Consider the following 144,179-nt stretch of genomic DNA (forward strand, 5'->3'; position numbering starts at 1 on the left):
ACATTTGGTTGTTTTAGGATTATTATTATTTCATTTAGTTTATGATAAGTTTAAGTTTTTGAAACTCAGTAACTGTGTCAAGCCAGAGAACCTTCGGGACATGGCTATCTGTTTTGTGTGTCCCTACAGAGAGGAAATCGGCATGAGGAGGGTTCTGCTCCTGCTCGCCCTGGTGGGGGTGAGCATCGGTGACCGAGGAGACATGGAGGACTCCCACATCTATGGGTGCTCAGGAGAGAGAGCACCAATCTTTACCGCTGGGGGTGGCGAACCGGGTGTGGAGGAGCTCACCATCTACTTCCATGAGGGAAGGTGGCCAGGGTGGCTGGAGTCTAACTCCACACAATACTCCAGGCAGACCGGGTTCACATACGGGGAGGCCTCCATCCCGTGCCCCAGGGTACAGGTCATTGCCACAAGGGTCAGTGTCACTGAGGGGAAACGTGTGTGTCTTACATGCAAGGGATGGATTCCCCTGAATAGGTGGCGGTGGCTCAGAAAGCTGAGCAGGGACATAGGGGACCGTACAGTCGACTGGGAACGATTGGGGAACGGCACCCACCGTACGATCACAGGGACCCGAGGGGGAGTGAGTGTGTGTTGGGATAAGTGGTGGGAGTCGGAACAGGGAATCTATGTCTGTATGTGGGGGTCAGAGAGAGTCTGCCCCACAGGCATATCCATCATCTTCTCCAGACAATGGCAAGATGCCGGGGAGGGGATGGGGTGGGATTCTAGCCTGCATGCGTGTGCGGTCCCACACTCCCCGATCCCAGTCAATGCCACCGAACTCATGGCATGCACCCGAAAGCCCCTGCTCATGACCACGACATCACGGACCATAGTAGAAAGGTGTCCTACCACCACCAAGGGACCAGGGAATGGGTTAGTATTAGTGCCGACCGATAAGGTACTATACCAGGGGGTGCACTATGCAGTAGCTTCAGTGATCCTAAACCTTACCGAGGTACTTACCTGCATGGTGCCCTAAGGAGACAGAACAGTTGTACCAGGCCCTGCTAAAGGAAATGTTTAGGAAATTTTATGAATTTGACTTTGCCAACATAGACAAAGCAGAACTGTACAATTTACGTGCTGAGCATACTATGGGTGCGGGGAGACAAAGAAGGGGAAACTGGAACGATATTTTCACCGCTTATAATACAGGATTCTCTGTAATAAATAGCCTGGACGACATAGAGCTGCAAACACAGATAAATGGTTTAAAGACCCAATTAAGAAAGATCCTAACAAAGGAGAACACAGTGGTAGGCTCAGAGCTACATGAGGACCAAGCTATGACGGTCCATTTAAAATAAATAATTGCTGAGCTGGAGAGACATGTAAAAACAATAAATGCACTCATACGGGAGGACAGGAATGCTTCGGATCAGGCTGCACAGAATGAGGTGTGCGTGCTATACGGGGCACGTCCGAAGAGATGTGGAGAACAGGCAGTTTCAGAATATGAATGAAAGGCCGACCAGGAGTTTTAAGATAGGTCAACCAGTTTTGGCCCGGGACTACCGCACTGAGAAATGGCAGCCAGGAACGATTTGTACACGACAAGGACCTCTCATGTATACCGTGGACGTTGGGGAGAGCATTGTAAGACACCATGCTGACCAGATTCTAGAGTCACTGGAAAACGTCAACTCCACACCACGATCTGATACACCTGGTAATGAAATCGACGTTCCAATTGCAGCTACCGCAGAACCAGTAATATTGGAAGCAGATGAACCAAACAACGACATTGATTCCGACTCAACATTGCCAGAAGAACCTGATACTCCAAAGAGGCGTTATCCAGACAGAATCAGGAAGCCTCCTCAAAGACTGAACTTATAATTGCTTAAACTTAACCAATGTATCTAGCAACAGTAATTGTGATTGTAATTCGTTATCATTAGTTGTTAAATGAATGTTATGTACTGTTTATCTAAAAGGGGAGGAATTGTTGTGTATGTACCTTTAAGAGAATAACTGGTCTCAGACTGCAGTACCGGCAGTGACCACCCCTGTATAAAAGGCGCTAGAGAGCCTCTGTTGGTTAGTTTTGTTTATGCCTTTCACCAGTAAAGACTTGTTTGTTTCTCTCCTGCTAGTCCGTGTCTCAATCATTCACGGACTTAACAGAAACTGTACGCAGTTTTCCAGGTGTGGCCTCACCAGTACCCTGCATAACTGCAGCAAGACTTCCCTGCTTTTATACTCCATCCCCCTTGCAATAAAAGCCAAGATTCCATTGGCCTTCCTGATCACCTGCTGTACCTGCATACTAACCTTCTGTGTTTCTTGCACCAGGACCCCCAGATCCCTTTGTACTGTAACACTTTGCAGTTTCTCTCCATTTAGATAATAACTTGCTCTTTGATTTTTTCTGCCAAAGTGCATAACCTCACACTTTCCAACATTACATTCCATCTGCCAAATTTTTGCCCATTCACCCAGCCTGTCTATGTCCTTTTGCAGGTTTTTTATGTTCTCCTCACTCACTGCTTTCCCTCCTACCTTTGTATCGTTGGCAAACTTGGATACGTTGCACTCGGTCCCTTCCTCAAATCATTAATATAGATTGTAAAGAGTTGGGGTCCCAGCACCGACCCCTGCGGAACACCACTAGTTACTGATTGCCAACCCGAGAATGAACCATTTATCCCAATCTCTGTTTTCTGTTAGATAACCAATCTTCCACCCATGCCAGTATATTGCCCCCAATCCCGTGATTTTTTATCTTTTGTGTGGCACCTTGTCAAATGCCTTTTGGAAGTCCAAATATACCACATCGACTGGTTCCCCTTTATCCACCCTGTTTGTTATGTCCTCAAAGAATTCGAGCAAATTTGTCAAACATGACTTCCCCTTCGTAAAACCATGCTGACTCTGTCCGATTAAATTTTGCTTATCCAAATGTCCAGTTACTGCTTCCTTAATAATGGACTCCAATATTTTACCAACCATAGATGTTAGGCTAACTGGTCTATAGTTTCCAGCCTTTTGTCTGCCTCCCTTTTTAAATAAGGGCATTACATTAGCAGTTTTCCCATCTGCTGGGACCTTTCCTGAATCCAGGGTGTTTTGGAAAATTACCACCAATGCCTCCACAATCCCTACCGCTACTTCTTTCAAGACCCTAGGATGCAAGCCATCAGGTCCAGGGGATTTATCCGCCTTTAGTCCCATTATCTTACCGAGTACCACCTCCTTAGTGATTTTAATCGTGTTTAGCTCCTCCCCCCCATAGCCCCGTGTTTGTCCAGTGTTGGGATATTTTTAGTGTAAAGACTGATACAAAATATTTGTTCAGCGTTTCTGCCACATCCATGTTCCCCACGACTAATTTCCCGGTCTCGTCCTCTAAGGGACCAACATTCACTTTAGCCACCCTTTTCTTTTTATATAACTGTAGAAACTCTTGCTATCTGTTTTTATATTTTTTGCTAGTTTACTTTCATTATCTATCTTCCCTTTCTTAATTAATCTTTTAGTTATTCTTTGCTGGCTTTTAAATGCTTCCCATTCTTCTATCCTCCCACTAGATTTGGCTACTTTATGGCCTAGAAATTGGGTATAGCCCCGCTTAAGGTGTTAGAACTGGCGATGCGCAAAGTTTATAGCCAGACGAAACTTATCGCCGCCTGGCGCGATATTGGGTTGCATCGCCCCCAAAGGGGATTGAGGCGCTAAATCAGCCATTGCACGGTGCTCTTAAGGCGCAAAAGGTCAGGCGCTACTCAATTTCGACGTGGATGGGCGCAGCGCAGGTGAACTCAATTACGGGAAAGCACGAGACCTCCAGGCGCCGGCCGGCTATTAAAGGGGTGGGTCAGTCAGCCTGAGCTTCAACACCCAATGCCCTGTAGGCCTCAGATTCGGCGCTCGCCCTTGTCTGGTGGTACAAACTTGTTCATCATGGAGAAGGTTAGGCAGAGAGCAGAGCGCTTCAGCACTGAGGCTCTGGACCACTTGATGGCTGCAGTTGAACACCGTCAAGAGGTCTTGTATCCGGATAATGGCAAGAGGCCGAATCAGAAGGCTTATCGACGATCTTGGAGGGAGGTTGCTGTGAGGGTGAACTCCAGCAGCATGGCGACCAGGACCTCTGTTCAGTGCAGGAAGAAATTCAACGACCTCACACGGATCGTTAGGGTGAGTGATGGTTTACCAAACTTGTGCTTCCCTCCATCTGCAGCTGACTTCGGGCACCCTGCTGCAATGATGCGCCAATGGCCATCTGTCAGTATGCACCCATGGCCCTTTCTGGGCACACACATGGACAGATGTCTCAAGGCCTCATGTAAGGGCTCTTGCACCATGGGGGGCATGCGATGAGGTCTCAAGGCCTCATGTAAGGGCTCTTGCACCATGGGGGGCATGCGATGAGGTCTCAAGGCCTCATGTAAGGGCTCTTGTACCATGCGGGGCATGCGATGAGGTCTCAAGGCATCGTGTAACAGAACCTCCCCTTCTTTCCCCTGCAGTCCAAGCTGGCGATGATTCGAAAGGAGCAGCGTCGAACCGGTGGCGGACCTGCACAAGTGGTCACTCTCACGGATCTGGAGGAGAGAGTGCACCAGATACTTGGAGGACGTCTGTCTGGTCCTGTGACCACTGCATCTGCCGACCCCATTACTGACAGCGAGGGTAAGACTCTCACCTTTTTCACCTGTTGCCTTCCACTTGGTCCCCCCGCCAGCATGCATCCTCAGTGTGCAGCCATGTCAGAGCCTTGCCGCAATCTGGCATGCCTTTCAGCAAAGCTGTCCTTTTGCTAAAGCCACTCTTCCACCTCCCACTTTCAGATGAAGCAGCACCAACTCGGGCTCAACGCACTGAAGCTGCCAGTGCCAGTGCCACCGGAGGCGAGGACCAGGAGGAATCCGGGCCAGCCGCTGCAGAATCCGGGGAGCTGAGACATCTGCAGACTGGGGATAGTAGTCCCCTGGAGGGGAGGGGGGGGGCCTCTGAGGATGAACCAGTTGCCGGACCAAGCAGCATGCAGCAACGCACGGGGGATAGGCAAGTTCTGCCACCGTCACCCCGCAGGGCAAGGCAGGTCGTCATGACTGCTGCACAGAGTGCAGATGAGGTCCGTCGCCTGGATGAGATGAGCAAACAGGCCCGGGTCAGACACACGAAGCTGATGGCTGCAGTGGAGAAGATGCCTGAGTCAATAGATTCATTGGCTCGGAGTATGTTGGACTTCGGGGCAACAATGGAGAGGACTCTGCAGGGCTTTGGGGCAACAATGGAGAGGACTCTCCAGGTGTTCGGGGAAACAATGGAGAGGTCCATCCAGGGCTTGGGGCCACAATGGACAGGGCTATCCAGGGCTTCGGCCCAACAATGGAGAGGACTGTCCATGGCTTTGAGTCGGCAATGGAAAGGACTGTTCAGGGCTTCGGACAATCCCTGGAAAAGTCTGTGCAGGGCTTGTCCGAGGCAGTGGAGCGGTCGGCACCTGCCTTGTCCGAAGCCATGGGAAGAACTGTCCAGGCCTTCTCCAAAGCACTGGCACCTGGCACACAGGTCCTCACTGTTGCCACGCAGTCACTTGCTGGGCTCCTCCACAGCCAGATTGACGCAACGCGATCTCTCACTGCAGCCACCCTCTCTGCATCAGATAGGATCACACCGGGCCCTTCCACTCCCGTACAAGGCCAGGAATCAGTGGAGCATGCGATTGTGGCGGATGAGCCGAGCCACTCCCCTCAGATAGCCAGTGTGTCGTCCGACCATGGTGCAGGTATCCTCTCTCGGCAGGAGAGCATTGCACATGCCAGCGCTGGGACGCCTGCATTGCAGCTGCCACCACCTGCAGGCCACACTGCTTCCAGCCATGGTCACAGCAAGCATCCTGCGTCCGCACCCTCCAAGCCCAGAGGTCGGCCAGGCCGTCCCTCAGGGGCTTCTGTGCTTCCAGACAGGAGGCGTCCCCCAGCCTTGAGCCCGCCACTGGGGTCCAATTACGTAGGAGCAGCAGGGAGGGAAGGGGCCGGGCGCAGAAGAGAAGTAGTTCTCCCTCAAGGGGCCAGTTGTAGAGGGAGGTGCTGAGACATTTGTTTGTCCAAATTCAAGGACACCCTCACCTGCTGTTATATTTGCAGAAGGTTTGTTGAGTTTTGCGGCTTTGCCGAACAGTTCACAGTTATTTTGAAAATTATGGTTTCTGCTCACATTATGTTGTTTAGCTGTAATGAAAGACTTTTGTGTCAATAAACAGAAGTTTCAATGTTGCATGGTGCATGTGACTACTTTCAGTGATGCTGGCATTCAGAGGCCCTCAAACATCCAAAGTGCGCATGAGTTAAGACTCTCATCATTCCGCCACAGGGGTGTCGACATGAGTCCAGAGGAGCCTCTGACGTATGGACCTTCCACTTTCAGCAGCCCTTCCATCTTCCTCCTCCTCCTCCTCCTCCTCCGCCTGCTCTTCCTCCTCCTCCTCCTCCTCATACTCCTCCTCCTCCGCCTGCTTGTGCAGGGTCCAAGGGAAGGTAATGAATTGACACGTTCGCCTATAAAGGGCATCTGTCACTTGCCGGATGCAACAGTGGACTGCAGCCCGAGCGACAGTCGCATTGTCCCCAGTGGCTGACTGAAAGGATCCGTTGGCATAAAAATGGAGGCCATCAGTCAGTTTAGCCATCACGGACAGAGAGGTTCTGCAGCGTTCACGCGGCTGCAGATGCTGACCAAGCAGGTGGCACAGGTCAGTAACAATGTCCCTCCAGATTCGGAGCCTTCGCAAACACTGCTCCTCTGACATGTCAAGGCTTGTCACCTGCTGCCTAAAGACCCTCGCAGCATCCCGTCGGATTGGCCGACCTCCATTGCCCCTCCTCATTCTGGCCAATCCCGGCCCTCTCTCCCGCCATCTCTCTGCCCCTTCACAGTGTTGGGCGATGAGGCCATCGCCCTCCAAACAAGCTCCCATTCTGATGCCAGTTGGTCAAAAGGCTTTTAGGTGTAGTGCTGCAAGTGCTTCGGACAGGGTTGAAGATCCCAAGTACTGTAAAGCTAAATTCCCAGAACTCCGCTCCACATTAGCTCGCCAACTCTCTCTAGCAGCGATCGCAATGAGTAGGCCAAGTGGCAGAAGATTCTGCACTAGAGCTGTCCCCTTTAAATAGCGCCGCCCTACTCTGAGAAGGGCCTGTTAGCCCTCCCTCGAACTGTCACTAATAGCGCTGGGCACTAAGGCTCCGGGCGCCACCCAATATGCGCTCAGGCGCTCCTAAAAGGCGTTGCACACTGAAATGACGTCATGAGCTGCATGCGCTCGCGGGCGCGCGCAAACACTTAGCGCAGGCACTAAATGTATAGTCAATATCTGAGTTGGCGCTATCTTCATAGCGCTCGCCCCAACATAGGGCTTCGCCCCAATTCTAGGTCTCTTTAGGCGCTCAGCGCCGGCGCTACCAACCCAATTTCTAGGCCTATATGCCCTTGTTTTCAGTCGGATACTATTCTTTATTATGCGGAGGATGCAAAGAATCTCCAAAGGGATATAGATAGGCTAAGCAAATGGGCAAAAATGTGGCAGATGGAGTATAATGTGGGAAAATACGAGGTTATCCACTTTGGTAGGAAAAATAAAAAAGTAAATTATTATTTAACTGAGGAGAGATTACAAAATGCTGAGGTACAGAGGGATCTGGGGGTCCTTGTACATGAATCACAAAAAGTTAGCATGCAGGTACAGCAAGTAATTAGGAAGACAAATGGAATGTTGGCCTTTATTGCAAAGGGAATGGAGTATAAAAGTAGGGAAGTCCTGTTACAACTGTACAGGGTGTTGGTGAGACCACACCTGGAGTACTGTGTACAGTTTTGGGCTCCTTATTTAAGGAAGGATATACTTGCTTTGGAGGCAGTTCAGAGAAGGTTCATGAGGTTGATTCCGGAGTTATAGAAGTTGTCTTATGAAGAAAGGTTGAGCAGGTTTGGCCTATACTCATTGGAGTTAAGAAGAATGAGAGGGGATCTTATTGAAACATATAAGAATCTGAAGGGGCTTCACAGGGTAGATGCAGAGAGGATGTTTCCCCTCGTGGGCGAATCTAGAACTAGAGGCATAATTTCAAAACAAGGGGGCACCCATTTAAAATGGAAATGAGGAGGAACTTCTTCTCTCAGAGGGTCACGAATCTTTGGAATTCTCTTCCCCAGAGAGCTGTGGAGGCTGGGTCATTGAATATATTTAAGGCGGAGATAGACAGATTTTTGAATGGTAAGATGGTCAAGGGTTATGGGGAGCGGGCATGGAAGTGGAGTTGAGGCCAAGATCAGATCAGCCATGATTTTATTGATGGAGCAGACCTGATTGGAGTGAGGCAGCGGCGGTAAATTTAAACGGCGGCGATGCTCGAGAGGCCCCACAGCGGACCTGATTGGAGCGAGGCAGCGGCGGTAAGTTTAAACAGCGGCGAGGCTCGAGAGGCATACCAATCTCTGAGCTTAGAGCGAGGTAAGTAAAAAGTAATCAAAATGTGATGTCACCAGGAAGCAGGTAAGTGATTGGTTGGTGAGTATTTCTCTCTTTTTAAACTTTAACTCAGTGGTTTTTAGTTTTTAAGGTCTCTGTGGTGTAGCGGGGACTGTTGGTAAACCAGGGCCCTTAAATATATCATTTAACTGTAGTGTAATTGGTGGGATTGATTTGGTTTAATTTAATTTAAATTAATCAAAGGGTAAGTCATGGCAGGAGAGCTTGGCGTCATGGCATGCTCCTCCTGCGCTATGTGGGAACTCAGGGACACTTCCTGTGCCCCTGACAACCATGTGTGCAGGAAGTGTATCCAGCTGCAGCTACTGGCAGACTGCATTGTGGCGCTGGAGCTGCGATTGGATGCATACTGGACAACTCGCGATGCTGAGGAATTCGTGGATAACACATTTAAGCAGTTGGTCACACCACAGGCAAAGGTTGGACAGGCAGAAAGGGAAGGGGTGACCAACAGACAGAGTACTAGGTGCAGGCAGGTAGTGCAGGGGTCCCCTGTGGCAATCCCCCTCTCAAACAGATACACCACTTTGGATACTGTTGGAGGGGGATGGCTTATCAGAGGAAGGCAGCAGCAGCCAACTTCCTGGCACCAGGGGTGGCTCTGTTGCATAGGACGGGAGGAAAAAGAGTGGGAGAGCTATAGTAATAGGGGATTCTATTGTAAGGGGAATAGATAGGTGCTTCTGTGGCCGCAAATGAGACTCCAGGATGGTGTGTTGCCTCCCTAGTGCAAGGGTCAAGGATGTCTCAGAGCAGCTGCAGAACATTTTGGAAGGGGAGGGTGAACAGCCAGTTGTCGTGGTGCATATAGGTACTAACGATATAGGTAAAAAATGGGATGAGGTCCTAAAAGCTGAATATAGGGAGTTAGGAGGTAAATTTAAAAATAGGACCTCAGGATTGCTACCAGTGCCACGTGCTAGTCAGAGTAGAAATAGAAGGATATTTCAGATGAATACGTGGCTAAAGGAATGGTGCAAGGGGGGGGATTCAAATTCCTGGGACATTGGAACCGGTTCTGGGGGAGGTGGGACCAGTACAAAATGGACGGTTTGCACCTGGGCAGGGCCAGGACTGATGTCCTAGGGGGACTGTTTGCTAGTGCTTTGGGGGAGGGTTTAAACTAAAATGACAGGGGGTTGGGAACCTGAACAGGGAGACAGAGGAAAGGGAAACAAGGATAAAAGCAAAAGATAGGAAGGAGAGAAGCAAAAGTGGCAGTCAGAGAAATCAACGGTTTAAATCAAACATGGCCACAGTAAATAATAATTCTAATAGGTCTAAGAGCATTAAAAAAACAAGCCTGAAGACTTTGTGTCGTAATGCGAGGAGCATTCGTAATAAGGTGGATGAATTAGCTGTGCAAATAGAAGTAAACAAATATGATTGGATTGGGATTACAGAAACATGGCTCCAGGGTGGCCAAGGCTGGGAACTCAACATCCAGGGGTATTCAATATTCGGGAAAGGGAGGTGGGGTAGCATTGCTGGTTAAAGAAGGGATTAACACAATTGTAAGGAAGGATATTAGCTCTGACGATGTGGAATCTGTATGGGTAGAACTGAGAAATACCAAGGGGCAGAAAACGTTAGTGGGAGTGGTATATTGTAAGGATTTCACAATAACTTTGAAATTTCCTACAGTTCCGAAGATTGATTTTTGATTAAAGAATACCTGGGTAATATACCTTTAAAAATCCAGGGATCAAAATGGCCGTCAGACCTCGTGGCAGAAGACAAAAGGACAGTCTCTCTTGAAAGGCAGCGTGTGTGTGTCTGTGAAAAAGGGGTAATCAAATATGGCTGCCCGACCTCGTGGCAGAACACAGGCTGTGGACATATGAAAAGGAAAGGTCAAAAATGGCTGACAAAGGATTTAGAAAAAAAATTGCCCTGGAGCAATGGAGTAGTTAACCTGTCAATCAAAGGCAGTTCAGGGAGTTTCCCTCCCTGCAGAGACAATCGATGTTTGTTTACAGAAACTGCAACAATGTTTACACAAAGGATTAACCACTTGAGGCTGCGGTTTCAGTTTGACCACAGGACAATGACTTTTGTTTACACTAACTTCCAAAGCTGTTTACTTAGCAATTAAGGAAAGACATGCTTTTTTTTCAAACCAAGACAGCTCTATTCAAACCCAGTATGATGAATGGGAATACATTCACAAACCCATCACGATAAATGGGTAATTCATCCAAAACCCATCACAATTTAATGGGGACATCGGATCCCTTTTGTTTAGCCCAGATGCATCTGGATTTGGGCGGGAAGGTTTCGGCCCCAAATGGGGTATAAGATAGCTTCTCAGGAAGTGATCTCTCTCTCTGCCGCCTCACCTCCGTGCTCTGCCTACAGAAGAATAGCTCAGAAGCCTGCCTAAAGGAATGGAATACCAGCAGTTTACTTTTAAATACTGGGGTATTCTCTACTTCAGGGCAGTGAAGATCATAGACCACAGGGGGCACAGAGCAGGCATTTTCATTGGTGAGCATACCTTTTCTGGCCCATTACAAGGCAACTTAGAATAGGTATTAAGGGGTGGGAATTAAGGGGAATTTTGTTAAAGCTGTAATTTTAGTCAATTTTCCCTCGTTGTGTCCATTTTTCTCCTCCCCTATTTAAGTAAGACAGTGTTGCACTAGCAGAAAAGTGCTGTGGTGAACACTAAGAGTTCTGTATTGAAAGTGCTATTAAAAGGGTGTTGCACTAAGCAGTGAAGTGCTGCAGTGAACACTAAGAGTTCTGTATTAAAAGTGTTACTTAAGTAAGACAGTGTTGCACTAGCCGAAAAGTGCTGTAGTGAACACTAAGAGTTCTGTATCAAGAGTGCTATTTAAGTAACAGTCTTGCACTAGCAGAGAGGGAGTGGGCCTTTGGCGTAGCGGTAGCATCCCCGCCGCTGGACCATGAAAGCGTAGGGTTTCAAACCCCGCTCCAGACAGTCCCGGCAAGTGGAGTCGAAGTTCTGGCTCTAAATTCTGGGTTGACATCCAGCGGGATACTTGCGTCCGTGGGTGTGGGTGGCCCCCCCCCTCGTATGGGTTGTGGGAGCCCATAAAACCCTCCCGCCATAGGACTAACCACCCTAATGGCTGGTACGAAGATGGTTACGGTCACAGAAGGAGCTTTAATCGCGGCCAGAAATCCTTCCACCACTTCATACAGTTCCCCAAAGGGAACAGTGTGAAGACACGTATGACGACGACAAGCAGAGAAGTGCTGTAGTGAACACTAAGAGTTCTGTATTGAAAGTGCTATTAAAATGGTGTTGCACTAAGCAGAAAAGGTGCTTCAGTGGACACTAAGTAGCTGTATTTAAAAAGTGCTGTATCTAAGTAAGAGTGTTGTACTAAGAAGTAAAGTGCTGCATTTAAGCAACAGTGCTCTATTAAGTAAACAAGTGCTTTAGTGGACAAGAAGTGTACTGTGTTAAGTGAAGTGCTGTATTTCAGCATAAGTGTGCTGTATCGTTTATTTTTAATTTGTTTCCTTCTTTTTGTTTCAATAAATGCTGGTCTGTTTTGCACCCAACCAGGAGTCACGTTTTCTGTCTACATCACTACCAAATAAGTCCGGCGGTCAGAACCAGGAATAGGGGAGCGCTTTGAAACCGCATGGGGGTCCCTGGAGCAGCTCAGAGGCTTCTGACTGGCCAGAGACAATAACCCCAACCCTGCTGTTAATTCCTACAATATAGACCTCCAAACAGTAACGCGAAGGTTGGGGATGGCATTAAAGGGGAAATTAGAGAAGCGTGCAATAAGGGCACAGCAGTCATCATGGGTGACTTTAATCTACATATAGATTGGGCTAACCAAATTAGTAACAATACTATGGAGGAGGAATTCCTTGAGTGTTTACAGGATGGTTTTCTGGAACAATATGTCGAGGAACCAACCAGAGATCAGGCCATCTTAGACTGGGTATTATGTAATGAGAAAAGATTAATTAGCAATCTTGTTGTACGAGGCCCCTTGGGTCGGAGCGATCATAATATGATAGAATTCTTCATTAAGATGGAGAATAAAGTAGTTGACTCAGAGACTAGGGTCCTGAATTTAAATAAAGGAAACTATGATGGTCTGAGGCGCGAGTTGGGTAGGATTGATTGGGGAATGTCACTCAAAGGGTTGATGGTGGATAGGCAATGGCAAGCATTCAAAGACCGCATGGATGAACTACAGAATTTGTTCATCCCAGTTTGGCACAAAAATAAAACAAAAAAGGTGACTCAACCATGGCTAACAAGGGAAATTAGGGATAGCATAAGATCCAAGGAGAGGAGATGTAAATTGGCCAGAAAAAGCAGTAAACCTGAGGATCGGGGGCAGTTCAGGATTCAACAAAGGAGGAAAAAGGGATTAATTAAGAAGGGGAAAATAGAATATGAGAGTAAGCTTGCGGGAAACATAAAAACTGACCGTAAAAGCTTTTATAGATATGTGAATAGAAAAAGATTGATGAGGTCAAGCGTAGGTCCCTTGCAGTCAGGATCAGTGGAATTATAATGGGGAACAAAGAAATGGCAGACCAATTAAATACATATTTTGGTTCTGTCTTCACAAAGGAGAACACAAATAACCTCCCAGAGATGTCGGGGAACATAGGGTCTGATGAAAGGGAGGAACTGAAAGAAATCAGTATTTGTAAGGAAATGGTGTTAGGAAATTGATGGGGTTGAAGGCCAATAAATCCCCAGGGCCTGATAATCTACATCCTAGGGTACTTAAGGAAGTGGCCCTAGAAATAGTAGATGCATTGCTGATCATCTTCCAACATTCGATGGAATCTGGAACAGTACCCATGGATTGGAGGGTAGCTAATGTTACCCCACTATTCAAAAAAGGTGGTAGGGAGAAAACGGGGAATTACAGACCGGTAAGCCTGACATCGGTAGTGGAGAAAATGCTAGAGTCCATTATAAAAGATGTAATAGCAGAGCACTTGGAAAACAGTGACAGGATCGGACAAAGTCAACATGGATTTACAAAAGGTAAAACATGCTTGACTAATCTACTGGAATTTTTTGAGGATGTAACTGGTAAAATAGATAGGGGAGAACCAGTGGATGTGGTATATTTGGACTTCCAGAAGGCTTTCGATAATGTCCCGCATAAGAGATTACCGTGTAAAGTTAAGGCACATGGGATTGGGGGCAAGGTATTGACTTGGATAGAAAACTGGTTGGCAGACAGAAAGCAAAGAGTTGGAATAAACGGCTCTTTTTCCGAGTGGCAGGCAGTGACTAGTGGGGTACCGCAGGGATCAGTCCTTGGACCTCAGCTATTCACAATATATATTAATGATCTAGACAAGGGAACTAGATGTAATATCTCCAAATTTGCAGACGACACAAAGCTGGGTGGGCGTGTGTGCTGTGAGGAGGATGCTGAGAAACTCCAGGATGATTTGGACAGGTTGGGTGATTGGGCAGAAGCATGGCAGATGCAATATAACATGGATAAATGTGAGGTTATCCACTTTGGTGGCAAAAACAGGAAGGCAGATTATTATCTGAATGGCAATAGATTGGGAGAAGGGAAGTGCAGCGAGACCTGGGTATCCTTGTGCACCAGTCGCTGAAGGTAAGCATGCAGGTGCAGCAGGCGGTTAAGAAGGCAAATGGTATGTTGGCCTTCGTAGCAAGAGGGTTTGAGTACAGGAACAAGGATGTCTTGCTGCAGTTGTACAGGGCCTTGATGAGACCACATCTTGAGTATTGTGTGCAGTTTTGCTCGCCTTATCTGATAAAGGATGTTCTTGCCATGGAAGGAGTTCAGCGAAGATTCACCAGGCTGATACCTGGGATGGCAGGAATGATGTTTGAGGAGAGATTGGGTCGATTGGGCTTGTACTCGCTGGAGTTTAGAAGAATGAGAGGGGATCTCATTGAAACTTATAAAATTCTGACAGGATTGGACAGACTAGATGCAGGAAGGATGTTCCCGATGGTCAGGGAGTCCAGAACCAGGGGTCACAGTCTAAGGATAAGGGGTAGGCATTTTAGGACAGCGATGAGGAGGAATTTCTTCACCCAGAGAGTGGTGAACCTGTGGAATTCGCTACCACAGAAGGCAGTAGAGGCCAATTCATTAAATATATTCAAGAAGGAGTTGGATATATTTCTTAAGGCTAAAGGGATCAAGGGGTATGGGGAGAAAGCAGGGACCAGGTACTGAATTTGGATGATCATCCATGATCGCATTGAATGGCGGAGCAGGCTCGAGGGGCCGAATGGCCTACTCCTGCTCCTATCTTCTATGTTTCTATGTTTCTATGAATGGTGGAGCTGGCTCGAGGGGCCAAATGACTTACACCTGCTCCTACGTCTTATGTTCTTATGTTCTTAAGTGAGTGAAGGAGTTAAATAAGTGAAGGGGGCTAAGCAAGTGATGGAAGTTAAGCAAGTGAAGTGGGTTAAGCAAGTGAAGGGGGTTAAGCAAGTGAAGAGGGTTAAGCAAGTGAAGGGTGTTAAGCAAGTGAAGGGGGTTAAGCAAGTGATGGAAGTTAAGCAAGTGAAGGGGGTTAAGCAAGTGATGGAAGTTAAGCAAATGAAGGGGGTTAAGCAAGTGATGGAAGTTAAGCAAGTGAAGGGGGTTAAGCAAGTGATGGAAGTTAAGCAAATGAAGGGGGTTAAGCAAGTGATGGAAGTTAAGCAAGTGAAGGGGGTTAAGCAAGTGATGGAAGTTAAGCAAGTGAAGGGGGTTAAGCAAGTGATGGAAGTTAAGTAAGTGAAGGAGGTTAAGCAAGTGAAGGGGGTTAAGTAAGTGAAGAGGGTTAAGCAAGTGAAGAGGGTTAAGCAAGTGATGAAAGTTAAGCAAGTGAAGGGGGTTAAGCAAGTGAAGAGGGTTAAGCAAGTGAAGAAGGGTAGACAGCGGTGCAATTTTGTTTTGAGCGCGGGTGAGTTATTCACACAACTTCCCTTTGTTGAGTCCTTGAGAATCCCAGGAAAACACTATTTGGGCATAAAATTCATAGCTCACACTGATTACAAAATGGGATTGGAGAGAACAGGGAGCAGGTTGCCAACCCAGTGCCTTAGCTTGAAACTGAGATGAAGAAACAGAGAAAAAATAGTAACTTAGAAAGAAAAGAACTTGCATTCATATAGCAATGTTTATGACCTCAAAGTGTAGTACAACCAAAGAAGTACTTTTGAAGTGTAGTCACTGTTGTAATGTAGGAAACACAGTAACCAATTTGTGCACAGCAAGCTCCCACACACTGCAATGAAATAAATCCCAGATAATCTGTTTTTAGTGATGTTGGGTGAGGGACAAATGTTGGCCAGGACACTGGGAGAAACTCCCCTTCGCTTCTTCGAATACTGCTATGGGATCTTTTACTTCCACCTGAGAGGGCAGATGGGGCCTCGGTTTATTGTCTCATCTGAGAAACGGCACCTCCGGCAATGCAGCACTCCCTCAGTACTGCACTGGGGTGTCAGCCTAGATTATGTGCTCAAGTCTCAGGAGTGGAACTTGAACCCATGACCATAGAACATGGAACGAGAAGATGCCAATTGGCCCACTCCTCGCATATTGAAAAATATAAATGACCATCCTAGATCACAACAGGTTAATTGTATTGAGCAACTCTTTAATCATATTCAGTTAATACTTTTATTAATGATGAAGGCGTCTAAATCCAATTGGGTTATTTGCTGAATTGTAAACTACTCATTCATTCTGTAACAAAGATGACAACATACATACCTACTGCAAATCGGCAGAAGATTAGTGCTTTCAATGCCAGCTGGCTACAGATGTTGTAGCCAAGTGTTAGCAGCAGCGAGGCATTCAAGCTGTGGTTTTGCCTCTTGTCAGTTTCAGGTCAGTTTCATAATTTTAACAAGGAACCAAGACATGTCCTCCATACATCTGTGCCGACTTAAAGGTTGAAAAATCTGAAAACACATTCTTGCTTTTGCATCTGAAAACTTCCCCCATGAAAAAAAAAATCAGGGTGAAACAGCTGGGGGAATTTAAGCAGGGATAATCTAGCTCTTTTATAAATTTAACATGAGGGGCTAAATTTTATTATAAGTGATCCATTGCTCAAATAGCTGTTTATATATTTTTTAATCCTAAATCATATTACTAGCAGTGCTATTTATTTGCTGCTAAAGAGCAGGTGGAGACCACCCCTGCAAATCAACTGCAGAAAAATGTTGGTAATGACTAGCCATCAATCTTAGAAAAAGTAGATATATTGCCTCCTGAGGCTCAAGAGGCCAAAGTTATGAAAGCACACTGCCAAAGGGGAGCCTTCCTCCCTCCTCCGAGTACACATTCAGTAAACCAGCCCTAATGCAACAGTAATCTTGCATCAGCAGATTTATACAAAGTTAGAAAGACTTACATTAAGCCCCCTTTCTATCTCAGAGGATAAATGTACCATGTGGTCTGATACTGATTCACACGGACCAAGTGGTTACCTGGTCTGTGCTAGAAACATAGAAACATAGAAGAAAGGAGCAGGAGTAGGCCATTCGGCCCCTCAAGCCTGTTCTGCCATTTAATGAGATCATGGTTGATCATCCAAATTCAGTACCCTGTCCCTGCTTTCTCCCCATATCCCTTGATCCCTTTAGCCTTAAGAAATATATCTAACTCCTTCTTGAATATATTTAATGAATTGGCCTCAACTGCCTTGTGTGGTAGAGAATTCCACAGGTTCACCACTCTCTGGGTGAAGAAATTCCTTCTCACCTCAGTCCTAAATGGCTTACCCCTTATCCTTAGACTGTGTCCCATGGTTCTGGACTCCCCCGCCAACGGGAACATCTTTCCTGCATCTAGTCTGTCTAGTCCTGTTAGAATTTTATAGGTTTCAATGAGATCCCCTCTCATTCTTCTAAACTCTAGCGAATATAAGCCTAATCGACCCAATCTCTCCTCATACGTCATTCCTGCCATCCCAGGTATCAGTCTGGTGAATCTTCGCTGCACTCTCTCCATGGCAAGAACATCCTTCCTCAGATAAGACGACCAAAACTGCACACAATACTCAAGGTGTGGTCTCACCAAGACCCTGTACAACTGCAGCAAGACATCCTTGTTCCTGTACTTGAATCCTCTCGCTATGAAGGTCAACATACCATTTGCCTTCTTAATCGCCTGCTGCACCTGAATGCTTACCTTCAGCGACTGGGGCACTTCCCCTTTTCCCAATCTATTGGCGTTCAGATAATAATCTGTCTTCCTGTTTTTACCACCGAAGTGGATAACCTCGCATTTATCCACATTATACTGCATTTGCCATGCATCTGCCCAATCACCCAACCTGTCCAAATCATACTGGAGTTTCTCTGCATCCTCCTCACAGCACACACGCCCACCCAGCTTTGTTTCGTCTGCAAACTTGGAGATATTACATCTAGTTCCCTCGTCTAGATCATTTATATATATTGTGAATAGCTGGGGTCCTAGCACCGATCCCTGCGGTACCGCACTAGTCACTGCCTGCCACTCGGAAAAAGACCCACTTATTCCAACTCTTTGCTTCCTGCCTGCCAACCAGCTCTCTATCCAAGACAGTACCTTACCCCCAATCCCATGTGCTTTAACTTTACATGCTAAACTCATATGCGGGACCTTATCGAAAGCCTTCTGAAAGTCCAAATACACCACATCCACTGGTTCTCCCTTATCTATTCAAAAGTTACATCCTCAAAAAATTCCAGTAGATTAGTCAAGCACGATTTACCTTTTGTAAATCCATGTTGACTTTGTCCGATCCTGTCACTGTTTTCCAAGTGCTCTGCTATTACATCTTTTATAATGGACTCTAGCATTTTCCCCACTGCCGATGTCAGGCTTACCAGTCTAAGTCCCCGTTTTCTCTCTACCACCTGTTTTAAATAGTGGGGTTACATTAGCTACTCTCCAATCCATGGGAACTGTTCCAGAGTCTATAGAATTTTGGAAGATGACCAGCAATGCATCTACTATTTCTAGGGCCACTTCCTTAAGGACCCTAGGATATAGATTGTCAGGCACTGGGGATTTATCGGCTTTCAATCCCGTCAATTTCCCTAACACCATTTCCCTTCCAGAATCATTCAAGAAACAGCCACGATGGGTGACTGTAGAGACTTTCTGATTGGATGAGTTGGGAGGGGCCAAACTGCCTTTCTCATCTGTGTCTAGCTTTTGATCTTGAGAAAGTTAACCTGTGCTCCACAGCGCTAGGTAATAGGGTCCTGGCACCTGTACTCCTTCAAAGTGCACTCAGCATTGAAAGTAGAACTGGTTCACAAATCAAAAAACAATCTGAACGATAGGGTGGATCTTATTGCTGAAAGTGAGCTTGAGTGTGACAGACACATAACTCAAAAGTACCAGTCTTAAGTTATAATGACATCAGACAGGAACTCACTCTGACTGGTTCCAATATTTTGTTCAGGCCATGAGCATTAGACTCTTAATGCAGCTATAAAACATGTCTTCAATAAGCAATAACATACTGCTGTCAACCATTAAAGGTTACTTCAGTCTATGTGAATTCTTCAGTATGATTTTCAAATGTATAAAAATACGCGTCACATCCATAAAATAAAGCAATGGAAATGTGCCTGGGATCCGTGGCTAAGTAAAGAAATTAAGGATAGTATTCGACTAAAAACAAGGGCATATAAGGTAGCCAAATCCAGTGGGAGGATAGAGGATTGGGAAAACTTTAAAAGACAGCAAAAAATAACAAAAAGATTGATTAAGAAAGGGAAGATAGATTATGAAAGTAAATTAGCAAATAATATAAAAACAGATAGTAAGAGTTTTTATAGTTATATAAAAAGAAAAAGGGTGGCTAAAGTAAATGTTGGTCCCTTAGAGGATGAGACCGGGAAATTAATGGTGGGAAATATGGAGATGGCAAAAACACTGAATGAATATTTTATATCAGTCTTTACAGTAGAAGACACTAAGAATATCCCAACACTGGACAAACAGGGGGCTAAAGGGGGGGAGGAGCTAAACATGATCAAAATCACTAAGGAAGTGGTACTTGGTAAAATAATGGGACTCAAGGCAGATAAATCACCTGGACCTGATGGCTTACACCCTAGGGTCTTGAGGGAAGTGGCGGTAGGGATTGTGGATGCATTGGTAATCATTTTCCAAAACTCCCTGGACTCGGCAAAGGTCCCGGCAGACTGGAAAACTGCTAATGTAACACCCTTATTTAAAAAGGGCAGTAGGCAGAAGGCTGGAAACTATAGACCGGTTAGCCTAACATCTGTGGTAGGTAAAATTTTGGAGTCCATTATTAGGGAGGCAGTAACAGGACATTTGGATAATCATAATTTAATAGGACAAAGTCAGCATGGTTTTATGAAGGGGAAGTCATGTTTGACAAATTTTCTGGAGTTCTTTGAGGAAGTAACATGTAGGGTGGATAAAGGGGAACCAGTGGACGTAGTGTATTTAGGCTTCCAAAAGGCATTTGACAAGGTGCCACACAAAAGATTATTGCTTAAGATAAAAAATCACGGGATTGGGGGTAATATTCTGGCATGGATAGAGGATTGGCTATCTAACAGAAGGCAGAGAGTTGGGATAAATGGTTCATTCTCAGACTGGCAATCAGTAACTAGTGGTGTTCCGCAGGGGTCAGTGCTGGGTCCCCAACTCTTTACAATCTATATTAACGATTTGGAGGAGGGGACCGAGTGTAACATATCAAAGTTTGCAGATGATACTAAGATGGGAGGGAAAGTAGCGAGTGAGGAGGACATAAAAAACCTGCAAGGGGACATAGACAGGCTAAGTAAGTGGGCAGAGATTTGGCAGATGGAATACAATACTGGAAAGTGTGAGGTTATGCACTTTGGCAGGAAAAATCGTAGAGCAAGTTATTATCTTAATGGCAAGAAACTGGAAAGTACTGTAGTACAAAGGGATCTGGGGGTCCTGGTGCACGAAACTCAAAAGGTTAGTATGCAGGTGCAGCAAGTGATTAAGAAGGCCAATGGAATGTTGGCTTTCATTGCTAGGGGGATAGAATATAAAAATAGGGAGGTATTGCTTCAGTTGTACAAGGTATTGGTGAGACTGCACCTGGAATACTGCGTACAGTTTTGGTGTCCATACTTAAGAAAGGACATACTTGCTCTCGAGTCAGTACAAAGAAGGTTCACTCGGTTAATCCCGGGGATGAGGGGATGGACATATGAGGAGAGGTTGAGTAGATTGGGACTCTACTCATTGGAGTTCAGAAGAATGAGAGGCGATCTTATTGAAACATATAAGATTGTGAAGGGGTTGGATCGGGTGGATGCTGGGAGGATGTTCCCGATGATGGGTGAAACTAGAACTAGGGGGCATAGTCTTAGAATAAGGGGCTGCTCTTTCAAAACTGAGATGAGGAGGAACTACTTCACTCAGAGGGTGGTAGGTCCATGGAATATGCTGCCCCAAAAAGCTGTAGAAGCTACATCATTACATAAATTTAAAACAGAAATAGACAGTTTCCTAGAAGTAAAGGGAATTAAGGGTTACGGGGAGCGGGCAGGAATTTGGACATGAGTCTAGGTTCGGATCGGTCATGGCCCTGTGGGTAGTGGAGCGGGCCCAGCGGCCGTGTAGCCTGATCCTGCTCCTATTTTGTGTGTCTAATTCTGTTAGATTCAGGAGATGGTTCTGTGATAGTGGATTGGCGGTTATGATCAGATCAGCCATGATCTTATTGACTGGCGGAGCAGGCTCGAGGGGCCGATTGGCCTACTCCTGCTCCTATTTCTTATGTTCTTATGTTCTTATGACAGGATACTGCAAATGGATTATGCCAGTACTGAATTCTGCTGTACTGCAATATTAAATGACCATAATCTTTAAAAATGACAGCATTCAGGCTGTCATACAACCTCTATTATGCAGTCCACCACACAACAGCTTTCAGCCCATAGGATTTAAAAAGGAAGATGATTGTTGGGCTGGAGATTTTGAAATAGTGCTTCACATTTCTTTCAAATTTACTTTTCCCCTTGTTTTTAGGTGCTCTTGGTAATAGCTTCATTCAGTTATATATTGGAAATAAATTATTGGAAGATCCTTGGTAACAATAAGGCCCCACAAGAAATTGAAAGAAATAATACTATATTATCTCTATGCACCACCACCACAGCAACAATTTACCCCATAGAAGAACATTTCTCACAGTACTTAACAAGACAGGGAAAGGGAAAGCTCACACCGAACAAGAAAGAAGAAAAGGTTTAGAGGAGAGGTAGAAGGGATGGTCAGAGAGAAAGGTCTATAGGAGACTTTTGTAGGTAGGGAGGGTCATAGGAAGGTGATGTGGTTTTCAGAGAAAATTTCAGAGGAAATGGATGTATTGACTGGAAGCATGGTCACTGATAATGTAGTGTAGAAAGCAGTAATCTGATGACAGAGGAGTGGAAGACTTATGGCTGGATAAGGGTGGGGTGGGGTGTGGCTATGGCTATGGATAGATTTGAAAATTAAGAAGGTCTTGACATTGAAGTGCTGGGGCCCACAAAGCCGCTGAAGCTTGGCTAGAACCAAGGTCGTTGTCGTACGTGTCTTCACACTGTTCCCTTTGGGGAACTGTATGAAGTTGTGGAAGGATTTCTGGCCGTGTTAACGCTCCTTCCGTGACCGTAACCATCTACATACCAGCCATTAGGGTGGTTAGTCCTATGGCGGGAGGGTTTTACGGGCTCCCACAACCCATACGACGGGGGGGGGCACCCACACCCACGGACGCAAGTATTCTGCTGGATGTCAACCCAGAATTTAGATCCGGAGCTCCGACTCCACTTGCCGGGACTGTCTGGAGCGGGGTTCGAAACCCTACACCTTCTGGCCCAGCAGCGGGGATGCTACCGCTACGCCAAAGGCCCACTCCAGAACCAAGGTAATGGTGTGTGAGAAAGGACATGGGCTGTGGAGATAAGAATAAGGTGGAGTTTGTGAAGGGTGGAAGTAGGAAGGCTGGCAAGCAGAGCATTTGTGAAGTCAGTCCTTGAGGTGACAAAACCCTGGATAAAGTTTTTGGGAGCATAGAGGGAGAATTAGAGGTGTAGATGGGCATTAATCTGGAAGTGAAAGAAAGTGGTCTTAGCAACAGGCTGGACATGGAGTTGGAAGATCAGCTATGGGCTGAACAGGACACTGAGATTATGCATCTCTGGGTTTAGCTAAAGGGGCCAACAGGGGAGGTTGGTGGAATTAAAGCTAGATCCGTATTGGTGCTAGTAGGAGATGGAGAGGACAGCTTCAATTTTGACAACGTTAAGTGTCAGGAAATCTTGACTCAAAAAGGCCTTGATGATAGCCAGACAAGTGACCGGTAGAGCAATAGCCTTGGAGTCGATGGCAGTAGCAGACAGATAGATTTGTTATTTCGGATTTCCAGCATCTGCAGTATTTTGCTATCGTAGATAGATTTGGGTGTTGTCCGACACCAAATAACAGCCAAAAATGATTCTCTCTCCTACAATTCCTGTTCCACAATTGTCCGTGGAAGTAGCAGACTTGATAGGCTGCAAAAGATTTACTTGTTCCATGTTTTCTGTGGTACACTAATGATTACAGTGATAAACTCTATTATCAGCAGTGGCCATTTTGTAAGCAATTAGTATGCGATTTCATTAGCAATGTCTTCTCTGAGCTAGGTCAAACAGGAGACTCCCTTCCACTCTCCAGCAAAACAATTTTCTCTCTATTCCTTGCCCTCCCCACGCACAAGCAAATAAAACAGACCTGCTAGTCCAACTCATTAATCAGCTAGGCACACTGGGAAAGAACACTTTAGCTGTCTCCTTCTGTGGTGTATTTCTCTTCGTTTTTCATTTCAAGGTCGGTGGACTTGCTGTCAGTCACTGCGTGGCAATTTAATTGAGTTTACTGCATTCCTCCATGCACTGCAATTTAGGCTCTGTAGACCTTGTGGGGGGTACCTCCCTGTGCTGTTTCAGCTGGGAATTAAAAACTAAAATCCAGACAGCAACATGGTACACCTCCCTTACCCCACCACACAGAGCTGCTAACAAGAGGTGTGCGCACAATTAAAGGGATGTGGCCTCATAAAGGTAAGTGTGATGACAGAATGTTGGCAGGGTTTGCAAAGGCTTGTAATATTTTTAATGCTGGTTGGATAACAACGGTGGCTGGAAAATGGTCTGAGCTGGCACCATAAAAATGGAAGCAGAACACCAAGTCTTCACAGATCACAGATCACAGAAACCCCACAGTGCAGATAGAGGCCAATTGAGCCTGCTTCGACACATATCCCACCCTATCCCTGTAACCCCACGTATTTAATCCCCCTAACACTAAGGGTCAATTTATCATAGCCAATCAACCTAACCCACACATCTTTGGACTGTGGGAGGAAACTGGAGCACCCGGAGAAAACCCACGCAAACACGGGGAGAATGTGCAATCTCCACACAGACAGTCGCCCGAGGCCGGATTCGAACCCGGGTCTCTGGCGCTGTGAGGCAACAGTGCTAACCACTATGCCACCGTTCTGCCCTCTTCTGACAGACCTCCTCTGGCAAAGCCAGGTAAGCATTGGCTCTGCTTGTAAAGGGTGTAAGGGTATTGCCTGATGAGTGCAGTCTGCCTCTGGTGCAGCCCAACCTGCCTTAGCTGCTCCTCCTTTTCTTCCTCCAAAAAGGTAAGTAAAGGGGGATTCCCATAGGGGAAAACCATCAGTATTGTGGCGTTTCGAAATATACCCTTGGCACAAAGTTTCCTGAGCAACCAAGTGCAAACAGGGAATAAAAGAACTAAATCCACAAAACAATTGGGAAAACAGTCCAAAAAATATAGCAGGTTTTCTTGTGGGCCTCTTTAAATGCACTGCTGCATACAACACAGTCCCTAGCACCATCCTCGCTGTTCCCTCAGCAATCACACAAGCCTCACTAAAGCTTGCTAATTTTTTGATATGTTGTTGCTTCAATCTTCAAAATGGATGATAAAAAAGATCAAAACCAGGGAAGTTAAAAAGCTTGAAGTTTACATTAAAGATGGTAATTTTCCAAGCTCACGCTCCCGACAGGGAGTCTCATCTGTCAGCTGTGCATTTCAGGAAACCCTGGACACACCGCACATAGGGCTGGATTTTGTCAGTGTGGACGGGCTGTGGAGTGTCAGGTGGAAATCGTGTCAGGACCCCAACTCCTAAGTGAAGTGTTGAAAAAGTGCAATTTTCCACTAATTGGCCAATTGATTTCCTGCATGTGGGAACCACTTGCCCAACTAGTCTTTTCATACAGAAAGTCGCCTCCGATTACATCATCAATGCTGTTGGATTTAAGGCCTGCAAGCAGCCTTGATTCTTCTGGAGACTGCAAAGGCTCTGCAATTTATATGAAGGAGTTGAATTGTGGAAAATGTCAACGATCAAGCAAAAGTGTGCTCCTCGGTTTGATGAGCTCTCCCTCCAAGCTCTGGTGTACGGAGCCAGCTGTAATAAGGAGGTGCTGTTCCCTTCCTCAGGGAGAAAAAAGCCACCCCAGCAGACAAAAGCTGTGTGGCTACAAGTGGCCCAGGTTGTCAACTCCATTTCAATGAGCCGCAGAACCTGGCTGCAATGCAGAAAGCGGTTTCATGACCTTCTCCGCACCGGAAAAGTGAGTATGACTTTCCCATCACCCTCAATCTGATCCCCATCGCCTCTCCTCACCAGCACTCTGCTTTGCCAACCTCTTCCTCCACATCCCACTTGACACTTACATCCCTGCACCCTTACCCATTCCCTCTCTCCCTATGGTCACATTCACTTAACTATTCTACCATGCAGCCCTCACACTTCCTATCGCTGTGATGCCATGACAATAATTAATTACTACACACAGGGAGGGTCCTTTGTATCCTTCTGAGCATCTATGCTATGCATTCAGTACACTCATTCCTTCCATGGTCCATGGTGGAGCTTAGTCGCAAGGGTATTGAAAACATGGTCATTGTTCAGAATAGAATGACATCTCTTGAGGAGCGATGGTCAGCTATTGGGCAAATAAAGTAGACCTTCATGCAAGTCCTCTGGAGTAGGACTTCCAGTGCAGAAATGGGACCTCATGGCGCCCCCCTGCAGTGCAACAAGGTGCTTTCAAGCCACTTGCTATCTCTGAGGTGGGGTTGACCCATGAGAGGGATGTTGGTGGCAGACAACAAGGAAGTGGGGGCTCCTCTCCAAGCGCTCACACGACCATGCCACAGCAAAGCCCTCGGTCAGAGCCCCACCAGAGTCCTCACCCAAATGAGATGGGCGTCTCAGCCCCTGCACAGCCATAGGAGCAGCAGCCTGTTGGCGAGCCCGCACAGGTTTGCCACCCCAGAGGATGCCTGTCAAAGGCATCGAGACAGGAGCAGCAAGAGAGCGAGCAAGGGGCCTCCACATCTGCTGATGCCACAGAGGAAGCACCATGTAGGAGCATGCGTAAGAGGAAGATAAAGCTCAAGTAGTCACAAGGGTAGTCACTTGGGTGCTGTGTTGTTTTGTTTTTGGACCAGCCATCATTGTGATTGTATTATAAAGTGTTTTGATGGCAAACTGTTGAAGTTGTGTCCTGTGTCATTTCGCAAATGGGACTTTCACATTGAGGGCTTAGGGCGCCTTGCGATTATCAGAATGGTGGTCAGAGTGATAGGATTCCATAGGTTCTTCTCCATTGTCGATGATCTGGTAAGAAGGAGCGAGACTAAAGTGTTTGATTGTGCAGGCTAAGCAAATCTGGCCAGGATGAGTGCATCCCTTGCATCCCGGGCAGCAATATGGTGGTGCTCTGGCACCTTCTGGCCTGTGCATCTTCAGGTGGGTAACTAGCAGCTTGACGCTCCTGTTGATGTTCCTGCAGTTGGTGCTGCTGTTGCTCATGGTTCTGCTGCTGCCACGGCTGGTCTTCACCCAAATCTGATGTCCAGGAGGAAAGGAATTAAATGGTCACCATGTTTCTGGTATATGCCTCAGTTGAGGAAGCGCTTAGTCAAGGTGGGGAGAGGGGTTTCCAAGGAGGTCACACTGGAGATGGGTGTCAGGCTCCAAACTTCCACAACACTGAGTATGCCTGCTAAAAGTTCCCCCAGACCTGAATCAACAAAGTTGAGCCACCTGCAAATGATGATTGCTGAAAACTCCTTTGTAATGGTGGAGCTGCAGCTGTTCGTAAGCAATCCACTCGTGAGGCCACCAGGATTACCTGGCATGTTCCAGAGGAGGCGTGTAGGATGGGGGAAATGTGTTAAAATCAGAAAGGCCTCTCAAAATGGGATTATAGAGGCAATTAAGTGGTTGTTAAGGGCCTTAAGGGCCTATCCCGCCTCTTGCAGGCGGGATGGAAAGCGGGTCAGAAAACACGCACTTGGGAAAATTGCTCGGAGGCGGGATGGAGGCGGGAATGGGCCCGTCCGCCAGTTTTGGCGATTTTAACAACTCGCACGCCTCCAAACCCGCCTCCTTGGGGCTGGGAAAATTGAGCCCATAATGTTCGGCTGGAATGTGAACTTGGTAAAATTAGCCCTTTAAAATTATACTTTAGAATCACAAGAGGAATATCGAGACTGCAACAGAGATTTCAGGAGAGACAATTCCAACTTCAATTGAGTTGATAAAATACAGAAAATGTCTACCAGCATTGGGAGTTTGAGGCAATTGAATGAATGTTCTGTACTCTTCTGTGAAGCATCTTGTTGGAACGTTTTCCTATGTTAAAGGCGGTATATAAATGCAAGTTGTTGTTGTTGTACACAGATTGTCTGCAACCAAAACAGAATTTCCACTATCTGAATTTTTGGAAGTTATGTTAAACTTGTATAGAACCTTGGTTAGACCATAGTTAAAGTAATGGGGCAGTAATTCCTCCCCAAACGCGTGAGTACGGAAGGGGTACTCACGCGTCTGGCCGGAGGAAATGCCGGTTTTCAGCATGCACAGCGCATGCGCTGAAAACCGGCATTTCCTCTCCTTTAACCCAAGAGTTGAAGAGGCTAGCGCGTGCGCTGTAGGGGGCAGCGCGTGCGTCTTGGATTTCCCCTGTTTTGGGGGATTTGCGCTTGTCTAAAGGCCTCCGGTCTTTATGCTTGTAAAAAGCACACGTATTTATTTTTACAGGTAAGTGGTGTTTTAGTGTAATTTAGAATTTTTTTTCCATAGGTTTATTATTTTAAAGAATCTACAATAAGGTAAGTTTAGTTTTAGACCCTTTTTATTAAAAATTTATTTTTTTCAAAAAAAAAATTATTGTTTAAATTATTTTTTTAAACTTATTTATACTTAATTTAATGATTGGGATGTTTTTTAAATTTTTATTTAAAGTTTAAATAGTGTTTTGGGCCCCCGTAGTTTTCATGAGTTTGACAGTTCTTACTCTCAAACTCATGAATGAACCTTCCCCTCCCCTGATTGGTTGTACAGTGCTCACCTGATCCCAGCCGGCACATCGTACTAACTACGCCACTGGATCAGGTAAGCACTGCACGCTGACATCTGAACCGGGCCTGTGACAGGAAATGCAAGCAGGCCCGGGCTTCAGATATCAGCGCGCAGGGTGAGTGCAGATCGGGGGCTTGCACGCGCGGCAAGCCTCCGACACCAAGTTCTGGGCCATTGTGTACAGTTCTGCAGGGGCTAGAAATTCGTTATAGCCAAGGAATGGGCGGTGTCAGTAGAAAAGTTGGAGAATTAGCGTCGGGCGCTAATGCTTTAGACTGCACACAAAATTAATTCTCACTGCTCAAAGAAATGATTGGGGCGCTAAATCAAGTCTTCAAGACCTAGCTCAGTGGTGTTACACTCAAAGGGTGGACCAATATCGGGTGAAGTCTAATCTCAACTTATCATTGCCAGAGGCTTTTTTTACTACTTAAAGGGGAGGTTCATTGATACTGCAGCACCTCATTCTCAGCATTGCTGGCTGTGCAGCTGCCTCAGCAAGGAGAAGCACAGCAAGGAGAAGGAGCCGGAGGACTGAGGCAGGTGTGCTCATGGCAGATCTACCTCAGTTAGGTAACCGGCGGCACAACGGGGGGTACGAATTTGCTGTGTGCCACCGGATTCGCCTCGCCCCGGCGCTACTGCATCAGTGCCCCATTTGCGCCAGCTGCAGGCGCTAATGGGAGGCGCTAATCAACTGAGTTTTGCCCCCTTAAAACCCAAGCTCATTGGTATTAGATTTAAAGGGAGTACCAATATCAGGTGCAGTCTAATTGCAATGCATCTCTGCCACAGGCTTTTTTCACCACTTAAAGGGGTGGTTCATTGGTGCTGCAGCACCTCATTCTCAGCATGTGCAGCTGCCACAGCAAGCAGAAGCAGAACAAGGAGAAGAAGCCAGAGGACTGAACCAGATTATGGCAGGTACACACCCCAGGGAGAGAGCTTTAAGATTCTCTGATGAATCATTGGAGACATGGATTCCGCTGTGGAGAGACGGAGGGTGGTGCTCTACCCAGCAAGTGGCATGAGGCCCTCGCCACAAGTCTTCCACACCATGTGGAGGGAGGTAGCGCAGCACATCTCGGGCAGCACTGTGGTCCACAGGACCCACACACAGTGCAGGAAGAAATTTAATGACCTCACTTGTAGAAAGGTTCTTTTTTGGTGTGGGGTTTGTGTCTGGCCAGTCAGGCGTATCTGAGCTGCTCCAGGCCCCGTGCGGTTTCGAATCGCTCCCCTTTCTGGTTCTGACCGTCGGACTTATTTCAGTAGCGATGTAGACAAAATGAGACTCGTGGTTGGGTGCAAAGACCAGTATTTTATTGAAATAAAGAATAAATTGCTATCCAGTGAAAATAATAATGAATACAGCACACTTTTACTTAATACAGCACACCTTTACTTAATACAGCACACTTTTACTTAATACAGCACACCTTTACTTAATACAGTACACTTTTACCTGACGGGGAGGAGAGAAGACGGACACATCGAGGGAAAATTGACTAAAATGGCAATTTAACAAAATTCCGCTTTAATTCCCACCCCTTATACCTATCTAGGTTGCCTTGTAATGGGCCAGAAAGTTTATGCTCACCAGTAAACACCTGCTCCATGCCCCTGCGGTCTGCCTTTTTATTCTTCACTGCCCCGAAGTAGAGACACCCCAGTAATTCAAAAGTAACTGCTGGTATTCCACTTCTTTGGGCGGGCTGCTGAGCTTTTCCTCTTGTAGGCAGGGCACTGGAGGTGAGGCAGTAGAGAGAGAGAATGGCTTCCTGAGGGGCTATTTTTATACCCCATTAGGAGCCCTTATCGCCGCGCCCAAATCTGGATGTATCTGGGCTCACACAAAAGGGACCAATCTGTCCCCATTGACTGTAATGGGTTTGAATGCGTTTCCCATTCGTTTAACTGGTTTGAATGGAGCTATCTCAGTTCAAAATGTCCCACTGATTTCTCAAGTGCTGGACAAACAAATCCTTAAGTGTTCAGTAAACAGTCCTTTGTCCTGCGGTTACCTTCCAACCGCAATTGATTGACAGCTTCAAGTGCTTAAGCCCTTGAGTCAACACTGTTGAGAGCTCGTGTAAACAAAGTTTTTTGTTCCATGTTGACTTCCTAAACCGCAGTTGATTGACAGTTTAAGTACCTAAACATATTCACACAGGCTGATATTTCTTCCAATCCTTTGTCAGCCAGTGATGGCAGATATTCAGACAGGCTGTCTTTCTCTTTTGCCATGAGGCTTGCTGCAGCCATCTTTGAATGTTTTTAAGGCACATTCCAACCAGGTTTTCTTTAATCAAATAATCTTCGGGGGCTGCCGAAATTTTCCAAAATTTTGCAAACCTTACTCACTTGGGTGGTCAGGGTGAGTGAATGCTTCAACAAATGCTACACCTGTACCACAAGCTTCACATACTGCCCAAAGCAGCCCATCCCCAGCATTCACCCACCAACAATCTCTACCTATCAACACTCACACCCACATCTCACACCTTGCACACAATGACAGCTATTCAACAATGGCAGGCACAAGGGCCATTGTGATATGTGTGATATGTTCATAGATAAATTTATTAATGGTCTTTAGAATATTTTGTAGTATCTCTCATATCGGAGCGGTAGCATAGTGGTTAGCTTATTGGACTAGTAATCCAGAGGCCTGGACTAATGATCCAGAGATGTGAGTTCAAATCCTGCCACGGCAGCTGGGGAATTTAAAATCAGTTAATTAAATAATCTGGAACAAAAAGCTAATATCAGTAATGGTGAACATGAAACTATTGGATTGCCATAAAAACCCATCTGGTTCACTAATGTCTTTTGGGGAAGGAAATCTGCTGTTCTTACCCGGTCTGACCTATATGTGACTCCAGACCCACAGCAATGTGGTTGACTCTTAACTGCCCTCTGAAATGGCCCAGCAAGCCACTCAGTTGTACACAACCGCTACGAATAAGAATAAAACCGGACAGACTACCCGGCATCGACCTCGGCACCGACTTTGGACATGACAACGGCACACCCAGCTCAGTCGACCCTGCAATGTTCTCCTCATTAACATCTGGGGACTTGTGCCAAAATTGGGAGAGCTGTCCCCAGACTAGTCAAGCAACAGCCTAACATAGTTATACTCACAGAATCATACCTTTGAGCCAATGTTCCAGATTCCTCCATTACCATCACTGGGTATGTCCTATCCAACCGGCAGGACAGCCCCACCAGGGGTGGTGGCACAGTGGTATACAATTGGGAGGGAGTGGCCCTGGGAGTCCTCAACATTGACTCTGGACCCCATGAAGTCTCATGGCTTCAGGTCAAGCACAAGCAAGGAAACCTCCTGCTGATTACCACCTACCGCCGGCCCTCAGCTGATGAATCAGTACTCCTCCATGTTGAACACAACTGAGAGTAGCAAGGCCGCAGAATGTACTCTGGGTGGAGGACTTCAATGTCCATCACCAAGAGTGGCTCGGTAGCACCACAGCTGGCCGAGTCCTGAACGACATAACTGCCAGACTAGGACTGCGGCAGCTGGTGAGGGAACCAACACGAGGGAAAATCCTACTTGACCTCTTCCTCACCAATCTACCTGTCACAGATGTATCTGTCCATGACAGTATTGGTAGCAGTGACCATCGCACAGTCCTTGTGGAGACGAAATCGCGTCTTCACACTGAGGAAACCCTCCATCGTGTTGTGTGGCACTACCACTGTGCTAAATTTCAACTTTGCGCACAGGAGGATGCTGTGATACATCATGAGACAGGGATTGTATGATGGGGATGTGGTGAGCCATGGGGACCTGGGGTTTCATTCATGTGAATCAGAGTCCGATGAGCCAGTCACAGAAGGCCGATTGTACGGGTGCTATGTGGGGGGGCGGGGCAGATTTGGTGTGCGGCGCTGGATTCGCCTCGCCTTGTCCCAGCAATACTGGTCCAGTGCGCCATCGGGAGGCACTAAGGGGAAGAAATTTCCCCCCCTGGTCTCCATATGACAAAAAAGATATAGATGAAGAAGGGTGGGAGGAGGCTTGTGTGGAGAATAAACGCCGGTGTAGACCAGTGGAGCCGAATGGACTGTTTTTGTGCACTATATTTTATATAATTCTATGAATCACTGGGCAAAACTCCATGAGTGATTTAAAAAAGAACAATATATAGATACTGGAAACACACTGCAGGTTAGTCAGCATCTGAAGAGAGAAAAGATAGGTTAACATTTCGATTGGAGACTCTTCATCAAAACTATCTTCTATTCTGACAAAGGGGCTTCACCAGAAATATTCACTTTGGCTTTCTCCTCTCAGTAGCTGATAGAGCTGCTTTGATTTTCCAGGATTTTCTGGTTTCATGCTACTTGTGGTTTGTTCCCCGTCATTAATGCTTTAAACCTTATTGAGAGTCTGAATGCAACAAGAGTGTGCTGACGACCAACCCCACACTCTGATTCCTTCACAAAGAACATGTATAAATAGCAGTGGTGTACAGGATTTTCATTTGTGGAGTCTGATAATGCACTGCTGAACATTGGGCCCAGCAGAGCTTAGTGGTTTGTGTTTCTGTAATCTACCCCTTCCTGTTGAGCATCCTCTAACTTCTTCCCCTGGGATTAGTACTGATAAGGTTCCAGTAGAAACACCTGCAAATAATCCCAGTTATCAGCAGCAATTATTACCGCTTACAAGCGATTGGTCATGGGGTCATCCGAAGGTCATTCATGCACACAGTCACAGAGGTGGAGAATACATTCTGAAGGTCCGTGGGATGTGATTTATATTCTCTGCACTGACCGACCCAGTAACAGAGCTGTGAGTGCATCAACACCAGAAGTGGCATCTAAATCCTATCCCATGGGTATTAAAGCATTCCATTATTACAATTTATTAACACTGATCCAGTTTAAATGAACCTGGTGTTCTTCTGAAATTGAGGTTGAGGCACTTTGATGGGGAAGAGTAGAAGGAGCTTTACACTACAGCTAGTCATAATGGCCCAGAAATTCGGGCCGGGGGCTTCCCGCGGGTGCAAGCCCCCGATCTGCACTTACCTTGCGCGCCAGCCGTTGAGCTGAGGGCCCCGTGGAATTCCGATCCGGGGCCTGGTCCAGCTGCCGGCACGCAGTGCTTGCATATCCCAGGGGCGCAGTTAGTTCGATGCATCCCCTGGGATCACGTGGGCCATGGGCAACCAATCGGAGCAGGGAATGCTCCATTCATGAGTCTGACAGGAAGTGCTGTCAAAACTTATAAATACTACGGTGTGGCAAATCCAACAATGGACTCCTGTATAAATGTATAACTGCCTTTAACAGCACCTATGTTTGTTTACTGTATGTAAATAGCCGTTCTGGATACGCTCCAGAATCAGTGCGATGATGTCATCACGTTGGTCACGTGACGCCCCGAACGGCGGGAAACGTCATGACGTCATGACGTCAGAGAGTGGGAGGTTCCCAACTCAGACCTCATGAAACCAGCACCAGAAAAGACCTGTTGATTATTTCTCCTGCATGCAATTGTTTGTTCTCTAGTTTCTATTAAACTTTGTTTTATTATCGGACTGACTCGACCTCAGTGCTTCAGTTAGGGATCTGACGATTCCTACAACGGCCCCAAAATAGCACTAAATCTTCAAAAAAACACATCACATTTTTTAAATAAACTATAAATTACATTAAATAACTATTTTAAACAATAATTTAAATTTTTGAAAAAAATAATTTTATATTCTAATGGGGCTAAAAATATACTTACCTTGCTTTAAAGTATTTAAAAATAATAAACATGTGGAAAAAATGTTTTAATTTTAATTAATTCACCACTTACCTTGTAAAAAGCAGGCCTTACGCCTGCTTTTTACATTTCTAAATTCTGCAGGCTTACCCTCACGGGAAAACCTGTAAAAAAAAACTAAGCTTGATGCGCACGCGCAGCCTCCCCCGCACACGCGTTCGACCTCTGAACCTCTTAGTTCAGAGGAACGGAAGTGCCGGTTTCCTGCGCATGTGCAGTGCATGCAGGAAACCAGCACTTCCATCGGGCCTACAGGTGAGTACCCCATGCATACTCACCCGTGGAGACCCGAATTTCTGGGCCAATATATCTAACTGGGATGCTGACACTGGGCAATCAAAGCAGAAAGGCCGTGAAATTCGGCACCTTAGCGCCGGCTGTTAAGGCCAGTTTCAGCAAATAAATGGCGACTGCCTCGCTTCGGCCCACTTCTGGCGTGGGCCGCGGCGGCCACCATTTTGGACAGGTCAGTACCGCGGCCGTTGCCTGTGTTCGCCAGAAGAACGCTGATGAGGGATATCGTGACATCGTGACATAAATCAGCGTGCTATTTTGGATGTCGCCGCTCGACTGTATGCCCTTTCCATAGCACGTATAGCTGAATGTGTTTTCAGCTGTATGACAGAACCCCCATCAGCGCTACTTAAAGGGAAACATTCAACTTTAAGGTAAGTTGATTTTTGCTTTTGTATTGGTTCCTGTACAGTTTATTTGAGTAGTGGCTAGGTGTAAGACATTTAAAAAGTTGTTAAAGTGTGCAGGGATTGCTGTTGGATGTTTGCAAGGCTTTGGCTCTTAAAGGAAGGCCCCTGAGAACACCACTTGCTCCCAGACCTGGGGGCTCTAGTTTCAATCCTCCTTGGGCTGCAGCATGAATGGAGATGGAGCAGAGGCAGAAAAGGGGACAAGCTGCTCGCAGAGGAAGGAAGAAGTGGAAGAGGAAGAAGCAGAAGAGCAGGAAGCGTAAGAGGAGGAGGAAGCAGAAGGAAGGAGGCAACCCAGACAACCCCTTTCTGTCTGGGATACCCGGGATCGAATTATCCACCTGAGGTGCCAGTGAACACAACCCCAGTTCCCCATTCAACATTACTCCCACAACTTACCTTCCCCCTCTTACTGACTATCACAGTATCCTCTTAGCCACAATGCTGAAATAAAAGCCACCACAAAGCAAGCTTTCCAATCCAAATTTATCCATATATGCATCCAATATTACATCAAAAAACTAATCACCCTTGTGCATTCCCGTAGTGACTGTCTTGCATGTGTCTTTGCCTATCCTCATGCTCATACGCAGTTGTAGTGTATGTGCTTTAAGTCAGAACTACTTTTTACAGCTCCTGTATACTGTTGTACCGGCAGTAACCACACCGGTATATAAGCTGTGCGCATGCCTCTGTACCCCAGTCTAGAGATGACCCTCCTCCAGTAAAGACCTGTTATTTGTTTATGTACAGCATCCGTGTAATTATTTATCCACTGAACCACGGATCTAACAGTGGCGACGAGTGTTGATGCGAATCTACCTGCAACATAAAAAAAAAAATAGACGAGTCCAGGAAAACGGGCGTCGACCGCGAGCAACCGCCCAGCAGTCAGGCAGAGATCCAACTTCGCTGGGGAGGCTGTGGAGAGCCGGGCTTGGTTCCCCAGCCACAACGAGCAGTAAGAGACCGACGACAGGTCCAGAGCAGACCCTTCCCGAGCAGCGGCGGCTGGAGCCGACCGACGGCAGAGAGAGAGAGCCAGGCAGCGTCGACGGGGTAAGAAAGAGGGTGAAGAGAGCAGGGAGCAGCCGGGGGTTGATCACCGAGCGGCGTCGAGGAAAAATACTGCAAACCGGAGAGAGAGAGGGTAAGAAACAGCCGGGTTCTAGACTGAGCGGCGTCGACAAATATCAAGAGAAGAACGCGCAGAGCACAGCCAGGGATCACAGGCTGATCAGGGTCCGCGGGGCGAAGCAAGGGGAGACGCCATTGAGCCGCGGAGAAGCAGGGAGAGCGCGGGAGGCGCAATTGAGCCGCGGAGAAGCAGGGAGAGCGTGGAAGGCGCCATTGAGCCGCGGAGAAGAAGGAAGAGCGCGGGAGACGCCATTTTGCGAAGCCGCAGCGGAGAAGACGGGCGAGCGCGGAAAGGAAGGAAAGCGCGGGAGACGCCATTTTGTGCCAGCGGAGAAGAAGGGGAAGCGAGGGAGGCGCCATTGGGGATAGTTAACACACAACCAAGGATGCCGAAGAGTGGCAGTATCTCTACATTCGACAATGAAGTCGAAGATTGGGCGACATGTGGAATGTATTGAGGTGTACTGCAGGGCGAATGAAGTGCCAAATGCTAATAAAGCACTGGTTCTGTTAAATTCCATGTGTGCAAAAACTTATGGGTTACTGCGAAATCTAATAACCCCAGAGAAGCCGGTAAACAAGAATTTTGAAAGCATAGTAGAAATCCTACAGGACCACTTAAACCCCACACCACTGCTGATAGCAGAACGATTTAAGTTCCATAAAAGGAACCAACACAAAGACGAAAGCATTGCTGAGTACCTAACGGAACTGCGCAAGCTATCAAAATACTGCCAGTTTGGAGCGGGACTAGCAGACACGTTAAGGGACAAGTTTGTGTGTGGGCTACAAAGTGAAGGATCCCAGAAACGGCTTCTATCAGGAAAGGACCTGACGCTGGACAAAGCTTTCAATATGGCAGTATCACATGAAGCAGCCGCAAGGGGCGCTGCAGAGATACAACGGAGACCGCAAGAATACGGCACCAACGAAATGACCTATGGAACAGGGAAGTGCTATCGCTGCGGCAGAACAATACATGACCAGAAAGATTGTTGGTTCAAGGACCAAGTGTGCAGACAGTGTGGGAAAGCAGGACACATAGCAAGAGTCTGCAGGTCTGGGAAGAAAACCAACAGTAAGAAATCTCCAAAGGAGAAGTACAAAAAGGTACACCAGGTGATGGACAGTGGTTCAGACGAACAGAAAAGTGACACAGACTCCGGAAGCAAGGAGCTGGGTTGTCTGAAACTACATAATGTAACCGAAATGGAGGATCAGCAGAATATCTGGGTTACACTCAAGATAGACGGAGTCCAAGTGGAAATGGAATTGGACACAGGGTCAGCTCTAACAGTCATAAATCAAAGAGACTACAAGCGGCTATTTTCACACATACCCTTGAAAGCTACAGAGATCATCTTGAAGATGTATACGGGGCAAAAAGTCTACCCCAAAGGAAAAATAAGGGTGAAAGTGACATATAAAGGTCAGGAAATACCTAAAATGGATATATATGTTTTGCCAAATGGAGGACCACCACTGCTAGGACATGAATGGATCCAGAAGATACATTTAGATTGGCATTCCATACAGGCACTGAAGGTGGAGGCCAAAAAGGATGGCGACGTCACACCTGGCCGACTGTCAAAAATGCTAACTGACGCAAAAGAAGTGTTCCAGGAGGGACTAAGAACACTAAAAGGAATAACAGCAACAATTAAAATAGAGGATAATGCAAGCCCAAAGTTTCTGAAGGCCATACCTGTGCCTTATGCGATCAGACCAGCGGTTGAAGCAGAGCTGGAAGGGTTGGAACGTTCAGGAGTACTGTCCAAAGTGGACTGGAGTGAGTGGGCTACACCCATCGTTCCTGTAATGAAGAGGTCGTTGAGTAATACGCCTGGGGAACCAAAGAAGGTCCGCATCTGTGGGGATTTTAAGGTGACAGTGAACCCAGTCCTTCACACGGTGCAATATCCGCTTCCACAAATTGAGGATATTTTCACCTCGCTATCTGGTGGTAAACGCTTCACCAAAATTGATCTAGCCCAGGCGTACTTGCAAATGGAGGTAGAAGAAGCTTCAAAACATTACCTTACGATCAACACCCATAAAGGTCTCTATCAATACAACCGGCTGGTGTTTGGAGTAGCCTCGGCTCCGGCTATCTGGCAAAGGGCGATGGATCAGGTCCTGCAAGGGATTCCAGGGACCCAGTGTTATTTGGATGACATCTTGGTCATGGATAAAAATGACGGTGATCACCTCGCTAACTTGGGGAAGGTGCTCGCCAGAGTAAAGGAATATGGGCTACGAGCTAATCGCCACAAGTGCGAGTTTTTCCAGAAACAGATCTCGTATTCTGGCCACATCATCGATGAAGAGGGGTTACATAAGTCCCCTGACAAGATTGAGGCAGTACTCAAGGCTCCAGCACCGGAAAATGTGTCACAACTGAGGTCGTTCCTCGGGCTGGTAAACTATTACCACAAGTTCTTACCAAATTTGTCCACGGTATTACACCCGCTGAATACCCTACTGCAAACAGGGGTACCATGGAAGTGGGATGACGAACATAGATGAGCTTTCCAGAAGTGTAAAGAATTGATCACATCAAAAGAGGTGTTGGCCCATTTCAACCCAGCACTGCCAATTCGTTTGGCATGTGATGCATCACCCTACGGCATAGGAGCGGTGCTGTCGCACAAATTCCCAGATGGGTTGGAGAGGCCAGTGGCCTTTGCGTCTCGGTCACTAACCTCAGCCGAGCGCAACTACACCCAGATTGACAGGGGGGCCCTCAGCCAATGTGGGGAGTAAAAAAATTCAACCATTATCTGCATAGGCAGAAGTTCACCTTGCTGACTGACCACCAACCACTTGTCTCCATCTTTAATCTTAAGAAGGGCGTGCCAGTAATGACTGCACAGCGGTTACAAAGATGGTCCCTGTTTCTAGGAGCGACTCAATATGAAATAGAATATAAAGGCACGAAACAGCATGGCAACGCTGATGGGCTATCGCGCCTGCCACTGCCTACGGTGGAGGAAGCACCAGCAGTGGACCCTATCGAGATATTTTATTCGTCGATAATTGAACAATTGCCAGTAACAAACGCGAATATAGAGAAGGAGACCCGCAATGATCCGACGCTGTCACGGGTATATGAATTGACGGTGAGGGGATGGCCAACACATGGCGACTCACTGTTGCCAGCATTCTCATCCAGAAGAGAACAGCTGTCAGTATGCCAGGGGACAGTGATGTGTGGATCCAGGGTGGCGATTCCACCCAAGTTAAGGGAGAGAGTGCTAAAGGAGGTACATGAAGGTCATCTGGGGGGAGTGAAAATGAAAAGCCTTGCTAGGGCTTATGTGTGGTGGCCGGGAATCGATCAACAAATCAAAGACCTAACTAAGAGTTGCTTAGGATGCCAGAAGGTCCAAAATGCACCACCACATGCCCCTCTACACCCATGGGAGTGGCCCTCCTCTCCATGGCAACGGGTGCACATTGATTTCGCTGGTCCATTCATGGACTCAATGTTCTTAATAGCAGTGGATGCTCCTTCAAAGTGGCCTGAGGTGATAAAGATGTCTTCAACCACTACAGAGAAAACGATTGCAGTCCTACGGACCATATTTGCCAGAAACGGTTTGCCAGAGCAGATCTGCTCTGATAATGGACCACAGTTTGTGTCCGACGAGTTCCAAAAATTCATGAAAAGGAATGGGGTAAGGCATTACACATCCGCCCCGTATCATCCAGCCACCAATGGATTGGCTGAGAGGTTCGTACTACCTTTAAGAAGGTGAAAAAGGCCATGTGCGACGAGGATATTCCACTACAGCATAAGATGGACAATTTCTTATTAGCCTACCGAAACGCGACACATGCAGTTACCAACCAGACCCCAGCCATGATGTTCTTTAACTGAAGGTTGAGATCTCGTCTGGACTTGCTCAGACCAAATGTGCGAAGAAATGTTGAGGACAAGCAATTCCAGCACATCAACGAGAAGCCGACAAGGAGCTTCAATGTAGGGCAACCAGTCTTGGCCCGTGACTATCGAACGGAGAAGTGGCAACCCGGAACGATATGTACAAGGCAGGGGCCATTAATGTACACAGTGGATGTCGGGGAGAACATTGTGAGACGCCACGTCGATCAGATCTTAGCGTCACAGGAATGCGTCAATCCCATGTCTCGAGTACCTGGGGATGAACCCGACATACCGGTAGCATCTACTTCAGACCCAGTAGCAGTGGAACCCGATGAACTACCCGATGAAAAGGGGTCAGAATCGCTTCTGCACCAAGAACAAGAACCTCCGGAAAGGCGCTATCCCGAAAGGGTCAGGAAGCCGCCCCAAAGACTGAATCTATAAATGGACTTTTGTTATTGAATGTACATGTAAAAATGTAATTGTTATTTGAATATTAAGGGGGTATTATTAATCTAAAAAGGGAGGAATTGTAGTGTATGTGCCTTTAAGTCAGAACTACTTTTTACAGCTCCTGTATACTGTAGTACCGGCAGTAACCACACTGGTATATAAGCTGTGCGCATGCCTCTGTACCCCAGTCTAGAGATGACCCTCCTCCAGTAAAGACCTGTTATTTGTTTATGTACAGCATCCATGTAATTATTTATCCACTGAACCACGGATCTAACAGCAGTGCTACCCCAGTTGCTGCAGCATGGCTGGTGGAAGGCTGCTGACTTTCAGTGGGTGACTGCAGATGGCCTTGCAGGGCGACAGCTCTGGGCCGAGAAGGTCAGGCTTCGGACTGCACCACCTCTGCATGGGCGGCGGCAGTCTGGGCTGGCTGGCTGACAGGCAACAGCAAGAGTACTGGTGGAGTGGCAGTAGTGGGAGTACGAATGCTGTCATCCTGAGAGAGGACAGCAGGGTCGGCCTCCACAGATCTATTGCCACCCCTGGGACAGTGCCGCAGCAATCCTAGTAATCTGTTGGAGTAAAGACTGTTGGACTGCTGTGACACCCTGCAAGCCCCTTTCAACAGTGGTAAGCCCAGCCATGATGGCAGCAGTTTGTGCTTGCATGGCAACAAGCTGAGCTTCATGATTTCAGTCTGAGCTTCCATTGCAGCACTCAGAATTTGGGTGTTTTCTGCTTGTGCTGCAATGGAAGCTGAGACTTCGGCCCTCAGACGCGTCATGATGGCATTAATGGATCTGCCCACCCCTTCCACACTGGAAAAGATGGGCTCCAAGCTCCACCCAAAGCCCTGTGGAAGGCTAGAGCTGGACTCCTCCATGCTCCTTGACATTGTATTCAGGCTTTCTGGCAGACCTGCTAATGCCCCAAGCATTTCAATGTGCATAACCATCAGCGTTCTTATGTAGACCGCCCCATTGAGGTCTTCATCTGAGTCCTGTACAACAGAGCTCATGTGTGACCTCACCCTCCATGGAGCTGGTACCTGAACTACCCTTTACCCCTGCACTGGCTGCAGGCCACTTGTGCCCAGTGACTCACCATGCGCAGACCCTACAATTAACTTATCCTCTAAAGTACACAGAGTGTCAGTATCTGAGCTGGTGGCTGGGAGTGTGAAATCGAGTTAAGGTGTTTCTTCTTCTTCACTCTGCTCTCCCTCTTCTTGTTGATCCACTGGCTAGGCATGCTGGATTTCTTGGGTATCTGAAATGAAAAAGGCACAAGGGTAGAGTTGTGTTGAGGGGAGGGAGAAAAAGCAAGAGGTACATGCTTACACCATGTGCAGATTGTAAATCAGAAGAGATTGTGGGATGAGGCGCAAGTGGGATGTGAGAAGGAGGTTAACATATGAGGATACCGGCATCTTGTATTCTTTCAGCCCCGCCGCTGGCCATGGGCTCAGTCATGGGCCAAGAATGGCCAGCACCATCTCCTCCAAGAGGGTGAGGTAATGCAGATGAGCCTGTTCACGCCGGCTAAGGGCTTCTGGCACCGCTAAGCCAAGAGAAAGGGAAGTGTGTCAGTGAGTTTGGTGTATTTGTGTTTGGGTGATGTGGCTATCATTGTTGAATAGCTGACAGTGTGTTCAAGCTGTGAGATGTGGGTGTGAGGTTTGCAGCAGTGGTGAGAGTGAGGTGAAGCTAGGAATGTGCGGTGTGCCTTGTGTTTGGTACAGATTGTCGGTAAGTGAGTGATGGGGGAGTTCTGTATTGAACAGTGTGTGAGGCTAGTGGGGCAGGTGGTAGGAGATCACTTTTGAAGATGCATTCACTGACCTTGACCAGTGGTCTGAGGTCATGAAACCTCTTTGGGCACTGGAGCCATGACCTGGGGGTGACACTGTTGGCAGTGACCGCCTCGGCAATGTGGTCCCACATCCATCTTACAGTGTTTCTGGAGGCCCCCCTGGCCCCCTGTGGGTAAACCACATCTCTTCGAGTGTTCAACCCCTGCACAAAGACCTCGACTGCTGCGTCCGAGACCCTGGGTGCCCTTTCCCTGGCCTGTTAATTGATTTTGGTTCGTGCTGAAGCAGTTTTAAAATTTTTGATCACCAGTGGCGCTGGCTAGCTTTAAGTAAAGTTAGCCTCGCATGAACACCGTGCACTTCGGCCCCCTGCTGGGCGCACAGCCAGTCAGCAGCATGTTCAGCGCAGGGTTGTGCACTGCAATCATGTAAAGTAGTAGGCAGCACAAATTTTACGAGCTGCCTGAACTCTTTTCAATGGGCACAGGCCAATGGCGTATTGTGATTCCCGCACCCGTTTTCATGCCTAATCCAATTTCACCCCCATAGAGCTTCATTCCCCACTCTTCTTCTTTGGCAGTTCTTCAGAACTGAGGATGACTTGCTTCCACATTAAAAATTAGTTCTCAGGTGACTGATGAGTCCAATGCGGGACCTACAGTCTCTGTCACAGGTGGGGCAGACGGTGGTTGAAGGGGCGGGTGGGTGGGGTGCTTGGGTTGACGTGCGCTCCTTGCGCAGCTTGCGCTTGGCTTCCGCTTGCTCCTGGCGAAGAGACTCAAGGTATTCGTCACCTTCTCGGATGCTTCTTCTCCACTTTGTGTGGTCTTGGGCCAGGGATTCCCAGGTATCAGTGGGGATGTTGCACTTTTTCAAGGAGGCTTTGAGGGTGTCCTTGAAGTGTTTCCTCTGCCCGCCTGGGGCTCTCTTGTCGAGCCAGAGCTCCAAGCAGAGCGCTTGTTTTGGGAGTCTCGTATCAGGCATGCAGATGATGTGACGCATCCATCGGAGCTGATCGAGCGTGGTCAAAGCTTCGATGCTGGGGATATTGGCCTGAGCGAGAACACTGAGGTTGGTGCACCTATCCTGCCAATGAATTTGCAGGATCTTGCGGAGGCAGCATTGGTGGCACCTCTCCAGTGCTTTGATCTTCACCGCACAACAATTACAAGAGAAATGCAGGGAACAGCACCAACCGCTCTACATGGCCTTCTTTGATCTCACAAAGGCCTTCGACACTGTCAACCGTGAGGAATTATGGAGTGTCCTCCTCAAATTCGGCTGCCCTCAAAAGTTTGTCACCATCCTCCACCTGCTTCACGACAACATTCAAGCCGTGATCCTGACCAACGGTTCCACCACAGACCCAATTCACGTACGAACCGGGGTCAAACAAGGCTGTGTCACTGCACCAACGCTCTTCTCGATCTTCCTTGCTGCAATGCTCCATCTCACCCTCAGTAAGCTCCCCGCTGGAGTGGAGCTAATTTACAGAACAAACGGGAAACTGTTCAAACTCCGCCTCCTCCAGTCCAGATCCAAGGTTGTCCCATCCTCATTCGTCAATTCCCCACTACTACCTTTGTGAACACACAAAAAACTAGGAAATTTTCTGAGAAAAGTAGCTTGACTAATTGGTACTGCATTGGCTCCCGGTACAGCAATGCCTCGGTTTTAAATTTCTCATCCTTGTGTTCAAATTCCCTCCATGGCCTCGCTTCTTCCTATATCTGTAACCTCCTCCAGCCCTACAACTCTCCAAGAACTCTGCATTCCTCCAACTCTTGCCTCTTGTGGATCCCCCACTTCCTTTGCCCCACCATTGGCGGCTGTGCCTTCAGCCATCTAGGACCTGATCCCTGGAATTCCCTCCCTAAACCTCACCGCCTCCCTCTCCTCCTTTAAGACTTTCTTTAAAACCCACTTCTTTGACCAAGCTTTTAGTCATCTGTCCTAATATCTCCTTCTTTGGTTCAGTATCAATTTACGTTACATTAAAGGCACTAAAGGCAAGGCGTTGCTAATGTTGATGTATGGTTGAAGAAAACCTTTCATAGAAAGGGCATCAATTTTGATATGAAGATAGACCTAAAGGTTGCAATAAAGCTATACACAAACACCCAACAGATTACAGGGCAAGAAAGACCATTTTCTCCTTCTTTAGATCATATAGTGGCAGGTAACATTCGCACCACAGAAGTGCCAGGCAATGATTATCTCCAACAAGCGAGAGTCTAAGCACCGCCCCATGACATTCAATGGCATTACCATCGCTGAATTCCCCACCATCAACATCCTGGGGGTCACCAGTGACCAGAAACTTAACTGGACCAGCCACATCAATACTGTGGCCACAAGAGCAGGTCAGAAACTAGGTATTCTATGGCTAGTGTCTCACCTCCTGACTCTCCAAAGCCTTTCCACCATCTACAAAGCACAAGTAAGGAGTGTGATGGAATATTCTCCACTTGCCTGGGTGAGTGCAGCTCCAACAACACTCAAGAAGCTCGACACCATCCAGGACAAAGCAGCCCACTTGATTGGCACCCCATCTACCACCTTAAACATTCACTCCCTCCACCACCGGCGCGCCGTGGCTGCAGTGTGTACCATCTATAAGATGCACTGCAGCAACTCACCAAGGCTTCTTCAGCAGCACCTCCCAAACCCGCGACCTCTTCCACCTAGAAGGATAAGGGCATCAGGCGCATGGGAACACCACCATCTCCAAGTTCCCCTCCAAGTCACACACAATCCTGACTTAGAAGTATATCGCCGATCCTTCATCGTCGCTGGGTCAAAATCCTGGAACTCCCTCCCTAACAGCACTGTGGGAGTACCTTCACCACACGGACTGCAGCGGTTCAAGAAGGCGGCTCACCACCACCTTCTCAAGGTCAACTAGGAATGGGCAATAACTGCTGGTCGTGCCAGCGACACCCAAACCCCATAAACGAATTTTTAAAAAATATTGGTGCAGACAGCAAGAAACACTTTCTAACGGCAAAAAATAACCACAAGAGCTTCAGATGGGGCACACAAATTTTCTGATGCAACTTTGGAGGCCCTTGAGCAGACGGTTGGCAGGGGGAGGAAGATCTTGTTCCCTTTATAATTTTGTGTTATGTGTTGCACATTGTGTTGAAAAATGGCTAGTTGGTAATGTTCCTGTCTGATGTGCTTTGCACCATGTGCACTGAACTAGAGGTTATTACTCTCCAGCTTGAAGACCAGCTGAGAACATGTGTGAATCTAAGTTCTAAATGAGACCTTATAAATACTAAAGTTTTGGGCTGTACTGAAGCTTAATGAGACAGAATTAAGAAAGTTCAGTGTTCAGGCCATTCACAGTAGGTGATTGGTGCTACAAATTATGGGTACAATGATGTACTGGTTACATTACTAGATTAGTAATCCAGAGGCCTAGACTAATAATTCAGACAATTTGAGTTCAAATCCCACCACGGCAGCATGAGAATTTGAATTCAGTTTTTAAAATCAGGAAACAGACCCTGCTGCAAAAGCCGAACTGGTTCACTAATGTCCCTACCCAGTCTGGCCTGTATGTGACTCCAGTCCCACACCAATGTGGTTGACTCTTAACTGCCCTCTGAAGTGGCCTAGCACGTCACTCAGTTGTACCAGAGATGGGCAATAACTGCAGGCCTTGCTAGCGGCGACTAAATCTCAAGAATGAATAAAGGAAAATCAAGTAAAAATCCAAGTCGCTCAAGTTATAAAAAAAGTTGCTTGGCCTTTCTTTGTATTCTCATTCTTTTCAAGATGTGTCTTGCATTACACAACACTTACTGAAATCGTAAAAGCGTTCCACTGAGCGTGAAAGTGAAGTGTGCAACAGAGGCCAGCTCACTGAACAGCTGTTGCAGCTGTTATCCTACGGATGAGCAAAGGTCAAACAATACCCACAAAATGTATTGCATCAGAGATTTCTCTTACTAAGGATGCAAGAAATGCGATTTGCTGGAAAATTCAGAAACACACTAAACAATTCACAATGCTAATGCCACAGGGTGAGAAGAAGCTATCTGGTGGAGTGATCCATGGCAGGAGTGGGATTTCCTGTGTGCCATGTGTAATGAAAATTGAGAGCTGTTTGAAAAGAATCGCTTTATGAATTTGTTATGGGAAGGAATTCTTTTCCCTTGGAGATAAATGGAGAGAGCTCGAGAAACATAAATGAAGAGCAATAGTCAAGCAAAGCTGGCCAACCATGGTTATTCCCATTAACTCACATACAATGAGAATGTGAGAAATAGGTCCCTTGAAAGAAAGAGTTCGGAATCAGAAACAGAAAAGAATGCAACTGGATACATGTTAATGGTCGACAGTAGTGCAAGTAAAAAATTAAACCTTTAATTTTGGTTCCATCGGTGGAATATAGAACAAACAAAATGGAGTATGAATTATGAGGAAATGATGGAAAGACGAAATTAAGAGAGAAACAATTATCTAGGAGAAGTGAGATAACAGAGGGAGAGTAATACAATCCAGGGATACTCCTTAAATTCAGTTTTTGGAGCTTTCATATGTCCTGTTTACATACACACAAATACTACAAGTGACATAATAAGAGGTTTACCAATCATGATGGAGTGAGTTTAGAAGAATGAGAGGGGATCTCATTGAAACGTATAAAATTCTGACAGGGCTAGACAGACTGGATGCAGGGAGGATGTTTCCCCTGGCTGGGGGTCTATAACGAGGGGTCACAGTCTCAGGATACGGGGGAGGACATTTAGGACTGAGATGAGGAGAAATTTCTTCACTCAGAGGGTGGTGAACCTGTGGAATTCTCTATCACAGAAGGCTGTGGAGGCCAAGTCACTGAATATATTTAAGAAGGAGATAGATAGATTTCTAGACACAAAAGGTGTCAAGGGATATAGGGAGAGAGCGGGAATATGGTATTGAGAGAGGATCAGCTATGATCATGTTGAATAGTGGAGCTGGCTCGAAGGGCCGAATGGCCTACTCCTGCTCCTATTTTTTCTATGTTTCTATGTTTTCTATGTTTCTATGAGTCTTTGGCTCAGTGGTAGCATTCCAGCCTCTGAGTCAGAAGGTGAAGGGTTCAATCCCCACTCCAGACTAGAGTATGGTCTCTAAATACTTGGTTGACATGTAGCAGGAAACTTGTGTCTGGACAGTGGTAGAATTTCAGTCTCTGAGTCAGAAGTTGTTGACGAAAGTGCTACCTCACCACCACGTCTCTCAACCCTTCCACTGTCTTTGATTTGTCAGGCTGCTTGTCCGACATCCAGTCATGAATGTGCAGAAATTTCCTTCAACTAAATATTGGGAAGACCGAAGCCATTGTCTTCAGTCCCTGCCACAAAATCCATTCCCTAGCCACCAACACAATCCCTCCCCTGGTCACTGTCTGAGGCTGAACCAGACCGTTTGCAATGTTGGCGCCCTATTTGACCTCGAGATGAGCTTCCGACCACATATCCGCACCATCACAAAGACCGCCTACTTCCACCTCCATACCATCACCCGTTTCCGCCCCTGACTTAGCTCATCTGCTGCTGAAGCCCTCATCCATATCTTTTTACCTCTAGACTTGACTATTCGAATGCTCTCCCATCTTCCACCCTCCATAAACTTGAATTCATCCAAAACTCTGCTGCCCGTAGCCTAACTCGCACCAAGTCCCGTTCACCTATTCCCCCTGTGGTCGCTGACCTACATTGCCACCTGGTCCAGCAACACCTTGATTTTAAAATTCTCATCCTTGTTTTCAAATCCCTCCATGGTCTCGCCTCTCCCTATCTCTGTAAACCCCTCCTGTCCCATAACCTTCGAGATATCTGCGCTCCTCCAATTTTGGCCGGACACCGGGGAGAACTCCCTGCTCTTTTTCAAAATAGTGTGATAGGATATTTCACGACCAACTGAGAGGTCAAACGGGGCCTCGTTTAAACACCTCATCCAAAAGAAAACACCTCTGACATTGTAGCACTCCCTTAGTATTGCACTGGGAGTGTCAGCCTACATTATATTTTCAAGTCTCTAGAGTGGGATTTAGAACACAAAACTTTCTGACTCAGAGGCAGGAGTGCTACCACTGAGCTACAGCTAACACTCTCTGCACCCATATTGGTGAATTAGCTGAAACTTGCAGTGATGCAGTATAATGTGGATAAATGCGAAGTTATCCACTTTGGTGGCAAAAACAGGAAGGCAGATTATTACCTGAACGGCAACAGGTTGGGAAAAGGGGAAGTGCAATGAGACCTGGGTGTCCTTGTGCACCAGTCACTGAAGATAAGCATGCAGGTGCAGCAGGCGGTTAAGAAGGCAAATTGTATGTTGGCCTTCATAGCGAGAGGATTTGATTACAGAAGCAAGGATGTCTTGCTGCAGTTGTACAGGGCCTTGGTGAGACCACACCTTGAGTATTGTGTGCAGTTTTGGTCATCTTATCTGAGGAAGGATGTTCTTGCCATGGAGGGAGTGCAGCGAAGATTCACCAGACTGATACCTGGGATGGCAGGTATGACGTATGAGGAGGGATTGGGTCGATTGGGCTTCTATTCGCTGGAGTTTAGAAGAATGAGAGGGGATCTCATTGAAACTTATAAAATTCTAACAGGACTAGACAGACTAGGTGCAGGAAGGATGTTCCCAATGGCGGGGGAGTCCAGAACCAGGGGTCACAGTCTAAGGATAAGGGGTAAGCCATTTAGGACAGAGATGAGGAGGAATTTCTTCACCCAGAGAGTGGTGAACCTGTGGAACTCTCTACCACAGAAGGCAGTTGAGACCAATTCATTAAATATATTCAAGAAGGAGTTAGATATATTTCTTAAGGCTAAAGGGATCAAGGGATATGGGGGAGAAAGCAGGGACAGGGTACTGAATTCGGATGATCAGCCATGATCTCATTAAATGGCAGAGCAGGCTCGAGGGGCCGAATGGCCTACTCCTGCTCCTATCTTCTAAGTTTCTATGTTTCTATTCCATTAAGCTTGACTGTTAATCAGTGCTATCCAACATGTGAAAATCTGACACAGTCTTGCAGCAATATTTGTTACTGATCCAGTATCACATCTGGGACAGTTATGTTCCACTGAATTCTCTCAGTCTAGCTTTAAATCTGCACTGTTAATTGTAGTCTGATTCTGGAATATCATGTCACTTGTATGAGTCTGGAACTGATGATGAACAGTATTAATGTGCTAGTAACAAATTCCTCTGATCAATATTTTGATGGGAAACTTGTCCTATTTATTTTAAATAGCCTAACCCTGCCTTTAAAACAATGGAATGTTGAAATTGGTCCAAATATGTTAAGCGTTCAACGATAATATTACATTCTAAGTAAGTTCTATTTTTCAGGCAAATATTTGGACATATGAGCTGCTCTATTGTGTGACAGTAACAAGAATATGTGTGAAATGAAGTGCAGTGGATTTAAATTATAGATAATGCATTTTCAAATCATTATTCACATGAATTCAGATGATTGAAAAAGAAATGTAGTATTTTGGATGTGAAGTAGGGTTACCAACTCTGGTTGGACGTATCTGGCGAGGTTTTTTTTTATTCATTGATGGGATGTGGGCGTCGCTGGCTAGGCCTGCATTTAGTGCCCATCCCTATTTGCCCTTGAGAAGATGGTGGTGAGCCGCTTTCTTGAACCGCAGCAGTCCATATGGTGTAGGTACACCCACAATGTTGTTAGGAAGGGAGTTCCAGGATTTTGGCCCAGCGACAGTGAAGGAACGGCGATACAGGTCCAAGTCAGGATGGTGTATGGCTTGGAGGGGAACTTGTAGGTGGTGATGTTCCCATGCGTCTGCTGCCCTTGTCCTTCTAAGTGGTAGAGGTCGTGGGTTTGGAAGGTGCTGTTGAAGGAGCTTTGGTGAGTTGCTGCAGTGCATCTTGTAGATGGTACACACTGCTGCCACAGTGCACCGGTGGTGGAGGGAGTGAATGTTTAAGGTGGTGGATGAGGTGCCAATCAAGCGGGCTGCTTTATCCTGAATGGTGTCGAGCTTCTTGAGTGTTGTTGGAGCTGCACTCATCCAGGCAAGTGGAGAGTATTCCATCACACTCCTGACTTGTGTCTTGTAGATGGTAGAAAGGCTTTGGGGAGTCAGGAGGTGAGACACTCGCTGCAGAATTCCCAGCCTCTGGCCTGCTCTTGTAGCCACAGTATTTATATGGCTGGTCCAGTTCAGTTTCTGATCAATGGTAACCCCCAGGATGTTGATAGTGGGAGATTCAGTGATGGTAATGCCATTGAATGTCATGGGGAGATGGTTAGAATCTCGCTTGTTGGAGATGGACATTGCCTGGCACTTGTGTGGTGCGAATGTTACTTGCCACTTGTCAGCCCAAGTCTGAATGTTGTCCAGGTCTTGCTGCATATGGACACGGACTGCGTCAGTATCTGACGAGTCTCGAATGGTGCTGAACAGTGTGCAATCATCAGCGAACATCCCCACTTCTGACCTTATGATGGAGGGAAGGTCATTGATGAAACAGCTGAAGATGGTTGGGCCTAGGACACTGCCCTGAGGAACTCCTGCAGTGATGTCATGTGATTGAGATGAATGACCTCCAACAACCACAGCCAACTTCCTTTGTGCTAGGTATGATTCCAACCAATGGAGAGTTTTCCCCTTGATTCCCATTGACTTCAGTTTTGCTAGGGCTCCTTGATGCCACACTCGATCAAATGCTGCCTTGATGTCAAGGGCAGTCACTCTCACCTCACCTCTTGAGTTCAGTTCAGTTTGATCACCTTCCACCTCCAGCTGCCCCACCCACTTTCCCCCCACCCCATTTCCAATACTTTTATAACTAATAAACTAAAGTGTTCAAAGAAAATGAAAAAAAATGCAAAATCTTTTTTAATACCCCTGTGGTTTTTTCTCCCTCGTTACTCTCAGCAAGTCCAGGAGATTAATCTTTAATTCCTGGAGACTCCAGGGGAATTCTGGAGTGTTGGCAACCCTGTTTTGAAGTTAGGGCCTTTCTTATTGGGAGCAATGAAAATCAATTTGTAGCTTTTATGTTCCGGGGATAACAGCCTTTCTTTGCACTTGAGAACACTAAGGTACGATCTGTTTGTTAAAACAAGGCAGCTATTATTTCTCTGCCTGGTCGTAACTCAATAAAATTAGGTATGAAAGGGATTGGATTGGGTGTGCACTGTTACATTTACTGTCTACAGTTTATTGCTTCCAAGGTAAGCTTCTTTGAGAAACATTCATTGTGTTTGTACATTAACGAATTAAGTGAAAAAGCTGAATGGCTAATGATACAATCATGGTGAGAAACCTGCAGACAGTATAAAGGCTGAATAATTCAAGCGCTATAATGTTTAATGTTGAAATCCTTTAGCTGACTGTGTTGTTCAATGCAGGTTTCCATGGAGACTGGGAACTGGCTGATGTGCTTTCTAGAAAGTTGCTGATGTGACATTCTTGTACGGACATACTAGTTAATCAGTTTAATGGAAAATCGTTGGCCGAAATACTAGCGTATTGGCTTCTTCAGTACTTGAGAGACCTGCCTTTCAAGGTTAATGGTTAATGGTTTGGCCTGGGTGCAGGATTAAAAACCACACCCATTTGAGACAGGGAAGTCTCAGGCTTTGGCCTACAATTCAGGCTTAGTAGTACAACCAGGCAAGAAAGAAGGAAACAGACTGAGTTGGAAAAATAAAATAAAAATATCTAATTAAAATGTTGCCAGTGTTACTCCCAGATTCAGGAATTTTTCTATTGAATAAAAGAGACTCACAATAAAGCCCTGACTTTCTAAGAGTTGAAGTGGAGCTAGCTCATGGCAAGGCACCTGCACAGGATGCTCAGACACCTGGCTTGGCCGACTTTTGTGACGCTAGCCCATCCCTTTAATTTGAATAGACTCTCGGCACATGAAAAATGCACCCAGGGAGCTTAGCCTATGGCATAGCTGTCTAGAGGCACATAATCTTGGGAGGCAGCAGCCCTTAATGGACTTCAACTTGTTATTAAAGGTAATGCTGTGGTACTGGCCAGAAAAAATGAGTAATTGTTCAGAATGACCCAATGAAGAAATATGGGAAAAAGCATTCATGTTGATGCTGGAGGTCCTCCTACTGGAGGTGCACCAAGAAATATAGGAATAATAGTTCAGCCCCTCAAGTCTGTTCTGCCATTCAATGGCTGATCTGTATCTTAATTCCATTTACCTGCCTTGGTTCCATATATCTTGATACCTTTACTTAACAAAAATCTATCGATTTCAGTTTTGAAATTTTCAAATGACATCGAGCCTCAACACCTTTCTGGGGGATAGAGCTCTATTTTGGATTGAAGGTGATTTAAAGTCTTGCCTCAGTTATGCTCTCAGCTGGCGTGGTTCTCGTCACTCCCTGTAAACAGTCTGAGGGGGAAAAATTCGGTTGGTTAGTGCCTTCCGTTAGTGCTTGCAGAGGGCAGTAATGGGGCGCTGATGCAATAGTGCCCGGGCAAGGCGAGTTCAGCAACACACGGCAAATTCGACACCTCCCATTGCGCCGCCGGTACGAGTTACCGCCGGAGACTTCAACGCCAGGTAGATCGTGACATCAGTGAGCGTGCTCACTGGGTGCCCGATCTGCAAAATTGATTTTCGCCACCTACCTTAGCGCCTTGCCCCAACAGCGACAGGGAAAGGCGGCGTCAAGCAGGCGGAAGCCGGCCCCATGGACGTCATTTAAAGGGATCCTGAGTAATGAGTCGCAGCTGTCAGGTTAGTGGAGATTCAGTGCTTTCTTGTCAGTTTGACATTGTGAGTTTAATTCAGTAATTTAAAGGTTTTTTTTATCCGTAGTGCTGTGGTAAATAAAAAGTAGTTACATTTACACATGGTTACATTACTGGGGGCTGTACTGGCAGTCGGCCTCACCCTCCAGGGTCTACGGCGGAGGGAGCGGAGGCAGCGAGAAAGATTGGAACATGTGGCCAGAGGGAGGAGGAGGGCCATCAGGGCTCTCAACAGGAGGCCTTACACTCCGAGGGTATTCTGAGAGCACTTCTCCTACCTCCAATTAAGCGAGGAGCAGTGTATTAGAAGGCTGCGCTTCAGCAAGGAGGTGGTCACATGACTCTGTCACCTCCTGCAACCAGACCTCCAGCCTCAGATGAGGGCAACCACGGCTCTCCCAGTGGCAGTCAAGGTTACCGCAGCCTTCAATTTCTTCGCCTGCGGATCCTTCCAGTCTGCAACAGGAGACATAGCTAACATCTCGCAGTCCATCGCTGCATCCGGACGGTCACAGAGGCTCTCTACAGTAGGAGAACGAATGACATTTTCTTCCCCATCACCAGAGAGAAGCAGGACGAGCGCGCATGTGACTTTGCCAGGATAGTGGGATTCCCCATTGTGCAGGGCACCATTGACTGCACCCATGTGGCTTTACGGGCACTGCAGAACAATCCTGACACCTTCCATAACTGCAAAGGCTACCACTCAATTAATGTGCAGTTGGTGTGCGACCACACAAAGCACATCCTCAATGTGAATGCCCGCTATCCTAGCAGCAACCATGGTGCCTTCATCCTGTGCCAGACCGGTGTGCCAGCACTCTTCCAGTCAGCACGTCAAGCTCGCAGCTGGCTGCTCGGAGACAAGGGCTATCTGCTCTCCACCTGGTTCATGACTCCCCTCCGCAACCCCAACACTTCTGCCCAGCACTCACATTATGAGAGCCATGCTACCACCAGGAGCATCATCGAGCAGACCATCGGGGTGCTGAAGCAACGGTTTCGCTGCCTTAACCACTCGGGAGAAGTCCTCCAGTACTCAGCTGAGTGGGTTTCCCATTTCGTGGTGGTCTGCTGCATGCTCCACAACTTGACCATCATGAGGGCCCAGCCCTTGCCAGCAGTTATTGCGGGACCACCTCTGGAGTAGGTAGACGGAGAGGAGGAGGAGAAGGAGGAGGAGGAGGACGAGGAAGACAAGGAGGACAAGGAAGAGGAGGAAGAACAGGAGCGAGGGAGGAAGCAGCCACTAAATAGGCCTTCTGGAAGGTCGGTCCATTACCGTCTCATCAGGCTGCGGTTTGAATAAATTAAACCCTAGATTCCCATTGCTCACCAGATCCCCATCATTCCATCCCTGTTACACACCATATCACAGCGCAAAGCTGAAATAAGAGACTCCACAAAAGAATCCAAACTGAATTAATAAATTTATCAATAATCAGTCAACACATATTAACAACAAAAATATTAACTAATCACCCTTGTGCAATCCCTTAGTGCCCCTCCTTACTGTGTCTTTGCCTACTCTATTGCTCCTATGAAGTGTTGGCCCAGTGGCTGCAGCACAGTGGGTGGAAGGCTGCTGAGTGTCCATGCGGGAGACTTCAGATGGCCTTGCAGGACATCCTCGACCAGCTCTGGACATGGAAGGCCCGGCTGTACACTGCACCACCTCAGCATGGGCGGCAGCAGTCTGGGCTGGCTGGATAACAGGCAACGACAAAGGCAATGGCGAAGTGGCAGTGGTGGGAGCAGGAATGCTGTCTGTGATGAAATAACACTGTGTTCTGGCATTTGTATTGTTGTTGTTTGTTGTACTTGTTAATGTCTGGAATGTTCCACCGGTGTAACCACTAATGCTCCTCCCTAGCCCCGCCCCTCTTCTGGAATGTTCTACCAAGGGCTGGGTCGGTGATGACTGTGTTAACTTGATGCCATGTTCTTACTTAATAAAAGCCTTTAGTTTTAAGCTTTAACCTCATGGATTCAGGCAGTTATTTGGCACATCAATTTTATTAAGTAACAACTTTTGGAAGATGGATGGATTTTTGAAACCAGAGCGTCTGGATATCGATCCCCATTCGGCAGACGTGTCGAAGAAATTTACGCATTGGCTTCGATGTTTTGAACACTTCATCGCATTGGTCGATTTGACGGTCAACAAGTTGGGTCTTCTAACCAACTTGGTAAGTCATCAAACTTACTCGATAATTGAAGATATTACTACATATGAAGAGGCCCTCGCAGCCCTTAAGGCCCAGTACCTTAAGTCGGCTAACGAAGTATACGCCAGGTATCTTTTGTCTACTCGCAGGCAATTACCCGAGGAATCTCTGGACGATTTCCTGCAGGACCTTAAGGCTTTGGCTAAGGATTGCAACTACAAGGCTGTCTCTGCCATAGCGTATCAGGAAGAAGCCATCCGCGATTCTTTCATATCTGGCCTCCGATCTAATTATATTAGACAGAGACTCCTCGAGAATGACTCGTTAGTTTAAAAAACGGTCATCGCTACTGCTCGATCGTTAGATGTAGCCCGGAAGAATTTAGAAGTGTATGCATCAGCCCATGCGTCTCTCTCAGCCTCCTGTGTTCCGAGTATGGAGGCATCCATAACACCAATGGAGCCTCCACTTAATCCTATTGTTGCGGCTGTACCCCATGGGTCTAAGTGTTATTTTTGTGGCCAATCTAAACACCCCAGGCAAAGATGCCCAGCCAGAGAGGCTATCTGTTTTAAATGTAAAAAACGGGGACATTTTAGTAACGTGTGTAAGGGTAATCCTGTACCCGATGTCTTCTCTGCTGCCGCCCATCGTTTTACTCTAGTGTCGGCTACGGTTGACCAGACCATCCCGTGTTCCTTGTCGAAATCTATGATGGACATCAAGATTAATGGTCATCCTACTGGGTGTTTGATAGACTGTGGCAGTACTGAAAGTTTTATACACCCCAACCTTGTTAACTCCTGTTCATTGAAGGTGTATCCTACTCGAAGTGAAATTATGATGGCGTCCAAGTCCCTTACTTCGGAGATAACTGGATATTATAAAGTCACATTGAACGTTAAGGATATGGAATATAAGAACTTTAAACTCCTCATATTACCTCAGTTGTGTGTGAACTTAATTTTAGGCTTGGACTTCCAGTGTCAGCATGAGAGCATTACCCTTAAGTATGGTGGATCTCAGCCTCCACTCACAGTCTGCGGCCTTTCTACTTTAAAAGTAAGTCCGCCTTCTTTGTTCGCGAACCTTGCTCCTAATTGTAGACCTATAGCGACTAAGAGTCGACGGTATAGTTCAGAAGATAAAACATTTATGAAAGAGGAAGTGGAAAGGCTTCAACGGGAGGGAATCATCGAACACAGTAATAGCCCATGGCGTGCCCAGGTGGTGGTGGTTAAAACTAATGAAAAGAAAAGACTTGTGGTGGATTATAGCCAGACTATAAACTTGTATACCCAATTAGACGCCTATCCTTTGCCTCGTATTTCTGAGATGGTGAACCAGATAGCTCAGTACCGCGTGTTCTCCACCATTGATTTAAAGTCTGCCTACCATCAACTCCCCATTAAAATAGAAGACCGACCTTATACGGCCTTCGAAGCTAACGGGCGCCTGTACCAATTCCTTAGGGTGCCCTTTGGAGTGACAAATGGGGTATCCGTCTTCCAACGGGAGATGGATCGTATGGTGGATGAATACGCATTGGAAGCAACATTCCCGTACCTGGACAATGTTATTATCTGTGGGCGCGACCAACGGGAGCATGATCAAAATCTCGCGAAGTTCCTAGAGACTGCAAAGAGGTTAAACCTGACCTACAACGAAAACAAGTGTACCTTCAATACTACACGTTTGTGTATTCTTGGTTGCGTTGTGGAGAATGGGGTAATCGGGCCAGATCTTGAAAGATTACGCCCACTTAAGGAATTACCTTTACCTCACACTGTAAAAGCCTTAAGAAGGTGTCTGGGATTCTTCTCGTACTATGCCCAGTGGATGGCTAACTACTCAGATAAAGTCCGACCTCTTATTAAGTCGACGTCTTTTCCGCTATCGGCAGAAACTCAGGAGGCTTTCCTTAATATCAAACGGGACATTGAGAAGGCAGTGGTATGTGCCGTGGATGAGAAGATCCCTTTTCAAGTGGAAAGTGATGCATCTGATTTTGCGTTGGCAGCAACTCTTAACCAAGCTGGTAGACCAGTAGCTTTCTTCTCTCGTACATTGCAAGGACCAGAAGTTCGACATTCTTCAGTGGAAAAGGAGGCACAGGCGATTATCGAAGCAGTCAGGTATTGGAGCCATTATCTCGCTGGTCAACATTTTACGCTCATTACTGGCCAGCGGTCCGTGGCCTTTATGTTCAACACTAAGCAGAGAGGCAAGATCAAAAATGATAAGGTTTTAAGATGGCGAATAGAACTGCCAACATATGACTATGATATTCAGTACAGGCCTGGAGTATTTAATGAGCCATCGGATGCTTTGTCATGAGGAGTATGTGCTAGTCTAGGTATACATAAGCTTCAAAGTCTCCACGACGCACTCTGCCACCCTGGGGTTACCAGAATGAACCACTTCATTTAAGTCCCACAATCTACCCTACTCTATTGAGGAGGTCAGGACAATGACCAGAACCTGTCGTGTTTGTGCTGAATGCAAACCCCGCTTCTATAAGCCGTCCGAGCCAGCTCATCTTATTAAAGCAACTCGACCATTTGAGCATTTGAGTCTCGATTTTAAAGGTCCCCTTCCATCAAGCGACCGTAATGTCTATTTTCTTAATATTATAGACGAGTACTCCCGGTTCCCTTTTGTTATCCCCTGTCCGGATGTGACTATTGCAGTTGTAATTAAATGCCTCTGCCAACTGTTTTCCTTGTTTGGCATGCCTAACTATATACATAGTGACAGGGGTTCTTCCTTTATGAGTGAAGAATTGCGACAGTTTTTGCTATCGAAAGGGATTGCAACGAGTAGAACTACCAGCTATAACCCTCGTGGTAATGGGCAGGTCGAGAAAGAAAAAGCGACAGTGTGGAAGGCTATCGTACTGTCTCTGAAGTCGCGAGGCCTGCCGACCTCTCGCTGGCAGTGTAAGATTCGAAATTTTCAGTAATTAATCACGCAAGAAAATAGCGTTAATAAGACAGTTTATTGACCAAAAGAAGCTTGTACAGAAAAACCTTTGATAAAAGGGCATACAAAATGGCCGCCGGACCTCGTGATCAGTTTCTGGGACCATTTGATTTCTGTTACTGCAAACCAGACAGGCTTGTGGATTGAGGACAGTAAGCCCGCGAAAGCCAGTATCGGGAAAACGAAACTCATGGAACTGACCATACATACTAATTAGATTCTAAGTACAGGACAGTTTTGGGTAACAGGATGAGGCCCATCAAGAAATGGGCGGACAATTGAATGAACACTTAAACCCATTTACTGTACAAAGGAAAACCGTTTAACAGCCATCGAGGGCAATCTCCAGACCGATCAATATACGAACCGAGTTACGGTGACAAAGTAAAAGACATTATCGGCCCAGGAAGGCCAGTTAAGCTATCACCGGCTCCCGTTACAAAGACAAAGCGCCCCTGCAGAGATTTCTGCCCGCCAAAAATATTACAAAGACTGGACTATGATTTGGCGGGAGATAAGACTGTCCCAAAAAGGTATAACTGTGGATTAAAAGGTCCATCAGGGGCTACGCTTCGCTTCACGCTTCACCTCGGTTTTCATTTCTTCAACGCTTGGGAGTACGCTTCGTAGCTTGGCTTCACTTCGGTTTCGGAACGTGGTCGGTGTTCGGCCAGGCAAGGCTCGGCCACGACGGGAAGACGACGAGGGTGGCCCGGGTACTTTTGTCGGGAGATCATCGACGACCCAGGCCGAAGAAGAAGACACCCTCAGAAGGATAATTATGACGGTATAAAGAAAGCTTTTTGGGACCAGCGTCCCGCCCCGAGGAAGACCATCGGGCGATCGACGACCCAGGCCAAAGAAGAAGACACTCAGGGCCTAGCACTCCAGTGCCTCAATATCCCATTCGGTAACGGACCTTCCATGTGCATCCATTTCTACAACATCACATCGGTACCACAGTCTCCAAGGTGCATCCAGTTCTTCGGCAGCCTTTCAGTAAAGGTAACACAGGTTTAACGGATTCATCCATGACGAGTGCTCATCAAGGCTGTATCTGCTGCTGCATCGCGTAAGAAAAACAAGCTGCGCCAGAAGTTTCCAAATCCACGTGACGACGGAAAGCTGTGCCAAAAAGGCTGCGAACCCCCTTTTCGCGAATCTGAAAGTGGTGAGCATGATCCCGAGTTCCTCAAGTCGAAACTTAGTCTAGGTCTAGGGGAGGGGGTTAAGGGTAATCGGAATGTGTTTCCCCTTTTACGATGTGCCGTGTGTTTCCCATTTCCATCGAGTTAAGTTTATAGATATGTGCGTGCTTGTAGTTACTTTAATCTGTGCTTATGACATGTATTTTATAATGCTGCAAACTGTTTAATAATAAAAGCATCCATTTCGTGCTATTCAACCTGGTCTATTGAGTTTTTCTCTGCACTACAGTTCCCTGCACCTAAGTCCAAGGTCTAGAACCGTAGGGAAGAGTGGGTCGAACCACTCAAGGGTAATTATTGCACGAAGCCTGGTAGGAGACCAGAAAGAGCAAGAGAAACCCCCTACAGCAGGATGTCCTGCCAGACGTGCTGCATTCCATAAGGTCTCTTTTGTGTACAGCGACGAATGCCACCCCTCATGAAAGGATGTTTAGTTTTCCAAGAAAAGCTACTAACGGAGTAATGTTACCCACGTGGTTGATGACCACGGGCCCTGTGTTGTTGCACAGACATGTGAGAGGCCACAAGACTGATCCACTGGTGGAGGAAGTACAACTCCTCCATGCTAATCCCCAGTATGCGTATATTCAATATCCGGATGGACGAGAGGATACAGTCTCTATTAAAGATCTTGCACCTGCTGGAGCTCAAAGAGTTCGACTCCGAGAGAGTTTTCAATCGTGGTATTGGACCTTCAGAGACACAAACCCTCAGTGTGGAAAATACTGATGATTCTGGGAATTCGAATGAACCGGAATTAGTACTCTGGGAGGAGCCTCAGCAAGAGTTACGTCATTCCCAGAGGATTATCAGACCTCCTGACAGACTGAATCTATAGCAGGGGGTGAATGTGATGAAGTAACTCTGTGTTCTGGCATTTGTATTGTTGTTGTTGTTGTACTTGTTAATGTCTGGAATGTTCGACTGGTGTAACCACTAATGCTCCTCCCTAGCCCCGTCCCTCTTCTGGAATGTTCTACAAAGGGCTGGGTCGGTGATGACTGTGTTAACTTGATGCCATGTTCTTACTTAATAAAAGCCTTTAGCTTTAAGCTTTAACCTCATGGATTCAGGCAGTTATTTGGCACATCACTGTCATCCTGAGAGACGACAGCAGGTGGTAGACCCAGTCACAATGGCAGTATTCAGAGCTTGCGTGGCATCAAGCTGAGACGGCATGAGAGCAGTCTGAGATTGGGTGCCACCAATCATAGACCGCATTACAGCACGAAGATATTCCATCGCTTCCGCCTGTGCTACAATGGAAGATGCCAGATCGTCCATCACACGTGGCATCAGGTCTGGGTCACCACAGTTTCTCTGGGAGTCTACCATCCTTTGCAGACTGGAAATGATGGGCTCCATGGTGTGCACAGAGCCTTGTGCAATGTTGGAAGCGGACTCCTCCACGCTCCTTGTCATTGCCGAGAGGCTCTCGGGCACCCTTGCCATTGCATCTATCATCTACATGTACATGCCCATTGTTAAATCTGTGAATCTTGATGTATGGTGTCCTTCAAGAAATAGACAGCGACTGCAGAGGAACAATCAACAGGTGTTTACTGGATGAGGGTTACTCTAAAACTAACAGTACAGATCCCTATTCAGGGTTTATATACAGGTGTGGTCACTGCCGGTACTACAGTATACAGGAGCTGTAAAAAGTAGTTCTCCCCTTAAAGGTACATACACTACAAGTCCTCCCCTTTAGATTAACAGTACCATCATATTCATTTAACAATTAATACTTTTAACATGCAACATTAACTGAAAATAGTCCATTTATAAATTCAGTCTTTGGGGCGGCTTCCTGATCCTTTCTGGATAGCGCCTTCCCTGAGTGTCTTGCTCTTGGTGCGGAGGCGATTCTGGCCCCCTGTCGTCGGTTGGTTCATCAGCTTCCGATGCTACTGTTTCTGGGGTAAATGCTACCTGTATATCGGGTACATTGCCAGGTACGCGAGACATGGGGTTGACTCGTTCCTGTGACTCCAGGATCTGGTCGACATGGCATCTCACAATGTTCTCCCCAACATCCACTGTGTACATGAGTGGCCCCTGCCGTGTGCATATCATTCCTGGTTGCCATTTGTCTGTTCAGTCGTCGCGGGCCAAGACTGGTTGCCCTACATTGAAGCTCCTTGTCGGCTTCTCATTGATGTGCTGGAATTGTTTATTCTCAACATCTCTTCGTACATTTGGTGTGAGCAAATCCAGACGAGATCTCAACCTTCGGTTAAAGAACATCATGGCCGGGGTCTGGTTCGTGAATGCATGTGTCGCATTTCTGTAGGCTAACAGGAAATTGTCCACCTTATGCTGCAGTGGAATGTCGTCATCGCGCATGGCACTTACTGCCTTTTTAAAGGTTTGTACGAACCTCTCAGCCAATCCATTTGTGGCTGGATGATACGGGGCGGATGTGTAATGCCTTACCCCATTCCTTTTCATAAATTTCCGAAACTCTTCGGACACAAACTGTGGTCCGATTTCAGAGCAAATCAGCTCTGGCAAGCTGTTCCTGGCAAATATGGTCCGTAGGACTGCAATCATTTTCTCCGTGGTGGTGGAGGACATTTTGATCACCTCAGGCCATTTCGAGTGCACATCCACGGCTATTAAAAACATTGAGTCCATGAATGGGCCAGCAAAATCAATATGCACCCGTTGCCATGAAGAGGAGGGCCACTCCCATGGTGTAGAGGGGCATGTGGTGGTGCATTTTGGACCTTCTGGCATCCTGAGCAGCTCTTTGTCAGGTCCTCGATTTGCTGATCGATCCCCGGCCACCACACATAAGCCCTAGCAAGGCTTTTCATTTTCACCCCTCCCAGATGGCCTTCGTGAAGCTCATTGAGCACTCTCTCCCTTAACTTGGGTGGAATTACCACTCGGGATCCACACATCAAGGTCCCCTAGCATACTGACAGCTGTTCTCTTCTGGATGAGAATGCTGGCAACAGTGAGTCGCCATGTGTTGGCCATCCCTTCACCATCAAGTCATATACCCGAGACAGTGTCGGGTCATTTCGGGTCTCCTTCTCTATATCCGCGTTAGTTACTGGCAAGCGTTCAATTATAGTCGAATAAAATATTCCGACAGGGTCCACTGCTGGTTCTTCCTCCACCGTAGGCAGTGGCAGGCGTGATAGCCCATCAGCGTTTCCATGCTGTTTCGTGCCCTTATACTCTATTTCATATTGGTTCGCCCCTAGAAAAAGGGACCATCTTTGTAGCCGTTGCGCAGTCATCACCGGAACGCCCTTCTTTGGATTAAAGATGGAGACAAGTGGTTGGTGGTCAGTCAGCAAGGTGAACTTCTGCCGTGCAGATAGTGGTTGAACTTTTTCACTCCCTGCACTAGGCTGAGGGCCTCCCTGTCAATCTGGGCGTAGTTACGCTCGGCTGAGGTTAGTGACCGAGACGCAAAGGCTACTGGCCTCTCCGAGCCGTCCGGGAATTTGTGCGACAGCACCGCTCCAATACCACAGGCTGATGCATCACACGCCAACCGAATTGGTAGTGCTGGGTTGAAATGAGCCAACACCTCTTTTGATGTGATCAATTCTTTGCACTTCTGGAAAGCTCGTTTACATTCGTCATTCCACTTCCATGGTACCCCCGTTTGCAGTAGGGTGTTCAGTGGGTGTAGTAATGTAGACAAATTCGGTAAGAACTTATGGTAGTAGTTCACCAGCCCGAGGAACGAACTCAGTTGTGACACATTTTCCGGTGCTGGACCCTTGACTACTGCCTCAATCTTTTCAGGGGACTTATGTAACCCCTCTTCATCAATAACGTGGCCACAATACGAGATCTGCTTCTGGAAAAACTCGCATTTGTGCCGATTAGCTCGGAGCCCATATTCCTTCAATCTAGTGAGCACCTGCTCCAGGTTGGCGAGGTGATCACTGTCATTTTCGCCCGTGACCAGGATGTCGTCCAAATAACACTGGGTCCCTGGAATCCCTTGCAGGACTTGATCCATTGCCCTTTGCCAAATAGCCGGAGCTGATGCTACCCCGAACACCAGCCGGTTGTATTGGCAGAGAGCTTTGTGAGTGTTGATCGTGAGGTACTGTTTCGAGGCTTCTTCTACCTCCATTTGCAGGTACGCCTGGGCCAGATCAATCTTAGTGAAGCGTTTTCCTCCAGATAGCAAGGCGAAAATATCTTCAATCCGCGGAAGCGGATATTGTACCATGTGAAGGAATGGGTTCACTGTCACCTTAAAGTCCCCACAGATGCGATCCTTCTTTGGTTCCCCAGGCGTATTACTCAATGACCTCTTCATTACAGGAACGATGGGTGTAGCCCACTCACTCCAGTCCACTTTGGACAGTACTCCAGAACGTTCCAAACCTTCCAGCTCTGCTTCGACGGCTGGGCGGATCGCATAAGGCACCGGTCTGGCCTTAAAAAACTTTGGGCTTGCATTTTCCTCTATTTTGATCATCGCTGTTATGCCTTTTAGTATTCTGAGTCCCTCCTGGAACACTTCCTGTGCTTCAGTTAGCATTTTTGACATTCGACCAGGTGTGACGTCGTCATCCTTTTTGGCATCTACAGTCAGTACTTGTATGGAATGCCAATCTAGCTGTATCTTCCGGATCCATTCACGTCCTAGTAGTGGTGGTCCTCCATCTGGCAATACATATAGGTCCATTTTTGGTGTTTCCTTGCAGTTATGTATAACGTTCACCCTTATTTTTCCTTTGGGGTAGACTTTTTGCCCCGTGTACGTCTTCAAGACAATCTTTGTATCTCTCAAGGGTATATGTGAGAATAGCCGCTTGTAGTCCCTTCGGTTTATGACTGTTAGGGCTGATCCTGTGTCCAATTCCATTTTCACTTGGACTCCATCTATCTTGAGCGTGACCCAGATAGTTTGGTGATCCTCCATTTTGATTACATTATGTAGTTTCAGACAACCCAGCTCCTTGCTTCCGGAGTCTGTATCACTTTTCTGTTCGTCTGAACTACTCTCCGTCACCTTATGTACCTTTTTGTACTTCTCCTGTGGAGATTTCTTGCTGCTGGTTTCCTTTCCCGACCTGGAGACTCTTGCTATGTGTCCTACTTTTCCACACTGTCTGCACACTTGGTCCTTGAACCAACAATCCTTATGGTCGTGTGTTGTTCTGCCGCAGCGATAACACTTCACTGCTCCATATGACATTTCATTTGTGCCATATTCTTGTGGTCTCCGTTGTATCCCTGCAGCGCCCCGTGCGGCTGCTTCGTGTGATACTGCCATGCTGAAAGCCTTGTCCAGCGTAAGATCCTTTTCTGATAGAAGCCGTTTCTGGGTTCCTTCACTTTGAAGCCCACACACAAACTTGTCCCTTAACGTATCTGCTGGTCCCATTCCAAACTGTGTAAGGTTCGAAATTTTCATTAATAACCACGCAGTAAAATAGGGTTAATAAGACAGTTTTAGTGACCAAAAGATGCTTGTACAGAGAAACCTTTGAAAAAAAGGGCACACAAAATGGCCGCCGGACCTCGTGACCAGTTTCTGGGACCATTTGAATTTCTGTTACTGCAAGTCAGACAGGCTTGTGGATTGAGGACATTAAGCCCGTGAAAACCAGTTTCGGGAAACCGAAACTTAGGGAACTGAGCATACATATTAATTAGATTATAGGTACAGGACAGATTTGCGTAGCAGGATGAGGCCCATCAAGAAATAGGCGGACAATTGAATGAACACTTAAACGCCTTTTCTTTGTACAGTCAATGGGTTTAACAGCCATCAAGGGCAATCTCCAGACCGATCAATATACAAACCGAGTTACGGTGACAAAGCAAAGACATTATCGGCCCAGGAAGGCCAGTTCAGCTATCACCGACTCCCGTTATGAAGACAAAACACCCCTGCAGAGAGTTCTGCCTGCCAAAATTATTACAAAGACAGGACTATGATTTGGCGGGAGATAAGAATGTTCCAAAAGGGTATAACTGTGGATTTGAAAAAGTCCATCAGTACGCTTGACTGGACGCTTCACTTCACGATTCACTACGCTTCACTTGTAGTACACTTCTTCAGGACGATTCGTAGCTTCGGAACTTCTACGACTCTTCGGTTAAGGCAGCACTTCGGTTTCGGAACGTGGTCGGTGTTCGGCCAGGCAAGGCTCGGCCACGACGGGAAGCCGATGAGGGTGGCCCGGGTACTTTTGTCGGGAGATCATCGACGACCCAGGCCGAAGGAGAAGACACCCTCGGGGAAAACGACGATCCAGGCCAGAGACAAAAGGACACTCCGGGCCCAGCACTCCAGTGCCTCAACATCCCATCGGTAACACAGGTGAATTCAGTGCTTCAGCTTCACTTCGGTTGTAACGGATCCATCCGTGGCGAGCGCTCACCAAGGCTGTATCGGCAGCCTCATCGTGGGTGAACCAACAGGAAAACAAGCTGCGCCAGAAGTTTCCAAATCCACGTGACGACGGAAAGCTGTGCCAAAAAGGCTGCGAAACCCTTTTCGCAATTCTGAAAGTGGTGAGCATGATCCCGAGTTCCTCAAGTCGAAACTTAGTTAGGTCTAGGGGAGGGGGTTAAGGGTAGTTGTAATGTGTCACCCCTTTTACGATGTGCCGTGTGTTCCCCATTTCCATAGAGTTAAGTTCATCGATGTGTGTATGCTTGTAGTAGCTTTAATCTGTGCTTATGACATGTATTTTATAATGCTGCAAACTGTTTAATAAAAGCATCCATTTCGTGCTATTCAACCTGGTCTATTGAGTTTTTTCTCTGCACTACAGTTCCCTGCACCTAAGTCCAAGGTCTAGAACCGTAGGGAAGAGTGGGTCGAACCACTCAAGGGTAATTATTGCAAGAAGCCTGGCAAGAGACCAGAGCAAGCAAGAGAAACCCCCTACAACTGGCAGTGTTTCGATAGCTTGCGCAGTTCCGTTAAATACTCAGCATTACTTTCGTCTTTATGCTGGTTCCTTTTGTGAAACTTAAATCTTTCTGCTATCAGCAGCAGTGTGGGGTTTAAGTGGTCCTGTAGGATTGCCACTATGCTTTCAAAATCCTTTTCCACTGGCTTCTCTGGGGTTACTAGGTTTCGCAGTAAGCCATACGTTTTTGCACCCATGGAATTCAACAATACCAGTGCTTTCCTGGCATCTGGCACGTCATTCGCCTTGCAGTACACTTCTATGTGTTCTACATATGTCGCCCAATCTTCGACTTCATTGTCGAACGCTGTGACACTGCCACTCTTCGGCATCCCTGGGGGTGGTTAGACTGGCTAAAAATGGCACCTCCCACGCTCTCCCTTCTTCTCCACTGTGGCTCAAAATGGCGTCTTCCGCGCTCTCCCTTCTTCTCCGCTGCGGCTCAAATGGCGTCTCCCGCGCTTTCCTTTCTTCCCCCGCGGACGCTGCTCAGCCCTTGAACACCGGCCGCGCTCTGTGCGTTTTCCTGCACGCCTCTCTCATTGACGCCATTCGGTCCTGAACCCCGGCTGCGCCCTGTGCGCTTTACCGTCTCTCTCTGCACCCGTCGACGCTGCTCGGCCTTTTCCTGTGCCGTCGGTCGGCTCTAGCCGCCGCTGTGCGGGAAGGGTCTGCGCCGTACCTGTTGCCAGCCTGCCTCGCTGGAGTCTCCGCCGGATGGTCGACGCCCGTGCCTTTGGAATCGGCCTTCCTCTGCAGAGTTGCAGGTAGGTTCGAATCGCCTCGTCACCAATGTTAAATCCGTGAATCTTGATGTATGGTGTCCTTCAAGAAATAGACAGAGACTGCAGAGGAACAATCAACAGGTGTTTACTGGATGAGGGTTACTCTAAAACTAACAGTACAGATCCCTACTCAGGTTTTATATACAGGTGTGGTCACTGCCGGTACTAAAGTATACAGGAGCTGTAAAAAGTAGTTCTCCCCTTAAAGGTACATACACTACACCCATCACCCTTAAAGACCTCCCCATCAAGGTACTCATCTGATTCCTGTGCAGCCAAACTCAGGTGCTTGCTCATTATCTGAAAATATAAAGGCACAAGAGTCGGGTTAAGGTGAGGGGAGAGGGCAGGAAGGGAGAAAGGCATGCATACAGTGTGAGTAGCTGGAAAGTGCGAAAGGCTTGTGTAGTGAGGGGGAAGTGGGATGTGAGAAGGAGTAGGAATGAACATATCGTTGTTGTCATCAAGGGGGCCAACATCACTGGTGGCCACGGTGTCCACCACCCAATAATCAGCAGCAGCTCAGACAGTGGTTGGGTGTCAGCTTGTCCCCTGCCAGTGCGCTCCTGCTCCCTTCTTTTGTGAGTCAGCTTGGCCTGCAAGAGAAAGGAAATTGTGTGAGGGAGTGTGGAGCAATGTGTTTGGGTGATGTGCCTGCCATAGTTAATTAGCTGTCATTGTGTGCAAGGTGTGAGATGTGGGTGTGATTGTTGGTAGGTAGAGATTGTTGGTGGGTGATTGCTGGGGGTGTGGTACTTTGGGCAGTGTGTGCAGACTGTGGTTCAGATGATGGTATGTAGCATTTGTTGAAGCATTGATTCACCCTCACCACCCGAGTGAGGTCGTTAAATTACTTCCTGGGGACCACAGTGCTGCCTGAGATGTGCTGGGCTACCTCCCTCCACATGGTGTGGAAGACATGCGGCGAGGGCCTCCTGCCACTTGCCGGGTAGAGCACCGGCCTCCGTCTCTCCACAGCGAAAACCAATGCCTCCAATTATGGATCGCAGAATCTGTGGGCTCTCTCCCTGGGGCATGGATCTGCCATCAGTAAAGCTGCTTGAGTCGTCCGGCTCCTTCTACTTGACCTGCTGCTGCTTGCTGAGGCAGCTGCACAGCCAGCAATGCTGAGAATAAGGTTCTGCAGTATCAATGAACCTCCCCTTTAAGAACTGGAAATAGCCTGTGGCAATGATGACTTGTGATTAGACTGCACGTGATATTGGTCCACCCTTTGATTTACTTGGGCTTTAACGTTTGATTTAGCGCTCCAATCATTTCTTTGAGCAGTTAGCACAAATTTTGCATGCAGTCAAAAGTATTTGCGCCTGGCGCTAATTCTCAAACTTTTTTAATGATACCGCCTGTTCCTGTTAATGAATTTCTAGCCCTGAGCGTTTTACTCTTAGGGTACTGCCCGATGTTTAATTATACAATAGCATAACCCAGGGGATGTCGCGTTAGGAACCCCTTGTTTTCTGAATTGAATTTTGCATCTGTGGTACATGCCTCGTGCCTCTCCCATCTTTTCAAAACAGACCCAGAAAACACTTGCTATGATAAGGCCAGATACGAATCATTAGTGGGTCATCTTTCTTGGCTTAAACAAAATAACTTCCAACTAAAGCAAAATACTGCGGATGCTGGAAATCTGAAATAAAAATAGAAAATGCTGGAAATACCCTATCACAGACCATCCCTTTTAATCTTTCCTCCCCTCCCCACTTTCACAGCCTCTGTACTTGCTTAAAACCTGTTACAGCTCTAATTTTTTCAAAAGGTCATCGACCTGAAACGTTAACCCCTTTTCTCTCTCCACAGATGCTGCCTAACCTGCTGAGTATTTCCAGCATATTCTGTTTTTATAATTTCTAACTACTGTATCCTCCTGCATTCTAACCTTCTGGGCTTTATAAACAGTGGAATAGAGTACAAAAGCAAAGAAATTAAACTGAATCTTTATAAATCACTGGTTAGGCCCCAGCTGGAGTATTGGGGGGAATTTTTCAGGGCCTCAGCGTTTGATGGTGGGTCGGGTGGAAACAAAACATTTTCTGACAGCGGGTCGAGAACCAGCTGTCGATCCGCTGCCAAGCTAATTTCCTAGATAACGGGCCTGTCAGGGCTGATCAGACCTGACATGCAGTGGCATGGGAGGCAATTCAGGTCATCATGATCTTGTTAACTGTCCATTAAACAGTATTTTGGGCTGACCATACCAGTTTACGAGGACGCCCACGGGGTCCATGCTGCTCAGGGAAGGAGGTCAGGAGTCGAATCCGCATGCGAATCATCTCATTACTTGACAGCTGCAAATATGCTATAAAAATTCCCATCTCAGAGCTGTTGCTTACTGCATTTGGAAGACAGATTGAGCTTTATTCAGGTTGCAAGTGTTTGGAGCAAACTCTCTATCCAGTGTCACCTCATTGGAACAAGATCTCTCACCATTGACAGATCGCTTCTGTCATCTCAACCTCACCTACCATCTATTACGTCAGCATCGGTGCCCTTGAAACTATCGCACCTTGGTCCTCAGAATCCCACCACGATCAGCCCCAACACCAGCAGCACCAACAACAGCACCAACCTTCTCTGCAATCACCTGATGCTGCACAGGACAGAGGGCATCAGCACTCAACCACATTGCTGCCCGGGAGACCATGGATGGCCCCACCATGGCCAGATTTACTTCACTTGATGCTGTAAACCCTGGCTGCCACATGATGCGTCAGGTTGGCACCACCCCACACCAACAACATAAAGCATCCCTACAATGCCCAAGCCATTCCTTTCATGTTCATGACCATTGCAGGGGTGGGGTGCCATTGGCTAAAACATCCAAGTGCCTACCCTTGTGTGTTGTTAGTTGGTATGATTGGACTAGGATGAGGGTGAGTGTGAGGGGTGACGAGTGAGATGGGGAAGTGATAATGTAGATAGAGAGGGATGGATGGGTGGAGATGCAAGGTGAGTTGGTGTGAGTAAAGATGTGCAGGAGTAGAGTAGGGAAGGCAGAGTGATGGGAGTGTGATGAGTGGCACAGCAGGATGAGGTTGAGTGCAGCTTTGCAGTAACGTTTCGTGATCTACTGAGATCATTGAAAGGTTTGCGACACTGCAGCCTGGTCCTCCTGACGACATCCCTGCTTGTGCCCTCCTCTGCAATGTGCAACCAGGCTGCGTTGATCTCCTGGGGAAGTCTCTTCCGCCCATGGGAAGGGAAGAGGATCTCCCTGTGTGCTGTGACTCCCTTCATAAGCATATGGAGGGAGTCATGGGAGAGCCTGGGTGCAGCCCTCTGCCTCTGTGCAGTGCTTGTCAGAGTTTGCAGCACCTCAATGCTGTAGAACACTGACTGCACAACTGTCAAAATCAATTTGCGCATGGTCCCTTTAAGGAAACAGGCTAATGACACGTCATCAAATAATGTCATCAGACCCGTTTCCTTCAGTTGGCCGGCAAATGTGCTGCGCGGGCTTAACAAGCTTTATCAACCTAAAATAATTCTAAAGAGCGGGCTGGAGCCAGCAGTGGGGTCAGGACCCGCCACTGATGTTGCCCGCCCCGGACCTTCCAAGGTAGGAGAAATTATAGCCCCCATTGTGTCCAATTCTGAGCCCCACACTTAGAAACATAGAAGATAGGAGCATGAGTAGGCCATTTGGCCCCTTGAGCCTGCTCCGCCATTCAATGAGATCATGGCTGATCATCCAAATTCAGTACCCTGTTCCTGCCTTCTCTCCGTATCCCTTGATCCCTTTAGCCTTAAGAAATATATCCAACTCCTTCTTGAATATATTTAATGAATTGGCCTCTACTGGCTTCTTTGGCAGAGAATTCCACAGGTTCACCACTCTCTGGATGAAGAAATTCCTCCTCATCTCTGTCCTAAATGGCTTACCCCTTATCCTTAGACTGTGACCCCTGGTTCTGGACTCACCGGCCATCGGGAACATCCTTCCAGCATCTAGTCTGTCTAGTCCTGTTAGAATTTTTTAAGTTTCGATGAGATCCCCTCTCATTCTTCTAAACTCCAGTGAGTACAAGCCCAATCGACCCAATCTCTCCTCAAACATCATTCCTGCCATCCCAGGTATCAGCCTGGTGAATCTTCGCTGCACTCCTTCCATGGCAAGAACATCCTTCCTCAGACAAGGTGACCAAAACTGCACACAATACTCAAGATGTGGCCTTACCAAGGCCCTGTGCAACTGCAGCAAGACATCCTTGTTCCTGTACTCAAACCCTCTCGCTACGAAGGCCAACATACCATTTGCCTTCTTAACCGCCTGCTGCACCTGCATGCTTACTTTCAGCGACTGGTGCACAAGGACGCCCAGGTCTCGTTGCACTTCCCCTTCTCCCAATCTATTGCCATTTAGATAATAATCTGCCTTCCTGTTTTTGACACCAAAGTAGATAACCTCGCATTTATCCACGTTATATTGCATCTGCCATGCTTCTGCCCAATCACCCAACCTGTCCAAATCATACTGGAGTTTCTCGGCATCCTCCTCACAGCACACACGCCCACCCAGCTTTGTGTCGTCTGCAAACTTGGAGATATTACATCTAGTTCCCTCGTCCAGATCATTAATATATATTGTGAATAGCTGGGGTCCAAGGACCGATCCCTGCGGTACCCCACTAGTCACTGCCTGCCACTCGGAAAAAGAGCCGTTTATTCCAACTCTTTGCTTTCTGTCTGCCAACCAGTTCTCTATCCAAGTCAATACCTTGGCCCCAATCCCATGTGACTTAATTTTACACGCTAATCTCTTATGCGGGACTTTAGGAAGGATGTCAAGGCCTTCAAAATGTTGCAGAGGAGGTTTGCTAAGATGATACCAGGGATGAAGAACTTCAGTTATGTTGGGAAATTGGAGAAGCTGGGATTGTTCTGCTTAGAGCAAAGAAGGTTAAGGGGAGTAAAAACAGAAAGTGCTGGAAATACTCAGGTCTGCTTAGCATCTGTGGAGAGAGAAACAGAGTTAATGGCCGTAATGTTCTGTACCTGGGCGGGTCAGGTGCGGGCAGTCACCATGGCGAGTTGTGACTCCGTTCTTCATTCCATCCCGCTCCTGAGATCGACTTTCTGTTAATGGCGCCTATTAAGGCAGCCCTGCCCATTACCCGGCCCTCTTAAATGGTGCGGGTCTGATGACGTCATCGATGACGCGTTATCAGTTGGGCTATTTAAAGGAGCCACGGCCACATTGTATTTGAAGTTTCATCTAGGAGTGTGCAGCCGCTACACTGCACCATTGGAGTGTTACAAACAGTGCCAGACATGACTGCACAGAGTCAGAGGGCTGCACCCAGGTTCTCAGATGACTCCCTCCATATGCTAGTGGAGGGAGTGAGAGCACGCAGGGAGGACCTCTTCCCTTCCGATTGGCGGAAGAGACCTCCCCAACAGACCAAAGGAGCCTGGCTCCAAATAGCAGAGGAGGTCAACAGCAGGGATGTCGTGAGAAGGTCCTGGGTGAATGATCTCATGAGATCAGGAAAGGTGAGTGCAAAGCCACACTCAACTTCATCCTGCTGTGCCTCTCATCACATCCCCATCACTCTGCCTTCCCAAGCCTACTCCTGCACATCATTACTCACACCAACATACCTTGCACCTCCACCCATCCCTCTCTCTCTATTTACATTATCACATCCCCATCTAACTAACCACCCCTCACAACCACCCTCATCCTAATGCAATCATACCAACTAACAACACAAAAGGAGGCCATTTGGCATTGCCACTCCTCTCCATCATAGTCACCCTTTAAAGATGTAACCCACACAATCCTTACACTCATTCCATCACTCTCACTCAACCTTCTCTTTTTTCCCTCCTTGCAGGAAGAGAGCCCACAATAAGAGGGAAAGGGAGAGAACCGGAAGTGGCCCTCCATCATTTGCCACTCTCAACAGCAGAGGAGGCTGCCTTGGAAATGTCAGGAATCGCAGAGCAGCTGGAGGTGGGAGACGGAGAGAAGGGGACATCTCAGCAACCTGATGACAGAATTACATCTCATACAGCCACATGGCATACAGCAGTCACTCATATGGGGACTGATGACAGCAGCCAGTGAATGTTCATCATGTGCATAATGGTATCTGTTCCCATGTGACATATCTAACTCAACTCTTTACTCTCCCACAGGCCCATCAAGAGGCGCCCTCCCCACTATCCAGGAGGAAGAGCAAGACGACTCCTCAGAGGAACCTCCAGCCTCTGAGGGCACACCATCACCAGACATAAGTCCACCCAGCACCAGCACAGGTAAACACACCTCGGTGGGTGTCACGCGACATAGAGTAGTGTTGTCACCTGGTGTCTTAAAAGTCACAAGTGAGCAAAAGCAGATGGTGGAGACAGAGACAGCAGCGGAGACTCCTCGCTGGAGGGCTCAGGTTGCTCCCAGCTCTGCTCAGCTGCATGCAGACGCTGAGCCTCGGGGGCCATCCAAAGAGAGGGCGATCCTGGAGGTGCAGAAGTGCAGGAGGCTCTGAGAGGTTTTGCGACCGCAATATCTGCATATGTGCAGAGAATGGAGGAGACCATCTCCAACATGAGCACCACCGTGTTGAAGGCAATGGCAACTGCAGGCTCTTCCATAGAAAGGATGGCCACCTGCATGGAGCAGCTAATGCACCACTCACAGGAGCACATGATCTCTATGGAGAATAGATGGCTCTCTATGGAGAATAGATGGCAGAGGCTCATAGATCTCCTATCTAGGAGGGATACCAACGTAGATGTGGGTCCTCCTGGCCCCTCTGCTGTGCAGCAAGGTGCTCTCCAGCTCCTTGCTAGCAGGGAAGTGCAGGTGGCCCATGAGAGGGATGATGGTGAGAGGGGACATGGAAGTGGGGGCTCCTCTCAAAGCACCTACACTTCTCCCCTGTTGCCTCCCCCCGCCCCCCTCAGTCAGAGCCCCAGATGGCTCCTCGATCACGACGGCCGAGTCTGCCCCTGCACAGTTGCAGGAGGAGCAGACTTTGTCGGGGCCATCAGAGGCTCCAAAGCCCAGAGGACGTCTGCCAAGAGTGTCTAAGCAGTCGCAGCAGGGAAGTGAGCAGGCTGCCTCTACCTCTGCTGAAGCCACAGGGGTAGTACCTCAGAAGCACACATAAGAGAAAGATGAAACACAATTAGACGCACAAGGGTAGCCATTTGGGTGTTTTAATAAATGTTTCTGTAAAGTTTCCATTACTGTGATGTCACAGATAAAAATATTTATTTTTACCACTCTCTGGTCATGGACAAATTTGTGTGCAATGTTGGAAGTGGCTTAGTGAGTTAGAGTGAATGGTGAGATGTAATGGTACCTCTAGCAATGGTGGTCAGTGTGATAGGAATGGCTTGGTCATTGTAGGGATACTTTATGGTGTGGCTGTTGGGTGGTGGGAACCTGGCGCAGCATATGGCAGCCATATGTATATACTGAGTGAAGTTAAGTAAATCTGGCCATGATGAGGCCACCCCTGGCACCCAGGCAGCAATGTGCTCGGGTGCTGCTGGGATTTGGCCTGCAGGTTCCTCCAGCTCCTCCTCATCTTCCAGCTGCTGGTCCTCCTGCTCCTCCTCCCCCTCTGAAGAGGCTGTGCGCTCAGAGCCTTGCTCCTCATGCAGCGCTAATCCTCGCTGCTGCACTATGTTGTCCAGGGAGCAGCAGACCACAATGATTCTGGAGACCCTGACTGGTGGGTACTGAAAGGCTCCTCCAGATCTGTCAAGGCATCTGAAGTGCATTTTCAGTATGCCTATTGTCTGCTCTATGACACATCAGTACGTGGCCTCCTCAAGGGTGTCATGAGCCACGTCTCCAGTGGATATCCCTTGTCTCCAAGCGGCCAGCTGGAAAGTCTGTTTGCAGGAGCGAAGAGCTGAGGGAGGGTGGACTGGTGCAGGATGAAAGAGTCATAGCAGTTGCCAGGGAATTTTTCACACACATGCATGATGACATTCCTATTTTTGCAGATGAGCTGCACATTGAGGGAGTAGAAGCCCTTGCAGTTGACAAAATCCTGGGTGATGATAGGGTGCCCTGATGGCCACATGTGTGCAGTTGATGACACCCTGCACCCGAGGGAAGCTAGCCAGAGTAGCAAAGCCGAGCGCCCACTCAGTAATACTGGCTTCATCAGTGGCAAAGTTGATATAATGGGTGGACTTGTCAAACAGGGCATCGGTGACCTGTGTGATGCATCTGTGGGCGGCCGACTGTGAGATGCCGCAAATGTCTGCTGCAGATCCCTGGAAGGAGCCTGAGGTGAAGAAGTTGAGGGTGCTGGCGACTTTGACAGCCACTGGTAAGGTGTATCCACCCGCTCCTCTGGGCTGCAGGTCTTGCTGCAGCAATCTGCAAATGTCTGCGATGACCTGGAGTGATAGCCTGAGCCTCCTTTGGCACTGCTGCTCAGTCATGTTGAGGAAACTCATCCTCTGCCTGTACACCCTGTGTTGGGGTTATCTCCTCTGGCATGGTGCAGCCCTGCGCTGATGTCCTCTGTACTGTGAGGCATCAGGTGGTTGAAGAGGAGGTTGGTGGTGCTGCTGGTGTGTCTGGTGCTGCTGGTGTTGGGGCTCATCGTGGTCCGATTCTGAGGACCAAGGTTAGAAAGTATAAACGGCACCCATGCTGATGGAATAGATGGCAGGTAAAGTAGAGATGACAGAAGCAATCTGTCAATGGTGTGATAGGTGGTACAAACGAGGTGGCAGTGGATTCCGACTTTGGTGGAAACACTTGCAACCTCTAGAAAGCTAAATCTGTGCTGACAATGCACTCAGCAACAGCAACTGCCTTAGGAAAGTGACGAGGTGTCAGGTGAGAGTTTTTATTGTACTTTTCATGCTGTGCACTAATGAGCTGGATTAATGGCCACTCAACTTCTGCCTGAGTTTCACAGACATGGTTCCCGAGCTGCATGATTCCTGTGCTCATCCACGGAAATTTGAAAGGTAGGGTTAAAAAGAATCTTAAGGGCCTGACCAGTACCTCATAATCATCTGAATTAGCTTGGTCGCCTCTGCTGTTCGGGTTGCTGCATGCTTGCAAACGTGCTCAAGGGAAAGGTGCATGGGGGTGGAATGACCGCGGTTCCCGACCCGCTCCAACTTATTTCAAATTTCCCAACCGACCCGCCTCCAATCACGCCCACACGGACGCCAGAAAATTCCAGCCAAAGTCTCAGGTCAATGACCTTTCGTCAGAACGGGAAAAGGTTAGAGATGTAACAGGTTTTAAGCAAGTACAGAGGCAGAGAAAGGGGGAGGGGAGGAAAGATCTAAAGGGAAGGTCTGTGATAGGGTTGAAGGCAGGAGAGATTAAATTTCAAAAGGGATGATGGTGCAAGGTGAAAGGGGATTGTAATGGGACAAGTAATGTAGGGGGTGGCGTGGCGTGTGCCCGGTCAGCTTCAACTCTGACTGTCCTTTGAGCAGTTCGAATCGCTCCCACACCCCTGGGTTCTAGACACCGGACTTAGGTACAGGCGGCGATACAGAAAATCGAGTAGCCAAGTGGTTTGGTGTAAGAAAACCAAAATTTTATTAAAAGCAGAATACAACAATCTTATGAAAATTACTAGTATGAAATACAGGCATAAACAATGACACTACATGGGAATGGGGAACACACGGCGCATCGAGGGAAAACAACTACATTAACAATCCCCTTATCCTTATCCCACCCCCTACACCTAACTAGAATAAGCTATGAGGGGCCAGGAATTCATGCTCACCAATCCAAAACCTGTTGCTTTAACGGTTGTGAGTTTTGGGGTCCATTCTTGCTGTCCTTTTTGGGTATCCCGTCACCACGTGGTCTCAGGGCGTGGCGCTGAAGTTGTTGATGCGAAGCACCCTCCTTTTCCTCAGTTACCGATCGGCGGTCTTTATCATCTGAATGATTTCACTATCCAAGCTTCGAACGCCAGTTTATTCATCATGGGCACCGCAAACCATTCTTTGAATGCCAGCTTATTCTTAAACCGGGGTTATACTATACGTCAACTTATTCACCAAACACCAGCTTATAACTGGGCGTTGGTCCCCAAATGCGTCTTTCCGCTGCCCTTCTCTGCCTTTACCGGTTTACCTTCTTCTTCGTCTCGTCTCGTCTGCCCGTTTGTGGCCCGTGTGTCCTGTGTGGTTTTGAACTTGGGTCTTGTTCTCCTCCCGCATTTGGCCCCGGTGTAATGGGCGTCCTTGGTTGTTGAGCGGTGCGGGGAGTGAGAAGAGAACCCGCCACGAGGCCAGGGCGCGAGTACGTGAGGCAGCAGGCCAAGGTCAAAGATGAGGGCAGGAACAAGAGAGCGATTGCCACCGATGGGCCTACAATTATACCCGTTCTTCAACTCCTTATCTGCGCACCAAATCAGGTCAGTCCATTGTCTAACTTTTGGTGGGCTTGTTTAAATGATTACAGCCATTTATTTTAACGACTTGTGGAGTGGTTGTCTCCGGGTCTAATGGCCCCGATGTCCTGGTTGTTTGTCATGGATAAGACTTTATTGTCCCCATCCTGACTTGATGGCTACTGTGAGCTGTTACCGATTAAATATGCAGAAACCTAATGGCCTCGATTCTAGGCCCATTCTAGCTTGATCTATTTTAAGTCGAAGGAATGCGTATTCTGTGTTTACTTTGGCTGTCTGGCTCCAGAGAGTCCTTTTCACAGATTCCTGCATTTTAAGTTTCGTCTCCGGGCCTGCCTGTCTGCAGAGCCCTGTTTTAAAATCCTGCCGGTTTTGGTCACGAGGTTACAGAAGCCATTTTGGGTACCCTGTTTTTTTAATAACTTGTCCAAACAGGGTCCCTTCATCCATAATTTGGGGAGTGCGGGAATTTTCAGAACCCTGCACTTACAGTAAAGAGACAAAAGATGGGTCTAGAGGAGGTGTAAATGAGAATTTCAGAATCATCAGCAACAGCTGCCGTCCGAATCAAAAGGGGCAATGGTTATGGTCTGAAATTGTTGAACTTGATGTTGAATCTGGAAGGTTGTAAAGTGCCTAATAGAAAAATGAGGTGCTGTTCCTCGAGCTTACGTTGAACTTCATTGGAGCAGTGTAGGAGGTCGAGGATGGAGAGGTCAGAGTGGGAGTGTTCCGGAGAATTAAAATGACAGGTGACTAGAAGCTCAGGATCATGCGTACGAACTGAACCGAGGTGGGCCGCAAAGCAGTCACCCAATCTGCGTTTGGTCTCCCCAATGTAGAGGAGACCATATCGTGAGCAGCGAATACAGTATACTAAATTGTAAGAAGTACAAGTAAATCGCTGTTTCAGCTGGAAGGAGTGTTTGGGACCCTGGACAGTGGGAAGGGAGGAGGTAAAAGGGCAGGTGCTGCATCTCCTGCGCTTGCACTGTAAGGTGCTGTTGGAAGGGGAGTGGGTGTTGGGGGTGATAGAGGAGTGGACCTTATCGGCCCTTTTCTGGCCTGGTCCCACATGGCGCCAGCATTTCCTGGAGAGGCCAGCCCTGGGCGCCGAATGTGCAACATCATCGGACCCCAACTTTCAAATACTCATGAGGCCCTCCACTGCCTGGGGCGAGCACCAAACATACCTCCTGGAACCCGGGAGCTAAAATTACCGACAGTGAGAATGCAGCACCAAGCTGAAGGGCAGGACCTCTATTTTAACCTACCACTTGTTCGTTCACGTTGGGCGCGGGGGCTTAAATTTAGCCTTTAAGTATGTGCTTGACTTGTGACAATATGATTGCAGCACAATGTTGAAAAATGAGAAGCCCCTCCATTCCTCTGATTAACTACACTTCAAAAAGTACTTAATTGGCTATAAAGTGCTTTAGGACTTCCTGAGGTCGAGAAAGGCACGATATAAATACAAATCTTTCTTTTCTTTAATGTTAGGAAAATATAAGGGCACTGTTTTTAAAAAAGTCTAGAATATTGAACACTTAGTTCATTACATTCTTAGAAATTAAAGAGTTAACCTGCGAAGAATTGGCTTGGATACTGAGAGTCTGTTTTTCGTTGAGGCGCTAAAAGCTCATTGACATTGATTTATAAAACCGATGGAAGGTCTTGAATCTGAAAATAATGTTAGTTGGCCAAATGCCATGGGTTTGGAAAACTAAATGTTGCTGTATTAACGATGTGTTAGGTGTGAAATCACAACTCCAGCGTCTCATTCATTCAGAAAGAAGTCCAAATATGATGCTTGGCCAGTTGCGGTTTTATGTCAATTTGTGGACACTCTCAACGTGCCAACAAAAGACACAGACGGGGGAGTCTGTCCCAATGTTCCCCTGCTTTTATGTTGCTGGCCGGGTCTCGGGAGAGCAATTTAAACGTGCCGTTCCGCCACACTTCTATTTGAATATTGCAGCCGCTCTCCATGTAAACTGGCTGCGAACTGCATCCCAGCATGTGGTGTACGGGCAGACTGGTTCAGTCCATTTGGCCAGTACTGGCATAGTGACTGTGCTGACCAGATAGGCCAGAAGCAGGCAATGAGCACCGGTAAAAAAGCCAAATGGGTTCTCCTGGTCACCGGTGTTACCAAATATGGTAAGTTTTAGGCTGCTGACTGTGCAAGCCTGGAACCAGTGACATAACAGCAGTGTCAAACCAAATTTATTCTGCGTCTATGTCACAATCCTGCCACTAATTTTAACTTTAATCATTGGACCATATGAAGGGACAGTAACGTTCCAGTTATAGTGCATGGTTGGTGTTGGTGTGATATCTTCTGGATATCTGTAGCAGGACCACCTGTAAAGGATTACCTGATACCCAGAGGACAATTTCCTGCAATGCGATTCTCAGTACACGAACCATAAACCTAAGGTATTAACTCACAGTAAAAACTTAAACCTGGTTAAAAGCTGTAAGCTGTGTCTGTCACAGGTGCTGCTCTCTTATCCGCTATTCCCTGACTTTCTCTTCTTATTCCTCTCTGCCTTATTTCACAGCCCACAGGGCTGTGGGATCTGTGAACATGTCAACCATTAGCATTGCTTGTAGTGTATGTAACTGTTCTACCTTTAAGAGAACTATTGTATGTAACCGTCCACCTTTAAGAGAACTATTTTAGGTGTGGCACTACTTTATCCTGGCTGCTGTATACTGTAATACCGACGGTGACCACACCGGTATATAAGTGCTGTGGCAGAATTTATTGGGCAGATTCGCCCTGACCTTCGAATAGTAAAGTCCTGTTTAAGTTACTCTTGTAGTCTGTGTATTACTTCGCTATACAACCCACAGACTTTACAGTGGCGACGAGTTCGATTGTACCCTGCGGCAACAATACTTCTGAAACAGTTAACGAGCGTTGAGAAGAGGCAACCGCCCTCGTCGTTTTGCTGAGAGAAAACTCGAGGCTGCAGAGCAAGAAGGAAGGAAGACTTCAAACAAGACGCCTTCCATCAGCAACAGGCACTGATTGTCCCTTCTGCCACGGTGGGGAGTGAGCCGATTAGCACGAGAAGCAATTCGGCCACGGTGACTGTGAGTAAAGGGAAAATAGAAAAATAAAAATAAACGGAGGATAAGGGCAGTGAACTCGACCATGGTCGAGGGGGAAAGGAGCCGGACAGAAGTCGGGCCCAGAGGCGCTGAGACGGGGCAGCGTGGAGCACGGAAGCCGCGGTACAAGCGGGCTGGGGAGCGTTGTGAGACGGCTAGACCGCGACGGCGAAAAAGGCCGGACAACTACCGCGACCACGAGGCACTGCGACCGGGATCGTAAGGCGCGGGAAGATATAAAAATAAATAAGCCACGGAGAACTCAGCCGCAGCCGGGGAGGAAAGCACCGGACTGCGAGAGGGCTAGGAGGCGCGATTGGAGCGAAAAAGGCCGGGCACCTACCGAGGCCGCGAGGCGCTGCGACCGGGATCATAAGGCGTGGAGGCAATAAATAAATAAATAACTAAATAACCCGCGAAGAATCAGCCGCAGCCGGGAAGGAAAGGACCGGACTGCGGGAGGTCTGGGAGAGGCGTTTAAAGCCGCTGAGGGAGAGCCGCGCGAGCGGGAGAGACAGAGCCCGAGAGAGAGCGAGCGAGAGCCGAGCGAGCGGGAGAGACAGAGCCCGAGAGAGAGCGAGCGAGAGCCGCGCGAGCGGGAGAGACAGAGCCCGAGAGAGAGACCGAGCGAGGTTCCGGCCAGCGGCTTGCAGCAGCTGCCGTGAAGGACCAGGAGCTGGATCTGTCCGACGCCAACTGGTTGTCCCCAGCGCCGGTTGCCCCTGCTGAAAAGAAGAAGGGGGGGGAACAAGGAACGCGATCGGCTTTTCTAGCGCGCGCTTCAGAATAAACTGAAGCCGGCGCACAGGCTACAAACCCCGTAAACCAGCGGTCGTCGCCCGAGGGCAAAGCTTACCCCTCCCACCAGAGGAAGAAGTCAGGAGCGGGAAACCGCCATTTTGCCAGTAGGGGGGAAGAAGACAAGCGCGGGAAACCGCCATTTTTGGAAAAAAAAAGAAAAAGTTAAAAAGTTAAAGAGAAATCCTGTTGTTTCGCAGAAAGATAGTGAGAGATAGTGAAGATGCCTAAGCATGGTAACATCAACAACTTCGATGCCGAGGTGGAAGATTGGGCCACGTACATAGAACGTATCGAGATATATTGTGAGGCCAATAAAATAGAAGATGATGATAAAGCTATAACCTTGCTAAACTCGATGGGCGCGAAGACATACCGGTTATTGAAGCATCTTCTATCACCAGCTAAACCGGCGGATCAGACTTTCGATAATATTGTTGCTGTTCTGAAGGATCACTTGAACCCCACACCGCTGATGTTGGCGGAACGATTCAAATTTTATGTGAGAACGCAACGGAAAGAGGAAAGCAACGCGGAATACTTGGTCGAACTGCGTAGGCTAGCGAAATACTGCCAGTTTGGAGGAAATCTGACAGAGGCATTGCGAGACAAGTTCGTGTGCGGGTTGTCGAAGGAAGGAACGCAAAAGCGACTGCTCGAAGAGAACGACCTTACACTGGATAGGACTGTCCTTATTGCAGCATCACACGAAGCCGCAGCGAAAGGAACTGCGGAAATGCAGCTGAAGGCAGCGGTCCTCAGTGTGGATCAAATTACTTCGGGTGCAACGAAATGTTATCGTTGTGGGAAGACAACACACGACCAGAACCAATGCTGGTTTAAAAACCAGGACTGTAGGAAATGTGGCAAACTGGGTCACATAGCCAAAGTATGCCGGTCAGGGAAGAAGACCAACAACCAAAAAAAAAAGCCATCACAGGAAAAGTACAACAAAGTACACAAGGTGGTTGAGAAGAGTTCAGATGAACAGAATTCGGATTCAGACCCAAGCGGCCAGGAACTGGGTAGTCTGAGAATTCATAATGTGAGTGAGGAAGCTGACCTACAAACTATCTGGGTCATGCTAAAAATAGCCGGAGTCCAAGTGAGAATGGAATTGGACACTGGATCAGCCCTATCAGTCATAAATCGAAGGGATTACAACCGGCTATTCTCACATATACCCTTGAGAGATACCAAGTTCGTATTGCAGACATACATGGGGCATAAAGTATACCCCATGGGGAAGATAAGAGTCAAGGTGAGAGACAGGGGCAAAGAACACCCAGGAATGGATTTATATGTACTACCTGAGGGAGGACCACCACTTCTAGGACGGGAGTGGATCAAGAAAATAGACATGGAATGGCACTACCTAAAAGCAATAACGAGTGAGGGCTCGGTGCAGACAATCAGCTCAGACTCTGAAACGGATGACGATAAGACCAGCCCAAGTATGAAAGACAAGGCTAAAATGGACTTGCTGACTGAGGTTGGAAAAACGAAGGCGTGCATAAAGGCTTATGCGCCAGAGGAGAACAAAGTTTCAGAACAGAATTCCACTGAACAACAACAACATAGTTTGACAGAGAATTCTGAGTCTGTCCAGTTTACAGACATATACATTACTGAGGAACACCGAGCTCAAACTCAACTTTATTTCAAATTACAACAGCAATTAGAACAATTGAGTCGCCGTCTTGAGCAAGAGACAACAGCAATGAAAAAGTTCTTGGACACAGAGTGGGAGAATCTGGAAAGACAACAGAAACAGCTGGGGAAGAAAAGGGAGCAGGAGCATACAAACCGTCTGCACGAGGAGGCCAAACGAATCAAAGCTGATTCGGCTTCTGAAGGGGCGTGCTCCAATCCGGTGGAACAAGATGTGCCGCAACTGAAGGCGCTGGTTAGCAGGTTGCAGGCAGAAAAAGCTGAGTTGGTCGACATGACTTCCGAGCTCCTACTGAAGTTGGGTGCAGCATCACCGGACGATTCATTGGTGGAAATTCGAATGATGGGGGCTGCGGATGATGGCGAAGTAGAAGCAGCAAAGGAGCCCCAGGACAAGGTTCTAAACAGCCCTGCAGCTAATGGAAAAGGGATGAGGACAGAAGAGTTAACAGTCAGCCAACTCCTCCAGGGCAAGGTTATAAACAGCCCTGTAGTTAATGGAAAAGGGATGATGGCAGAAGAGTTAACAGTCAGCCAACTCATTCATATGCTGAGGGATAAAACTCTAAAATGGGAAAAACTTAAATACGAGCCTCAATCTTCAAAGGGAAGGGAGCTCTCAAAAGTCATTGGAAGAGCTGAGGTGGCAACCCAGACTGAGAAGTCTGCAGCAGAACAGCCCTTGGATGCCAAAAGTACGCTGACGCACGGCAATGTAGAACAACAGAATACTGAAACAGCTACTTCAGTAGAGGGATTGAATAGTCCGATCAGTCAATCTCCGAATGAAGTTGAAGTATTGAAATCACAAATGAGGTCATTAGTAAAAGACTTGCAGGAAGCCCAGAAAAAGCGGGATGAATCTGAACGCATGATGAAGTCTCTTCAGGACAGATGTCGGGATTTGGAACAAAAGTCGGCTAACGTCCAGCTAGGTAAGGAGGAAATAGAAGACCCTCTCGCTGGCCTAGCTCAGGACGACACCGAATATTACCATGATCTGTTGAGTGACACTGAATATTACGAGGACCTGGTCTGCCCAGCTTGTGCCGAGAACTCCCAAAGTGCCGAAATCAGGATGAATCACTTAAAGTCTAAGGAACATAGGGAGATGGTGGCGTTACAGCTGGCAGCTGACAATGGAGCCCCGAGAGTCTCCAAGAAGCAAAAAAGGAAAAGACGAAGCAGAAGATGATAACCATCTGAACCATTATTACCTCTACCCGATCACACACGTGGTCCCCCGAACGGAGCCAAATCAGTTGGAAAGTAGGAAAATTTCCCAAGGCAATCCAACTGTCTTTTGTTTGTTTTAAAAAAAAGTCAGCAATGCTGGTTCAGAAGTGATGGAAGTAAAGCTGTTAAGTCTAGGGAAGGACTATGGGATGAGTCCCTCTAGCAAGGTGACCCGACTACACCACGGAGGCGTGGTCCGGAACGAGTCAAGAAGATCAGAGACTGAATCTGTGAACTGTTTCCCACAGAGACTGAATCTGTGAACTGTTTCCGCAGAGACTACCTCTGTGAACTGTTGTAACATGAAGTTGGATATGTTATGATGTTATGTTAATGGGGAATAAGTATGTTGTAAGCTAAAAAGGGAGGATTGCAGTGTATGTAACTGTTCTACCTTTAAGAGAACTATTGTATGTAACCGTCCACCTTTAAGAGAACTATTTTAGGTGTGGCACTACTTTATCCTGGCTGCTGTATACTGTAATACCGACGGTGACCACACCGGTATATAAGTGCTGTGGCAGAATTTATTGGGCAGATTCGCCCTGACCTTCGAATAGTAAAGTCCTGTTTAAGTTACTCTTGTAGTCTGTGTATTACTTCGCTATACAACCCACAGACTTTACATTGCTGACTGTCGTTGTTTCATCTCATTTGTTAAATTGTTAGTGTTCCACCCAAAAGCTGACCATCCCTCCGCACCAGGATTCGAGGCTGTCAGTGTAAACCAATCAAATCCGTTGAAGAGCATGACTAAAAGCTGTCAGAACCAATCAGTGGTTACTTTCTCTCACTGTTTGTTGCACACAGACTTGAGGCCTAAACATTTTAAGATGAGCTGATAGTTTCTGACAGTGTTGTTCAATGTACTTCTATTTAGTATTCTCCCTATATATAAATAGGTTATGTATAACAAATAAGATACAATGCCGTTTTTAAAAACACTATATTTTGTTCCAAGGACTGACATTTAGTTTCATGTGAATGTTTTTTCCAAGACTGGTTCCTAATGTTTTTTTCAGCTCCGAAAGAAGTTGAGATAAGGAGGGTGTTCTCTGGTGTAAGTGCATTAACTGGCTTTCTACTAATCTTATTTAATGGATTTGGAATTAACATAGGAAGCGGGGTTGGTGTAGTGATGCGCTTTACTTAATTAAAAGATTATGCTGAGACTTTAATACTTTAATATTTAGAATTTCACTACAGTGTACTACAGTACTGGGTAACGGGGCAGGGACAGAAACACTAGTGGGTCAGTTTTGTCTTGTGAATGTAGAATGCATGGCCGTTTGGGATTACTATAGGTCCATGTTGTATAAGGCCCCAGTTCACAAATTAGTGCAATGTATCTGGGGTTAGGTTCCCAATGCAATTAACTGTAATGTCAGACTGAAGTCCTTACAACTACTTTTATTTCAATATTTAACCTATATGTAAGAGAAATTATTTTTGGCTTGCAAGTCAGAATTAGGGTAGGAACAGTAGAAAATTGAAAAAGTTTCTCAGGGAGGCATGGCCTAGACCTTCCTTTCATTCCACTGGAAAATAAATCTAATGCTTTCAGTCTTCATGAGGCCCTTCTGTAATTCCACGTTAGATTTTTACATCTAGCTAACGTGGGGTAAGGACACTGCTCTTCCAGTGGGGAGCCACACTCACGGAGTGTGAGACAGCTGAGGGCACAGGTAGATACTTGGGACTATGATATTATAGCTATTACAGAGACGTGGCTGAAAGATGGGCAGGTATGGCAGCTCCACATTCCTGGTTACAGGATTTTCAGACAGGATAGAGAGGGAGGTAAAAAGGGAGGGGGGGGTCGCGGTATTGATTAAAGAAACTATTACAGCTGTGAGGAGGGATGATATGTTGGAGGGATCATCAAACGAGGCCATATGGGTCGAATTGAAAAACAAAAAAGGGGCGATCACACTGCTGGGAGTGTACTACAGACTCCCAAAGAGTGAGAGGGAGATAGAAGAGCAAATATGTAGACACATTTCTGAGAAGTGCAAAAACTATAGGGCAGTAATAGTAGGGGATTTCAACTACCCCAATATTAACTGGGATAAAATTAGTATGAAGGGTATAGAGGGTGCGAAATTCCTAAAAATGCATCCAGGAGACCTTTTTTTAGCCAGTATGTAGCAAGCCCAACAAGGGATGGGGCGGTTCTGGACTTAGTTTTAGGGAATGAAGCTGGGCAGGTAGAAGGCGTATCAGTGGGGGAGCATTTTGGTGTTAGTGACCATAATTCAGTTAGATTTAAGGTAGTTATGGAAAATAATAATAATAATAATAATCAACATTATTGTCATTGTTAGTGCACAAGTGCAGTACAATGAAATGTAGGCTTGCGGCTCCCGAGAGTGTACATTTAGATTAAGACATTTAAACATTCAACATTCATTTGGTTTGTAATACATTAACATAAACATAATAAAGTGCATTGGCAGATGTGCAGGCTTTAGAGTTTATTTGTGGAGTTCAGTAGGATGACAGCCCTGGGAAAGAAGCTGTTCCTAAATCTGGTCGTTCGGGTGCGAATGCATCTGTAGCGTCTCCCAGATGGCAGGGGGGCGAACAGACTGTGGCTGGGGTGGGTAGGGTCTTTGATGATGGTCAGTGACCTCCGTAAACAGCGTTTCTTGTAAATGTTCTCTATGGTCGGTAGCCGGGTGCCGGTAATACGTTGGGCAGTTTTGACTATCCGCTGCAGGGCAAGCATAGACCAGGAATAAAAATTCTAAATTGGGGAAAAGCAAATTTTACTAAGCTCAGAGGGGATTTAGCCATAGTGAACTGGAAACAGCTACTTGAAGGTAAATCAGTGTCAGAGCAGTGGGAGGCTTTCAAGGAGGAGATCCGGAGGGTTCAGACCAAATATGTGCCCTTAAAGAGAAAAGGTGGGACTAACAAATGCAGAGGTCCCTGGATGTCTAGGGAAATACAGGGTAGGATGAAGAAAGAAAGGGAGGCATATGACAGATACCGAGGGCTAAATACTGCAGAATCTTTAGAGGAGTACAGAAAGTACAGGGGTGCAATTAAAAAGGATATTAGGAAAATAAAGAGAGAGCTTGAAAAATTCTTGGCAAGTAAAGTCAAGGAAAACCCAAAGATGTTTTATAAATATATTAAGAGTAAGAGGATAACTAAAAGGGTAGGGCCTATTAGAGATCATGAGGGTAATCTGTGTGTGGAGGTGGGAGACATCGGTAGGGTTCTTAATGAATACTTTGCGTTTGTTTTCACAAAGGAGAGGGGTGAAGCAGACATTGCTATCAGGGAGGAGGAGTGTGAAATATTAGATGAAATAAACATAGTGAGAGAAGAAGTATTAAGGGGTTTAGCAGCTTTAAAAGTGGATAAATCCCCAGGCCCGGATGAAATGTATCCCAGGCTGTTAAGCGAAGCAAAAGAGGAAATAGCAGAGGCCCTGACCATCATTTTTCAATGTTCTCTGGCTTCAGTTGTGGTGCCAGAGGACTGGAGGACTGCTAATGTGGTACCCTTGTTTAAAAAGGGAGAAAAGGATAGACCGAGTAATGACAGGCCAGTCAGCCTAGCCTCGGTGGTGGGAAAGTTATTGGAAAGAATTCTGAAGGACAGGATAAATCTTCATTTAGAAAGACACGGATTAATCAAGGATAGTCAGCTCAGATTTGTTAAGGAAAGGTCGGGCGTGATTTTAACTCAGGTGCGGGATGGTGTCATGTTATCTGAATTTTGTTTCCCACACAAATCTAAATGGACGTGGGAGATTGATGCAATTTTAACTTAAGTGGCCAATTGTTTTCCAACATGTGGGAAGCCTTTGCAAATGGATTTTTCATGACTGAAAGTCCCCTCTGATGATGTCATCATTGCTGCTGCATTTAATGTCCACAGCAAGCCTTGCTTCTTCTGCAGGCTTCCAAGCTTTCTCCATTTGGTGTCAGAGGTACCTGCAGAAAAGATGACAAGTGGGAGGCCCAGATCAGCTCCTCATTTCGACAAGGTGGCCCTGCAGGCATTGGTGGATGGGGCTAGGGCCAACAGGGAGGTGCTCTTCCCTTCCTCAGGGAGGAAGAGGCCTCCCAAGCAGACTAAGGCAGTGTGGATGCAAGTGGCTGAGGAGGTCAACGCCTTGGGAGTCACACGATGAACCTGGATTCAGCCTCAATCTGACCCCCATTGCCTTTCCTCACCAGCACTCAGCTTTAGCAATCTCTTCCTCCACATCCCACTTGACACTGACATCCATGCACCCTTACCAATTCCCTCTCTCTCTATGCTCACATTCACATAACTATTTGACTATGCAGCCCTCACACTCCCTATCACGCTGATGCTATGAAAACAACTGACAACACACAGGGAGGGCCCTTGGTCTTGCCATCTCACTCCATCTTTGTCTCCTTCTAAGTATGTATGCTATGCAATCTCTACACTCCTTCATTCTCACTCAACCTCCACTTGTCTCCCTCATTGCAGGAAAAGAGAGCTCACAACAAAAGAGAGCGAGTGAGGACCAGAAGAGGGACAGCCTCTATAGTCCACCTGACACCCTGGGAGGAGGTGGCACTTGAAATAGTGGGGCTGGAGGATGATGCGCAAGTGGGGGATGGACAGACGGGTGCAACACAGCAAGCTGGTGACAGAAAAGTATCCCACCTCTCTCTTTGACATTGCATGAGTCGCTGATAATGATTGTGAAGCTCTAACAGATGGACTTATGAGCATCTGCAAAAAGCAATATGCATATAGCCTTGGCAACACATCTCTGACTCTTTCCTTTACTACACCACAGGACCATCACAAGCATCTGTCTCCCCTAGCCAGGAAGAAGAGGCTGAGCAGCCAGGCTCCTCAGAGGAAGCTGCAACCTCTGAGGGCGCAACGTCACCAGAAACCTGCGCACCCAGCACCAGCTCAGACACTCACACCTCGGTGGGACCTTCGGGACATAGAATAGTGTTGTCACCTGGTGTATCACAGCTCACAAGTGAGCATCAGCAGATTGTGAAGACAGGGACAGCAGTGGAGAGTACTAGTCGAAGGGCGCTGGACTCTCCCAGCTCGGCTCAGCAGCATGTCAACCCTCTGCCTTTAGGTCCATCCATGAGATCAGTGGTGATGGAACTCCAGGAACAGATGCAGGAGTCTCTGGCAGGTTTTGTCTCTAGGGTCCCTGCAAGTGTGGAGCAAATGGAGGAGTCCATAGCAAACATGACCAGAGCCTTTGTGGAGTCATTGGCACATGAACGCATTGTTGTGTATGTACCTTTAACAGAGAACTGTTTTACAGCTCCTGTATACTGTAGTACCGGCAGTGACCACACCTGTATATAAAGCCGGAGCAGGCTTCTGTACTTCAGTCTTGAGACTACCCTACTCCAGTAAATACCTGTTGATTGTTAAGTTACAGCATCCGTGTGGTTATTGAAAAACATCATACTCTCAGAATCACGGATCTAACAGTGGCGACGAGTGTCAATTCGAATCTACCTGAACTCTGCATTTCCCTTCGAGGATTCGCTCCGGGAGGGCGGTGGAAGAAAGTCGAGGCCAGAAACACGGGCGTCGACCACGAGCAACCGCCCAGTCGTCCGGCAGAGAGTGAACATCGCAGGGGAGGCTGTGGAGGGCCGGGCTTGGTTCCCCAGCCACGATGATCAGCAACAGACTGACAACAGGTACAGTGCAGACCCTTCCAGGACAGCGGCGGCTGGAGCCGACCGACGGCAGAGAAAAACCCGAGCAGCATCGACGGCGTAAGATAGAGGGTGAAGCGCACAGGGCGCAGCCGGGGGTTGAAAACCGAGCGGCGTCGAGGAAAAACAAAACGGAGAGAGAGAGGGTAAAGCAACAGCTGGGTTCAGGACCGAGCGGCGGAAATGGGAAAGGCGCACAGAAAAAAAATGTGCAGAGCACAGCCAGGGCTCAAGGGCTGAACAGTGTCCATGGGGAGAAGAAGGGAGAGTGCGGGAGACGCCATTGAGCCATGGAGAAGAAGGAAGAGTGCGGGAGATGCCATTTTTAGAAGCCGCAGCGGAGAAGAAGGGCGAGCGCGGGAAGAAAGGAAAGCGTGGGAGACGCCATTTTGTGCCAGCGGAGAAGAAGGGAAAGCGCAGGAGACGCCATTTTTGACAGTTAAATCACACCCAGGGATGCCGAAGAGTGGCAGTATCGCTACGTTCGACAATGAAGTCGAAGATTGGGCAACATATGTGGAACGTATTGAGGTGTACTGCAGGGCGAATGAAGTGCCAGATGCTAGGAAAGCACTGGTTTTGTTAAATTCTATGGGTGCAAAAACTTATGGGTTACTGCGAAACCTAATAACCCCAGAGAAGCCTGTGAATAAGAATTTCGAAAGCATAGTAGAAATCCTACAGGATCACTTAAACCCCACACCGCTGCTGATAGCAGAACGATTTAAGTTCCATAAAAGGAACCAACACAAAGACGAAAGCAATGCTGAGTACTTAACGGAACTGCACAAGCTATCGAAACACTGCCAGTTTGGAGTGGGACTAGCAGATACGTTAAGGGACAAGTTTGTGTGTGGGCTTCAAAGTGAAGGAACCCAGAAACGGCTTCTATCAGAAAAGGATCTTACACTGGACAAAGCTTTCAGTATGGCAGTATCACATGAAGCAGCCGCAAGGGGTGCTGCAGAGATGCAAAGGAGACCGCAAAAATATGGCATCAATGAAATGTCCTATGGAACAGGGAAGTGTTATCACTGCAGCAGAACAACACACGACCAGAAGGATTATTGGCTCAAGGACCAAGTGTGCAGACAGTGTGGAAAAGCAGGACACATAGCAAGAGTCTGCAGGTCTGGGAAGAAAACCAACAGCAAGAAATCTCCACAGGAGAAGTACAAAAAGGTACACAAGGTGATGGATAGTAGTTCAGACGAACAGAAAAGTGACACAGACTCCAGAAGCAAGGAGCTGGGTTGTCTGAAACTACATAAGGTAACCAAAATGGAGGATCATCAGACTATCTGGGTTACACTCAAGATAGACGGAGTCCAAGTGAAAATGGAATTGGACACAGGGTCAGCCCTAACAGTCATAAACCAAAGGGACTACAAGTGGCTATTTTCACATATACCCTTGAAAGCTACAGAGATTGTCTTGAAGACGTACACGGGGCAATAAGTCTACCCCAAAGGAAAAATAAGGGTGAAAGTGATGTACAAAGGCCAGGAAATACCTAAAATGGACTTATATGTATTGCCAGATGGAGGACCACCACTGCTAGGACGTGAATGGATCCGGAAGATACAATTAGATTGGCATTCCATACAGGCACTGAAGGTTGAGGCCAAAAAGGATGACGACGTCACACCTGGACGACTGTCAAAAATGCTAACAGACGCAAAAGAAGTGTTCCATGAGGGACTCGGAACACTAAAAGGAATAACAGCAACGATTCAAATAGAGGAAAATGCAAGCCCAAAGTTTCTTAAGGCCAGACCAGTGCCTTATGCGATCAGACCAGCCATTGAAGCAGAGCTGGAAGGGTTGGAACGTTCAGGAGTACTGTCCAAAATAGATTGGAGCGAGTGGGCTACACCCATCGTTCCTGTAATGAAGAGGTCGTTGAGTAATATGCCTGGGGAACCAAAGAAGGTCTGCATCTGTGGGGATTTTAACGTGACAGTGAACCCAGTCCTTCACACGGTACAATATCTGCTTCCGCGAATTGAGGATATTTCCGCCTCGCTATCTGGAGGTAAACGCTTCACCAAAATTGATCTAGCCCAGGCGTACTTGCAAATGGAGGTAGAAGAAGCCTCAAAACAATAACTTATCAACACTCATAAAGGTCTCTATCAATACAACCGGCAGGTGTTCGGGGTAGCATCGGCTCCGGCTATTTGGCAAAGGGCGATGGATCAAGTCCTGCAAGGGATTCCAGGGGCCCAGTGTTATTTGGACGACATCCTGGTCACGGGCGAAAATGACAGTGATCACCTCGCCAACTTGGAGAAGGTGCTCACCAGATTAAAAGAATATGGGCTACGAGCTAATCGCCACAAGTGCGAGTTTTTCCAAAAGCAGATCTCGTATTGTGGCCATGTCATCGATGAAGAGGGGTTACATAAGTCCCCATAAAAGATTGAGGCATTAGTCAAGGCTCCAGCACCGGAAAATGTGTCACAACTGAGGTCGTCCTCGGGCTGGTAAACTACTACCATAAGTTCTTAACAAATTTGTCCACGGTATTACACCCATGAAAGTGGAATGACGAACGTAGACGAGCTTTCCAGCAGCGTAAAGAATTGATCACATCAAAAGAGGTGTTGGCCCATTTCAACCCAGCACTATCAATTCGTTTGGCATGTGATGTATCACCCTATGGTATTGGAGCGGTGCTGTCGCACAAATTCCCAGACGGGTTGGAGAGGCCAGTAGTTTTGCGTCTCGGTCACTAACCTCAGCCGAGCGCAACTACGCCCAGATTGACAGGGAGGCCCTCAGCCTAGTATGGGGAGTAAAAAAATTCAACCACTCTCTGCATGGGCAGAAGTTCTCCTTGCTGACTGACCACCAACCACTTGTCTCCATCTTTAATCATAAGAATGGCGTGCCAGTAATGACTGCACAGCGGTTACAAAGATGGTCCCTGTTCCTAGGGGCGAATCAATATGAAATAGAAAATAAAGGCACGAAACAGCATGGAAACGCTGATGGGCTATCACGCCTGCCACTGCCTACTGTGGAGGAAGCACCAGCAGTGGACCCTGTCGAGATATTTTATTCGTCAATAATTGAACGATTGCCAGTAACGAACGCGGATATAGAGAAGGAGACCCGCAATGATCCGACACTGTCTCGGGTATATGATTTGACGGTGAGGGGATGGCCAACACATGGCGACTCACTGTTGCCAGCATTCTCATCCAGAAGAGAACAGCTGTCAGTATGCCAGGGGACAGTGATGTGTGGATCTCGAGTGGTGATTCCACCCAAGTTAAGGGAGAGAGTGCTAAATGAGCTTCATGAAGGTCATCTGGGAGGGGTGAAAATGAAAAGCCTTGCTAGGGCTTATGTGTGGTGGCGGGGACCGATCAACAAATCGAAGACCTAACCAAGAGCTGCTCAGGATGCCAGAAGTTCCAAAATGCACCACCACATGCCCCTCTACACCCATGGGAGTGGCCCTCCTCTCCATGGCAACGGGTGCATATTGATTTTGCTGGTCCATTCATGGACTCAATGTTCTTAATAGCAGTGGATGTTCATTCGAAGTGGCCTGAGGTGATAAAAATGTCCTCAACCACTACAGAGAATACGATTGCAGTCCTACAGACCATATTTGAAAGGAACGGCTTGCCAGAGCAGATTTGCTCTGATAATGGACCACAGTTTGTGTCCGAAGAGTTTCAGAAATTTATGAGAAGGAATGTGGTAAGGCATTACACATACGCCCCGTATCATCCAGCCACAAATGGATTGGCTGAGAGGTTCGTACAAACCTTTAAAAAGGCAATAAAGGCCATGTGCGATGATGAAATTCCACTACAGCATAAGGTGGACAATTTCCTGTTAGCCAACAGAAATGCGACACATGCAGTTACCAACCAGACCCCGGCCATGATGTTCTTTAACCGAAGGTTGAGATCTCGTCTGGATTTGCTCATGTAGGGGGTTTCTCTTGCTCGTTCTGGTCTCCTGCCAGGCTTTGTGCAATGATTACCCTTGAGTGGTTCGACCCACTCTCCCCTACGGTTCTAGACCTTGGACTTAGATGCAGAGAACTGTAGTGCAGAGAAAGGACTCAATAGACCAGGTTGAATAGCACGAAATGGATGCTTTTATTTTTAAACAGTTTGAAGCATTACAAAATACATGTCATAGGCACAGATTAAAGTAACTATAATCATGCACAAATTTATGAACTTGACTCTATGGAAATGGGGAACACACGGCACGTCGTAAAAGGGGAAACACATTACGATTTAACCTTACTCCCTCCCCTAAATACCTAAACTAAGTTTCGATTTGAGGAACTCGGGATCATGCTCACCACTATCAGAATCGCAAAAAGGGGTTCGCAATCTTTTAGCACAGCTTTCCATCGTCACGTGGATCTAGAAACTTCTGGCGCAGTCGATATTCTCTCTCTCTCTCTCTCTCGAGGCGGCAGGGTAGACACAGCCTCGATGAGCGCTCGTCAAGGTTGAGATCCACTAGGTCTGTTGTGGATTTGGGTTCATGGAACAGAACAACACCTCGATGGGATGTTGAGGCACGGAAGTGTCAGGCCCGGAATGTCCTTTCTCTCCGGCCTGGATCGTCTGTTTTCCTGAGGGTGTCTTCTTCTTCGGCCTGGGTCGTCGATGATCTCCCGACAACGGTACCCGGGCCACCCTCGTCGTCTTCCTGTCGCGGCCGAGCCTTGTCTGGCTGAACACCGACCACGTTGTCCCTTCCGAAATGTCCGTCCGAAACTTCCTGATCGAATTCCGAAGCTATCGAGGTAGAAGAGGCGCTGATGGACTTTTCAAAATCCATAGTTATACCCTTTTGGGACAGTCTTATCTCCCGCCAAATCATAGTCCTGTCTTTGTATTAATTTTGGCGGGCAGAAATCCCTGCAGGGGCGCTTTGCCTTGTAACGGGAGCCGATGATAACTTAACTGGCCTTCCTGGCCGATAGTGTCTTTTAATGTCTTTTACATTGTCACCGTGACTCGGTTCGCATATTGATTGGTCTGGAGATTTCCCTTGATGGCTGTTAAACGGTTTCTCCTTTGTACATTAAATGGGTATAAGTGTTCATGCATTGTCCGCCCATATCTTGATGGGTCCCATCCTGTTTGGCTGAAACCATCCTGTACTTAGAATCCATTGAATATGTATGCTGTTTCCCTGAGTTTCGGTTTCCCGATGCTGGCTTTCGCGGGCTTACTGTTTTCAATCCACAAGCCTGTCTGGCTTGCAGTAACAGAAATCAAATGGTCCAGAAACTGATCACGAGGCCCGGCGGCCATTTTGTATGCCCTTTTATCAAAGGTTTTTCTGTGCAAACTTACTTTGGTCAATAAACTGTCTTATTTTATCCTGTTTTCTTGCGTGATTATTGCTGAAAATTTCGAATCTTACAGGCCCCCCTGTGATACTGATAGCTTGCTCGAGGTATCAATGATCCTTGGTGAGCAAATTTTCCCTGATTCCCCACATCCAAACATTCCTGGCTCTTAACTATCTATGACCCTCACGACACATGCAGTTCCCATTTCCGAAAAAAAACGAAAATTACTTTGTGCACATTTGGACAATCATAGGCAGCACTTCTTAAACTATAACACATTCATCTGTCAGATGTGCAGGGGTTGATACCCTCTTGCACCACCTGCATACACCTTTTATTAATCCAAAAACTTAAGAACGACTAATAACATAACAATATTCATATGCTTAAAACAAAAACATGCAAATGGCCAAAATCTAAAAATGGAGGGACGCTTAACCTTCAATACTAGCAACTTAAAGTGGGGTGTCTTCTTCCCCCATTCGCACATAACGTTCTCTCCATTCTCCTGTGTTCTCGTGCCTCTGGAGGCGTTTGCCTCTTTTGCAATGCACGAATAGCAAAAATATCACAATTAAAACCTGACACACTACTAGGATGTGGGATGCTATTCTAATCCAGGCCGGGACCTCTATGTTAGTGAACAAGTCCCACCATGGTGGGATGACTATGTCCAATATGTCTTTTCCTATCTCTAAAGTCTTCTGCTCCAGTGTGTAAAAATATTTCTGTGAAACTATAACGGCTTTTAAAATCTTGGTGAGGTGTTCGGGAAGAGGGGGAATGACATAACCAAAATGCGCAACGAATCGTTGCAAGTCTGTGAAATTCTCTTTGACAGTGAGGTGAATGGTGGAGGGTGCAGGAATGGGGACAATTCGTTGTTGTGCCACTTGAACCTCGGCCCTGGGTTTGAAACAGAAACTGCTATCACTGATCGAACACCACTCGTGTTGTCCGTAGCGGTAGTGAGGCGCTGCAGTGGTGACGCAGTATGTCCCACCCCCGATATATGCTACCTGCGGGGGCACATGGTCCTCTGCCATTGCCTCCATGGTGCAATTTATCGGCTTCGCGCTAGCGGTTCTGAACCCGCACTGTGGTTTCAAAAAGGCATTCAAGTGCTGGGGACACAGGATGATGTGTGCTCCCCGGCTCCGACACCCCGAGAGGTCGGTGCCTGTCATCGTACGCTCCCATCTGATGACGTAAGGCGGGACCACTGCGTAACAAATGTGTGCGCCCCCCTGAATGACTCCAATGTTCTCCACCCTGTATACCGGGGCGGGCTTTGCTGCGGGACCCAACACCGGCATTCTTACCACTATTCCCATGATAGTATGATTCGAACGTCCGCAGTCCACTGGGACTGGGTACGCTTCTGCAGCTAGTCTGAGCTGGCACGGGCTTAATGCATTCTCAAAAGGGTGGAACGCTTGCAAGTGCTTGTTGCTGATCCAGGACGGGACCAAACCCTGTTTTAAATCCTCAAGATTACTGCGGCCCTCGCCCAGTAACCACGCCCCGTATAGCACACAGGCCTCGTTTTGCGCAGCTTGATCGGACGCATTCCGATCCTCCTTAATGAGCGCATTTACCGTTCTCGCGTGCTTCTCCAGCTAAGTTATTATTTCCTTAAAGTGTAGTGTCATGGCCTGGTCCTCATGTAACTCAGAACCCACTACCTTATTTTCGTCTGTCAGTATGTTCCTTAACTGGGCTTTTAAACCGTTGATCTGTGTCTGCAGCTCCACGTTATCTAGAGCGTTGACGACAGATGTCCCGGTATTAAAAGCAGTAAATATGTCATTTACTGTACCCCTTCTTTGCCTCCCGACTCGATCCAAAACTTCTGGTGGTGTGGTGTATAATTTGTCTTTGTCGATGTCGGCAAAGTCAAACTCGTAAAACTGTCTAAACATTCGGGTTAACAGGACCTGGTATAATTGTTCCATTTCTTTGGGACACCACTCCGGCAATCGTACCTCAGTGAGGTTTAAAATCACTGAGGCCACCGCGTAGTGTACCCCTTGGTACAGCACCTGACCAGTGGGTACCAATACTAAACCGTTCCCGGGTCCCTTGGTGGTGGTTGGGCACCCTTCTTTCTGGGCTTTTGCTACCGGAAGCATGGGCAGGGGCTTGCGTGGGCGGGTGGTGAGTTCAGTGGCGTTTACCGGAATAGGGGAGTATGGGGCTCCGCACGCTCGAGTGCTGACATCCCATCTCATCCCCTTTCCTTCATCCTGCCACTGCCTCTGGAAGAAGATGGATACGCCCTTGGGGCAAACGCGTTTTGAACCCCACATACAGACATATATTCCTTCATCTGGTTCCCACCATTTGTCCCAACACACACGTAATTGTCCGTGAGTCCCCGTAATAGTCCGATGGGTATTATTACCCAGTCGCTCCCACTCGACCGTAAAGTTCTTCATGTCCTTTCCCAGCTTTCGCAGCCACCACCATCGCCTTAGTGGTACGTTCCCATTACACACCAGACAGATCCTCTTTCCCACGGTAACGCTGACTCTGGGTGCAAGGATCCTCACCCGAGGGCACGTTAACGAAGTCTCTTGGTAGGCAAAACCGAAATTGCTGGAGTATTCCGTAGAATTCGTCCCCAGCCAACCTGGCCATCTCCCCTGGTGGAAGTAGGTGGCGGTTTCCTCAACCTCTCGCTCCCCTGTCCCATCCGTTGCGATGGGGGCCGTGTCCCCGGAACACCCAAAGATGATGACGTCCTTGGTGTGGCCTCGGTAGGCCCACCCGCACCCGATCGCCACGAACACGATGAGAATCTTTTTCATCATATCCCAGATTTCTGTAACCAATAAAATGATGTAGCCAGGCTCCCAATAGGTGCTGGCCTAATTAAATGGACGCGCGGGTTCCTGGACCCCGCTCCCAAACAAGCACACATACCGGGCAGACTTCAAAATTGTACTCTTAACATTTCTTAACACCGTAAACTTTATATTCCTTAAACTATCATCATAATTACCTAACTTAACTTATGTACAGCGCCGCCCTCCGCCGGGCGGCCTACTGAATTCCTGTGAGGGCTGCAGCGTGCCACACCCTGCGGTGGGGCTGCACTGGCCTTCGGCTTTGATCCCCCGCAGCCTGTCGCTGTTGAACGGGAACCATGCCTTTCTGGGGCTGCTCTAAACTGAGGTTGGGAAAAATGGGGAGAATCTGGCCAAAACTTTCTGGGCTGGGGCGCTCGAGTCGACCTACGAGGGGCTGCTTTGGGTGAGGCTCCCGGGGCTGATGGACCGGGGGTTGGGACTGTCACCATCACAGCCTGTGGTTCCACCACAGCTGCCGGCTCCAGCTCCCCTCCCTCAGGCTCCGCCCCCCCGGGGCCGGGATTTGTGGCTTCCGACTCCACCTCACCTGTCCCTACAGGTAGTGAGTCTCCGCCCCCATTCCCTACCTCCCCCAAGCTTGAGTCGAGGGCGGGATCGTCGTCCTCTGACTCTTCCTCCTCCGTGATTGGGTCTAAGGCGAGGTCGAGCTGTTCGGGCTCTTCCTCGTCCGAATCCCAAATTAGAGGGGAGACCTCCCACTCCGATGGGGTGGCCCCTCCCTTCACGCAGGCTACTGATCCAGCCCGTGTGGTCTGTGACTCTGTTACAGGCTGAGGATTTTTGTTCTCAGACCTGGTCCCTTTTGTTGGCCCTTGTGCACCCGATTTAAACAGTTTACACTGGTTAATGTGAAACCATTTGGTACGTCGGGGCACCTTCACTGCATAAACCATGGGGCTGGCCTTGTCTACAATGCTGTAAGGCCCCATGTACAATGGTTCAAAACTCCCTACCCTGGCGTAGTTTCGGACCATGACCTGGTCTCCGACTACCCACTCTTGTTGCTTACGAGGTTCCAGTAACAGTCGATTTCCCTGGTGCTGTCTTCCCATGTTCCCAGCCGCCTGCCCATAAATCTGTTTCAGGCGCTCCAAAAGGGTTTGGATGAATTTGTCTCGCTTCACCTCTCGGAGCTGGCCCTCAGTGAGCACCGGGGCTAGTACATGGGTGGGTGTTCACATGATCCTTCCAGTCATTAATTCGTGCGGGGAATACCCCGTACTTTTGGACTGGCTGGCTCAGATCCCCATGAGGACTAAAGGCAGGACCTCCGCCCATTTCTGGGGCGAGCCCATTGTCTCTTTCCTCAGCTTTTCCTTGAGGGTCCGATTCATGCGTTCAACAATCCCGGATGACTGGGGATTGTATGCTACGTGCCTCTTCCCCTCAATGCCCAAGAGCATGAGGGCGTTCTGCATTACTTGACCGGTGAACTGACTCCCTTGGTCGGACTCTACAAAACGGGGGAGTCCCCACCGTGAGAACACTTCCCGAATCAAGATCTTAGCAGTGCCCAGTGCCGTAGCTGTTCTGCACGGGAAAGCTTCTACCCATTTGGTGAACACATCTACCAGGACAAGGCAGTACTTATATCCTCCCTGGGCGGCGGGCAGGGGCCCTATGTAGTCGACTTGAATCGACTGCCATGGTCCCTCTACCCTCCTGATGTGCCCCATGGGCACCTTCCTTTTGTGGGGGTCTGGGTTGTTTGCAGCGCACACAAGACAGCTTGTGCAGAATTCGCGGACATCGTCCCGAAGTCCCGGCCACCATCCCGCCTGCTCTACCCGCTGCCAGGTAACCTCAGGCCTGGGGTGTCCCGCCCCTGGACCCTCGTGGGCCAGTTGCAGGAATTCCCTCCGGTGCTGCTGCGGCACAACCCACTGCTCCTCTCGGAACAGCATGCCTTCTTTGACTGAGAGGGCTGCCGTACTGTACGGACCCTCTACCTGCTTGCCTTCTGTGATGGCTTTTAGGACAGTTTTTAGGGCGGGATCCAGGGTTTGGACGGTCTTTAGGTCTGGGGGCGGTGTCACCCCTGTGTTCCCTGGAATTTCCTCCCTGCCTTGGATCGCCGCCACGGGTCCGGGTCCATAGGGGTCCCAGAGAATGCCGTTGCGGGCACCCTCCTTGGCTAGCGCATCCGCCTGCTGGTTGCCCTGACTGCGGGGTTCTGTGGTGGAATGAGCCTTCACCTTATGGATGAACACCTCCCCTTCCTCTCCCACAGCTGCCAGGATCTTTTCCAGCAAGGGCTTAACTGTTAAAGGCCGCCCGTCCGTGGAGGTATATCCGCGGCGGGACCAGATGGCGAGGTACTCCGTACACGAATTGCATGTGAACATGCTGTCTGAGCAAATCGTGTATGGGGTTGGGAAAATCTCGGGGTGGGTAACCACGTACGCCACCGCGGACAGTTCAGCCTGCTGTGCGCTCATAGTGCTGGGGAGCTTAATTGCCAGGGCAATGTTTGCCGCAGGGTCATAAACTCCACACCCTGTGAGTCGTTCGCCAGCAGATACAGTGCTAGAACCATCTACGTAGATTTCGCGGCCTGTGGGGTGTATCCCGGCCCGTAAACCTATGTTGACCTCCCATACCCCTTCTACAGAACACTGATGGGCTGTTCCGGGATATACCATGTTGGCTGCGAGCTTTGGCTCGCAGAGGCCTTTAACTTTGAGATCCATCTGGGAAAGGAGGAGGGTCCAGCGCGCAACCAAGCGCTGCTTACGGTCCCATCCTTAATCCTTCCATCCAGAAGCATCTTTGTGGGGGTGTGATGGGTGAGGAGCGTGATGGGAGAGGTTCCTGTGAAGATCACTGATCTGTTCACAGCCCAATGCGTGGCCAGGAGATGCCGTTCGCAATTGGAGAAACTCCTCTCTACATCCGTGAGCACCCTGGAGGAATAAACTACCGGTCTCAGCTTGCCGTGTCGCTCCTGGAGCAACACGGCGCTCAGGCTGTCCCCACTAGCGGCTACCTCCAGGAAGAACTCCTCTCCCCCATCTATGGCCCCTCGGGCTGGCACGGTCTGCAGATCTCTTTTCAACTTCTCGAATGCTGCCTGGCACCCCTCATCCCAAGACCACTCGACTCCCTTGTGTAAGAGTCGGAGTAGCGGGGCTGCTGTGGCAGCATAGTCCTCGATGAAATCTCTGCAGTACCCGGTCAATCCCAAAAAGGACCTTACACCCGTTACTGTGTTGGGGATCGGCAGATCTTGTACTGATTCCCTTCTGGCCTTATCTATGGCTCTTTCTCCAGCGCGGATGGCCAGACCCAGGAATTTGACTTCCTGCTGGCCGATCTGTGCTTTCTTTGGGTTTACTTTGAAACCCTTCCTTTCTAACAGTTCCAATAATTCGGCTAATAGTGGGCCGTGCTCCTCCCTTGTGTCCGTGAACAGGAGTAGGTCATCCACATACTGTACTATCTGGTTGGGCTGGCTAAACTCTTTTAAACTCCCCGCTGTAGTGTATGTACCCGTCTACCCTTAAGGAAATTATTGTATGTAACCGTTCACCTTTAAGGGAACTACTTTAAGTGTGGCACTACTTGTTTGGCTTCTGTATACTGTAATACCGACAGTGACCACACCAGTATATAAGTGTTGTGACAGGATAACTGGGGCAGATTCGCCCGGACCTTCGAATAGTAAAGACCTGTTTGTTGTTATTTCTGAAGTCTGTGTATTTATTAACTGCACAACCCACAGACTTTACAGTGGCGACGAGTCCGATCGTACCCTGCGGCAAGATTACCAAAGCAAGAAGAGCGTCGAAGAGAGGCAACCGCCCTCGTCGTGCTGCTGGAAGAAAACACGAGGCTGCAGCAGGAGAAAGGTGGAAGACTTTAGCAACAAAAGCTTCCGTCTGCAACAGGCACTGACTACCCTTCTACCACGGTACAGAGTGAGCCGATCAGCAGGGAACAAGGCGGCCGAAGAGACTGTGAGTAGGGGAAGGTGTAGAGAATATCCGGAGGATAAGGGCAGAGCACTCGACCTCGGTCGAGGGGGAGCTGAGCCGGTCAAAAGTCGGGTCCAACGGCGTCGGGTGACAGCCGGACCGCGATCGGCGGGAAAAATCCGGGCAGCGACCGCAGCCACGAAGCGCTGAGCCTGCGAGTAGGCGCGGGAAGAGAAACCCAGCCGCAGCCGGGGAGGGAAACACCGGTCTGCGAGAGGGCTGGGGAGGCGAACGGGAACCGTGCGGGTGAGAGCCGGGTGCGGAGAGAGAGACTGCGAGGAGCCAGTCCAGCGGCTGAGCTGTTCTCCACCAACGGGGTACTCAGAGCCGGCAAAACCGAACGTGCGGGAGTGGGAGAGAGACACAGCCGAAAACGGGGTGAGAGACTGCGCGAGAGCCAGTCCAGCGGCTGAACTGTCCTCCGTTAATGGGGTGTACCCAGCGCCGGTAGAGCCGTGCGGGCGGGAGGAGAAGACAGAGCCGAGTAGGGGGAGCTGTGCGAGAGCCAGCCCAGCGGCTGAACCTGTCCGCTGCGGGGAAAGCGTACCCCTTCCACCAGGAAGAAACGCGGGAAGCCGCCATTAGGCGGAGGAGCCGACAGAAGCGGGAAACCGCCATTGAAGTGGGCGGGGAGAGAAAGGAAGAGCGGGAAACCGCCAAATTCGTGGGAAAAGCCGCCATCTTAGAAAAAAAAATACATAAGAATTTAAAGAAATATTTGTGTTGTACCCAAAGAAAGGAAGATGCCTAAGCGTGGGGACAGCAACGATTTTAACTCCGAAATAGAAGACTGGCCCACGTACGTGGAACGTATTGAGATACATTGTAAGGCTAACAAAATAACTAAGGAGGAAAAAGCTGTAACCTTACTTAACATGATGGGTGCGAAAACATTCGGGTTGTTGAAACATCTTCTCTCTCCAGCTAAACCGGCGGATCAGACTTTCGAGGATATAGTAGCGGTGCTGAAGGATCACTTGAACCCCACACCGTTGAAGCTGGCTGAACGATTCAGATTCTATGCGAGAACGCAGAAGAAAGACGAAAGCAACGCGGAATACTTGGTCGAACTGCGGAGGCTAGCGAAACACTGCCAGTTCGGAGGGAATCTGACAGAGGCACTGCGAGACAAGTTCGTATGTGGATTGTCCAAAGAAGGGACGCAAAAGCGACTACTGGAAGAGAACAACCTCACACTTGACAGGGCTGTCCTTATAGCCGCATCATACGAAGCCGCAGCAAAAGGAACGGCGGTAATGCAGCGGAAGGCGGTGGCACTAGGGGTGGACCACATCACCTCGAGGACTACGAAATGCTATCATTGTGGGAAGACAACACACGACCAGAAGCGTTGCTGGGGTAAAAACCAAGAATGCCGGAAATGTGGCAAGATCGGGCACATAGCTAAAGTGTGCCGGTCAGGAACGACGTACAACAATAACGAGTCCTCACAAAAATGGTACAGAAAGGTACAAGAGGCGACTAGGAAGAGTCTGAAGGAACAGAAGTCGGACTCACACTCCAAACACAAAGGACTGGACAGTCTGAGAATCCACAACGTGAGCAATGAAGCCGACCGACAAACTATTTGGATAACGTTACAGATTGAGAAGGTCCAAGTAAAAATGGAAGTAGACACCGGATCGGCGTTGACTGTCATGAATAAGCATGACTATAAAAAGTTTTTCAAGCATATTCCACTACGGAATACGGATCTAGTGCTGCAGACATACACGGGGCACAAAGTATTCCCCATCGGAAAACTAGAGGTTAAGGTGAGATACCAGGATAAAGTTCACCACCGGTTAGATCTGTATGTGTTGCCTGAGGGAGGTCCACCACTTCTGGGACGAGAGTGGATCCGAAAAATAAAGATGGACTGGCATGCACTAAACACCATGACGGTGGAGTCCGAAAAAGAGGATGTCAAACCTGAACGGTTGTCCAGAATATTAGACGAAGCTAAAGAGGTATTCCAGCAAGGACTGGGAACGCTGCGAGGTATTAAAGCAAAGGTCAAGATTGCAGAACATGCAAGCCCAAAGTTTTTTAAGGCCAGATCGGTACCGTACGCAATACGGCCAGCAGTAGAGGCAGAACTAGAAGAACTTGAACGATCAGGGGTTCTGTCAAAAGTAGACTGGAGTGATTGGGCCACGCCCATTGTTCCCGTCATGAAATCCTCACCAAGTAATAAGCCAGGGGGACCGGGGAAGGTCCGTATCTGCGGAGATTTCAAGATCACAGTGAATCCGGTACTTCACACGGTACAATACCCGCTTCCGCGGATTGAAGATATTTTTGCTTCATTGGCTGGAGGGAAGCACTTCACGAAGATAGACTTGGCTCAGGCATATTTACAGATGGAGGTTGAGGAAGAGTCACGCCAATACCTCACCATCAACACTCACAGAGGCTTGTATCGCTATAATAGACTGGTCTTTGGAGTAGCTTCGGCGCCAGCAATTTGGCAGAGGGCCATGGAACAGGTGTTACAAGGAATTCCAAGCACGCAGTGCTACTTAGATGATATTCTAATCACGGGAAAAGATGAGGAAGAACACCTCACGAATTTGAAACTGGTACTCACCAGGTTGAAGGAGTATGGCCTTCGGGTTAATCGCAAGAAGTGTGAGTTCTTCCAAAAACGGATCTCATACTGCGGTCATGTCATTGACCGAGAGGGACTACATAAGTCACCGGAAAAGATAGAAGCGGTCGTGAAGGCCCCCGCTCCAGGAAACGTGTCACAGCTAAGGTCATTCTTGGGGTTGATTAATTACTATCACAAGTTTCTGCCAAATTTATCTACGGTGCTGCATCCGCTAAATGAGCTGTTGCGGAAAGAAACACCATGGAGGTGGAGTGAAGAATGCAAAAAGGCTTTTCGCAGGAGCAAGGAGTTGATTACCTCTGAAGAAGTGTTGGCTCATTTCAACCCAGCATTACCCCTTCGGCTAGCTTGTGATGCTTCCCCGTACGGAATTGGGGCAGTACTTTCGCACAGACTACCAAATGGCTCGGAAAGGCCGGTGGCATTCGCGTCCCGATCATTGACACCAGCGGATCGAAATTACGCCCAGATAGATAGGGAGGCCCTCAGTCTTGTGTGGGGCGTGAAGAAATTCAACCATTACCTGCAGTGTAAGAGGTTCACATTGCTGACGGACCACCAGCCGTTGGTGTCCATATTCAACCCAAACAAGGCCGTTTCTACCATGACGGCACAAAGGTTACAAAGATGGTCAGTTTTACTTGGGGCACACCAGTATGATATTGAATACAAACGGTCCAAACAGCATGGAAACGCTGATGGGCTATCACGCTTGCCATTGCCGATGGTAGAAGAAGCGAGGACAGTGGACCCAGTAGAGTTGTTCCACTCATCAATAGTGGAGTGTCTGCCGATAACAAACTCAATGATTGAGAATGAGACAAGGAATGACCCGACTCTTTCACGAGTCTATGATTTAACGGTGGAGGGATGGCCAGCACAGTGCGAACCAACACTGCAAGCATTCTCACAGAGGAAAGAACAACTGTCAGTGTGTCGAGGAACCCTGATGTGTGGGTCTAAAGTGGTGATTCCACCCAAACTCCAAAAGAAGGTACTCAAGGAGCTGCACGAAGGACACCTGGGTGGCGTAAAGATGAAGAATCTAGCAAGGGCGTTTGTGTGGTGGCCAGGCATCGATGGGGACATAGAGGAGATCATGAAGAATTGCCTAGGATGTCAGAGGGTTCAGAATGCGCCACCACAGGCTCCTCTGCACCCATGGGAGTGGCCCTCATCTCCCTGGCAAAGAGTACACATCGACTTTGCTGGTCCATTTATGGACTCGATGTTCCTAATAGCGGTAGATGCCCACTCCAAGTGGCCAGAAGTAATTAAGATGACCACCACCACCACGGAAAAAACCATCACGGTGTTAAGGACTATGTTTGCTCGGAATGGCCTGCCAGAACAGATCTATTCTGACAATGGACCGCAATTTGTATCTGAGGAATTTAAGAAATTCTTAAAGAGCAATGGGGTTAAACATTGCACGTCAGCCCCATACCATCCCGCCTCCAATGGATTGGCTGAAAGGTTTGTCCAGACCTTCAAGAAGGCCGTAAAGGCCATGAGTAATGAAGACATAGGTTTACAGCATAAGGTGGATAGTTTTTTGTTGGCATACCGAAATGCAACCCATGCGGTCACAAATCAAACTCCCGCGATGATGTTTTGTAATAGACGCCTACGATGTCGGCTGGATTTACTCAAACCAAACGTCAGAAGGGACGTAGAGAACCGGCAATTCCAGGGCATGAACGAAAGGGCCACTAGATCCTTCCAGACCGGTCAACGAGTTTTGGCCCGGGACTATCGTACTGAGAAATGGCAGCCTGGAACGATTGGAAAAAGGCTAGGCCCGTTGATGTACACTGTGGACATTGGAGACAATATAATAAGGCGCCATGTTGACCAGATCATAGGGTCCGCCACAAATGGGCCCCCGACTTCACCACCTTACCCGGATAAGGTTGAGACTGAGTTACCCAGAACACCTACGTCCGATCTGGTAGTTCTGGAGTCAGAGGAACCTGACACTGTGCTTCGAGCCGATTCAACTTTACCAGAAACACCTACTAGCCCGCTTGGAATGACGACACCACTGCGGCGTTACCCGGACAGAATCCGGAAACCTCCCGAAAGACTGAATCTATGAACTGTCTTAAATAAATCTGTATATATATATGTGATAATGTATGTCCACTATGGACTCAGTATGTTGAAAGCTAAAAAGGGAGGATTGTAGTGTATGTACCCGTCTACCCTTAAGGAAATTATTGTATGTAACCGTTCACCTTTAAGGGAACTACTTTAAGTGTGGCACTACTTGTTTGGCTTCTGTATACTGTAATACCGACAGTGACCACACCAGTATATAAGTGTTGTGACAGGATAACTGGGGCAGATTCGCCCGGACCTTCGAATAGTAAAGACCTGTTTGTTGTTATTTCTGAAGTCTGTGTATTTATTAACTGCACAACCCACAGACTTTACACCCGCCATGCATTGATGGAAAATGCTGGGGCTGTTGTGAAAACCCTGTGGCAAGCAGTTCCAAGTGTACTGTTGCCCTTTGAAAGTAAAGGCAAACTTGTACTGATCCTCCCGCCGCAGCGGAATGGACCAGAAACTGTTCGAGATGTCCAGCACCGTGAACGTGGTCGCCGATGCTGGAATACTCCCTATTAGGTCTGCAACTGCTGCTACCGTGGGCGCGCAGGCTGGGATGTTACTATTGAGGACTCTGTAGTCCACCGTGGCTCTCCACGAATTGTCCAGCTTCTTTACCGGCCATAAGGGGGAGTTCACGTGAGTGGCTATTGGTCTCAATACGCCCTGCTGCACCAATGAAGATATTGCGGTCTCCATGTCGGCTTCTGCCTCCTTGGGGAAATTATACTGCTTTTGGGGTTGGATCATGGGGTCCCCGTCTACGCTGACCTCAAACCCAGTGACTCTCCCACAGTCGTGCTTGTGGGTGGCAAACGCAGTCAGATTTTCCGACACACACGCCTGCAAGTCCGTTGGGACGTTCGCTACCATGAGCTCGAGATCGTAACCTCCTGACGGCTTCATGGTGCACAGGGCCCCCTTTTCTTCCCTCCCTGGGATTACGACTACCTTACCTAAACCGCTCTCGGCTCCCCAGAGACAGTGATTTCTCAGGTCCACGAGGATCCCGTGTTCCACCAAGAAATCAGCCCCGAGGATGCCTTTTCCACCCCCCTCACTCCACTTCAATAGGATACACGTCCATGTGGTGTGGAGTGCTCCCAAATGAATGGAGAGCGGGATGGAGTACGCGCCAGCCTGTTCTCTGCCTGTGAAACCCGCTACTAAGAATGGAGCCTGGGTGGACAGAGGTGAGGCAAAAGGTCTAGCTGTGTGGATCACGGTACACGAAGCTCCCGTATCCAACAGGTAACTACCCTTCTCCCTTTCCACCTCCATTTCCACCACAGGTCTTCTCCAGGCGTCATAGCGGAGCCGACACAAGTAGACGGGCTGCGCAGGCGTCAGTCATTTAGGTGCTTCGGTTGGGGTCTCGGGAGCGATAGGGCTGTTGGCGACCGCTACCTTCCCCTGCGAGGTCACCAGAGACCGCATAGTCTCCAAGATTGACTCAATCGTAGCGGGATCCACAACCGCACCACCTCCTGTTGTTGGGGCAGGGGCTACGGTTGGGTTCTGGGCTAGTGCTGGGGCAGCGGTCTGGGCTTGGGCTTGGACTGGTGCTGGGGCAATGGTCTGGGCTTGGGCTCGGGCTTGGGCTGCGGCGAACATTCTCTCTCTCTTATCCTTCCATGGATTTCTACAGTCCTTGCGCCAATGACCCTCCTTCCCACACCCGTAACATCTGCTGTCGGCTTGGGGAGGGCAATTCCCCTCCTGATGCCATTCCTTTTTAGCAGAAGCTGCGGGCCTTGCCTCATGTACCTTTCCTTTTAAAACAGGCGTTTTCCTACCCTTGTTGTTCCTGTAACTGATCGTGAGCTGATCAAGTACTAGTTCCTCCGTGGAGCGGGTGTTAGTGGGGTCAAACCATGCTTTGGCCTGCTCCCTCACTATTGACAAGCAACCTGCTACCAGGCACCGGAGCCAATGAGCCCTTTGTTCATCATTTAGCGCGTTCCGTTCCGGTCCTCCTGGGCAGCTGCGCCGATACACGGGCCACAACCTTCTGGCGAAAACCCGTGGGTGTTCCCCCTCTAGCTGCACTGTCTTTTCTAAATGGAGGAACGGAGTTCCATCACCCTCTCCTATAATCTCCAGGATCTCGTCCCGTAACAACTCATATTCCCTGTGCCCTCTCTTGCTCTCGTCAGGGAGACACTGGAGGAGCAAGCTGTCCAGGGAGAACAGCAGCATCTTAGACTGTTCAGCCCCGTCGCAGTCATTAACTGCTGCGGTCTGCTCCACGTCCCTAAAATGGATGGAGGGATCTCCTGACTCGGAGAGTTTTGGGATGTGACTTATCATTGCCCTCAGCTGTTGTGCGCTGTGGGGCATTATGATCTGATTCACAAGGGGTCCGTCCTCGCCATTGTCTTCATTCGGACCGAGCCTCCGGTGTCGAGTTGGACACATCGGCGCCGGCCCCGACTCTACTATCTGGTGTTGCTCTACCTCAAGAATCTCTTCATCTACCGTCTCCGTTTCCTTCCCCGGAGTCCAAGACTCATCATAAGCAGGAGGCGCAGAGGGTTCGGGGGTTGGTTCCTGAACTATCTCTTGTGGAATCGGTCTTTTGGATTCCTTGGCTAGCAATAGCTGGCTCGCTGGTGGGTTTATGAGACACACCAACCCGTTTGCCTTGGCTAGGGCCGTTCTCAGGTCCTCTTGCTCCCGGCGGCAAGCGCTGTGGTCGGTGCTCTCAGATCTATCCTCCATGGCCATCTTATATGCTGCCCTGGCTCCCAGAAGTTTTTCCTCTTGGGTCTCTACTTGCTTAGCTAGACGGAAACACCTCTCTCTCACTCTACCTTCACAGGCCTTGGCTTCAATGACCTGACATTTTAAATACTCTACCCGGGTTTTGTGGCAGCGAGTTGTGGAGTGGCGTTCCTGATTCAGCGCGTTAAGCGATTCAATCAGTTTTTGACCTCCCGCAACCTTTTCCTCTACGTCTGTAAGCAACCCTTTGATCTGGGCTGTTTCTGCTGCAACGACTTGGTCCAAAAGCTGGACTTGCTTCTTGTAGCACATCAGCCAGACCGCCTTTTCTACAGATTTCTTATGCTCTTTACCATCTGTCCACGTGATGGCTGCGTCTAGCGGGCGCCTATCCCTTAATAGGTCAGATATCCATTGTTTTGTGAGGTTGACTTTTCCAAAAACATAATCCGCTATTCTTTCATCCATCACATTTCGTTTATTCAGACCTTGATCTAACACACTACTTTCCTGCTGCCAAGGTCCTGCCGCGGTCGCCATTTCTGTAGGGGGTTTCTCTTGCTCGTTCTGGTCTCCTGCCAGGCTTTATGCAATGATTACCTTGAGTGGTTCGACCCACTCTCCCCTATGGTTCTAGACCTTGGACTTAGATGCAGAGAACTGTAGTGCAGAGAAAGGACTCAATAGACCAGGTTGAATAGCACAAAATGGATGCTTTTATTTTTGAACAGTTTGAAGCATTACAAAATACATGTCATAGGCACAGATTAAAGTAACTATAATCATGCACAAATTTATGAACTTGACTCTATGGAAATGGGGAACACACGGCACGTCGTAAAAGGGGAAACACATTACGATTTAACCTTACTCCCTCCCCTAAATACCTAAACTAAGTTTCGATTTGAGGAACTCGGGATCATGCTCACCACTATCAGAATCGCAAAAAGGGGTTCGCAATCTTTTAGCACAGCTTTCCGTCGTCACGTGGATCTGGAAACTTCTGACGCAGTCGATATTCTCTCTCTCTCTCTCGAGGCGGCGGGGTAGACACAGCCTCGATGAGCGCTCGTCAAGGTTGAGATCCACTAGGTCTGTTGTGGATTTGGGTTCATGGAACAGAACAACACCTCGATGGGATGTTGAGGCACGGAAGCGTCAGGCCCGGAATGTCCTTTCTCTCCGGCCTGGATCGTCGGTTTTCCTGAGGGTGTCTTCTTCTTCGGCCTGGGTCGTCGATGATCTCCCGACAACAGTACCCGGGCCACCCTCGTCGTCTTCTTGTCGCGGCCGAGCCTTGTCTGGCTGAACACCGACCACGTTGTCCATTCCGAAATGTCCGTCCGAAACTTCCTGATCGAATTCCGAAGCTACCAAGGTAGAAAAGGCGCTGATGGACTTTTCAAAATCCATAGTTATACCCTTTTGGGACAGTCTTATCTCCCGCCAAATCATAGTCCTGTCTTTGTATTAATTTTGGCGGGCAGAAATCTCTGCAGGGGCGCTTTGTCTTGTAACGGGAGCCGGTGATAACTTAACTGGCCTTCCTGGCCGGTAATGTCTTTTAATGTCTTTTACATTGTCACCGTGACTCGGTTCGCATATTGATCGGTCTGGAGATTTCCCTTGATGGCTGTTAAACGGTTTCTCCTTTGTACATTAAATGGGTATAAGTGTTCATACATTGTCCGCCCATATCTTGATGGGTCCCATCCTGTTTGCCTGAAACCGTCCTGTACTTAGAATCCATTGAATATGTATGCTGTTTCCCTGAGTTTCGGTTTCCCGATACTGGCTTTCGCGGGCTTACTGTTTTCAATCCACAAGCCTGTCTGGCTTGCAGTAACAGAAATCAAATGGTCCAGAAACTGATCACGAGGCCCGGCGGCCATTTTGTATGCCCTTTTATCAAAGGTTTTTCTGTGCAAACTTACTTTGGTCAATAAACTGTCTTATTTTATCCTGTTTTCTTGCGTGATTATTGCTGAAAATTTCGAATCTTACACTCAGACCAATTGTGCGAAGAAATGTTGAGGATAAACAATTCCAGCACATCAATGAGAAGCCGACAAGAAGCTTCAATGTAGGAAAACCAGTCTTGGCCCGTGACTACCGAACAGAGAAATGGCAACCCGGAACGATATGCACAAGGCAGGGTCCATTAATGTACACAGTGGATGTCGGGGAGAACATTGTGAGACGCCACGTCGATCAGATCTTAGTGTCACAGGAACGAGTCAACCCCATGTCTCGCGTACCTGGAGATGAACCCGACATAGCGGTAGCATCTACCTCAGAAACAGTAGCAGTGGAAACTGATAATCTAACCTACGAAAGGGGGCCAGAATCGCCTCCGCACCAAGAACAAAAACCTCAGGGAAGGCGCTATCCAGAAAGGATCAGGAAGCCGCCCCAAAGACTGAATTTATAAATGGACTATTTTCAGTTAATGTTGCATGTTAAAAATGTTAATTGCTAAATGAATGTTATGTTACTGTTAATCTAAAAGGGGAGGAATTGTTGTGTATGTACCTTTAAGAGAGAACTGTTTTACAGCTCCTGTATACTGTAGTACCGGCAGTGACCACACCTGTATATAAAGCCGGAGCAGGCTTCTGTACTTCAGTCTTGAGACTACCCTACTCCAGTAAATACCTGTTGATTGTTAAGTTACAGCATCCGTGTGGTTATTGAATAACATCATACTCCCAGAATCACGGATCTAACACGCATCACCACGGAAAGGATGGCAACCTCCGTGGAAAGGATGGCTACCGTAGAGGAGAGAGTGGCTATGGCTTAGTCGCCAGGGTATGGAAAACATGGTCATTGTTCAGAATAGAAATACATCTCTTGAGGAGCGATGGGCATCTATTGAACAGAGAAACCAGACCTTCATGGAAGTCCTTCTGAGTAGGGCTGCCATTGCACATACGGGTCCCCATGGCCCCCCTGATGTGCAGCAAGGTGCTCTCCAGCCACTTGCAGGTGCTGAGGGGGACCTGACCCATGAGAGGGAGGTTGGTGGCAGACCGCAAAGAAGTGGGGGCTCCTCTCCAAGCGCTCACACTTCCATGCCACTGCAGAGCCCTCGGTCAGAGCCCCAGTGGAGTCCACACCCAAGTGAGATAGACATCTCAACCCCTGCACAGCCGCAGGAGCAACAGACTGTTGACGAGCCCCCACAGGCTCACCACCCCAGAGGACGCCCGCCAAAGGTGTCGAGACAGGAGCAGCAGCAAAGTGAGCAAGGGGCCTCCACATCTGCTGAAGCCACAGGGGAGGCACCATGTAGGAGCACGCATAAGAGGAAAATTCTGCACAAATAGTCATAAGGGCAGTCACTTGGGTGCAATTTTGTGTTTACTGCAAAAATGCCATCACTTCGGTAATGTACAAAAAATTTCTAATGGCAAATAGTGCAGTTGTATCGTCTGTCATTTCGCTAGTGGGACTTCCACATTGAGGGCTTAGGCATACTTGCAACTGTCAGTATGGTGGTCAGAATGCTAGGAATCCTCTGGTTCTTGGCCATTGTCAATGCTCTGGTAAGAAGCTGCGAGGCAAAAGTGTTTGTTTGACTAGGCTAAGCAAATCTAGCCAGGATGAGTGCATCTCTTGCATCCCGGGCAGCAATATTGTTGCACGCTGGCGCCTTCTGGCCTGTGCATCTTCAGATGGGTGACTAGCAGCTTGCTGCTCCTGTTGATGCTCCTGCTGTTGGTGCTGCTGTTGCTTATAGTTCTGCTGCTGCCGTGGCTGGTCTGCATCCGAATCTGATGTCCAGGAGGAAAGGAATTAAATGGTTGCCATGCTTCTGGAATATGCCTCAGTTGAAGAAGCGCTTAGTCAAGGTCGGGAGAGGGGTTTCCCAGGAAGTCACACTGGAGATGGGTGTGAGGCTCCAACCTTCCGCAGGTGTGGTTAAGCCTTCTAAAAGTTGCCCCAGACCTGAGACCACTAAGTCCTGCCACCTGCAAATCATGGCTGATCAAATCTCCTCTTTAATGGTTGACCTGCAGTTGATAGTCAGCAATCCAGTAGTGCTCCCGCCAGGTTTCACATTCGTGTTTCCCACCAGGTATGTTTCATGTGGGAAAAGGGTTAAATTCGCAAGGGCCTTTCAAAATAGGATTATAGAGGCCATTTAGTGGTTGTTAAGGGCCTTAACGACCAGTCCCGCCTGATGGATGTGGGACGGATTCGGGACCATCAGACACGACTGAGTTAAAATTGCTCGGAGTCGGGAACCAGGCAAGGGGGGGGGTCCCGCCCACCAGTTTTTGCGATTTTCAACCCCCCGCACGCCTCCAAGCCCGCCACCACAGCTTAATGAAAATCGAGCCCGTCGTGTCTGACAAACTTGATTGAATTTTTTGAGGAGGTAACAGGGAGGGTAGATGAGGGTAGTGCGATTGATGTAGTGTATATAGACTTTAGCAAGGCTTTTGATAAGGTTCCACATGGCAGACTGGTCACAAAGTTAAAAGCCCATGGGATCCAGGGCAAAGTGTCAAGTTGGATTCAAAACTGGCTCGGAGGCAGGAAGCAGAGGGTAATGGTTGATGGGTGTTTTTGTGACTGGAAGGCTGTTTCCAATGGTGTTCCGCAGGGCTCAGTACTAGGTCCCTTGCTTTCTGTGGTATATATCAATGATCTAGACTTGAGTATAGGGGGTATGATTAAGAAGTTTGCAGGTGATATGAAAATCGGCTGTGTGGTTGATACTGAAGAAGGAAGCTGTAGACTGCAGGAAGATAGCAATAAATTGGTCAGAACAGTGGCAAATGGAATTCAATCTGGAGAAGTGTGAGGTAATGCATTTGGGGAGGGCTAACAAGGAAAGGAAATACACATTAAATGGTAGGACACTCAGTAGTGTAGAGGAACAAAGGGACCTTGGAGTGTATGTCCACAGATACCTGAAGGTAGCAGGCCAAGTAGATAAGGTGGTTAAGAAGGCATATGGAATTCCTGCCTTTATTAGCCATGGCATATAATACAAGAGCAGGGGGGTTATGCTTCAACTGTATAAAACACTAGTTAGGCCTCAGCTAGAGTACTGCGTGCAGTTCTTGTCACCACATTACAGGAAAGATGTGATTGTACTAGAGCGGGTACAGAGGAGATTTACAAGGATATTTCAGGGAGTAGAGAATCTTAGCTATGAGGAAAGATTGGATAGGCTGGGTTTTGTTTTCCTTGGAATGGAGGAGGCTGAGGGAGACCTTATTGAGGTGTATACAATTATGAGGAACCTAGATAAAGTGGATAGAAAGGACCTATTTCCCTTAGCAGAGGGGTCAAAAACCAGGGGGCACAGATTTAAAGTAATTGGGGGAAGGTTTAGAGGGGATTTGAGGGGAAATGTCTTCGCCCAGAGGGTTGTGGGGGTCTGGAACTCACTGCCTGAAAGGGTGGTAGAGGCAGGAACCCTAATCACATTTAAGAAGTACTTGGATGTTCACTTGGGATGCTGTAACCTGCAGGGCTACGGACCAAGAGCTGGGAAGTGGGATTAGGCTGGATAGCTCTTTGTTGGCTGGCACAAACACAATGTACCGAAATGGCCTCCTTCCGTGCTGCAACTTTCTATGATTCTATGATTCTATAACAGAGACAGAGTCACAGTGTGGTGGCCTTATCTCCAATCCTTTCTTTGAGGGTGGGAGTGCAGCATTGGTGAATTTACCCTACAGTAGTGTAGTAACAATATTCAGGCATGGGTAATCCAATGGCTTATCTCGCCTACCTGTCCAACCTTTTACAAGATTACCTAGATGCATTTCTAAATCTAATAATCTATATGCTGACCTGTAATATTACTGATCAAACATTGAGTCCACCTACAGCTCAAATTATGATCAGCTCTGCTCAAGTTCATAGGAACATAGGAACATAGAAACATAGAAACATAGAAGACAGGAGTAGGAGTCGGCCATTCGGCCCCTCGAGCCTGCTCCGCCATTCAATGAGATCATGGCTGATCATCCAAATTCAGTACCCTGCCCCTGCTTTCTCCACATATCCCTTGCTCCCTTTAGCCTCAAGAAATATATCCAACTCCTTCTTCAATATATTTAATGAATTGGCCTCTACTGCCCTGTGTGGTAGAGAATTCCACAGGTTCACCACTCTCTGGGTGAAGAAATTCCTCCTCATCTCTGTCCTAAATGGCCTACCCCTTATCCTTAGACTGTGACCCCTGGTTCTGGATTCCCCCGCCATTGGGAACATCCTTCCTGCATCTAGTCTGTCTAGTCCTGTTAGAATTTTATAAGTTTCAATGAGATCCCCTCTCATTCTTCTAAACTCTAGTGAATATAAGCCTAATCGACCCAATCTCTCCTCATACGTCATTGCTGCTATCCCAGGTATCATTATGGTGAATCTTCGCTGCACTCCCTCCATGGCAAGAACATCCTTCCTCAGATAAGACGACCAAAACTGCACACAATACTCAAGGTGTGGTCTCACCAAGGCCCTGTACAACTGCAGCAAGACTTCCTTGCTCCTGTACTCAAATCCTCTCGCTATGAAGGCCAACATACCATTTGCCTTCTTAACCGCCTGCTGCACCTGCATGCTTACCTTCAGCAACTGGTGCACAAGGACACCCAGGTCTCATTGCACTTCCCCTTTTCTCAATCTATTGCCGTTCAGATAATAATCTGTCTTCCTGTTTTTGCCACCCCTGCATCCTCCTCACAGCATACACGCCCACCCAGCTTTGTGTCGTCTGCAAACTTGGAGATATTACATCTAGTTCCCTTGTCTAGATCATTTATATATATTGTGAATAGCTGGGGTCCTAGCACCGATCCCTGTGGTACCCGACTAGTCACTGCCTGCCACTCAGAAAAAGACCCGTTTATTCCAACTCTTTGCTTCCTGTCTGCCAACCAGTTCTCTGTCCAGGACAGTACCTAACCCCCAATCCCATGTGCTTTAACATTACACGCTAATCTCTTATGCGGGACCTTATCGAAAGCCTTCTGAAAGTCCAAATACACCACATCCACTGGTTCTCCCTTATCTATTCTACCAGTTACATCCCAGTTCCAGTGCACTTTCAGCCTAGCTCCTTGTCTCCATTGGTCATAAGGTTCAGCGCTCTTTTTAAATTATTAGCTTTATGGGAACTATGTCTGCATTCAAGATGATGATCAGTTTCCCTAATTTTCTAGGTGATAAGTCTGATTCTGTGAGTATTTATTCTCTTGCTTTCTGTCACTGGAGAGTGACAAAATGTGAGGTAGCAATTGAGGGCGTGCTATCGCAGCATCTATACCAGCTTTGAAATGAAACAAGAAGGTTTATATTTTGATAGAGGACTTTCACTGTTGCTATGAATGCTGGGATACGAATAATGTTCTCTTACTTTCTGATAAGGGAAAGCAAAAAAATGCTGGAAATTTCCAACTCAGTCAATATATGTGTGAGATCAAACCAAATGTAGCACAGTTCTTGTTCACATTGTTGGTCCTGCATATTGGCTGGAGTGCAATTTTGCTTTAAAAAGGACAAATATTATGTAAAAGATTTTGAGTAAGATTTTATGAGTATGCAATGACATCAGCATTTTTAAGTGTCACAGTGATGAAGATTCTCATAGCAATAAATGAATATTTAAATATTATTTTATTGAAATATTCTTCACAATTTTTTTTCCTTTTAAGAACCTTCTCAAAACCCATTTCTTTGAACAAGCTTTCAGTTGCCCTTCCTAATCTCTACCTTCTAGCTCGGTTGCATTTACCTTACCCCTATTTGAGATGTTTATTACCATTAAAGGTGCTACATAAATACAAGTTGTTGTTGCTAGTTGCCTCTCAACTCCAGGTGGTGACAATTCACCATAGGCATTACAAATTGTGGGAGAGGTGTAAAAGATGGTTCTCCACCCTTGGCAAAGTGGATCATGCTGTTTCTATAAACAGAGGGAGTTGTTGGTGTCAAATGTTATGATTCAGGTTTTCTTCCAACATTTTTAGATTTTGCTCACAGCAAAAGATAGTTTCCACAAGCAGATAAAAGTACCCTATGAATTGAAATCCTCACCTTTCTATTATATTGCATAGAATTACATAGTATTTACAGCTCAGAAACTGGCCATTCGGCCCAACAGGTCCATGCTGGTGTTAATGCTCCACACAAGCCTCTTCCCACCCCTCTCCATCTAACCCCATCAACATATCCTTCTATTCGTTTCTCCATCATGTGTTTATCTAGCTTCCCCTTAAATGCATCTATACTATTCGCCTCAACTACTCCACGAGGTAGCGAGTTCCACATTCTAACCACTCTTTGGGTAAAGAGGTTTCTCCTGAATTCCCTATTGGATTTATTAGTGACTATCTCATATTAATGGCCCCTAGTTCTGGTCTCACCCACAAGTGGAAACATCTTCTCTATGTCTACCCTATCAAACCCTTTCATAATCTTGAAGACCTCTATCAGGTCAACCCCAGTCTTCTATTTTCTACAGAAAAGAGCCCCAGCCTGTTTGATCTTTCCCGATAGAGGTTACTTCTCAGCTCTGGTATCACTCTAGTAAATCTCCTTTGCACCTTCTCCAGTGACTCCATATCCTTTTTAATAATATGGAGACCAGAACATTTCACAGAATCCCAAAGTGTGGTCTAACAAAGGTACTATACAAGTTTAACAGAACTTCTCTCCTTTTCAATTCTATCCCTCTAGAAATGAACCCCAGTGTTTTTTAATGGCCTTATAAATCTGAATCGGTACTTTTAGTGATTTGTTTGTTTATACCTCCAGATCCCTCTGTTCCTCTACCCGATTTAGACACTTAGGGGGTGATTTTGCCAATGGGGACGCGTTGGAGGCGGGACTGCTGCTTGGCGGGTCGATGTGCCGCCTCCATTGATTTGTGGCCAACCCATGCTATTTTCCCTTAATTGACCTCATTAAGCCCACACAGCAGGCTTAGCAGGCCAATTAAGGGAAAGCTGGTTAGAGAGAACGTCAACGTATGACGTTTCATCTGTCAACAGCTCTGTGAAGCTGTCAAACACTGACATTCTCTGTAGTTTGATGAGGTCTTGAATTCAAGACCTCATCAAACTTGTTTCTTTTACAGAAATGAGATGGTTGTTGCATCTGAGATTGCAACGGCCATCTCTCATCTGTAACATGGAGGTCCGAGACTCTCCAGGCTGGATTTTAACAGCCCTAAGGAGGCGGGAATGGAGGCAGGACTTCCGGGAAAGTGGCAGAATTTGGGGGCGGTTGGCAAACCCACCCCCAACCCGCCTCCGTACTCTCTTGCCAGGAGGTGGGAAGTCGTCCCACCCCCGGTCCTGTCTCCTTGAAGGCGGGAAGGGATTAAAGCCTATTAACTGCCTGTTAACAGGTAGTTAACAGGCCGAAAATAGGATTATCCCCATTTTTCGTTCTGAAGTGTGGGCTTCCTGACCTGGGGGAACCCCGCCGGGGTGTAGGAGGTGAGTGGGAGGTCTGCGGGGGTCGGAGGGGTCTGAAAGTGCAATGTAGAGGTGAGTGATGGGTGCAAGTGTGGACTGGTAAGTATGTGAGGTGAGTGTAAAGTGTTAGAAAATGTTAACTTACCTTTGTTTCTACCAAAACCTTCAGCCGCTATGGAGCCGGAGTCCCCAACATCTTCATTGTAGAGATCACAGACTGGCTGTTGCATCCTCCAGTACAACAGCCAGCTGATTTCTGCAAAGTAGAAAGTTTTGATGAGTCCTGAACACAAGGACTCATCAAACTACACAGAGTGTCAGTGTTTGACAGCTTCACAGAGCTGTCAAACGATGACATTTCTTTTTTCAAAAATTCTTGACAGATGACACGTCATACTTTGAAGTGCTCTGTCACTGACTTGCCCCTAATTGGCTGACTGAGCCTGCAGGGGAAAATCCCACTGGTTGGCCAGAAGCTGATGGAGTTGGGACTGAGAACTGGCAAGCAGCAGCCCCGCCTCCAACACGTCTCCATTCATAAAATCCAGCCCTCCGCATACACACCGACTGAAGCCTGCAGGAAGAAACAAAGGTAAGTACACTTTTACTAACACTTTGCACTTACCTCAAGTACTCTCCTCTCCACTCTTGCACCCATCACTTACCTTCACACCACACTTTTGGCAAGATAGCATGGAGGCGGGTTGGGCAACCGCCCCCAAATTCTGCCATTTTCCCGGCAGTCCCGCCTCCATATCCGCCTCCCCAGGGCTGGCAAAATCGCACCCTTAAGCCTAGAAATGCGATATCGGTAAAACCTGCCAATGCGACCATGGGCCAGTGTTAACGGCTGCTGAAAATGATGGCACTGGTAGGACCGATTAATTGGCGTTGGTGGCTAATTAACATTAGCCCAGCACAAAATTTACACTGGTGGTGTTTGTCCCAGCAGGAGGCCCCAATGTAGCATGGCCATAGCATCATTGCAGCAAGAACAGTCTTCTCTTAAAGTAAGCCTGTCATTTCAGAAAGCAGTTCAGTTTATTAAAGGGGAACTGCCTTCTGAAATGAAAAAATAAAAATCATGTAAAAATAGGCAGTTTTTAGCCCTAACAGCTCAACTGCCTTCTGAAAAAAAATTAACATTAAAAAGAATTCCCAACTGGGGGCCTTCAGCTCTTAAAGCTGAGTTGCATTCCGCACGTAAAAAAATAGGAAGTGCTTCAGCACTAACTCAAATGGCTCAGCAATCCAGGGAAGGGGCACCCAGGGTCTCGCACGCAGCACTCCAGCTTTGTGCAGGGGGTCAACACTGCAAGTGAGGTCCTCTACCAACAGGGGCCAGGAGGCCCTCCAGAAAGAACAAAGTGGGACCAGATCCCTGAGGCCGTCACTGCCAGCAGTGTCACCCCCACCACCTGGCTCCAGTGCCCAAAGAAGCTTCATGACCTCAGACCACTGGTCAAGGTCAGTGAATGCATCTTCAAAAGCCATCTCCTACCAACTGCACCACTCGCCTCGCGCACTGCTCAATGCACGATCCCTCCCCCCGCCCCACTCCCAATGGCCATTCTTGGCAGGGGCATGGCTGAGACCTTGGCCAGTGGCAGGACTGATAGGATACAAGATGCTGGTATCCTCAAACATTATCCTCCTTCTCGCATGCATCTCTTGCTGTCCCGCCCTTCCCTCACCACAACTCCACCCTTGTGCCTTCCTCACTTCACACAGCCAAGAAATGCAGGTGGTGGTCATGGTCGTGTTACTGGCGGTGGTGGTGGTGGTGGAAGAAGAAGAAGCACCGTCACTCGATTTCATGCTCCCAGCCACCAGCTCCTCGAGGTCGACCAGCAAGGACATTTGCCGTGTCCCCCACTGAAAGTCAGCCGCCTTCCACCAGCCATGCTGCAGCCACTGGGGTAGCACTGTGTGACATCAGTAGAATGGGCAAAGGCATGACAGTCACTAAGGGAATGCATAAGGGTGATAAGTTGATTTATTGATATCATATTGGATTGATAAATGTATCACATTGGATTGGAAAGTTTGCTTTGTGGTGGCTTTTATTTCAGCATCGCGGCCAAGAGGGCACTGTGATGGTCAGTAACAGAGTGAAGGTAAGGTGTGGGACAAATGTTGAATGGGGAATTGGGGTTGTGGTCACCGGTACCGAAGGCAGATGATTCCATCCCGGATATCCCGGCCAGAAAGAGGCTGTCTGGTTGAACAGGCTATTCTGGATCTGGTACTGTGTAATGAGAAAGGGCTAATCAATAATCATATGGTAAAGGGGCCTTTAGGGACAAGTGACCATAATATGATTGAGTTTTATATTAAGTTTGAGAGTGATGTTGTCCAATCTGAAACTAAGGTCTTCAATCTAAGCAGAGGAAACTACAAGGGTATGAGGAACAAGTTGGCCATGGCAGATTGGGAGACTACACTAAAAGGTATGAAGGTGGACATACAATGGCTAACATTCAAGGAAATAATGCATAATTTGCAACAAACATATATTCCTCTAGGGCATAAAAACCCAAAAGGAAAATTGATCCAACTATGGCTAACAAAAGAAATTAAAGCTAGTATTCAGTCAAAGAAGGAAGCTTATAAAGTTGCCAGAAAAAGCGGTTAGCCTGAAGATTGGGATCTTTTTAACAGTCAGCAAAGGAGGACCAAGAAATTGATAAAGAAAGGGAAAATGGAATATGAGCACAAACTAGCAAAAAATATAAAAATGGATTGTAAAAGCTTCTGCAGGTATGTAAAAAGGAAAAGACTGGCGAAGGGAAATGTAGGTCCTTTACAGTCAGAGACGGGATAATTTATAATGGGGAATGAGGAAATGGCAGAGAAATTAAATAAATACTTTGTTTCTGTCTTTATGGAGGAAGACACAAAAAACCTCCCAGAAATACGAGAAAACCAAGGGTGTGGCGAGAATGAGGAACTTAAAGAAATTATTATTAGTAAAAAAACAGTACTAGCAAAATTAATGGGATTAAAAGTCGATAAATCTCAAGGATCGGATGACCTACATCCTAGGGTTTTGAAAGAGGTGGCCATTGGGATAGTGGGCGCATTGGTTGTCATCTTCCAAAATTCTATAGATTCTGAAATGATTCCTGCAGATTGGAGGATAGCAAATGTAACCCAGCTATTTAAGAAAGGAGGGAGAGAGAAAACGGGGAACTACAGACCTGTTAGCCTCACATCAGTAGTTGGGAAAATGCTGGAATCTATTATAAAGGATGCAATAACTGGGCACTTAGAAACTAATAGTAAGATTGGGCAGAGTCAACATGGATTTATGAAAGGGAAGTGCTGTTTGACAAACCTATTGGAGTTCTTTGAGGATGTAACTAGTTGAGTAGACAAAGGGGAACCGGTAGATGTGGTGTATTTGGATTTTCAGCAGGCCTTCGATAAGGTCCCACACAAGAGGTTGGTGAACAAAATTAGGGCACATGGAATTGGGGGTAATATATTGGATTGAGAATTGGTTAACAGACAGAAAACAAAGAGTAGGGATAAATGGGTCTTTTTCAGACTGGCAGGCTGTGACTAGTGGGATTGCTGCTTGGGCCCCAGCTATTCACAATCTATATCAATGATTTGGATGAGGGGACTAAATGAAACATTTCCAAATTTGCTGATGACTCAAAGCTAGGTGGCAGTATCAGTTGTGAAGAGGATGTGAAGAGGCTTCAAGGGGATCTTGACAGGCTCAGTGAGTGGGTGAGAACGTGGCAGATGGAATATAATGTGGATAAATGTGAAGTTATCCACTTTGGTAGAAAAAGCAGAAAGGCAGAGTATTTCCTAAATGGTGAAAGATTGGGGAATGCAGATGCTCAAAGGGACCTGGGTGTCCTTGTACATGAGTCACTGAAAGTGAATGTGCAGGTGCAGCAAGCCATTAGGAAGGCAAATGGTATGCTGGCCTACATTACAAGATGATTTGAGTACAGGAGTAAAGAAGTCTTACTCCAATTATATAGGGCCTTGGTGAGACCACACCTGGAGTACTGTGTACAATTTTGGTCTCCTTACCTAAGGAAGGATATAATTGCCATCGAGGGAGTGCAACGAAGGTACACAAGATTGATTCCTGGGATGGCGGGACTGTCGTATGAGAAGAGATTGAGTAAACTAAGCCTGTATTCTCTTGAATTCAGAAGAATGAGAGGGGAATCTCATTGAAGCATACAAAATTATTACAGGGCTTGATAGGGTGGATGCTGGGAGAATGTTTACCTTGGCTGGGGAGTCTAGATCCAGGGGCCACAGCCTCAGGATAAAGGGTAGGCCATTCAGGACTGAGATGAGAAGGAATTTCTTCACAGAGGGTGGTGAATCTTTGGAATTCTCTACCCCAGAGCGCTGTGGAGGCTCAGTCATTGGGTATATTCAAAACAGAAGGCGATAGATTTCTGACTAGTAAGGGCATCAAGGGATATGGCAATAGGGCCGGTGAATGGAATTGAGGCAGTAGATCAGCCATCATCTCATTGAATGGCAGAGCAGGCTCGGAGGGCCGAATGGCCTACTCCTGCTCCTATTTCTTATGTTCTTATGTTCTTATGTATCCTTCCATCTGCTTCTTCCTCTTCTGCATCTTCCTTTTTTGCATTTTCCTCTTCCCTCTGCGAGCAGATGCTGGAAATCTGAAATAAAGCCATAAAATGCTGGAAATATTCAACAGGTCAGGCAGCATCGCGGCCTGAGATGTGAACTTTGTTTCTCTGCCTGGCCTGTTGCGTATTTCCAGCACGTTCTGTCTTCTCAGAGGCATTCCTTTACCATCTGAGGCCTTGCAAGCGTCCAGGAGCATTCCCTGCACACTTAAAATGTTTTAACATGTATTGCACCAAGCCACTACTTCAATAAAAATTTTTAAAATGCAGTCCAAAAGTTTAAATGCAAACTTATCTGAAAGATGTGTGTGTCCCTTTAAGAAATGCTGACAGCATCTCTGTCAGTCTGCTGAACGCTTGCTTTTCAGAGTGAACTTAGGACCCAGCGCTAAGGTCAAAGTTCGCAGTGTGACATTAAGTCGCTGTGTGTCATGCTCTCCCATTTGCATCTCTAGGCCCAGCGCTGCTATTGGCAGAGCTAAGGTCCTCACCAAGATAGCGGCCACTGAGTCCCACACCAGAGAAGGGCGTTAGAGTGGCGGCTGCCATTTTTCGCCAGGATAGCGATGCAAATGGGTGGCGATAAGAAAGAAAGAAAGACTTGCATTTATATAGCGCCTTTCATGACCACTGGATGCCTCAGAGCGCTTTACGGCCAATGAAGAACTTTTGGTGTGTAGTTACTGTTGTAATGTGGGAAATGCGGCAGCCAATTTGCGCACATCAAGCTCCCACAAACAACAATATGATAATGACCAGATAATCTGTTTTTCGTTATGTTGATCGAGGGATAAATATTGTCCAGGACACCTGGGATAACTCCCCTGCTCTTCTTCAAAATAGTGCCTTGGGATCTTTTACATCCACCTGAGAGAACAGATGGGGCCTCGGTTTAACGTCTCATCTGAAAGACGGCACCTCTGACAGTGCAGCACTCCCTCAGCACTGCACTGGAGTGTCAGCCTAGATTTATGTGCTTCAAGTCCCTGGAGTGGGATTTGAACCCACAACCTTCTAATTTATAGGCGGGTGTGCTACCCACTTTTTTTAAAATTAATGTAATGTATACAACATTGAAGGGACCACTTTGTATTGCGGATGTATATCCTTAGTTGCGAGCGTATATAACAGACGCGTATCAATTTGTACAGTCAGTGCCGAAGTTCCAGTTACCCATTAAAGATCACTTGAAGTTACTCTCAGTCTCTGCTGCTTTATTATTTTATGTAGTTGTGTGTAGCGGTACAAACACAACAAATTGGCAACGAGAATTATGAACCTACGTCTTCCTATTCTGGCATCGCATCCAGAGGACACCGAAACTTGGAAGAAAGGAGCGAGAAGGCAGAGAAAACGGAGCACGCTTGCTAAGCTAGGCAGTGGATACGTAAGTCAAGTGAAAAGTGCACAGGACTTGCATGACGCTAGCTAACTAGTAAAGAAAGAAAAATGGGTTTGGAAAGAAAAAATGGCGATGATTGGCACGATTGCAGCATTTGATAGCAGCATTGAAGACTGGGCAACTTACATTGAAAGAGTGGAGTTGTACTGTGAGGCTAACGGAGTGGAGGTAGAAAAGAAAGCCACTGTTTTGCTGTGTGTTATGGGCGCAAAGACATACAGGCTGCTATGTAATTTATTAACTCCTGAAAAGCCAGCAAACAAAACATTTAAACAAATAGTGGACACACTCCAAGACCATTTAAGCCCCAAACCACTGCTCATAGCTGCACTGAAACAAGAAAAGAAGTGCTATCGCTGTGGCAAAATGTCACATGACCACAATGATTGTTGGTTTAAAGACAAAGATTGCAGACAATGTGGCAAACGAGGGCACATTGAAAGGGTCTGCAAAGCAAAGAAGCAGAAAACTGATACAAAGGCACACCAAGTGACTGAAAACAAGAAACCTTTCAAAGATAGATACAAGTAGGTACACTACGTGACTGGAGACAGTTCAGATAAAGAAAAAAGTGACACAGACTCAAAAGAAGAGGATCTGGCTTGTCTAAAACTACACAGTGTGAAAGAAATAGAGGATCACAGAATAATCTGGGTTACTCCAGAAGTGGCAGGAGTTAGGCTGAAAATGGAGTTGGACACAGGCTCAGCTTTAACAGTGATCTCTGTACATGACTACAAATGACTGTTTTCACACATACCGCTAGGGCCAACTAAAGTACTGTTAAAGACATACACAGGACAAAGAGTGTGCCCCAAAGGTAAAATAAAAGTGACAGTGACATACAAAGAAAAAAAATACCGCAATTGAACCTCTATGTAGTGGAAAATGGAGGACCACCATTGCTGGGACGCGAATGGCTCAGGAAAATACAGTTGGATTGGCACACCATCCAAGCACTGTTTGTGTCAGCAAAGGAGGACAGCAACGCCACTCCTGAGAGACAGTCAAAAATACTCTCTGGCTCTCAGGAACTGTTCAAGAAGGGAATAGGAACACTTAAGGGCATGAAAGCAAAAATTAAGATTGAGGAGAACGCAAATCCAAAGTTCCACAAGGCCAGACCAGTGCCTTATGCAATTCACCCTTCAGTAGAAGCAGAGCTGGAGAACTTGGAGCAGTTAGGGGTCCTGCCCAAGGTGGATTGGAGTGAATGGGCCACACCTATAGTTCCAGTGATGAAGAAAACCTCCAGCACAAAACCAGGAAAGCCAAGAAAAGTGCGCATCTGTGGAGACTTTAAAGTGACTGTTAACCCAGTCCTCCACACAGTACAGTACCCATTGCCTCGCATTGAGGACATCTTTGTTTCCCTATCAAGAGGGGAACGCTTCACAAAGATTGACTTGGCCCAGGCCTATCTCCAAATGGAAATTGATGATGCATCAAAGAAGTACCTGACAATAAATACGCACAAAGGCCTTTACCAGTACAATCGGCTGGTATTCGGAATAGCATCAGCTCCTGCAATCTGGCAAAGGGCAATGGACCAAGTCCTGCAGGGGATTCCAGGTACTCAGTGTTATCTTGATGACATCATCATTACTGGCAAGAATGACAACGACCACCTTTCCAACCTCGAACAGGTGCTCATCAGATTATGGGAGTATGGGCTCCGAGCAAACCGAGACAAGTGTGAGTTTTTCAAAAAGGAAATCTCATACTGTGGACATGTGATTGACAAGGATGGTTTACACAAGTCTCCAGACAAGATTGAGGCTGTGATTAATGCATCAACACCTGAAAATGTGTCTCAGTTGAGATCATATCTTGGACTGGTGAACTACTATCACAAGTTCTTGCCCAACCTATCCACAGTGTTACATCCACTAAATGCACTGCTACAGACAGGGTCACAATGGAAGTGGAGTGACAGCTGTGAACAAGCTTTTCAAGAGAGTAAAAGACTCATTACTTCAGAAAAGGTGCTAGCTCACTTTGACCCATCCTTACCTATTCGACTGGCATGTGATGCTTCACCCCATGGCATTGGTGCCGTGTTGTCACATAAGTTCCCAGACGGCTCAGAAAGACCAATAGCCTTTGCCTCAAGATCATTGACTGCAGCTGAACGCAATTATGCACAGATTGACCGAGAGGCCCTCAGCCTTGTGTGGGGAGTCAAGAAATTCAACCACTACTTGTATGGTCAACAATTTACACTGTTAACTGACCACCAGCCTCTCGTTTCAATCTTCAACCCAAGGAAGGGCGTTCCAGTGATGACGGCACAACGGCTACAGCGATGGTCACTCTTCCTAGGGGCTCACCTGTATGATATTGAATACAAGGGGACCAAGCGACATGGCAATGCCGATGGTTTGTCACGTTTACCACTACCGACCTCAGACAGTACTACAACAGTTGACTCAGCCGAGGTATTTCACACAACAATAGTTGAGCAGCTACCCGAACAGCAGCAGCAGCCACAGCCCGACAAGCCCAAATCCCCTGGGGAGAAGAAAGTCATCACAACAAAGGTTCTTGGAACAGTAAAGTGGTTCAACGTACGAAATGGCTATGGATTCATCAACAGGAATGATACAAAGGAAGATGTATTTGTACATCAGACTGCAATAAAGAAGAATAACCCACGGAAATATCTACACAGTGTTGGAGATGGTGAAACTGTGGAGTTTGACGTAGTGGAAGGTGAAAAGGGTGCAGAGGCGGAAAACGTCACTGGTTCAGGTGGAGTTCCAGTTCAAGGAAGACGATATACCGCGGACCGAAATCGTTACCGCCGCTACAACCCTCGCCGCCGAGGGCCACCACGTAATTACCAACAGAACATTGAAGGTGGAGAGAAAAGAGTCTGGAGAGACGTTACCCAGAGAGGCAGAGGAGGCCTCCCCAGAGACTTGACTTGTAAAAGGGCTGTTGACAAAATAAATGTTATGTTGGAATTTGAATTTTGTTACTATAAAGACAGGCTCTGTATGTTAATTATAGAAATTTTGCATTAAAATACTATTAAACTAAAGGGGGAGGAAGTGTAATATATACAACATTGAAGGGACTACTTTGTATTGCGGATGTATATCCTTAGTTGCGAGCGTATATAACAGACGCGTATCGATTTGTACAGTCAGTGCCGAAGTTCCAGTTACCCAGTAAAGATCACTTGAAGTTACTCTCAGTCTCTGCTGCTTTATTATTTTATGTAGTTGTGTGTAGCGGTACAAACACAACAATTAATATACTTTATTGAACATTAAGAACATTTACAACATCGTGATCATTTCATTGTATGATTCAAATCAATTCCGCCGCTCTGCACAGCCATTCCACCACCACATTTTAACATCAAAACCTGAAGTTTAATTTGTCTCCTGTAACATATATTAATCGATTGTACTTTAAAAATTGGTTGTAAAATACTATCTTTAAATTCCTTTCTGAATAAAACATCCACAGAGCCTTATAATGATCTTATAGCTTATATTTAAAATACTCTTTTAGATTGATTCTCCTCCCCTTAAAAAAACAGAGCATTCCTTCTTTGCACAATCACAAATCTAGCCAAACTGAACATTAAATTAATTGCCGCTCCGCTAGACTCAGGCAGACTCTCCTGCAATCCCCATCTCAAAATTGAGTCCCATGTGATTCCCATTCTCGCTCTTCAGTCCCCACCCAGCAAAAAAGCTTCACACAACTGTCGAACATAGTACTTAAAATCATTTAACTGCGGACATAACACCAGTAAATGGGACAGAGTCTCATCCCGCGTCCCACACAGTGGGCAAGTTGCCGCCTCCATTTGTCCAATCTTGCACAAGACCGTCATGGTAAAGATCTGGTTATGAGCCAATTTGAAATCCAGTTCAATCCAGTCTGGAAATTTAAAATTTGCCCACACTCCCTTCCAAATCATGTTGAAGTCCAGCTGTGGGTATATACTCTGCCAAAACTCCTGACCAGCAGGTGTCTTGAATCTCCATTCTCTAAATACCTCATAGAAATCTCGAGTATTACAGTTGTCAAATTGGACCAACTCTCCCCCTTTCTCCAGCAGAAAGCTTGGAAAATCAGGACGCATTTTACTTCCTTTGGAGATTTCCGCATTTATTTCTTCCATCCAATCCTGTGGCATTGCCCTCACAATCTTCTCATACATGATCCCTATTGCTTTTTCCTCTACCTCCTGATCCTCCTTCCACACCATGTCCCTCACTATCGCTTCTGGCAACCAACCTGGAATTACCTCGTATAATACATCTTTCACACATATAATACCAGCTTTTACAAAAGCTTGATTAAATAAAACCTCTCCTTCAATGTTGACCCACCTGTTCAAAAATAAGGGCTGTTCTAAAAATTCCTCAGCCCCCTTGGGCATAAACTGCACACTTTTTAAAAATTGGGCCCAAGTCTCTACAACCCCCTTATAAAACCTAGGGAGAAGTTTAATCGATTTCAAAAATATATTATTGTATTCCATATACAATATCCCCTACCCTCCTATCCCACTTCGTTTAAAAAAATGCTCAAAACAACTCTTCCAAAAACTTGTATTTGACTTCTGAAGAAATCTCTTCACCCATTTGATTCTAAAGGATTTTTTCTTCAAATCAATATCTGGGAAATTGAGTCCTCCCTGATTTCTCCGTCCAATGATGGCATTGTAAGCCACCAAGGCTGGTTTCCCTTCCCATAAAAACCTCACACAAGCCTCTCGGATGGACTTTCTGCCCACTCAGGAATATCCTCCACCGTCAATAAGTACCATAGCTTAGATAGCAGGAGAGCAGACACCACTGTCGCTCATCCTTACACTTTCAACCACCTTCCTTCCCAACTTCCCAAAATCTTTTTAATTTTCATAACCTTCGGTTCCCAATTTAATTGATCCACTTCATCCCTGTCTTTCTTGCACACCATATGCACCCCCAGAACTTCCAAAACCTCCACCACCTTAAAGGGACTTTCCCCCAACCATTCCCCCCTACCCCTTCCTGCAACCAGGCATTGGGACTTACTATAATTCACTCTGGCTCCTGAAGCTCTACAATATTCCTCCACTACATCCATAGCTTTCCTCACTGACTCCCCATTTCTCAATGTTAAGGTTGTGTCATCTGCATATTGGTGTATCACCGACACCTGCCCAGAACTGGGAACCACAATCCCAACTACACCTTGTTTCTTTCACATCATGTAACCTAATGGTTCTGCTACCAATGTGTACAACAATGGGGACAGGGGACAACCCTGTCTCACTGATCTCTGTATCGGAAAATACTTGGATAAAAAACCATTACATTTAACACAGTTAAATATGTTGGAATAAAAAATCCTTATCCACTGAATGAAATTTTCCCTGAAACCAAATGCTTCCAAAACCTTCAATAAAAACTCATGAGAGACACTATCAAAGGCTTTCTCTTGATCTATCTTTAATACATAAGCCTCCCTCCCACTCTCTTCCATGAGCTCTATCGCATTTCGGGTGGAGACCACAGAGTCTGCGATGTCCCGGCCTATGACTCCATAGGACTGAAAGGGCAAAACTATCTGCGCCAACACCTCCTTCAAACGATTTGCCATAACCCTCGCCAAGATCTTATAATCTACATTTAATAATGTGATGGGCCTCCAAATCTTCAGATCCCATCTATCCCCTTTATTTTTATATAAGCTAAGCTTATGATCCCTCTCCTCATAGATGGGGCCAGGCTTCCCTCAATTTTAATTGCCTTAAAAACTCCTAAGAGCAATGGATTTAAAATCTCGAAAAATTCTTTATAAAATTCTGCACTTAGTCCATCGGACCCTGGGCTTCTCCCCCCCTTCATTCCACTTATTGCTACTTTTATTTCTGCTAATCCTACTTCTTTGTCACACATGCTTCTCTCATCCTCCTTTAAACCCTCTTCAATAAAAGCAGTAACCTTCTCCATCGCCAAATTGGAAATGTCTTCTTTTGTATATAACTCTTGATAAAAGCTGCTAGCCGCCTCTAAAATCTCCCTACTTTCATGAATGATCTTCTCCCCAACCTTCAACTCTTCAATTAACGATAATCTCTGTCGCAGCTTCTCTTGCTCTAGAAAATATCTAGTGCGTCTTTCGCCCTCCAATGCATCTCTAGCCTTTGCACAGAGAATGGCCCCCTTGCATTTTTCAGCTTGCAATAATTCCCACTCTTCCTTTAGCACCCAGAACTTAGTCTCAGCTCCCTTATCCCCTCCGTCAACTGCTTTACAGACATCCGTAAACCTTTTGTTTATATTCTCTTCTCAATGCCGGTTAGCTGCTGCCCTCTTTTTCCCATAACGTACCGAGAAAACTTTTACCTCATATTTGAAATTGTCCCACCAAACTCTTCTTTCTTTCAAGAACAAAGGTTCCTTCCGAGCATCCTTTATTATATTTAAAATCCCTTCTTTATACGCAATTTCTTTCAGGTATTGGTTGTTTAAAATCCACACCTCTGAACCGATCTTAACTCTGCTGTTCCTAATTCTAAGAACCAAAGCCGAGTGATCACTAAAAAATACTTTTTTATAATAAATCTCCATCACCTCAGAACTGAACCCTTCCCGCATTAACACAAAATCTATTCAGCTCTGTTTTAAAACATCACCCACCCAACCTGATCTGGAGAACTCCCTTTTTATGGGGTTCCGGTCCCTCCATAAGTCTCTCAAATTTAAATTTGCCATCATTTTTACAACCATCCCTCTGGAGTTATCATCCTTAAAGGTCACCTGGGCTGAAATGTCCATCCGAGATAAAAATACATTAAAATCCCCCACTATACAAGCATTTTCCACCTCTGCCGCTTCAGTGAATAACCCCCGAAAAAACTCGCGACGCTTGCAATGGTCGTTCGGTGCATAGATATTAAAGAGATCGCAATTAAATTCCTCCATTTTTACCCTTAGCCGTAAAAATCTCCCCTCAGTGTCCTTGTCCACCAAGGCAACGTTCTCTTTTATGGACGGACTCACCAAAACAGCCACCCCTCTACGGTTATTGTTTGCACAACTTGCAAACACCTCTCCCTTCCAAACCTTCTGAAATCTTTCTAGGATATCCTCATCCCAAAAGGTTTCTTGCAGACACAAGTCTGTGCCTTTAAAACCCTGCAACAACTGCTGCAATTTCTTCTCACCCCTCAGTCCGTTCACATTAATTGAGACCAATGTAATCATGGCTCCAAAGAAGGGAAGTATGCCTGATAATCTCCCCATCATTTAATCTCTGGCCCTTCCCTCCTCACATGCTCCTTTCCAACTTTTCGGCCAGCTGTTGCTTTTTCCTGCAGCCTCCGACTCTTTTTTACCTCCTGTTTGAACCTTCCCTGCTGTTTCAGCCTCTTCCTTGCATTAAGTTTGGGCCCAGGAGCTGCCCTTTCTCCCTCCTTCTGCCCCTCACTAACCTTTCCCTTTCCACATGATGTCACCCTACCCCTCACTTCCATGTCTCTGTTCCCCTCTAATTCCTCACTCTCAAGCTCTTCTGTAACCCTCTGTGCCTGCTCCCCATCAGATACATAATCCTGCTGCCCGTCAAATACATCATCTCCCATAGAGAGTCTTCCTGCTATCGCGGTTTCTCCAACAGTGCCGCTCCCTTCGACCTCATCTCCACCTCTGACTCTTGCTCCCTGATCCTTCTCTCTATGGGACAATGGTGCACCTATATTGTTCCCTTCTGGTGTCTTTGTCTCGCCGATCCCATCCTGCTGCCCCTTTAAGGCTCCTGCCTCTTGTACCCTCTCCTTGTCTTGCCCCTCCTGCTCACCGAGATGTCCGACTCCCCGTCTTTCTTTGGAGTACTTACATTTACCACGCACCCCGCTCCTGCCTCCTCTCCCCCCGCGGACACCAGATTCTTTAGGGAGAGCTGAACCATATTAAGGCTTGAGTCTGCACTCGACCCTTGCTGCCCGCTGCTGTCTTTGTTCTTTTCCACAGTACCACAGTATGGTATGGCAGCTGTAGCTCCTATGACCGGAAAGCCCTGCAGCGGGTAGTCAAAACTGCCCAACGCATTACCGGCACCTGGCTACCGGCCATAGATAACATCTACCAGATACGCTGTTTACGGAGGTCACTGACCATCATCAAAGACCCTACCCACCCCAGCCACAGTCTGTTCACCCCCCTGCCATCTGGGAGACGCTACAGATGCATTCACACCTGAACGACCAGATTTAGGAACAGCTTCTTTCCCAGGGCTGTCATCCTACTGAACTCCACAAATAAACTCTAAAGCCTGCACATCTGCCAATGCACTTTATTATGTTTATGTTAATGTATTACAAGCCAAATGAATGTTGAATGTTTAAATGTCTTAATCTAAATGTACACTCTCGGGAGCCGCAAGCCTACATTTCGCTGTACTGCACTTGTGCACTAACAATGACAATAAAGTTGATTATTATATATATTATTACTGTACTTGGTGTGTTTTCCACCATCTCCATCCTGTTCTCTGCTCCGCAATTTTCTGCCTCTTCTTGTGCTCTTTTCTCCTTCAATTTACCAGCTGTGTCCTCCGACTTCTCTGCTCCTCCAGCCATTCCACTCACACCTCCTGCTCCTTCTCCCATCTCCTCATCACTCATAGAGCTTCCTTCTGCCTCACACTCACAGTGGATGGGGCTTTTGTGACACACCCCAAAGCTTGCCGCCTTGCAGCTCCGAGCGATGTGCCCAGACTCGCCGCAATTATAACAGTACAAGTCTGGACAGTTTCTTACAAGATGGTCGTGTCCAAGACAATAATAGCAAACATTAATTTGGTTATCATGCAGTACTCAAAAGTACTGCACTCCTTCCAGTATCTTGAATTTCATGCTGTATGGTAATGACTTCACCCCCTCTGGGAACCGCACCTTTACGTAACAGGTTCCATCTGCTACCCGTGTTCCTGGATAGTACCTCCTCTTTATTGCCGAGCAAATTTTAATGTCCCACGACTCCAACTTTTTGATTAGCACATTGTCCTCAATTTAAACTGGCAAGTTTAAGAATGAGATCACCACCTCTTCCGAATATAGCAGAGATACCTCCAAGAACTTATCACCAACTTTCAGACTGAGCAAAAGTCTTTCCACCTCCTCTCGGCCACTGACCGTCACCTCGAACCCAACATTCGGCTTTGGTCGGCAGGCAAAGCAGCTTCCCTCGCCACAGTCCTCATGTACCGCTTGGATAATATCCCAAGCTCGCATCTCCTTATCCTCGCACTGAACCACCACTGTGTTTTCTTTTCCAAACCTCCTGGGGTCCCGGCCCAAATCTTTGGGCCTTTTTCTTTCCCTTCCAACCACAGTTTCTTCCCTAATTAAATTCATCTTGGGAACACTGTCCTCTGAGGGGCCCGGCACTCCGGACCCCTCAGCAGACATCTGGCTGTTTTTTATGGGCCAAAAAGGCCCTAAAACCTGAAAACAAAATCCCCAAAACCCACCACCAACTTTTTACAAACTCACTCCAACTCCCTGCTGCAATCAGGCAACCAGTAACACCTGTTCACTCCTAGCCCCTCCCACCTAGAGAGTGCTACCCACTGAGCCACAGCTGACACATAAGGTAGGGAATTTCTCGCCCTTATTTCCCAAGAGTATGTTGCCTCCTTATTCTTCCTACAAAAATGTACCACCTGTGAGCTGTGATTGAGATAGAATGCCATTAAACTAACAGTTACCTCTTAATTATAGTATAATGCACTGGAGAGGGTGGGATTCCCACCATATTCTCCTATCTACTCTAAAAGGTGATTTGTACCATACTGTCAACTGGTTACATTCAGGCTAAAACTGAAAGACGGATGCAAAGGCAATTACTATTTTAACTCTAGTAGTTTCTGAAACACATTTAACCTATTTGTGGTCATATAAAAGAATGTATAACACAAGTCTCTCAACATGTTATATCAAGTTGATGGATCCGTGTGATTTAAAAAAAAAATTGGGACTATAAAGTGGATGACTGCCATGACAGTCATATCTGTTGGAATACATTTTTGCTTGGTTGAATGTAATTTGGGAGAAACGCTTTGCTTAATAGGTTTGGTAAATAATGGAACTAGAAAATAATCAATTAGAAGAGAGACATAAACACTTAACTAATGGCAAAGGAGGAAGCAACTGACTGCTTAATAGCTGCAATCATAATATGGACAACAAACCCAATGCATCTAACATAGACAGATTCAATTTACACAGCAGACACAAGAAATGTTATTATCTTCTTCTTTCTTCTTAGGCAGTCCCTCGGAACCTAGGATGACTTGCTTCCACATTAAAAATGAGTTCTCAGGTGACTGATGAGTCCAATGTGGGACCGACAGTCTCTGTCACAGGTGGGGCAGACGGTGGTTGAAGGGGCGGGTGGGTGGGGTGCTTGGGTTGATGTGCGCTGCTTGCGCTTGGCTTCTGCTTGCTCCCGGCGAAGAGACTCGAGGTGTTTTCTGCCTTCCCGGACGCTTCTCCTTCACTTTGTGTGGTCTTGGGCCAGGGATTCCCAGGTGTCAGTGGGGATGTTGCACTTTTTCAAGGAGGCTTTCAGGGTGTCCTTGAAATGTTTCCTCTGCCCACTTGGGGCTCTCATGCTGTGCCGGAGCTCCGAGTAGAGCGCTTGTTTTGTGACCCGTCCATCGTAGCTGATCGAGCGTGGTCAAAGCTTCGATGCTGGGGATGTTGGCCTGAGCAAGAATACTTACATTGGTGCGCCTATCCTGCCAATGAATTTGCAGGATCTTGCGGAGGCAGTGCTGGTGGTACCTCTCCAGTGCTTTGAGGTACCTGCTATACATGGTACATGTCTCTGAGGCATACAGGAGGGTGGGTATCACTGCTGCTCTGTAGACCATGAGCTTAATGCCGGGTTTGAGGTCCTGGTCTTCAAACACTCTCTCCCTCAGGCGACCGAAGGCTACACTGGCAAACTGAAGGGGATGTTGGACTTCGTCATCGACGCCTGCGCTTGTTGACAGTAGGCTCCCGAGGTATGGAAAGTGGTCCACGTTGTCCAATGCCTTGTCGTGGATTTTGATAATCGGGGGGCAGTACTGTGTGGCAGGGGCAGATTGGTAGAGGACCTTTGTCTTATGGATGTTTAGTGTAAGGCCCATGTTCTCGTACGCTTCGGTGAAGGTGTTGACGATGGTTTGGAGTTCGACCTCTGAGTGAGCGCAGATACAAGCGTCGTCTGCATACTGTAATTCGACGACAGAGGATGGGACGACCTTGGATCTGGACTGGAGGTGACGGAGGTTGAACAGTTTCCCATTTGTTCTGTAAATTAGCTCCACTCCAGTGGGGAGCTTACTGAGGGTGAGATGGAGCATTGCAGCAAGGAAGATCGAGAAGCGCGTTGGTGCGATGACATAGCCTTGCTTGAGCCCGATTCGCATGTGAATTGGGTCTGTGGTGGAACCGTTGGTCAGGATCACAGCTTGCATGTCGTCGTGAAGCAGGTGGAGGATGGTGACAAACTTTTGAGGGAAGCTGAATTTCAGGTAGACACTCCATAATCCCTCACAGTTGACAATGCCGAAGCCTTTGTGAGATTAAAGAAGGCCATGTACAGCAGTTGGTGCTGTTCCCTGCATTTCTCTTGTAATTGACGTACGGTGAAGATCATGTCCATTGTGCCCCTTAGTGGACGGAATCCGCATTGCGACTCTGGGAGGAGCTCCTCGGCCACTGGGAGAAGGCGATTGAGGAGGGTTCTTGCGATGACTTTCCCTGTGGCAGACAGCAGGGAAACTCCTCTGTAATTACCACAATCGGACTTGTCACCTTTCTTGAAGATGGTCCCAATTACGGCGTCTCTGAGATCCCCTGGCGTGCTCTCCTCCTTACAGATAAGAGAAATTAGTTCATGAATTCGCGCTAGTAGTGCTTCTCCGCCATGCTTTAGTGCATCGGCGGGGATTCCATCTGCTCCTTAGGCCTTGTTGTTCTTCAGTTGTCAGATGGTCTTTTCAACCTCATGCCGGGCTGGGGTTGTGCTGAGGTGGTGGCGGTAAGCATGCTGCGGGATGGAGTTGAGGACACTCGCGTCGAATACAGAGTCTCGGTTAAGGAGATCTTCGAAGTGCTCCTTCCAGCAGGCACTGACTGCCTCTCTGTCCTTGATGAGTACCTCTCCGTTCTTGGCCCGCAGTGGGGTAGGACCTTGGGTGCTTGGGCCGTAGATGGTCTTGACTGCGCTAAAGAATCCACGCATGTCGTGGTTGTCGGCTAGCTGCTGGATCTCCTGCATTTTCTCCACCCACTATCTGTTCTTTAGGTCGCGAGTTTGCTGTTGGACCACCGCCTTCAGGCGTCTGTAGGGCTGCTTTCTTGCTCTTAAGTTGTGTTGCTGTTTCCAGATCAGGAATGTCTTGCGCGTGCGGCTTATTAGCTGCTGGATCTCCAAGAAATGTTATTATAAAGATATAATGGTTCCCTCTGATATGCCTATCAATTAGTCCAATAAAAGGCGACGAGTTAAGAACGTAACTGAAGGTTTTTATTGGCTAAATAACAGAGCCCACCCTCGTGGGTGATCCGATCCAACAGGGAGGAATACTAGCCAGTCAGCTACCTTTATACCTGGGCAGGTAATGGGCGGAGTCGGAGGTGGTCAGCCCAGGTATAACAGTGCGACAAGAGGCGACCTCGTGTAGTGATGTGACAGTGAGAACAGTGAGAACAATATACAGTGATAACTATAACAGTGGTTTACCACATTCACCCCTTGTTTAGATTAGAGTCCGGCGGGGTGAAGTGTATTACCAGCTCTGGTATGTCAGTCTGTCCGGAGGCTTCGTTAGCCTCTCCGATCGTCGCAGCGGCGGTGTTACATTATCCGGTGTTAAAGCTGGTGTCTGCGTAGTCGGCAAAGGCTCGTGGGGTTCCGGCATGCCGTCTACCTCGGCTGGACTCGGGGGGTTGGGAGGGGGAGGTGAGGGTGCGAGGTCTCGTAAGGAGACAGTGTCCTCCCGTCCGTCTGGGTAAGCCACATAGGCGTACTGGGGGTTGGCGTGCAGGAGGTTCACCTTCTCGACCAGGGGGTCCGTTTTATGGGCCCTCACGTGCTTTCGCAGCAAGACGGGTCCCGGAGAGGTCAGCCAGGTTGGTAGGGTGGTTCCCGTAGTCGACTTCCTGGGGAAGACAAACATTCGAGCATGGGGGGTGGTGTTAATGGCAGTGCAAAGTAGTGACCGGATGGAGTGCAGCGCAATCGGGAGGACCTCTTGCCAGCGGGAGGTTGGGAGGCCCTTAGACTTTAAGGCTAAGAGGGTGGCCTTCCATACCGTCGCGTTCTCTCTTTCCACCTGGCCATTCCCTCGGGGGTTGTAGCTGGTGGTCCTGCTTGCTGCAATACCCCTCTCCAATAGGAACTGACGGAGTTCCTCGCTCATGAAGGAGGCGCCCCGGTCACTATGTATATAGTTCGGGAACCCGAACAAGGCGAAGAGTTTGTTCAGGCATTTAATGACCGTGTTACTGGTCATGTCTGGGCAGGGGAAGGCAAAGGGGAAACGGGAGTACTCATCAACGATGTTGAGGAAGTACACATTACGGTCGGATGACGGTAGGGGCCCCTTGAAGTCGATGCTCAGACGCTCGAAGGGGCGGGTGGCCTTGATCAGGCTTGCTCTGTCCGGCTTATAGAAGTGCGGTTTGCACTCAGCACAGATCTGGCAGTTCCTGGTCATGGTCCTGACCTCCTCGATGGAGTATGGCAGGTTGCGGGCCTTAATGAAATGGTAGAGTCTGGTGACTCCGGGGTGGCAGAGGTCATTGTGGAGGGTCTGAAGTCTATCACTTTGCGCGCTGGCGCATGTAATGCGTGAAAGAGCATCAGGGGGGTCGTTCAGTTTACCGGGCCGGTACAAGATCTCATAATCATAGGTGGAAAGCTCGATTCTCCACCTCAAGATTTTGTCGTTCTTGATCTTGCCCCTCAGCTTGTTATTAAACATGAAGGCAACCGAGCGTTGGTCGGTGAGGAGGGTAAATCGTTTGCCTGCCAAGTAGTGCCTCCAGCGCCGTACTGCCTCCACAATTGCCTGGGCTTCCTTCTCGACCGACGAGTGTCGGGTCTCGGGGCCCTGTAGGGTCCTTGAGAAGAAGGCTACCGGCCTACCCTCCTGGTTAAGGGTAGCGGCTAGGGCGAAGTCGGATGCATCGCTCTCCACTTGGAAGGGGATTGACTCATCCACTGCGTGCATTGTGGCCTTGGCTATGTCTCCCTTAATGAGGGAGAAGGCCGCGCACGCCTCTTCCGTGAGGGGGAAGGATGTGGTTTTCAGGAGGGGTCTGGCTTTGTCCGCATAATTGGGTACCCATTGGGCATAGTAGGCGAAAAGCCCCAGGGTTCTCCTAATGCTTTTGGACAGTGGGGGAGGGGTAGCTCCATGAGGGGGCGCATTCTTTCGGGGTCGGGGCCGATGACTCCGTTCTCTACTACACAGCCAAGGATGGCAAGGCGCGCTGTGTTAAACACGCATTTCTCCTTATTGTAGGTGAGGTTCAGCCGTTGGGCCGTACGGAGGAATTTCTCCAGATTCACGTCATGGTCCTGCCGGTTGCGGCCGCAGATGGTGACGTTATCGAGATAGGGGAAAGTGGCCTGTAGTCCGTTCTGGTCAACCATCCGGTCCATCTCCCGTTGGAAAACCGAGACCCCGTTGGTGACACCAAAGGGGACCCTAAGGAATTGGTAGAGGCGGCCATTCGCCTCGAAGGCGGTGTACTGGCTGTCCTCCGGGCTGATGGGGAGTTGGTGGTAGGCCGACTTGAGGTCGATGGTCGAGAATACGCGGTATTGTGCAATCTCATTGACCATGTCCGATATGCGGGGGAGGGGGTATGCGTCCAGCTGGGTGTATCTGTTTATGGTCTGGCTGTAGTCGATAACCAGGCGATTTTTGTCGCCGGTCTTGACTACCACCACCTGGGCACGCCAGGGGCTGCTGCTCCCCTCAATAATGCCCTCTTTCAGGAGTCGCTGCACCTCAGAGCTAATGAAGGCTCTGTCCCCAGCGCTGTACCGCCTGCTCTTAGTAGCGACAGGTTTGCAGTCGGGGGTGAGGTTAGCGAACAGGGAAGGTGGCGGTACCTTGAGGGTGGATAGGCTGCAGGTGTTACGCGGTGGGCGGTTTAACTTTCGCTGGTTGTCGACTGTGAGTGGGGGGAGGGGTCCACCGTATGCTAGGGTTACACTTTGGAGGTGGGATTGGAAGTCCAGCCCTAGTATGACGGCAGCGCACAGCTGGGGGAGTACGAGGAGTTTAAAATTTTTATACTCTGTCCCTTTAACCGACAATGTCACGACACAGTAGCCGCTGATGTCTGTGGCGTGCGACCTCGATGCCATCGAGATGCGGCTGCGCGTTGGCAGGACGGGGAGGGAGTAGTGGCTCACCGTGTCTGGGTGGATGAAGCTCTCCGTGCTTCCGCTGTCGAACAGGCAGGTCGTGGCGTGGCCGTTGACTTTGATGTCCATCATTGAGCTGGCCAGGTGGTGCGGGCGGGCTTGATCCAGGGTCACAGAAGCTAGGGTGTAGATGAGCGCGTCGTTGTCATGACAAGATGGCGGCGAAGATGGCGGCCCCCGTAGTTCACATGAGGCTCTGTTTAAATCGTTTGCCCCGCACAAAGATGGCCGCCCCTGCTGTTCCCATGAGGCTCTGCAGGCTTCGGCTGCCCCGCACAAAGATGGCCGCCCCCAGGGTTCGCATGAGGCACTGCTGGCTTCTGAGGATTTGCTTCTGCAGGCCTTGGAGAAGTGGCCTTTCTTGAGGCAGGTTTTGCAGGTCGAGTTTTTGGCTGGGCAGCGCGACCTCGGATGCTTCTCCTGGCCGCAAAAGAAGCAGCCAGCGGCCCGATCGGGGTTGCCTGATGTCGGGGCCGGTACCGGGGCTAGCGGGCCCGGTCGGATCCGTGATGCAGACGCTGAGGTAGGTCCCGGGGGCAGCGCTGTGAAGGGTGGTGGGGTGGGGGTCGGGCCCGAGTCCCAGGGTCACGAATAGTACCTGGCAAACGCTTCCTGGTCTTGCTGGGTGGCCTCTAGGGTGAGGGCGAGGGCTTCGGCCTTGTCCAGGTCTATGTCCTTAGCTTCAAGCAGTCTTTGCCGTGTGTAGTCGGAACGTAGGCCTCTCACCAAGGCGTCGCGGACATTGTCTTCCATGTTCGCAGTAGCCGTCACCACTTTAAAGTCACAGTTCCTGCCGAGTTGTCTCAGCGCTCGTGAAAATTCAGCTATCGATTCTCCTGGCTGTTGCTGGCGAGATCTTAAGAGATGCCTAGTGTACATGTAGTTTACCGGGCTCCGGTACTGCTGTTTCAGTAGGTTGATGGCGTCGTCGTACGTAGTCATGTCCTGGATGAGTGTATATACTCTCGGGCTCGCTTGGGCTTTCAGGACTCTTAGTTTGGATCTCTGAGGGACGACGGCTTCCTCCAGGTACGATTCGAAGCAGTCCAGCCAGTGTTTGAAGTCGTTGGCTGAGTTTGGTGCCTGTGGGTTTAGATCCAGGTATGGTGGTTTCAAGGCTTGCAGCCAAGCCGGCTGGTGTGGCCCGTTGTCTGGAGGCTGCTGTTGCTGTGCTGCTGGGTGAGCTCCTTGCTGTTGCTGTTCATTATCAGACATCTTTAAAATTTAGTCAATAAAATTGATATGCCTATCAATTAGTCCAATAAAAGGCGACGAGTTAAGAACGTAACTGAAGGTTTTTATTGGCTAAATAACAGAGCCCACCCTCGTGGGTGATCCGATCCAACAGGGAGGAATACTAGCCAGTCAGCTACCTTTATACCTGGGCAGGTAATGGGCGGAGTCGGAGGTGGTCAGCCCAGGTATAACAGTGCGACAAGAGGCGACCTCGTGTAGTGATGTGACAGTGAGAACAGTGAGAACAATATACAGTGATAACTATAACAGTGGTTTACCACACCCTCTTTACGATTTAAGCATGCACTTTGGTAAGCATTATATCTTACCTATCCTTACTATGTTTAAGAGCATCTCCTTATTGCAATAAAATTTTAGTATTTATGAAGCACCTTGTGTGAAAGCAGATTATCTGATAAATTTGCCACATATTTTATGGGTTTTTTTTCTTTAAAGCACTCAGTTCGACAACTAAGGCATGTGTTCAACCAGAGAAAAAATGCAAGGGAGTCTCAGTCTGGCTTAATCAGAACCTCTCTGAGGGGCTGATTCACAGAGCCGAATTTGTATCTGACCTGTCTTGTGTGTTACCAGTTGCCTAATTTTCCAGCTGCAGAATGGCTACAAAGAACTTAACAAAAGGAACTGAAAAAATAAAAAAAACTAGCCTAAACAGCAGCCATTAATTATGTCTTAAAAATCTACAATCTTTGTATGATAAGTTATCTATTAGTAACGATGAATTTTCCACCTCATCTTATGTGGAGAGCATGCTGTCAAATGGATCAAAGCACTGAGTTATGCCTCTTGATGCAACAAGCTCTTCATCCCTTTATGGGTGGATTTTATCTTGGGCTTCAAGGTGAATATAAGGGAAGTGCATTAGGATAACCAAGCTATAACCCAACTAAATGGAACACAGGCAAAATAGACTGTCTGGACAATATCAGGTTGAATATCCGCTGCTTCCTTATGCCTTGACTCTGTCCGAGTTCCCATTGTCTGGAACATTCACATGAAATGGGCAGGCACCCTCTAGTTGGGACAGACGAGCAGCAGAGAGCAGACACTAGAATGGAGTGCCGGCATGGCAGAACAAAGACTCTTCTATCAAAACAGAAAACCCGGCCCTTTTCTAAAAAGGCCTCTACCCTTAGGCAGTCGATTGCTTCCCAACTGGCTGTCATAAGGTCACCAGCTGCGCACAATTTACTGGGGACCACATCTGCCAGGAGAACCAGGCTTCTTGCTGGCCTACATTAGGCAGAACTGTTGGGAATTCCAGCGAGCGGTGACACCCCACCTCTTTCCCCGACAGACATCATCCAGAAAAGGGGGCAGAGATGGCAAGTGCCCACCTCCAATGGCTGAAGAAATCTCAGTGCCCAAATGGAGAAGAGATACTTCAGAACCCGAGATCTGCACCCAGATGCCTTGACTGCACCTCAGATCCATGAAAAAGATCTCATTTTTTTTGGAGCCATGGTGCACTGTAACCATTGTTCTATTTCATGCACTGTTTTATTATAATGAGTGCTATCCCACGTATTATTATATTATTATCTATATATATAAAATAGCTCTTCTGTCTGTCTGTCTGTCTGTCTGTATGTACGCTATACACTCAAAAGTTATAGAGCGTACCTACACATGTGTTATATCAAAAGAAAGCTTATGATTCCGGAATAGTCATAAGCGTATTTACTTTTTGGTCAGCCAAAAATTGTTCAGACGGTATCCACAAAACTTTGAAAATTCCGCTCATTATCCGCTCATTAGCATTGAGTGACGTGAAGTTTGACCAATCGTACAGTCGAGCGACACGACGGTTGACCAATCGCTGCGTCACGGGGGCGGGTTCATTGCGTGTGCGGGCGGGCCATCCTAGAGTTGAGTGATGTGATGATTGACCAATCCTACAGTTCAGTGACCTGACGGTTGACCAATCGGTGCGTGTGTGGGCGGGCCTAATCCTTCTGAGCTGAGGTGAGTGGCCGCCATCTCGATTCCTCAGTTGATTTTTTTTCCCAATTTCTGTACACAATTAAATAGTTTTTAAAAAAAGTAAATGAATTCCTAAAGACTTTTTGTAAGCTGATTAATTTTCCTGTCTTTCACCCTCTTTTTTTGCTGCCCGGGGACTCGGGCTTTCCCCCCCTCTACTAGGCCGCCGGCCCAGCCGCAATCGGCAGTCTAAAGCCTGCTCAGGCCCCGTCCCGGGGCTCGGGAGGGCGGAGGGTTTTCTATAAACGAAGTGACTGCTGCCAACGACTGGAAGCTGCGGTGAGTGACTGGTGCCAATGACTAGAAGCCCGCTCCGTTCCCACCTTTTTTCCCCCTGAGCCGCGAAGCGAAACACTCCCCAGTCTCTCTCTCTCTCTCTCTCTCTCGCCGGTGCTCGGGAGGGCGGGGCTCGGGAGGGCGGGGTGCCGGGGCTCGGGAGGGCGGGAAGGGTTACCCCGGCAACCGGGCCCGGCCCTCTCTCCGGTGCTCGGGGGGCCGGTGCTCGGGAGGGCAGGAATGGGGGGGAAGGGTTACCCTGGCAACCGGGCCCGGCCCTCTCTCACAGCCTCAAGCCGGCTCACGCGCGGTCCCGGGGCTTGGCTCCATTTGCGTCCGCGGGCCGGGGACTCGCCCTCTCTCTCTCCTTCCCTCTGTCTCTCTCTCCTCCCCCCCCTCTCCCCCCTCACCTCTCCCCCACCCTCTCCCCCTCTCCCTCTCCCCCCTCCCCCCTCCCCCTCCCTCCTCTCCCCCCCTCCCCCCTCTCTCCCCCTCCCCCACCCTCTCTCTTTCCCCCTCTCTCTCTCCCCCCCTCTCTCTCTCCCCTCACTCTCTCCCCCTCCCTCCCCCTCTCTCTGCCCCCTCCCTCCCCCTCTCTCTCTCCCCTCCCTCGCCCTCTCTCTCTCCCCCTCCCTCCCCCT

Source organism: Somniosus microcephalus, chromosome 8 (genome assembly GCF_052327205.1).
Source record: "Somniosus microcephalus isolate GS21.2 chromosome 8, FLI_Smic_1.0, whole genome shotgun sequence".
Classification (NCBI taxonomy): Eukaryota; Metazoa; Chordata; class Chondrichthyes; order Squaliformes; family Somniosidae; genus Somniosus; species Somniosus microcephalus.